At 41.9% G+C, this 144,179-nt stretch overlaps 1 protein-coding gene across 8 annotated transcripts; it reads left to right on the forward strand.

The window, feature by feature from the left end:
• The first annotated feature begins 19,362 nt into the window (after window positions 1–19,362).
• Window positions 19,363–116,053, forward strand: LOC131248771 (light-mediated development protein DET1). Of its 8 annotated transcripts, none has more exons than XM_058249218.1 (11): window positions 19,363–19,647; window positions 41,716–42,143; window positions 42,294–42,522; window positions 64,379–64,546; window positions 65,606–65,674; window positions 65,962–66,018; window positions 66,417–66,497; window positions 66,571–66,759; window positions 114,026–114,121; window positions 114,625–114,724; window positions 115,185–116,053. In XM_058249218.1, exons 1-11 carry the CDS (start codon window positions 19,573–19,575, stop codon window positions 115,331–115,333), a joined length of 1,641 nt encoding a protein of 546 aa, XP_058105201.1. In that variant the 5' UTR covers window positions 19,363–19,572; the 3' UTR covers window positions 115,334–116,053. The 8 variants fall into 8 exon arrangements, 7 of the variants coding, with proteins under 7 accessions (XP_058105201.1, XP_058105205.1, XP_058105206.1 ...); XR_009172444.1 differs by lacking the exon at window positions 115,185–116,053 and adding an exon at window positions 90,020–90,092 and having other exon boundaries at window positions 19,364–19,647; window positions 66,571–66,735; window positions 114,625–114,639; XM_058249220.1 differs by having other exon boundaries at window positions 19,364–19,647; window positions 66,571–66,735; window positions 115,185–115,769.
• Window positions 116,054–144,179: the final 28,126 nt, after the last annotated feature.

Raw genomic sequence — 144,179 nt, forward strand, 5'->3', positions numbered from 1 at the left:
CCATGAACTCAAAGCTTGTTACCGATTGCCTAGACTATTTCATAGTCCCAAACACATTCAATTATAACAGATACTCATACAAGCAATTCAGAACAGTAATGGATCAACAATTCCAATCATACAAGCATGTGAGCATTTGATGGATTTCAACTTAACATGAATTCACACTTAAGTAGTGCCTAAGTTAAGCAGACAAAGAATGTAAGTTGCATGGAGGAAATCATACACATCATTAAGATAGTTAGGAATCTCTTCTCAACGCCCATAAAAAGTACAATATATTACACACTTATTTATTCAGACATTTCTACAAACACTTAGACTACATATTTCCAACATACATGACATATGTTGGTGATAGTACACATTAGGACAAATCCTTTCGCCAAGGAGTTGATACACATACAACTAGCACAAACACACGATAATTAATCATGGCAAACACATGCTCGTATTTCATACGTATACGATACTTTCTACATATACATGAAATACACAAATCTCAATACAGTTCATATGTATTAGAAACACAATACAAACATCGCATTTAGCAAGTGAAATTGCACCCACAATAATAATAAATCATTAACCGACATTGAAAGCCTTGAAAACCATAACCTATACGAATATAGTCCGCATCTTAAACCAGAAATTGCTCAATGGATTCGATTTAGACAATAAGTCTTCGTCAACGGCGAATAGGTAACCTAAGGCATGAATTAGATTAGTGACTTCAACACTTAAACTATTCTAAGTTCCAGGACAGGTTAGGGTTTAATTGACTTACCCAAAATGAGATTAGAATCGCTCGAATAACGATTCAGATGCGATCGATTTGGTACGCAGGGTAACTGGAAAGAATTCCAAGATGATTCACCAACTTCTCTCTCACTTCCTCTCTCTTTTCCTCTCTCTCTCTCTCTCTTAGCTAGGGTTTGGAAAATTCGTATGGAATTTGAGAGTGAGGGTTTAAGGTCTTTATATAGGCCTAGGTTTGATGGAAATGGCCACAGGGCCAAGGTATGCTTAGGTTATAACCAAATATGGGCTGTTCCGGTCCAACGGAGCACTTCTAGTGGCCCCTTTTCCACGTGCGGTCGGACTTAAGCTCCCTGACTATGGATCTAGGTCAGGTTGAGTTTTCGTACCGATCGAATTTACAGATCAGCCGTGGCGGACCAGTTTCAGTTCAGCGGTCATAGTCACTCGATCAGGGCCACAAGTACATTGACATGTGTAGGACATTTCTCCTGATCTGAGGGTGTATTTGGGTCAGATTCTGACGGTCTGAATCCTTATATTTGGTCCGCAAGCGACACGACTCAGATTTCTTAAATTTGAATTTTATTTCTAAATAGTTTCACGTTTCTCACACTCTTCGCTCCGGGCTCAAGTTGTGAATTTCTAGACATAGTTTGGACTTGATTTCCGACAGGGTTGTCAAGTCTAGTAATGCGGTCATAACTGTATAGTTTCGGGGTAATCGGACTTTCGTCGTACGGTCCAAGTCCGATACGGAGTTTCAAGATGCTCCCGAGAGCAACCGAGTTTAAGGATGGATTCTAGATTTCAGGGTAATGTAGCGTCAATGATTCTGCACGTTTTGGGTCTTGCAGATCATATTTAATGTGATTAGTGCTAATTTCATAAGCAGTCTAGTTTAGCACTTGCTAATATTAACATAATTTCTAAAGGATTTGGTCCTAGGTGATTTCTGCCTGAGGTGGTACTCGGGTCTTTGTACTGATTTTTTCGAGATGTTACAACACATCACAATGGGCCTCAACTACGGGCCGCATATACATCATATGAGTCTCGATAATCGGCCTCGACAATCAAAATCGGCCTCGGTAATCGGCCTTGACAATCGAAATCGGCCTTGACAATTGACCTCGATAATCAGAATCGATAATCGGCCTCGACAAATCGGAATCAGCCTAGCAAAGGGCCTAAGGAAAGGTCACAATGTGGACATTTAACCATCATCTTTCATCAATGTGGACATTTAACTAACATTACTCCCAAGGAGTGGTCCACATAAATGTCATTACATTCATCATGGCAAAATCACACATCACATCGAGCCTTGAATACACAACAGGTGGGCCCTGCACAGGGGCCTCAAATACATCACATGGGCCTCATCACACGGGCCTCAAATACACAACAGGTGGGCCATGTACCTGGGCCTCAAATACATCATATGGGCCTCTCATATACATCATGTCGGGCCTCGCCAAAGGTCACGAACACATCACAGTGGGCCTCCTCACGTGGGCCATATATACATCAATGTGGCCCTCGCCAAATGGGCCACAAATACATCATAATGGGCGTCATATCTGTACTGCATATACATCACTATGGGTCTCATAACTGGGCCTCAAATATATCATGATGGGCTACAACTCATGGGCCTCAGATATATCACAATGGGCCTTAGTCATGGGCTTCATGTACATCAAAGTGGGCCACATGACATGGAGCTCGGATCAAACACGTACATCACGTGGGGGCCACATGAATGGACGGTGTGAATATATAACATATATATATATCACGGTGGGTCCTACGTCCTGATGGACGGTGGGAGCTTGGATTACATCTAAAATCATTTCGATAGTGGCAGGTGCAACATGTGTATCACTGTCATAGGGGTACATGGCTCACTAATGTGACCAGCACTGTACAAACATTGTCCATGTACATCAACACTATCCGGACATTGTCCAGCACCTTCCAGCATATTTGGACAATGTGGATGAAATAAATACATCATGGTGTGGCCCACATGGCAAAACAGGTGGACGGATTGGGTCTAAAACACATCAAAGGTGGATCCACAATAGACGGACGGTGTGGATCAAAACATACATCATGGTGGTTACTCAAAGCTCCTGCCTGTCCCAGCTAAGTGGATGGACGATGTAAATAAGACCATACATCACAGTGGTATCCACCATCCTGATAACTGGACAGTGTGGATGAATCATGTACGTCTAGTGGGTCCCATCCAAATGGACGGTCAGGATTTACAACATGTACTTTAGGCGGGACCCACAGAATTTGTTGTCGTGGCTACAGCAGCTATACATAGCTAGTGTGATCGTACACCAGCCGATCTTCTACCACAACAGGTGGGTCCCACGTGGGGCCCACCACATACTATATATATTATTATTATATTAGTTTTTTTAAAAAAATGCTACAACATCCAGTGCCCAGCATCCTGAACGAACAGCCCGGGTAAAACATCTGTACCATGTGGGCACCACGTCCAACCACTGGACGGTGTGGACACCACACATAGATCATGGTGGGACCCACAGGTCAAGCTTATATTTGTGTCTTCCCTTCGTCCAGGCCCCATGTAATGGATGGTTTTGAAATAACCCATACCTCATGAGATGGGGCCACAGAAGTTGATAACGTCAATCACAGCAACTGCTGTGTACCCCCAGCAGATGAACAATTTAGATATATAATACCTACATCTGGTGGCTCCACACGTGTGGGACCCACCAGCAATGGATGGACAGTTTGGATATAACAGCACCTCATGATAAGGTCCATAGATGGATGGTCTGTACATAACACAGACCTCATGATCAGTCCCAGATGGACGGTCTGGATATAAAATAAACGTCAGGCAGGTCCTAAGACCTGGACGGCCAGGAAGAAACACATATGTCATGGTATCCCACCGTCTAGGGACTGGACAGTGTGGATTGAAACAGATTCATCAGGGTGGGTCCCACCATCTTGGGATGGACGGTGGATGGTGTGGAGGACAGCACAGATGAAACACATATAGCAGGTGGGTCTGCACGTGTGGGGCCCACCAGGTCAGCACCAAGCTGACATTTGTGTTTTCGCTCCATCCAGATCCCAACGTCTGGATGCAATACGTGCATCAGGTGGGTCCACGTGGTGGCCCACCATTCAAACTAAAATTTATGTTTTCTCTTTGTCCACACTCTAGGGTCTAGGCGATCTAATGCAACTCGAATATCAGGTGGGTCCACATGGTGGCCCACCCGAGCCGAGATCAAGCTGATATTTGTGATTTCCCTTCATCTAGATGAGGCAGTGGGGCTGGCCCAATGGCTAGATAGTCTAAATCACACATGTACAAAATAGGTGGGCCACATCAACAAGGAAGGGGAGAGAGAGAGAGAGAGAGAGAGAGATCAGCAAGAAGGGGAGGGACCCCGCCACTATGGGCCCTCCCTTAATACAAAGCATACATCAAGATGGGTCCCACCATATGTGGGCCCTCAAATAACAAAATCGTCAGTTAGATCACCCACCTTTGATCTTCTCAGACTCCTCCTTCTAGCGATGCGATCTAGAGCTCCAAGGGATAGATTTTAACAATTGCGATCGGCTTTGAAGGGTTGGATTGAGTGGTAGGGAGTGGGCCACACAAAGCTCTCTCATGGAGCTAGCTTGGACGTTGGGATTTCTCATGGGGTTGCTTAGGAGTAATGAGAGAGAGAGAGAGATGAGAGAGAGAGAGAGGTGAAAGAGAGAGAGGGATGGGTGAGTGATGGGTGTGAGATGGGTGATGGGTGATGGATGTGTACTTTGTTGTAAGAGAAAGTTGACTTTAGGGAGTGGTGGTTGTACTTGGGGATGGGTGTTGTACTTGACATTTGATTGATGGGTTGATGTGACATGTCATAAAGATTCTCTCGGTATTTGCAACGCGCGGCATTTTCATCGAACCGAACGCGGGTCCACATCTCTTGGCCCAGGTATCGCCTCGGCGCACGAGACGCGGTGACGGTGCGGTCGCTAGCGTATAAGTCTCGAGTTGAGCCGACTCTATAATACGGGACACGACTCAGGGCTCCACACAAATGCCAAAAATAGATCGCAAGTCACCGGAATTCGATAAGGAGGAATGTGGAAGCCTACGGAATGGTACGGGCTAGGATACGGGTCTTATACAACCTAAGTATATCTAATATAGTAATCAACTACAACCATAAAATATTTCTTTCTACCTCTACTCTCCATTCTAGTTGGTCCAACTAAATTCATATGGAGAAGTTCAAGAGGTCTAGTCATGGCTAAGGAGTTCACTTTCTTGTGACTACTCCTAATGTCATGCCTCAAACTCGGAAACCAGACTCACAAAATTCTTGATCGCCGAATCCGGCGCCGACAGCCTCCGTATTACCCCATTCTTGGCTCCCAGTGCCCATATGCCAGATTCCGATCCTGGGATCCTACAAAGAGGATTTTCAGTGTAAATTTTTTATAAAGGAGCATAACCACAAGTGTACCCAAATCACAAGAGAAACATTATCATCACATATCCACTAATATAAATAGTTGATTATAATGCTGAAAGGAAGTACATGAATATAATAAAATCTCCATAAAGCTCAGCCTTCATGCTCCTTCCTTAATGCTACTGCAACCTACCAACACCTACACGCAACGGTCGTGCATAAGCTTATAAGAAGCTTAAAGGGTGGTTTATGTGTGTGCAATGTATGTGTCAAGCATATAAATATCAGAGTAAGTGGAAATACTGACAAGTCCATAAATACCATCAACCTTATCCAGGCTATGCGATGCAAATAGATAATAAGAAAATGTCATATACTGAGAAAGCAATGTAAATCGACTACGCAAGGCGAAGATATAGTAAGTCAAATGTCATATCTAGGCCATACAGTGCAGAATCATAGTAAACCCAATGTTATAAACTAAGGGTGCAATGCAATATGTAAATGCAAAAGAAATGATAAAGCTGGAGTGTGTAATCGAGATGATAACACGTGGTATCGTAAGCTGTGGGGTTCATCAGAAGGGACTTCTATCCAAATCAGTCTCATACCTAAATTTGGATAGCTAGACTCAACATGGTAAACTCCTGATCTCAGGTTGGTCGCGTACCCAATTGAAATCATGGCCATTGCGAAGGTGCACATAATGATCTATTTGCGTACCATCAGCCTGAGTGGATAGTAAATGAGTGAATGAATGAGTCAAATGCTAAGTATGTAATCCTATACTCAACACATCCACATGTCAAAATGGCTCATCACTGAGATAACACCGAGGTCTAGTACCCTCCACAATGGTTGCCACCTCCCTAGCCGCACAACCAGCTAGTGGAAAAGACCTCACTATCCGCCTAGCCAGTAGTCTGCCAATACCTACCCGGCTCGTCGATAGCAGACCCATTTATGAGCTAGTCAAACTCAGCCTGCTTATAACCCCTTCACTTGGGCGGATAAGGCCACACCCCCTTCCAACCGACCACGACACAGTGAGAGACACCGCCTACTAGTATTCGACACCCAGGCGCTCATGTATCCACCCAGTCTAGACGTTGAAGTCTCCTTCGGTACCAAGAGGATTCTGAGAATTTCACCCAAGGACATCCAAAGCGCCCACACTGCTAGAACCAAATATTTTCGGTATCCCATATGGCCGTCCACGGTGTGCCTGTGGAGGCCACAGCCCTAATATCGCTAGGGCACCAAGTGATCATGTCACATAAATGTAAGATGCATGAGTTATACCATCCAGTCATGCATCAAACGCGCAATCATGTGGAGTAACTCCGTCTCTTACCCTAAATAACTCAGCCCAATGGCAATGCTATGATCAACCATTCCTCACAACAGGCATATAAATGATGCATATGGACAAGTAGCATGATGTAATATTAAGCATGATCTCAGCGTGTCCTACTAGACTAAGTATACTAGCATGATTATCAGATATAGCAGGCAATAACCAATCTTAACTAGTATGTCACTTACAAGAGTAGGGGCTGAATGATACGCCTCGCTGGACATATAGAAGTTTGTACGGAATGGTCCATGTTAGACCATCATAACTTATTCAAGGTACTAGCATATCATACCTCCTAAGGCGGGGTCCCCTGTAAGGATGGTAGATCTAACCCATGAATCGAGATAAGCTTTAACGATGAATATACCAAATCTGATACCTCATATTCATCCATCTACGACAAGGGTGATGGTGTACTAAGCAATAAATGGTCTAGATGATACACTAATGTCAAGGATGGACCTCATACTTGTCTCAGCAAGGAGATGGATGGTGTGGATGATGTGTATATATCATAAGGTCTTAGCAAATGGGGTACAAAGGTAGAATACCTCTCTCGTGGTGAGTCAAGTGGGTATACAACAAGGGGAGTTCATAGGGTAAGCTAACAGGGTGAATAATTGGGCTTCCTAAATCTCTATATCATGTAATAAACTAGGCTTTTCTATGGGAAGCCCGATACGTACACAAAGTGGGTTTTGGTGGAGTTCCTACACCTAGGACTATTTGTCCTTCCAAGCAGATTGGGTAGCCCGCTCAACACCTAAGTGAGCCTTGGGTATGGTCACTAAACTTGGGCAAAACATGCATCTAGATGGATCACCTTTCTATAGAAGGCCCGATATGAACATAATGTGGGCTCCTGGGTTTGGTCAATCCTACAGGGCATGGTGGAAAACACCATTATTAATGGGGGCCCAACGCTTTGGGTTAGCCTAATGGGTATCACTAACATAGGTGGGAGCCCAAAGGTTTGGGTTAACTCACTAGGTATTAGTAGCATAAGTGGGGGTCCAATGGTTTGGGTTAGCCCACTAGGTTAAAGGTGGAAATGGGCTTAACAATGGGCCCTAGAGAAGTTACAATGGTGGACATTTAACCACTATTGCCCTATGGTACGTTCCATTTGGGATTGGAAGTTGGAAATCACTATGGGGCCCTTGGCTCTCTAAGTATCTAGAAAGATGGATGGGCCGCGTGTGCATTACATACATCAAGGTGGGCCTCACACATCACAATCAGGCCTCTCACATACAATGGGCCTCGCATACATCATATTGGGCCTCATACACGGGCCGTATAACAACGGGACTTACTAATTTCACAATCTCAAATCAGGAAAAGAAGATAATCAAAGCTATTGCAGATCTACTATAATTGGAGTCACCATAAACCATTAAAAACTGAAAGTATTCCTTAAATATCAAATTAGAATCCATGGAGTTCAACATAAATATGAATCAAAGCAATAAAAACATCTCATCATGCTATAAGCTTCACCTCTTAGCCCTAGTTAAGAGGTTTAACCAACCATAGACATGATTGGACTAAAGTCTCTTAAGAAAAACATGAAACAACTAAGGAAGAAGAAGAAAAACTCTTGACGACGGCTTCTCCACCCTTTTGCTTCACTCCTTAAACCCTATAAGATGCCTAGGAACAGCCTAGAGAGTCATATTTATAGTTGTGAACTCCAACTTTCGCACCTAGTTGGAAAACTCTAGAAACTGCCTCAAATTTACGCGGTTTGCTAAAATAGACTTCACTCTGCATAGTTTTTCAAAATAGACTTCATTCTGTGCAATTTCATAAAATGACCCAAAGTTTCAGAATATGCTTTTTTAAGACGATTTCAAATTCCTTTTCTTCACTTCAAATCTTTAATTCTCTTCATTCCTCACTTGGTTTTCTTGGATTTTTGGCATGTGAATTCTTCATTTTTTGAATTTTTGGTCTCCTAAGATCCATCCCTTGCCTTGGAGATCTTTGAGTATTAAATTTATGCTTTTAGAACCTTTTCCAATCCAAGCTCTTAAATTCATCTTACAACATGAACATGAGTTAAATAGGACATTAAGCAGTATCATGTTTATAAAACCAAGATATAAATGGGGGGATAATATGCAATATTTGACCGTCAACATCGGGTGTCCCCCTTAGATTACGGGTGTCTGAGATCTCTGGGATCTAGATCTTATCCTCCAGAGATCTCCCGGAGAAGATCTCTGGGAGAGATCCTCGGGCTTTTGGATTTGGATAAGGTCATACGGTAGTTAGGAACCGATAATCTTATCCAACCTTTAGGCAAGGTCAGATGGATGAGGTGGGTGTCACCTTGGAGGTGGATAATACCGACCTATGAGTAGGTCGATCTACAATCAGGCCGACCTGTGACTGGACCGACTTATGAGTAGGTCGATCTATGGTCGAGCTGACCTGTGACTGGACCGACCTATGAGTAGGTCGATCTATGGTCGGGCTGACCTATGACTGGACCAACCTATGAGTAGGTTGGGCTATCTTATTGATCAGTTCCTCCCAGTCAGTAGTTCTCTTTTGGGTAGTTTGGTCCATGGGTTCATGCTGGTTCTTGATTCAACCTTTTCATGGACCATCTTGTCTTACCCATAACAATTCTAAAGCTATTAATACATTGTGATTATTTTAGAAATTATCAATATATTTTGAATTTACCAATACATCATAAAACTAAATTGGGAAATTGTGATATCCTGAGACATTAATTCTGATTAATTTGACAGGAAAGATTATCACTCAAGATTCTGGAATATATAGGCTATGAATTAAGGAGATATTCTCGATAAAAAGAGATATTTAATAGCTCAATGATTGTCACAATAGGAGCAACATTAGAGGACAAATCCCTGATCACGGTGCTTAAAGAAAGAGCTGCTGGTGCTGATCGAAAGGACCGCTGCAGCAGGAGCAAGATTAAGAAACAATTCTTTGATCAAGATGCTTAAAGCTGGAGTCACTAGAGCTATCACAGTGGCAAGTTCTGATGAAAAGTGAATTGCACGAACAAAGGCACACGAAACTGTGGAAGATGCAATTAAGGCTCTGTTCGTAGAAAGGTGTTTTATATCAATATTTTTCCAGAAGCTGTCAGAAGGATTAATAAGATCAGATTGACCGTTATGAAGACAGAGTACTACCTGAAGAAAGCATTGTCACCATCATTGTCTGTATCGTTGAAAACAATTGCTTGACGACTTGGGGGCATTCAGTCATCCCTTCGAGCCAAGTACAATTCTTCTTAGCACATTTTTTTAAAACGTCATCCCTTTGAGTTAAGCACAATTCCTTCAAGCATGATTCTCTGTTTGGAAGTGATCATCTAGTCATTGTTCAAGCGTGATTCCCTTGACCGCGATTCATTTGAGCCCGATTCCTTGGATCACGATTCATTTGACAACAATCCATCGGAGCGCGATCCTCTATTTGAACGCAATTCTTCAATCTTCCGTTTAACTCGACTCTTGAATTCTCCATTCGAGTGATTCTTCTCCGTAATGCGACCAACTCTACCTTCATGAAGAGCCATTCTTTGTCATGAAATGATTTTTGTGTAGAAGAAAATTGATCCTCTATTTAATTTTGTAAAACCTATCAAAGAAGATCGATGGGGCATCTGTTGGGGCACAAAAAATACGCAAAGTGTTCGAGACTCAGTCTGTTGCGCGGTCCTCTCCCCAAACTTCTCCCCCCGTTGCGCGCCCAAGGCCATTACGCAATCACCGTGTTGTGTGCACCAAGTCATTGCGCGTATGATATGTTGTGCAGGAACGGAGCTCACACGTGTGGAGACCTATAAATACCCATCTCTTCTCCTCATTTGCAGCAATAGAGGCCTTAAAGAGGTACTAGGAGCAAAGAAGAAGGAAGCATGTATAAGGAAGAGCAAACCTGTTGCGTGCACAATAGGAGTATACTGCACACTCACGCAACAAGGTTCTATTGCTCCTCGTGCAATGGATCTCTCCCACTCGCGCAACGGGTTCCTCTATCTCTGCATAATGGATCTTTCCATCTCATTCCAGTGGAATATTTGTCACGCGATTCATCTATCTATCTATGACTTGTCTCCTTATACACATATTTCATGAACATTGACATGGAACAAGGAATTTTGGACCCATACAACTTTTTTGTCGCTTTGACAAACACTAAAAATATTGAAATTCTGTTGAAATCGTTATTGAAATGCTTCTCTTTGCTGTCATTGTATTGATTCATTGTACTTGTTTCTGAATCAAGAGAAACAAAAAGGATGTAATTGAAACTCAGAATTAATGAAATTTATGATGATGAATGTTCATGTATTTTCTTTATTATTATTAAATGATAATTCTCATATCGAAATATATTCGTTTCTTGTCGAAACATCGAGTAAAATCTATTGGGCCCATCGTGAATGTATGTGGTTTATCCATGCTGTCCATATGTTTTCTCATCCCATTTTAGGGGTTGAGCCGAAAATTGAAGCATATCTAGAGCTTAAGTGGACCACCCCACAAGAAGCAGTGGAATAATGATTTTCATCATTGAAATCCACAGTGATGTTTATTTGTCATCTAACTTGTTCATAAGTGCACACAATGGATGAAGGGAAAACGAAAATATCATCTTGATATAAAACTTCTTATCCCCAAATACATTTTCAGTGGTAGACCAATTCACATTGTTCCCTATGGTGTGGTCCGGTTGAGTTTTGGATATGCTTCGTTTTTTAGCTCAAAGCTCTAAAATTATCTATTAAAATGGGTAGATGGAGGGGATAAAATATATAAATGACGATGGCCCCCATAGAGTTTACTAAGTACGCAATCCGCCTCCGTGGCTGGGCACTCGAGCTGTCTAAGTGCCGGCCATCTCAGGGGGACTGTTTTAGCCTGACTTGGTCTAATGTTGTCAAATGGCATAAGTAATCATGTGCGATTGATTCTGCCTTCATGTGATCACAGAATCACATTTTTTATTTTTTATTTTTAAAAAAAAGAAAAGAAAAAAGAAAAAATGGAAAGTATGTGATCGTATATACCATTATGCGATTACATAATCGCATATATGATCGCTCTATGCGACATGTGATCATATACTATCCATAAACAGCACTGGATTAATTGAGCATTTCGCAAGCATGCATCAGATCCACTCCATCGATCAGGTGAGCCGCTCCACCGTGGATCCGAACAATCAGCCAAATATTAGTCATAGGTGCCACATGGAATAGTGTAAATCATGCCTAAAATCTATCGTGGCTCACGTGAGGCTTTGCATGTCCTTATTTTTGGGAATCCATTCATCCTGTAGGACACGTCAGATGAGATGATTGATGGCATATATCCGTTACTGTAATCCACACAAACTTTTGGACAATGTTAATGGTGGAACTTCCTATATCAATTGTTCCCAATGGTGTGGCTCACCTGAATGTTGGGTCAGCCTATTTTTTGGTCTATGATAAAAACACAAAGTAGCACATCTGATGGATGGGGTGGATCTCGTTAAAATTTAATCATTCGTCCACATCAGCCAAAGTCATGTTGAAGTCTCACAAGCGTTTTCGATTGAACCCCGCTAGCGTACCTCGCGCTAGGTACTTGGTTGAACGAGAGCCACGTGAGTAAGATTTTCATGATATCCATCCCATCCACCAGGTATAAGGACGCGGGTTTCCTGCGAAAGCCTTTCGCAGGAAGTTCCTGCGCAAGGATGCTGCGTGGGACCCACTGAGATGTTTGTGTAAAATCCACTCCGTCCATTCGTTTTGAGAGATCATTTTAGAATGCGATACCAAAAAATAGATTTATATAGCACTCATATGGGCCACACTAGAGGAAACATTGGGTATTCAGTGAGAACCGTTGAATCATTATTTTGGACGTAAAAGTTCTATATCAAGCTATATTTTTGGTGTTTTCACTTCATCACATTCGGAATGACATTATAAACGGCTTGGATAGTATATAAACATTAAGATGGAGTCCAGGAAGGTTTCAACGGTGGAAATTTCTTTCCCCAATTTTCCCTCTGGTGTGACCCACTTGAGTTTTGTATCCACCTAATTTTTGGTCCCACGTCTTAAAATGAGCTCTCAAAACCGATGGACGGAATGAATTTCTATCATACATTGCAGTGGGCCCCACCCAGCATCCTTGCGCAGGAACTTCCTGCGAAAGGCTTTCGCAGGAAACCCGCGTCCCAGGTATAATGCCTGAGTTAACCATTGAAACAAAAATCAAGTTAATCCAAAACTCAGACCACAACAAAAAAACAACATGGACGGAATGCCCACATGTTGTTTTGGGTAGGACCACCATCGTGTTTATATTCCATCCAATCCATCCATTCATCTGATTTGCCACCTGAGGATGAAACGATCGGTGGTCCAAAATTCAAAATGGCCAGACCACGACATTTTACAGGTTTTGATTTTAAACTAGGTGAGTCCAGAATCACCTTGGTTTTCAGGATCAAGCTCTCCCTTTTGGGTTGGGTTTGGGAGGGTGAGGAGGACTACTTTGATAGTCTCGTGGAGTACCTTATTACTTTCCAGTACGATGAGGATACGGATTTCTTGCAAAGGCCTTTCGCAGGAAGTTCCTGCGCAAGGATGCTCGTTGGGGCTTACCACCATGTTTGTGGGAAATATACTCCGTTCATTCATTTTGAGAGCTCATTTAAAAATTCTTATGACCATAAAAGCTTTTTTTCAGGCTAAAGTTTTTATATTTTCACTTCATCCCTGTGGTAATGACCTTATAAATGGTTTGTATGGCATATAAAAATCAAGGTAGAGCCCAGAAAGGTTTTAACGGTAGGTATTTCTTTTCCCAATTTTCCCTCTCGTGTGGCCCACTTTAGTTTTGGATTCACCTCATTTTTGGTCACTTGTCCTAAAATGAACTCGCAAAATGGATGAACGGAGTATTTTTCCCACACACATGGTGGTGGGCCCCACCCAGCATCCTTGTGCAGGAACTTCCTGCAAAAGGCTTTCACAAGAAATTTGTGTCCGTACGAGAATGTTGAATGAGATGAGGAAATGAAGTGTCCCAAATGATGCGTCCGTTTCAGCGAGCACGACTAGGGATGTACACGAGTCGATCCGAGTCGAACTGGGCTCAACCTGGCCCGACCGGGTCACCATCCACACCCGACTCGAACCCAGCCTGGCTCAGTCACTGGGCCAACATGTCCAGCCCAAACTCGGCCCGATCAGCAATCGAGCGAGTTTGGGCCAGTTTCGGACCTTACAGCAAGTTCATGGGAAGGGCTTTGGCAAGTAATCTGCGTTCCATTGTAAGGCTCTCGATCAACGGTTTAGATAGTTGAATATAGACTCCACAAAAAATCTAACTAGTCAGGACATTATAATTCTTTTTGTATTTGGATGAATCTAAGCCGTTTAAGTTACACGTCTGTCAGGCGGATGAGTCACTGTCACTTCAAAGATGGGCGGTGAACTATCCCAGAAGGGTAAAGGGGAAAGGGACGGGTAGGGTTTTGAATACACACACACACACACACACACCACTTGACCGAGTCGGGCCGGGTTGGGCCGAAATAGCCCGTCCCGACCCGAACTTAGTTTCGGGTCGGGCTGAGTTGAGCGAGTTAACCGGGCTAGCCCAGTTCGTGTATAGCCCTAAGCATGACACGACTCGTGCCCCCGTCCATATGAAGTTCTATGGTCCGAAGCTATGTGGGGCCCACAAGGATGCCCGTGAGATATCTACTCCATTCATCCAATTGGTCAAGACCACAATAATACATGAATCCAAAAATAGAAAGATCCAAAACTTAGATGGGCACAATGCATGAAAAAGCGAGGATTGAATGCTTACCATTGAAAACTTTGTAAAGGCCAACAAGAGTTTGTTATAAATATATATATATATATATATATATATATATATATATATATATATATATATATATATATATATATATATATATATATATATAGGGAAAATGTTCTATACGCTCAACCGTATCATACCTTCCATAAGGTTGAGTGTTGGCATCACGTTATTCGTCGGATGGTGACAATTTTAAAGAAATCGATAAATTTTGTAGGAAAATTGGATAAACAGAACCGGTGTAACCGGTTATTAAAATATCCCTCCACCTCTATTTCTCTCACGCCTATTTTATGCCAAAAACCTTGCCATAGAAACTTATATAAGCCCTACCATGGTCTTTTTTTCTTTTTTTCTTTTCTTTTTTTTTTTTTTGAGAAATCCACCCCATCCATCCATTTTCCATATCATTTTAGGACAAGAGACCAAAAGTGAGCTGGATCCAAGACTCAAGTAGGCCGAAAATGTGAGGATTGAACGTCCACAGTTGAAATATTCATGGGGCCACAGAAGCTTTAAATTAGGATAATATTTTTGTTTTTAGTTCATCACAGTAGGAATATTGTTATGAACGGTATGGATGCAATTGAAACGTCACTTTTGACCTAAGTAGGTTTCAACGGTAGAAATTTTCCTACCCACCTTTTCCTTTAGTGTGGCCCACTTGAGTCTTGGATCCGGCTCATTTTTGTCCTCATGTCCTAAAATGATTTCCAAAAATTGATGGATGGGATGGATTTCACAAACACTATGGTTGTCTGTGACAGAAAACAGTGTAACCCCGATACGCCACAGAATTTCTGTGGCGATAGAAGTTCAATTCACTCTGATTCTATTCACTTCAAGTGCAATTGATTCGAAGCGAATTGCGTACTGAATAACTCAGTAGCATTAGCATACTGAATAAACTCTGTGGGTCCACCGTTATTTATTTAGTCTATCCACTCTGTTCATCTGTGTTAACAGACAAGTTTAGGTCTTGAGAACAAAAGGAAACCATATACAAAGCTCAAGTGGACCACACCATAGTAAATAGCGTGATTAAACCTTTGCCATTGAAAAATTCTTGGAGGCTATTGAAGTTTTGGATCAAGCTGAGGTTTGTGTTCTATCTTCATCCATGTCTTTTTGATATTATTAACATGTTGGATGGCAAATAAACATTAATGTGGGCCCTAGGAAGGTTTCAATGGTGAAATTCAGTATTCCACATTGTTTCCTGTGGCATGGTCCACTTGAGCTTTGGATTTACTGTAATTGTGGGATCAACCCCTAAATTTAGCAGGAAAAATGGATGGACGGTGCCGATAAACCACATACATTCACAACGGGCCCAACTGAGTTTACTTGGTACGATAAAAGCGTACCTGAGTAACTTAGTACGCAATCCGATTTCTGCGGATTAGTTATGACAGGTTGAGTAGCGAGACATGCTGCTGAAGTGATGTTACTATAGGCCCCACCATGGTGTATATTTTGTATCCACACCTTCCATCCATTTGGAGAGATCATTTTAGGGCAATATCCAAAAAGTGAGTTAAATCCAAAGCTCCAATAGACCCCAGCACAGAAAAGAGTGGGGACAGTGACGTCCACCATTAAAAACTTCTAAAGGCCACGAAAGTTTTAGATCAAGCTGATATTTGTGTTTTCTCTTATTTCATGTCTTCTTTAACTTTTGAACAGGTTGGATTTCAAATAAACATTATGGTGGCCTTGGGATATTTTCAATGGTGGGAATCACTCTCCCCATTATTTTCTGTAGTGGGGTCCACTACATATTTTTATCTTACTCATTCTTTATCTCATGCCTAAATTATATCTTAAAATGGATGGACGGTGTGGATATAATACATACATCATAGTGGGGCCCACGGAACTTGGTGACGTAACTTCAGTAGCCGACTTGCTGCTCAACCTGTGTCAGGGACGCGGATTGCATCCTAAACCCCCCCCCCCCCCCCCCACGCCCCGGTCTCTAGCCCTGAACGGGCAGTTCTATAGGCGGGCCCACCACGATGTATCCATTTGTCCAAGCCGTTCAACCCTTTTCTAATATCATTCTAACGCTTTAACACAAAAATGAGCAGATCCAACGCTCAAATGGACCCCACCACATAAGAATCTTGCATTTAATGCAACTAGCCTTTAATGTTCTGTGCATTTAATGCAACCAAGCTTATTATTTGGTGTGGTCCATATGAGCGTTGGATCTGCCTCATTTTTGTATTAATGCCTTAATATAATCTTAGAAAAGGGATGAACAACTTAGATAATCGGATACATCACGGTCGCCCCACCCTACAGAACTGCCTGTTCAGGGCTAGAGATGGGTGGGGGTAAGACGGCGTCCACCTCTCAGTATCTAATCAGCCTACATCCACTTCCTTTATGAACGCGCAACCTACTCCATCTGGCAGGGCTCTTTGGGGCCCAACGTGATGTAAGTATTTTATCTACTCCGTTCAAAGATTTTCTCAGATCATTTTAATAAACGAATCAAAAAATGAAGCAGGTCCAAGGGTTAAGTTGACTACAAGGTGGGGATTGAACATCCACCATTAAAAACTTCTTGTGAGCTGGAGAAGTTTCGGATAAAGTTGATATTTGTGTTTTCAATTCATCCGCGTCTACATGACCTTATGAATAGGTTGGATGGTAAAACAATATAATGCTGGCACATAGAAAGGCATCAACAGTGAGTGTCATTATCAGTATAACCTCCTTTATTATGGTCCACTGGAGCTAAGTACCTGCCTCATTTTTAGGATAATAACTTGAAACGATATGAGAAAAATCTTTTAATGGCGTGGATAAAACACTTACATCATGGTGGGCCCCACAGAGCCCTACCCGTTTGGACGATGCAATATGCGTCCTATTAAAAATTACAATGGACTCCAACGCTAGCTAGACCCAAATTAGCTACGACAGGTTACATCACCAAACCCACCATGATGTATGTATTATATCCATACTGTTCATTCACTCAGAGATATCAATTTAAGGTATGAGACAAAGAATGAGTCAGATTCAAAGCTGGAATGTACCCACCACATAAAACAGTGGATAAAGTGATGCCCACCATTAAAAATTTCTTAGGGGCACAAAAGTTTTCGATCAAGCTGAAATTTGTGTTTTCCATTCTTTCATGCATGTCTTAACTTATGAATAAGTTGGATCTCAGATAAACATCATAGTGGGCCTTAGGAAGGTTTCAACGGCGGGAGCAAGGCTTTCGCAGAAAATACGCGTGAGAGAGGTGGATGGATATTTTAATAACTTGTTTTACCAGTTTTGTTTCTCTAGTTTCCCTATAAAATCTCCTCATTTGTTTAAAATTTTCACCATCCGAACCAATAACGTGCCACCAACACTCGACCTTATGGAAGGTATAATATGGTCGAGCGTATAGTACCTTTTCCCATATGCGCTCGACCTCACGAGTCCGTCCCATGAGGTCGAGCTGTGTGGGCCCCACCGTGATGTGTTTCGAAAATCTACCCCATCAGTTAGATGCACCATTCCATCGTGGGCCTAGGTCGCAAAAATCAAGTCAATCCGTGACTTGCGTGGGCCACACCACATACAGAAGTGGGGAGGGGCCATGCACCATTAAAACATTCATAATCAGTTTTTTGGGCCCATCGAGATGTGGTTTGAAAATCCAACCCATCCATTATGTGTGTCCCACTTGGATGAGGGTTCAGACCGAGTTTTAACAGCATTAAAAATTCAGGTGGGCCCCACCAAATGCTTTTATATGTTTTAACGGTGTCTTCACATGATTTCAGATGGTATTGCCCACCTGAGTTCCGTATACGGCTGATTTTTGAGATATCCCATAATTTAGAGGGGACCCATCAAATGCATGGTGTTGATGGTCGACACGCATCGCGGTGGGGCCCATACAGCTCAACCTCACGGGAGCTTATAGTGAGGTCGAGCGCATAGTACCTTTTCCATAGAGAGAGAGAGAGAGAGAGAGAGAGAGAGAGAGAGAGAGTCATGCTCCCTTGCGCACCTTTTCACACGTGTCATGGGTGTCTAATCTGAACGGTCCATGTGATGCGGAATTCCATGAAACCCCATCTGACAAATTTTCACCCTGATCTAAAATTCTGTTGGGCCATAGTAAAGAGAAATGCAAATCAAGGGAAGAAAATGTTTTCATTTTTCATGGGCCATCAAAGCTTTAGTTCAAAATAAAACTTGAGCCCGGGGGGTTTCACGAGGTGCTGCTTTACATGAACGGTTCAGATTTTGGATCCACATCACGTAGGATGGGTTCTCAAAAAAGTTCGTACGTAGTATGTACGAACTGGTTCACATGTGAGCGTTTACGTGTGTGTGTGTGTGTATATATATACACACACACACACTTATAGCTACACTCAGGATGATATTATAGCTACACTTTATCTAAGTGGCAGTAACTGAACGGTTCGTATGGCATATGAACATCATAGTTGGCTTGGGTGGCAGACTCTCAGGGGTTTCAACTCCCGGTCAAGGGTTCGGGCACCCATAGGCGGTGAAATTCCACTAGCGTGAGTGTGTGGGGTGTGTGCGCTTGAGTATAAAAAAAAGAAAACATCATAGTTGGCTCCGGGAAGGTTTCAATGGTGGACATTTCCGTTATAACTGTTTCGTGTGGTGTCTCACCTGAGTTCTGGATCTTCCTGTTTTTTGGTTTCCAGTTCTATTGTTGTCTTGAGAAACTAACGGACGGAGTGGATTTGAACGGGCATCTCTGTGGGCCCCACATAACTTCGGACCACAGTAACTTCATGTGGAAGTCGCGTCCCACCTATTGGCTGACTCCGACGCGGTTCGGTTGTCTCTCTTCCCTTATTTAATTAAATATCTGTTTTAAACCTGTTCTCCTTATCGTTAATACCCCCTTCTCAGGGTTCAGTCCCTTATCGTAAACACCCCCTTCCCTTTTTCCCACTCTTTTTAATCTCTCTTATTCTCCGCTACCATTCCATGGTCTGCCATACACCATTACATGGAAGAGGCATGCGCGTTTTAGCCAAAAAGGTATTCCTATTCCCGTCTGGGCGCGCCGGGATTCGTGTCTGTACTGATGTTCAAGACCAATACCAACCTCACTGCCAGGATTTTTCACCGTCAGATTCTCACTCCCCGCCCCAGCACCAGTGTACATTCCTCTCTGATTCTCCCCCCTGTTGTTTGTATTGCATTTCTTTTTTTGCCTTGGGAGATTCATCGGTCGGGTGAAGTTGTTTTTGTCTTGGATTCTTTGAATTGAAATTGGGTTTGTTATGATCTTTGAAGGGAATGCTGTTTCTTTTTGGATGTGTAGTATTTTTCGTGCTTGTGCTGTTGCATATCGGTTTTTTGTCGTTTCATTCTTTGCTATTTGTTGGGTTGCTTTGTTTGAGGACTGGATTGGATTGGAAGATTTTAGAAGTTCTGCTAGATTTGTAGGGTCCACAGTTTCTACCGAGTTCTATGATTGTCCATCTTTTTCTTTTCTTTTTGTAAAATTTCAAAAATTTGTTTTTTCCCTCTTCTTTCTTTCTTTCTTTCTTTCTTCTTCTTTCGTTTTTCGTTTTTTGGGCATGTGGAGAATGAATTGATTTATTAGTGTGTGCAGAGCAAAATGTGTTGTTTAGATGCAATAAAATGCTGAGATTTATGATGATGAGAGAAAGATGGGAATGCTGTTTGTAATTGATATTTGGAACTCTACGGGGAGTAATTTGGATGCAAGAAGTCTATCTATGATGACCAAATTAACCTCATGGAGGTTGAAGTGATAAATTTTGAGGGCATAGATATCAATTTCCAAATACAAAAAGCAGTCTCACTGAGTATCATGTGATTCAAGTAGAAGAGGTAAGAGCAAGGTAACAAAGTCTATCATAGGGAAATTGCTAGACCCTTGCTCTTGGAAAGGGGCCTCTATTAGTGGATTTTGATGGAAGACAAGTCTCACAAATCCGTTGGCTGAAAGACTCATTTTGGAATGTAGAATTAGAAGAGATCTAACTAATGTGCAGAGAGAGGGGGGAGTTTGTAAGGTCTTTGAAGGCTGGCAGCTTCAGTTCATTTGTTGAAGTTACGAGCATGGCTCGCATTTGCAATTTGCATGTGTTACATTCTTTTTGCAGTGTGTATGTTTTACATGCTTATCCAGGTAATTGAAAAGCATATAAAAGAAGGGAATGCTGCCTTCAAAAATGTTTGTGTGTTTGTTAAGTACCCGATTTCTCTTTAAGGGCACAAATCAAAGCTAAAAGCCTAAAATCATATTGAAATATATGACCGGTGCCTCTAGCTATGATTATCTCAATAGAACCCCAAAAGCTTATGAGGTACAGCCCTGAGCTTTTATGATAGTACACTTTGTGTACATTAACGCTTCTAAATCTTCCTGGCCATGTTGCTAGTTTTTCATCTGTGGTTTCTCCCCAATACAAATCACACATTGCTTGTAACAAACACAAGAGTTTGGTTTCTCTGTTCTCCAATACCTTTCTACAAATACAAGGGTTTTGATTCCTCATCTCTTTGAGGGCTCTTAACATTCAAACTGCTAAGAATTCATGTGACACTAGAAGCAAATCATGCGATGCTCAGGTGCACATGCGAAAAGATACTCAGCATGTGCCAATGTAGCAAGTTTGTGCAACACGCAACTCATTCAGCAAGTGACCCCCGCTATGTACGTGTCATGGCCCAAGATCAGGATGATCTAATGTTGGTCAGATTTGTAAGAGAGGAATGTCATTTTCTCCATTTATGTGAGATGAAGAGAGTATCTTTGTGCGCACTTAATGCTTTGATGTTGCATGCCTATAGGATCTGGGCCATTCATGGGTCAAAACTCCTAACATGCATTGGCCCAAAATTCAAGCAAGCCACTCATTAGTTGGGTGTAGATCTCTGTACCGTGTTGGTACATGTGCCAATACCACTAGAATTCCTTTCTAGCAGTCCACCTGATCACCAAATAGAATCGCCTTTATGTGTCCCATTCAGTTACCACCTTTAAGGTGAGAGATTCTGGTTATATTTGCATTTTTTTTAAAAGATAAAAGAGTAGGTGAAATAGAATTGGAAAAGAAGAAAGTGGAGAGCTTCCATGTAGGCGGACCCGTGTCTAAAGGACTTTACCTTAATATCTTATATAGCTTTGCTGGAAAGGTCCTGATGTAGAATGATGCAAATCCAGCTATGTGACTGAGATCTAATATAAAATCAAAGGTATATATAAAAATCACCAAGCTAAGTGCGATGCACACGCAAACAATGAGAAGCCCAAGAGATGACGGGTATGATTCGAGACAAAATCACAGTCATCAGCCCTTTGGCCAAACAAAATACTCGGAAAATAGGGCCGAAGGAAGATAAAGATCTTCCAACTAGCATAGGAATAATCCGGTTTTAATAGGTGAAAGTTTGAGATACATGCATGAGTTGGGTCCGATAATAATGGAAGATAGTTGAGGTGACCCTTACGATCAAGAAAAAATGAAAAATAAGATCCAATTAAGGACAATGAAAGATAAAATCTTACCTTAGGATTTGAAGATTCAAAGGGATCTACCACCTACAATCCATCAAGCATGAAGTGGAAGAGGAAGGATCTTAGGGACGAAGGATAGAGTGACTTTACACCCTCTAGGCTTCTATCCAAAAATCTAGCCTTCATAACGATGAAGGAAGAAGAAAAGAACTCTCACGAGGCCTCCTCAGAATTTTCTCCAAATTCACAATTAGGGTTGGTCGTCCCTTGCCCTCGTGCTTTATTTTATAGTAAAAATTTATTGAAATGACAATTCTACTCCTTTAGTAATAAAAGCAAAATACCCATTATGTCCTAAAAAGTAAAAAGCTTAATCTAACCTCTCAAAATATCTTATGTAGCAAATAAATGTCTATTGTTCAATCACAAACTAAAATGTCCATATCATCAAGTAACATAAAAGAACTAACTGACAAAATGGTCCAACATAATCCAACCATCGGATGGCCCCATGATGGGACACAAGACGATCCAATGGATGGACAATCATGTAGACCATGATCAACGGTGAGATGATCTCTAAATATGATCCATGCCATCCATGCTTTTCTAATAATCGTCGATGACCACTGGTGATCACCATTAGTCGCCTAGCCAAAGTGAAACTGTTGATGTAGCCTGTCGATGCCTACGTCTCTGATATGTATGGAGTGGTGGAGTGATGTCCGCATCAGTTCTCCCCGGGTGGGAAGAATTCGCCTCAGGCGAATAAAGCTCCGGTACTGCTCGAGAATATTTGGATCTATCTGCTGTAGTTCAGTCTCTGTAACCCAAGTGCTGTCAGATGTAGGTCGATTCTTCCATTTGATTAGAAACTTCTGATATCCACCATGGCGAGTGGAAACCACTTGCTCATCCAAAATCGTCTCTACTTTCTCCTTTTGTTTCGGTGCTAATGGAATATGTGGTAGAGGCTGGGAATGTGGGTTAGAATGGGGATAATGGGGCTAAGAATCATAGTGGGGATATGAGACAAGGTGAGGGTCAATAAGGGAATTGAAGTGAGGATTTGGGCAAGGCACCAAATCTTCCACATTACACGAACTGATACCCATGTCCAATGAAAGATCTATCATGTAAGCATTGGGACCTATTCTCTTAAGGATTTTGTAAGGTCCTGCACTGCGTGCTTGTAATTTCTTAATGGTACCTGAAGGAAACTGTTCGGGGCTAAGTTTGATCATCACATAGTCACCGACATCGAACTCACACTGTATGCGATGTGAATCAACATATAGTTTGTAATTTTCATTACTCGCATTGATCCTACGTCTAATCTTAGCATGCAACTCATGAATGAAATGAGGAAATGATGATGCTAACTCAGAAGGATGACGAGATACTGACATGGGAATAAGATCTACAGGCTTCCTAGGTGTGTAGCTATCGACGACCTCGAATGGACTCATGCCTATAGACCTATTGATTGATGAATTATATGCAAACTCTACCACGAATAAGACTACATCCCATGTCCTAGTGTGCTCACCTACCAGACACCGCAACAAATTCCCCAAACTACGATTCATGACCTCTCTCTGCCCATCAGTCTGTGGATGATAGGCTAACGAAAACAAGAGTCGTGTGCCCATAATGTGCCATAGTGTCTTCCAAAAGTAATTGATAAACTTTACATCCCGGTCAGACACTATGGTCGTAGACAACCCACGTAAATGAACGACCTCGTCAAAAAAAATCTTGGCAACATGAGAGGCGTTAGACGTTTTTAAGCATGGAATGAAATGGGCCATCTTTGAAAATCGGTCACACTTCCTGATAGTCCGTGGTAGTCTGAGCATGAAATCCATACTAAGGGCCTGTTTGGCCGGGCAGATTGGAAGATAGATCCCGGGATTGGCCAGGCGTGCCAAACAAACACGGGATCCTGATCTCGGGATATAGCAATCCCATGGATCTTAAGACAATCCACTGACATCATCATCATTACCTTTAAATCCCATCCGGGCAGATTGGAAGATAGATCCCGGGATTGGCCAGGCGTGCCAAACAGACACGGGATCCTGATCTCGGGATATAGCAATCCCATGGATCTTAAGACAATCCACTGACATCATCATCATTACCTTTAAATCCCATCCAATCCCCTCTAATCCCTTCAAAATTTCCTGGGACGTGTTTGGTTCGAGGGATTGAAAGGGATTGGAAGGTTTAATCCCGAGATTGGCCGAGTGTGCCAAACAAACCCGATATAACAATCCCGGGATATAGCAATCCCATAGATCTTGCACCAATCCACTGACGCAGCTATCATTACCTTGAAATCTGTGCAATCCACTCTCTCTAATACCATCCAATCCCATCCAATCTGCCCGGCCAAATAGGCCCTAATGTCTTGCCACGGAGCATGTGGTACTGACAAATGTGTATATAATCATGTGTTCAGCTTCTTCTACTTTGCCAGGTGATAAGTACGACATCGCCCTGATCCTAGCCACGTCTTGCTTGAGACTTGGCCAATAGAAACGATCCTCCACAAGGGCGATGGTTTTGTCACGACCAAAATGACCTACGATCCCTCTCGCATGTAACTCCCAAACTAAAAAATCTTGGAGGGAAGTGCGAGGTATACAGAGCCTATCGCCTCTAAACAAATACCCACCACTCAAGGCAAACCTTTGATCGCTCCCAATTTGTCCCTCCACAAGGGACGCGTACAGGGCTCCAAAGTCTGGACACGACAGGTACTCTCTCATACGCTCAAACCCCATAACCTCTACGTGCATGGATTGGAGCGTTGCTACCTTCCGACTAAGGCCATCTGCGGGTTTGTTCTCGACTCCAACCTTATGCTTGAGCATAAATGTGTACTCTTGAAGAATTTAACCCATTTAGCATGATTGGGGTTCAACTTCTTCTGAGAGCCAAGATAACGCAAAGCCTCATGATTAGAAAACAAGACTAATTTTTGCGATAATAGATAGTGTCGCCAATGCCGCAAGGATTTCACTACCGCATAGAACTCTTTGTCATAGGTGGAATAACGTTGCCTTGTATTTTTTAACTTCTCACTGAAAAATGCAACGGGATGTCCCTCTTGACTGAGCACACCACCTTTACCCACTCTAGAGGCGTCATAAGCAACTTCAAAGACTTTAGAAAAGTCGGGAAGTTGCATGACAAGAGCCTCTGTCATCTTGCCCTTGATCTCCTTGAATGCCCTAGAGGCAGCTTTGGTCCATTTAAACTCTCATTTTTTTATGCAGTTCATAATGGGAGCCATAATGGGGTTGAATCCTCCAATGAACCATCTAGGAAAAGTCGCTAAGCCATGAAAGCTACGGACTTCGTGAATATTCTGCGGTTCAAGCCATTCCACTATTGCCCTGATTTTCTCAGGATCGGCAGACTTGCCATCTCTAGACACAACAAACCCTAAGAAGATAACCCTATCAGACATGAACGTGCACTTCTTAAGGTTTGCACACAACTTCTCAGCCCTTAAAATCCCACAGACTTGCCTTAAGTCGTTGAGATGCATTTCCTTAGTAGAACTATAGATGAGAATATCGTCGAAATATACTACTAGGAACTTTCCAATGAAAGGTCTCAACACTTGGGTTATCACTTGCATAAATGTACTCGGGGCATTAGTCAAGCCAAAAGGCATGACTAGCCACTCATACAACCCGTCCTTCGTCTTGAAGGCTGTCTTCTACTCATCACCTGGGCGAATGCGGATTTGGTAGCCACGTTTAGAGCCATGCAGATACAATTTAAAGTGATTGATGCGAATTTCACAAGCAATCGAGTAAAGCGCTAATTACCCCAAAAACAACTACTTAAGGAAAGATTAGCACAAAAATTCCAAGGTCGTTACAATACTTGTCACGCCCTGAAATTCGGGGGTCGAGCATAACTCAGCTCCCGAGTTCCAAAACATCACTTATGCAACATATTTAATGATGAATGTATGTTGACTGTATTAGTGCATAAAACATGGAATAGATTAAGCCAAAACACAAATATGATTCAGGGATAAGTATGTGAACCATGTATGGACGCTACTGCTTGAATCTAGGGTACCGAACTTACCAGTGATATCCTATTAACTATGGTACTTGATCCGCTAAGACTCATGAGCCGGACATGGTGGTATGGGACACCGTGGTCGAGCTGTCGACCTACGCTGGGGTGACGAGCCTCCCCGTAGTGACCAGTGAGCAACTAAACTCGTGAGCCGATTATGGTGGTATGGGACACTATATTCGTGCTGTCGGCCTACATTGATTGGTGACGAGCCCTTTGTAGTGACCTCGAGTATACCTGGATACCGCAAGGAGGTGACGAGCCGATCTGTGGTAGTAAATGCATGAAAGGCGTGCATTGATTGGTGATGAGCCCTTTGTTACGACCTCAAATATATGATCGTATGAGATGTCTAGGATTGACGACCCTAGTATGGATCACTGTTTGGATGGTGATATGAAGAAGGTATCTTAGCTTCCCAATCCTGTTGTAGAACGATTCAAAGTGAAGGTTCAAAGATAAAGAAGAACAAGGAAGAATCCAAGGTGATTCACCAACTTATCTCTCTTTTCCACTCTCTTTCCAAGCTAGGGTTAGAGAAAATCGTATGGAAAAGAGAGCTAGGGTTTAAGGACTATAAATAGGCCTATTCTTGACGAAAATAACCCCAGGGACAAGGTATACTTAGGTTATAACCAAAGTAAGCCTTTCTCGATTCAACGAAGCACTTTTGATGGGCCTATAACCACAAAAGGTCGGACTTAAGCTCACTGACCATGGATCTAGGTCAGGCTGAGTTTTCGTACTGACCGGCTCTTCAGATCAGCCGTGGCGGACCACACTCAATTCAACGGTCACGGAAACTCGATCAGGTCCACAAGCACTAGGATATGCCTGGGCCAACTATCCTGATCAGAGGGTGAAATTGGGTAAGAATCCAACGGTCAGATAGCTTAAAAGCGTCGCGCAAGCGACACGACTCAGATTTCAATAAAAGCTTAATAAATGCCAACCGTTCTCTTCACTCCGAACTCAATCAAATCGACCCAGAACATCGGATCGACTTGATTTTCGAGGTGAAGATCAAGCCCAACTCGGTGACCGCAACAGCCTAAGATCATCGCCATCGGACTTTCGACGCGCGGTCCAGGTCCGATCCAGATCTTCCAAAAATTCCCCAGAACAACTGGATTTAGCGATGGATCCCAGATTTCAGAGTAACGTAGCGCTCACTGATCGACACGTTTAGAGCCATGCAGATACAATTTAAAGTGATTGATGCGAATTTCACAAGCAATCGAGTAAAGCGCTAATTACTCCAAAAACAACTACTTAAGGAAAGATTAACACAAAAATTCCAAGGTCGTTACACATTCTGCTGGGTTCATCCGATAGTGGGGAAGGTTCGGTAGAGTGGCCCCTAGTATGAGATCAATGGCATGCTGAATGTCTCGCATTGGTGGGAGTGCATCCGGTAAATCCTCAGGGAAAACATCCCTGAACTCATCTAACAATGGACTGGCCTCCTGTGGCCTCTCTACGTCGACCTCTGGGGTGGCCTCTTTGGCCACTAGGGCGTACACCTCAGAACTAGTCGTAGTCTCCCGCTCAAATTCTCTAACGGTAATAACGTGAAGAGACTTAGATTGTGAATTCGTGCCCTCCTTTGGCCCATTTGATCGTCCTTCATTCTTCTTCTCACTTGGGCCCTTAGGGGGCAAGGGGACCAATACAATCTTCTTGCCTTGGTGGACAAAGGTACATACATTTGAGCGACCCGGGATTGTAACATCACGGTAAAAAAGCCAAGGTCAGCCCAAAATGATGTGTCCAATATCCATAGGCATGACGTCACACCACAATGAGTCAGTGTACAGGTCAAACTGAATAGGCACAAAACATTGTTGGGTGACTGCCACCGAGGTCGCATCGACCCAAGACATCTTAAAAGGTTGAGGGTGGGGTTTGGGCTTCAACCCCAGTCACTCTACGGCTCCAGTGGAGACAACATTTGAACAACTACCACTGTCTACTATCACCTTACAAGCCTTATTCCCACATTTTGCATAGGTGAAAAAAATCGTAGTTCGACGCCAATCATCGTTAACTTTAGGACATGCTATGGTGCAACGGACTACAACCAACTGCGTGTCCTCTCCCTCATCATAATCCTCATCACTAGGGACCGTCTCAGGCCGGTACACCACTTCTTCCTGATCACCCTAATCCCCATCCTCTTCACACTCGTCAAGGAGAAGGGTCTTACCCTTTGGGCATTGACTTACAAAATACCCGAATCCTTGACAGTTATAACACTGTATGGAGTCATTACCCCTAGAGCTAGGACCAGCTATGCCCTTTCCTTTCACATCTCTAGGGTTAGGCTGATACCCCTGGGTTTTGGTTTGGTTCCCTAAATTGGACTTGTTGGCCTGGGTATTAGTCCTGGCAGAAGAAGTATGGGAATCAAACCTCCCTCCATACTATGGTCGGGAATGCAACTCAATCTCCTGGGCCGCCTGATACTCTAGGGTAGTAATTTGGCAGAGATGGAAACCTTGTCTTATTTCTGATCGGAGGCCCATTCGAAAACGAGACAGTATGCTTAATGGGTTCTCCTCACTTTCACACCGCATCATAAACTCCTCAAATTTAGCGATGTAATCAGCCATAGACATGGTCCCTTGATGTAGGGAAACCTATTGGTCCATCAGCCTCTGACGGTATGTATAGGGTACAACCTTCTCCTTTAAGATCTCCTTCATCTCTCCCCAATGAGTCACGGGAGCCTATCCTGCCCTTTTCATCCGCCTCTCCGTGATTGTCCAGAACATTTTGGCTTGCCCCTGTAGCTTCATCTTTGCAAACCTCACCCGCCGGTCGTCGGACATATCATACCACGCAAAATAGTGGTCCATGCCTGCCATCCAGTCGATGAAGGCTTTTGAGTTAAGGTGACCATCGAAGCTATGGGCCTCAATTTTCACCCTCTTTATGATCCGCTCATCTGGTTCATGATGGTCAAGTTGATCCACGGGTGGGAGTGGAACTTGATGAACCACATTCCTCTCACGTGCGCCGCCATTACCTTGGCGAACCACATTATGACCAATGCGTGCGTCGACTTGATCACCCGCCTGTGAATGGGCATCGTCCCCAGTGTTAGGTTTTGCCTGATGGGGCACTTCTACCGCAGTGACTCGATCCGCCAATGCAATAATCTGCTCTGCTGTGGCCTTGTTGTGGGCTTCGATCTTGTCAAGGCGTCCCATAACCAGTTTAAGGGTTTCATTTAATTGCTCTAGACTCATGGTCCCGTTTAGTCCAATGCTACGGCTGGATCTAGTGGGCATATAAGATTAGGGACCTAGAATGCACCTGTGACTTCTAGACAACAATTGAGGACACGAATTTGAAAATCACAATCGCACGATCGGTAGAAACGGCACAAAATCAGCAACTAGGCAGAGGAAAATTCTGCAAGTTGCAGAAATTCAGCTGCATGTAGAAAGTTCAACAATGTGCAGAATCTTCTGCAATACATAGAAAATTCAGCAAATTGCATAATTTTCTGTTGTACACAGAAATACTCAGCAGCATGCAGAAACATCCAGTTCGCACCCCAATTTCTGATTGTGAGGGAAATTCCAGGTATGTATAGACAATCAGATTTGCGCCAGATTTCAGATTTGCACAAAATTTTCAGATTGCAATAAGATTCAGATTGCGCAGGAATTCAATTTTGCACAGAATTTTCAGATTGCAATAAAATTCAGATTTGCGCAACAATTCAAATTTGCACAAAAATTTCAGATTGAAATAAAATTCAGATTCACGTGGTAATTCAAATTTGCATAGAATTTTCAGATTGCAATAAAATTCAGATTTGTGCAGGAATTCAAATATGCACAAAATTTTAGATTGCAATAAAATTCAGATTTGCGCAGTAAATTCCAATAAAGTGCTGCAACTTCAGATATTATAATGCAAGACTCGATTGGATATGATGCATATGCTGAATTTTATGTTTATGCATGAAACTTGACACAACCTATTCTAGATGAATATAATCGAACATATGATATGTGTGAAAAGGACTCCTATGCTAAACGTAGCTTTGATACCAAAATTTGATGTAGAATGATGCAAATCCCGCTATGTAACTGAAATCTAATATAAAATCAAAGGTATATATAAAAATCACAAAGCTAAGCGTGATGTACATGCAAACAACGTGAAGCCCAAGAGATGACGGGTATTATTGGAGACCAGATCACAGTCATCAACCCTTTGTCCAAACAAAATGCTCGGAAAATAGGGCCGAAGGAATATAAAGATCTTCCAACTAGCATAGGAATAATCCGGGTTCAATAGGTGAAAGTTTGAAATCCATGCATGAGTTGGGTACGATAAAAATGGAAGATGGTTGAGGTGGCCCTTATGATCAAGTAAAATAAGATCCAAGTGAGGACAATGAAAGATAAAATCTTACATTTTGATTTGAAGATTCAAAGGGATCTACTACTTACGATCCATCAAGCATGAAGTGGAAGAGGAAGGATCTTATGGACGAAGGATAGAGTGACTTTACACCCTCTAGGCTTCTATTTAAAGATATAGCCTTCACAACGATGAAGGAAGAAGAAATGAACTCTCACGAGGCCTCCTCAGAATTTTCTCCAAATTCACAATTAGGGTTGGTTGTCCCCTGCCCTCTTGCTTTATTTTATAGAAAAAAATTTGTTGAAATGACAATTCTACCCTTTAGTAACAAAAACAAAATACCCATTATGTCCTAAAAAGTAAAAAGTCTAATCTACCCTCCCAAAATATCTTATGTAGCAAATAAATGTCCACTGTCCAATCACAAACTAAAATGTCCATATCATCAAGTAACATAAAAGAACTAATTGACAAAATGGTCCAACATAATCCAACCATCGGATGGCCCCATAATGGGACACAAGATGATCCAATGGATGGACAATCATGTAGACCATGATCAACGGTGATGTAGGACATGAAAGTTAAACGTGATATGCAAGATTTCAGGCTTTAGATCATACTAATTTAGAAACAATCACAAAAATTCCACATCCCACATAAGATCAAGCATTTAACGAGGGGAATCTGTGAGGGTCCAAGCCTACACATGTTAGGGCTGGTTCAATTAAAAATTATAGACCAAATAATGCTTAAAGGAGAGTAGATTCATCCACTCTTGCAAAGGATTATTCCCCAATCCAAGGGATTCACATGTTTCAATTCGAGAAAGCCTAGGGTTTGCAAAAGTGGAATAAAACTTGGAATTTAGGAATTTTCAGGGTTAAGAGTTAGGGATTTAAGGCGAGAGAGGAGAGGATTAGAGGAGAGAGAGAACCTGAAAATAGTCCACACGTGTGGACAACAATCTGACCCAAACGCACGTGCGTGGGATCCCGCCCGCACGTGTGTGGGGCCCACGAACCCAAAAAGGGACAACTTGGGGTTGGTCGGCCAGGGGTGGGCCACCCACACACCAAGTTTCAGGCCGATCGGGCGTCCGGTCTGTGCACGGTGCTCCGCTGAAGCATCAGCCCTCCCGGAGGGCCTGATTCTGCAAATCTGCCGTAGAGGAAAGATCGATTGCAAAAGGGGGTGGATTTGATGATGAGATGGTTGTGGGAGATCATGAATATTGAGGGTAGGAGGTGGGGGCGATTTGGGATGAGTGTGGCTTCGCACCACGGTAGTTAGCCCTTCGAAGAAGGGAGGGTTTCGCACCCAATTAGATTTCCACGACTCAAAGAATTAGAGAAGTAGGTAAATGCAGAATTTTATTCATATTCTTCAATGAAAAAAACCTACAAGGGGTTGCCTATTTATAAGAAAACCCTATACCCCAAAAGCTGCGCCATGTGCGCACATTATTACTTAGAGAAGAAGTAACAAAAATAACAACTAATCAATGCCTTCAAAACCGTTCATGATGTTCCTAATAACGATAATAAGTAAAACTCAAAGTTCTAGATTATTTAGGGTAGTGGGCCACGATCATGAGATCCAATGGTGGGATCCACATGATGATCGGGTCCACTCCAATGAACCATAGCACAACCTAACTACGAGGCCCTCTATGGATGTCGTCATTGATTCAGATCGATTGTGGGGCCTTCCTCCTCCTTGCGTACGTGCGTAGGGGGCGTGTGTATTGGCGCGATGCCCCCATTAACTCTCCCCGGTTGCGAAGATTTCGTTACTGTCGAAACAAAACTCCTGAACCACTCGAAGATGTCAGGATCAATTCGTTGAAGCTCTTCCTCAGCGAGCCACGTACTATCTGAAGTTGGGCGTGACTTCCATTTAACAAGTTACTTTTGAAACCTGCCGTCTGACGTTGATACTATCTGAAGGTCTAGAATATCCTCTATCTCCTCTCTGCGTGTGGGAAGGGTATGTATGAGAGGTAGAGGCTGGGAAGAAGGGTCGGGAAGAGGCCATGGATCAAGGGAAATGTATGGGGAAACAAGATGGTTGGGCGAAAGGTTGGACGATGTATCAGGGGTCCCCTGAAATGCAACTAGATCTTCCATATTGAATGTGGAACTAATTCCCTTGGAAGGTTGAAGATCTACCCTGTACGCATTGAGACCGTTTTGTTTTATAATTTTGAATGGTCCAGCGCTATGCGCGTGTAATTTACGAACGACTCCCTGAGGGTATCGCTCTGGCCTGATGCGGACCATCATAGAGTCCTCTATATTGAATTCCTTGAAACCTTAATGCTGGTCTGCAGAAAGTTTGTAATGTTCATTACTAGTAGTGATCTTTCTCCTGATTTCTTGATGCAATGAATGGATGTTATGTGCAAAAGACTCTGCGGACTCTGATGGCCTATGAGACAGTGACATAGGGACAAGATCAATAGGCTTCCTAGGTTTATAACCAGTAACGACTTCAAAAGGACTTAAACTTATGGACCTATTAACAAAACTATTAAATGCAAACTTGGCTATAGGTAGTTTGGTGTCCCATGTCTTGGTGCTTCCCCACTAAACATCTGAGCAAACTCCCTAGGCTCCTATTGACCACCTCAGTTTGACGATCGGATTGAGGGTGGTAGGCAGAAGAAAATTGGAGCCTAGTATTCATTATATGCCATAATGTCTTCCAAAAATAACTCATGAATCGCACGTCATGGTCAGACACTGGTTTTTGGTAACTTGTGAAGTTTGACGACCTCACTAAAGAACAACTTGGCAACATGAGATGCGTTAGAGGTCTTAGAACGAGGAACGTAGTGGACCATTTTAGAAAAACGGTCCACGACAACAAATATGGAATCGTGTTTCCGAATAGTCTTGGGGAGCTTAAGCACAAAGTCCATATTGATGTCCTGCTAAGGGATGAATGGAACTGGCAAAAGTGTGTATAGTCCCGTATTTTGCTTTTTCTGCTTTGGCAGTTGACAAGTATGACATTGCCCTATAATTTTGGCCATGTCTCGCTTGAGGCTTGGCTAATAGAACCTATCCTCCACTAGGGCAATGGTTTTGTTTTAACCGAAATGACCCGCGACCCCTCCTAAATGTAACTCCCAGACAAGAAAATCGCGGAGGGAGGTGCACGGTATGCACATGCGATCACTCCTAAACAAATATCTGTCTAAAATCAAGTACTCACTGCTTGCTACTGATGGACTCTCTAACAACGACGCGTATGCAAATCCAAAATTTGGGCACTCAGAATAGTCCTCTTTGACATGCTCGAGGCCCGTAACTTCGACACTCATGGAATTGAGTAATGCGACTTGACGACTCAATGCGTCGGCATGCTTATTCTCTACACCGGCCTTATGCTTAAGCACAAAAGTGTATTCTTGAAGGAATTGAACTCACTTGGCGTGACTAGGGTTTAAATTCTTCTGAGAGTTCAAATATCTCAAGGCCTCGTGATCTGAGAACAAGATGAATTCATGCGGTAATAGATAATGACACCAGTGGCGCAGTGATTGCACTACTGCATAGAATTCTTTGTCATAGGTAGAGTATTCTTGCTTCGCCTCATTTAGTTTCTCACTAAAAAAGGCGACAGGGTGCCCTTCCTGACTAAGTACTCCTATGTCGACTTCTAATGTGTCGCATGATACTTAAAAAACTTTTAAAAAATGTAGAAGTCGCGTGACTGGCGCTTCGGTCATCCTGACCTTTATCTCCTTGAAGGCTTTCGAGGCTGCCTTCGTCCATTGAAACTCTCCCTTTTTAATGCAATCCGTGATGGGAGCCATAATGGAACTGAAGTCTCGAATGAACCGCCTATCAAAGGTGGCTAAGTCGCGAAAGCTGCGCACCTCGTGAATATTGCGGGGTTCAGGCCAATTGACAATGGCTTTGACCTTCTCGGGATCCGCCGACACACCTTCAGCTGACACAACAAAACCTAAGAAGATAACACTACTAGAAATAAACGCATACTTCTTTAGGTTGACGTACAATTTCTCGACTCTAAGGATCCCATAAACTTGCCAAAAATGGTTGAGGTGTTGTTCCTTGGTCATGCTATAAATCAGGATATCATCAAAGTAGACGACCAAAAACTTTCCCATGAAGGGCCTCTACACTTGGGTCATCACACCACACGCATGAAAGTACTTGGGGGCATTAGTCAGCCCAAAAGGCATGACTAGCCACTCGTATAGCCCATCCTTCGTCTTGAAGGCCGTCTTCCACTCATCACCAGGGCGTACACGGATTTGGTGATAACCACTTTTGAGGCCAATTTTGGAGAAGATAGTAGCATTGGCCATCATATCCAACATGTCATTAAGACGTGGTATGAGAAACCAATACTTGACCGTGATTTTGTTGATGGCCCTACTATCAACATACATCCTCCATGTGCCATCCTTCTTAGGTATAAGAAGGGCGGGCACGACACACGGGCTTATGCTCTCTCGAATGAAACCCTTTTCTAAGAGCTTATCAATCTGTTTTTTCAACTTTGCATGCTCCTTTGGGTTCATTCTGTAATGAGGGAGGTTTGGTAGAGTCGCCCCAAGGACTAAATCAATGGCATGCTGTATATCCCTCATAGGGGGAAGCTCATTCGGTAGATCCTCAGGAAAGACATCACAGAACTCATTTACTACCGAAATGGCCTTAGTGGGTAACTTTACACTAGCCTCTGGTGCACTCTCCCTAGCCACAAGGGCGTACACCATTGAGTCCAATTCAGTCTCTCGCTCCAAGTCTTTGGTATTTAGAATATGAAGAGGCTTAGACTTGGACTTCGACTCTTCAATTCCTTCGAGCCGCTCACACCAATCTTTGTGGTGGACCCCTTTCCAGTCGTGTTCTTGGGTGGAAGTGGATTTAGCTTTACTTTCTTACCATCAAACCAGAATGTACACATATTTGAATGACCAAATATGGTGACATCTTTGTCATAGAGCCAGGGCCTAGCCAAAATAATATGGCCAACATCCATGGGAACAACATCACACCAAAGTGTCTTTATATGATCCAAACTGAATAGGAACAAGACAATGATGCGAGACTGGAATGGAAGTCTCATCAACCCAAGACACTCTATAGGGTTGAGATGGGCTTCGAGCTTCAAGCCCAAACGGCTCACAGTGCCAGTTGATACCACATTGGCACAACTACCACTATCCACGATCATCTTGCAACTCTTTATCACCACACTTTGCATAGGTATAGAAGATCGTGTTGCGGCGCCAATCGTCGGTATTCTTTGCTTGGGTAAAGGCGTAACACACTACTGCCAGGGTCGCAGACTCTTGCGCTCCCTCTTTCTCATCATTAGGGGTCTCTGCTGGCTTATACTCTTCCTCCTCACCATTACTTTCCGGGGGCACTACTACTTGCCCATCAATAAGGAGCACCTTGGTGCCCTCTTTCGTGCCGCACTGGTGGGCAAAGTGACCAAACCCCTGACATCTAAAACACCTAGTTACATCACTTTTGTGCGAGCTAGACCCGACAATTCCTTTACCCTTATCATCCTTGGGCCTAGACTGAGAACTACTGGAAGGTTTGTTTTGATATCCAGTGCTAGGCTTAGCCCCAGAAGGGTTGGCCTTAGCGCTAGAATCCCGAAACTCAAACCGCCTTCCCACAGATGCTTTGGGGTATTTCTCAACCTCCAACACTACTTGATACAACTGTTCAAGAGTGTCTCTGTCCTTGACGAGCAACTCTCTCCTAATGTCAGATCGGAGGCCCGTCTTAAATCGAGTAAGAGTGAGTACGGGATCCTCATCAACTTCATACCGGGTCAAGTATTCTTCGAACTTTTCAATGTATTCTGCCACACTCATGGAACCTTGTTAAAGAGATTGCCATTCCTCAACCAACCTTAAGTGATAAGAGAAAGGGAGGTACTTTTTCTTCAAATTTTTTCATTTCTCCCTAACGGACTATTGGGGGCTTCCTCAACCTTTCTTTCTTTCGCTCAATAGTAGCCCAAAACCTCTTTGCTTGGCCCACAAGCTTCATCTTGGCGAATCGGACTGGACGAGCATCTGACATGTCATACCACTCAAAATAGTGGTCCATATCCACCAACTAATCTAAAAAAGCCTTAGGGTCCAAGTGACCATCAAACGTAGGGGCATCTACTTGAACTCCCTTAAGGAGTTGCGCATTTGGGTCATAATGATCCTAATGTCCCTCGTGGGGAGGGTGCACGGGTGTGTGCCCTTGACCGTTTCTTTGGCCACCTCCATTCCTTTGTCTATCCTCTTGATCATCTTCTTGTGATTAAACATCTTCCTCAATGGTGGTCTCTAGTTGGGTAACACGCGCATTAAGCTGATCCAAGCGTTGGTCAATACGTTGTTCTAAGCACCTACCCAAAGACTCAAACTGCCGGGTTAGGTCGTTCACAGACTCTTGCAATTGCTCCATGTTTAGTGTAGGGTGCAAACCAAAACCACGACCAGTACGTGTGGGCATACAACCACTCACTCAAAGATCCTCTAATGCAACTATACGCATCTAAATGAGACTAAATGATCCTATATGACTTTATATGAGGGAAACTATACAATGCTACTAAAATTCCAGCAACGTAAATGGCCAAATAATTTGTTAACAGAAAATTTAGCCATGAAAATTGGGGATTTTCTAACAACGGAAAAATTCAACAGTCCATGTTGTGAATGATGGGTCCTAAACAACCCTATATGGTGAGATTTTTTGCAAAATAAACGTGAGTAGACTAAACCTTAACCATGCAATGCAATCCCCTATGAAAAACCTAAGCTCTGATACCAAATTTGATGTAGGACATGAAAGTTAAACGTGATATGCAAGATTTCAGGCTTTAGATCATACTAATTTAGAAACAATCACAAAAATTCCACATCCCACATAAGATCAAGCATTCAACAAGGGGAATTTACGAGGGTCCTAGCCTACACATGTTAGGGCTGGATCAATTAAGAATTATAGACCAAACAATGCTCAAAGGAGAGTAGATTCATCCACTCTTGTAAAGGATTATTCCCCAATCCAAGGGATTCACATGTTTCAATTCGGGAAAGCCTAGGGTTTGCAAAAGTGGAAAAAACTTGGAATTTATGATTTTCTAGGGTTAGAGTTAGGGATTTAAGGCGAGAGAGGAGAGGCTTAGAGGAGAGAGAGAACTTGAAAATAGTTCACAAGTGTGGACAACAATCTGACCCAAATGCACGTGCGTGGGATCCTACCCGCACGTGTGTGGGGCCCATGAACCCAAAAAGGGACAACTTGGGGTTGGTCGGCCAGGGGTGGGCCACCCACCACCAAGTTTCAGGCCGATCGGGCGTTCGGTCTGTGCATAGTGCTCTGCCGAAGTATCAGCCTTCCTGGAGGGCCTGATTCTGCAAATCTGCCATAGAGGAAGGATCGATTGCAAAAGGGGGTGGATTTGATTATGGATGGTTGTGGGAGATGATGAATATTGAGGGTAGGAGGTAGGGGCGATTTGGGATGGGTGTGGCTTTGCACCACGGTAGTTGGCCCTTCGAAGAAGGGAGGGTTTCGCACCCAGTTAGATTTCCACAACTCAGAGAATTAGAGAAGCAGGAAAACGTAGAATTTTATTCATAATCTTCAATGAAAAAAAACCTACAAGGGGTTGCCTATTTATAAGAAAAACCTATACCTCAAAAGCCGCGCCATGTGTGCAGACTATTACTTAGAGACGAAGTAACAAAAATAACAACTCAAAGTCCTAGATCATTTAGAGTAGTGAGCCACGATCATGAGATCTAATGGTGGGATCCATATGATGATCGGGTCCACTCCAATGAACCATAGCACAACCCTCTAACTACGAGGCCCTCCATGGATGTCATCATCAAGCCAGATCGATCGTGGGGCCTTCCTCCTCCTTGCGTACGTGCGTAGGGGGGTGTGCGTGTGCCCGTGATGTCCCCATCAAATGGTGAGATGATCTCCAAATATGATCCATGCCATCCATGCTTTTATAATGCTCGCCAATGACCACTAGTGATCACCATTAGTCGCCTAGCCAAAGTGAAACTGCCGATGTAGCCTGTCGACGGATACGTCTTTGATATGTACGGAGTGGTGGTGTGATGTCCGCATCAGGCCCCTTTTACACAGGCATATTCAGCCACCAAGGATTAATGTAAAATTTGCTGGAAAGGAATTTAGTTTTGTCTTTATAGTTTTAACCCACCTTAATATCACCTGCAGGTTGCAGCTTCTCCATGTTTGATATTTGGCAAGGTTTCAATGGATCAAATATGCGCAATCATGTTAAAAATTTAAGAATTAGCTACTCACTAATCTCACCCTTCCTCCTTTACCTAGAGCACAACCAAGCACAATCATGCCGAAAGTTATGTGATCAATTGCACACTAGATATGGACCTTCTTTTTTCGCCTGGGATCTTCGAATTGGCCATTGATACCACTCACATGCTAACACAATCCCACCTAATATTGGTTCTCAGACCCAATTGTTACCCATGAGTAGGTAAAGTAGGGTAATGGAGGGTCAATTGCTGAGCAAACCGCTTAGCGTGAAATTTCTTATCACTAAAGAGAAGAATTAAATTCACCAAAGTTGTGATCCCTTAACTAAATAAAATCATCATGATCGTCATTGTCATCGTCATCATCATTATCTAAGTTGTGTCCCAATTAGTTAAAGTCTGCTACATGAATCTTGTTCTAGCATTTCACTATTAAGGACTTGGTTAAATTGTAGGACATCAAATCTTTTTTGACTACCTCCACCCACATCCTTTTGGGCCTTCCCCTTGCCTTTTTAGAGCTTCAACTCGAACCAAGTCACTCCTTCTAACTGGTGCAGTTCTTGGTCTTCGTTGCAAATGGCCAAACCATCTGAGCCTACTATCCCTCATCTTATTACCTATTGGTACTACTCCCCTTGAATGCATTTCTAATTCCACCCTTCCTCACCTTGCCCTTAACTATATAAACACTTTTTTTTTTTTGAATGGCAACTTCAGTATATTAACAGAAAATCGAAGGCTCACTAAAGCCAAACAAAACAGGGATGATGAGAGATCATCTAGCAAACAATGAAGAATCAGGCCCCCATGAGCCGGTAGAGGAAAAACGATTACAACTGACACAAGCTTTCAAAATCAATGCCTAGAAGATAAATCAGTTCCGGGCCCATTTGAGAACTTCCATGAGCTAGAAGAGTCGCGGAAAGTTCTTTTCTTCTGCTCTTTCCAAACAACCCATGAGGTAGCCATGAAGTGTAGCCTCTGAAGTCCAAACATAATCCCTCTGAAAATAAATTGAGATGTGCCTGGCATCACCTATATGAGGTTGAAAAGCTGCAGGAATTGCCACCAAATACCTGAAATGACATCAAAGTGCATGAATAGATGCTCGATTGATTCGTTGTCCTGCAAGCAAAGGATGCAAACATTGGAGGTAGTCCAGTTCTTGCTTCAAATGATTAATGGTCCACACCCTACCTCTTCCAATGAACCCTAGAATGCTCCAAAGGGACTTTGAATAAGGATCTTAGTGTACTTGAGTGGACCTTATTGGGCTGGCATTGAATGATTTGACCAAAAACACCCCATTGTGCCTATCTCTCAAATTGATTAACAAAGATGCAAAGTCTGCTATTTCCTCTTCGGAGAGGACCCTGGAAAGTGTGGACACCACACCCCTTGACTACCCGTATCGCTAAAAATCTGAGAGACCTTGCTGGCAACGAAAAAAGACGAGGATATTCTTGAGATTTTTCGCCTATGCCATATGTTAATGCAGTGGCATTTTCACACCAGGGTTGAGTGGGGTGGCTTGTCGGATGTAGGGGCACACTCGGGGTGGGCGGCCCGTGTGAGGCGGAACACGTGATGTAGGGCCCACGAGGGGGGTTTGGCCGAGGACCTAACCCATGGGATGTGGGGCCTGGGCTATGAGATAAAGGGATTGATTCGCCGCACTCTATCAGTTCGAGCTTTTAGAGCAAATGGTTAGTTGCCTTGCGTCATATGTCCTACTCCATGCACGGTGCATGAGTAACATCACTACCTTTTGCCATCCTGCTCCAACCTAGGCTTCTGAAAATCACACTCCATTTTAAAAGCACAATCTATCATCGTCCCCATCATCTTAGCCTTTCTCCACGCAATTTGGGCTGCCTTTAATTTGTAGATTGGCAAAATTTTTACGTCTAGCTGTCTAGCTGCCCACAGGACATCAACCTTCCTCTTTTCCTGTGCTCTAAGAACCAGCCATGGCAGAGGTCATATTGATACCATCCATATGCCAACCCTTTCCAGCCAGTATTGATCCCTAACTTAACTATTACATGTAGGCCCCAAACGACGAGCAAGCAAAGTAGGATAATGGGGAAATTTGCTAGACAAACTGGTAAGCATGGAGTGTCCACACAAATGAAAGGTTAAGCTCGAGTGGGTGGTTTCATGCAGGCCCCAAATGGCGAACAAGCAAAGTAGGGAAATGGGGTAAATTGCTAGACAAACTGGTAAGCATGGAGTGTCCACACATATAAAAGGTTAAGCTCGAGTTGGTAGTTTCAACTGATCTTTTGAAAGTTTGACTGAGTTACTGAGTTTTCGAAGAACTCCATGGAGTCGGACTTGGGAATCTTTTGACCAATGTGATAGCAAACTTATAGTTTTTGAAAGATTTCTGGACATTTTATTCATCATAGAGACAAAAGGAGAAAAAAAGCCCACAGACACCTACACATGCAGCTGCATTTGTGTAGGCTTCCAATCCATGTTTCTGGTGGGCCTCACTATGTAAATGACCTAGCCCAGAAATCAAGGCTGGGTTGACTCACTACATGAGCCATGCATGTAAAAGACTAGTGATTGATTTATAAGGAATTGCATTGGTCCGCATTCAACATAAACGCATGGCCACGGTCCACCTGATAAGTAGACCAGATTGATTACTGTGCAAGGTCATCTACATGGAGCAGTCCACCCGATGTGTGGCTCGGATGTCACCCCAGGAATCAAATGGGATACATTGACCCATGTTGCAGCATGTTGGTGCAAGGCCCTATCCCTTTAATTTATCTGCCATCCACAGAATTATTTATCATGTCATCTATGGAATCATGTACTGTTCTTGAAGTTATAAAAGTATTTGATGATGAAGTATATATTCTAAACTCCACACGGGATGTTACTTCTATTTATGATGATGACAGGTTCACTGTGCAAGGCAATTCTATGAGAATTTGGTTCCAAATTGTACCATTTATAATGTTGACTGCCCAGACCATTCTTTCCGCAAGTTCACAGATGATGGTCAGTACCTCATAAGTATCAGCAGGAATCATCAGGATCTGATTGTATATAGACCGACATGGCTGTCATTTTCATGCAAGGAAGAGAATTGTCATTCTCATGACCTGCCGCCCAAAGCAAAGAGGTTTGATAGCTTCTTCACTCAGCTCTACTGTGTATCGCTTGCATCCAGCAATGAGCTTATTTGCAAGGACTTCTTTCTGTACGTGGAGAGCAACCAGTTTGGCTTGTTTGCAACTTCAACCGTGCAAATTCAGGATGCACCTGCTACTGGAGGAGCAATTGATGGGGTCCCATCAATAGAAAAGATTACTTTTCACCTTGTGAGGTTTGTTTGAGGAGATGCATTTTCACGAGCATGCATGATTTTGTTTGCAATATTTGGAACATCTCTTAGTAGTTTGAGATTAAGTTTTGAAAGCTTTCTATTGGGTGCTACTTCTCGTTTGGCTGATTTTTTTTTTCCTGCCGCTATCAGATTGGAGGACGGAATTATATTGGATGAGAAGGTTTTCTGTAATGATTTTGTCAATTTGGCCCATAGCACGGGGGTTTTCTTGTATGATGATCTATTGTCTATCATGTCTCTTCGCTACCAAAAGATACATATCCTCCAAATTCGAGGCTCCGGGAATCTTGTTGATGTAAGAGTAATTGGGGCATTTTGTCGAGAAGATGATGAACTTTTCCTCAATTCCCATGCTCAGGCAAGTAAAGCAATTCTTATCTGATGAGGTTTACTTTTTGGCCTCGAGGAAATATATTAAAGTCCAAAGGGCTTTGGTCTTTCTTCAGTAAAACATTAGATTGGTTGATTATTCTTCCTTTTTTATGATCTTTGCACTTGTTGACGCATGAATTTTAACACTTAGCCAAAACGGGCTTCAACGAGTCTATAGGCACCATTGCACCACATTACTCCAACTCTAGAAGCATTGCGCTGACAATTGATATCATCACGTCGCTGCGAAAAGAAGAAAATCAAAAGAAAGCCTTGCACCATGCGCAAGACCACACTGCGACCAACACATAGATATGAGTGCTAAGAAGCCGACGCTAGCGGAATGAGGAAGCGTCTGGAATCTTGGACCTACCCACGTTTATAAATACCCTAGGACACTCATTCAGAAGGGGTTGGACTTTGGACACTGTTGAATTTCTGGCACTGTTGGATTTCAGACATTGTTGGATTCCGGACACTGTTGGATTCTGAACACAATGGGATTTACCTTGGAACCTTCAGGCGGTCACTCTAAGATGAGCCTCAATATGCCTGAACCTTCCACCCCTCCTAAGGGGAAGCCCTGTGCTATGCCCTAGGACACCAATAAAGAGGGAGGCTGTGCGCCAGCAAGCTGGGTTGTCACTAGCGCCATGCGCTAGTTAGATCGAGGTTGGCGCTCAGAGCAAGACTTCCAGTATCATCTAGTGTGCAACAGCTTTGAAGCAGCCAGCAAGCAATGGCCGCGCAGTAGTTTTGAAGCTGGCCGAAAAGCCTATTAGTAAAACGCGCATTGGCGCTCAGTGCCCAGGCATAAGACTTCTAGTATCATCTGCGACTAGACGCAGAGTTCTCCATTAGCCACAGGAATGGTATGGGCACAAATAGCCCATGATAAGCCTCTCACATGACCTTGTTTATAGCCAGGCGCATACCTCGATGATCCTGGCGCTTGGCGTAGGAGGACCCACCTTCCCCAGGTGAAGCCTAGGAGAGCAACTCCTATTTTTGGCATGTGAGTGTCCACAACATTGTCGACACAACCATTCATGTATGCCCCAGGCTATCACGATTATCTTGGTTCGAGTACTTTGAAGATAGAGAACCAAGGACCAAGGAATGTCCAAAACCATGCTACAGGAAGGTCTGCTCTGGTTTTACTTTCTAATCAAGGGTTTTCTCTAAATATGTAATTAAGGGCTTGTGCCAGACCATGGCTTGAAATGCATACACCTAAACATCAATGAAAGCTGCCCAATCAGACTTTCTTTGGGAATGTGACAAGCAGATGCCTGCATTTATAAACAAATAGAGTTTGGAATATCCGTTAAACTCTTTGGAGTAACAGTAACCTCTCCATTTCAACCAAGCTATTCGGGAGTCTCTACATTAGCAATCCCTCTTTTATGCCTCGCTGGTTAATTGACTATCTGATGCCACTGCCTCTCATGGTCAACCTATGATGCTGACCGCGACTACATGAGACGTCTAACACCCTACGGTTAATGGAAAAGTCAGTGCTTTATCCCTTGACCGTTCAATATTGTGCCTAGCACAAGCGTGCTATTAAAATGTCCTCGACATAATTCCCCAACAAACAAACAAACCCCAACTCACAAAACACATTTTTTTTAGGTCAACAACACCGCCTTATTTGTTATTCTTCTTTAGTAATGTTGGACTCATATAAATAGAATCAACTGTAGATTATTCATGAGAGTGGAGAGATTGAGAAGGATATTGCCCATTGAATTCAAGCGGGGTGGAAGAAATGGAGATGTATCTATGGAGTTTTATGTGATTGTTGTGTACCACTCAAATTGAAAGGGAATATTTAAGGATGGCTATAAGACCAGCTATGCTTTATGGAACAAAATGTTGAGCAGTTAAGGAACACCATGTCCATAAGATGAATGTTGCTGAAATGAGGATGTTTAAATGGTTCAGTGGCAAGACAAGGTAGGATAGAATTAGAAATGAATGCATTCGATGGAATTTTAGAAGTAGTACCAATAGGTAACAAGATGAGGGAAAGTGGACTTAGATGCTTTCATCATGTGCAATGGAGACCAAGAATTGCGTCAGTTAGGAGTGAGTTGGTACAAATTGAAGGCTCTAAAGGGGTAAGGGGAAGGCCCGAAAGGACATGGATGGAGGCCATGTTCGAGTTGTCGATATCGCTCCAAGTTTCATTGACCAAAGATAAAGATATAATATTGTTATCGCCGATAACCAGAAATGTGGGTAAAACAGGGGAAACGTGAGGAAAACGGTGGATTTTTTCAATGAAACTTCAAGAGATGCCTAAATACAGATATTTGCATATTTAGGAATAAAAAAATTTGCACAAAGAATGCATACACAATAAGTTTTCATTTAATGGGGCTTAACCCAATGAGGTTTGGGCGAATGGTCTTCACCATAGGTTTGCTCCCTATAGGTGAGGGTTCGATTCCCCTCCTTGGCTTTACCCGATACACGTGGTTGTGGGTGATTGCGTGTATCCGCAGGGATTAGTCTCACTTCAAAAAAGAGGTGGGGACACCCTGTGTCTTCAAAAAAAAAAAAGAAAAAAGCATGTGCTACCATAAGATACCATTCCAAGTACCATGTGGTCCCCATGGGATTTGGATCTGCTTCTGACTATGTCCTAAAATGAGCTGAAAATTTTGATGGATGACATGGATATATAACACATACGTCAAGGTGGGCCCCATGGTTAGGGAAACACCCACTATAGTGTTACCTGGGTAATACTAATCTACTCGTGATAAAATTGATGTACACAACGCACATGTGTCAGCATGGCACATAAGTACAAGATGCAATCCATCCATCAGGTTGATCCAACCTTATACATGTTTTTCAAAAATAATTATGATCCAAATAACATGCGGGCCCTAACATGGGAAATAGGTGGACAATTAAAAAGCTTCACCCTAGTTGTCAGAGCTGTACATTTGTTTTGCAAAATGCGGCCCACACGATTAGTAGATCAAACTGATTCTTGGACTACGACATTAATGCAGTGGTGCCTTTTATTTATATATTTATTTTTTATCATAGTTAGATCTTGGGCATATCATGCCATGTAGGCACGTACATGACGCATACATGAGCTTTTATTGCACGTGCGTGTGGCTTAGCAAGGCTCCATGGGCAAAAGAAACCCTACAAGGGCGCACTCTTCACGGGCGTTTTATGATTTGCAGCCCCTCCAGTACACGTGGCAAAATGACATTTCATTTAAGTTTATCAACACTGTCCATTTCATTTTGCTATATAATTTTAGTATATAAGCCCCAAAATTAGGCAAATCCATGGCTCAAGTGGACCACACCATAGGAAGCAGCGGTGATAAAATGATCATGCTGGGGATCCACTCGATATTTGGATCTACCTCATTTTTGAGATCATATCATAAAATGATATAAAAAAAATGGATGGACGGCCTGGATGAAACACATTTCATAGTTGGGCCCACATTACGTTGAAAAGTAGCCATTTGCTATTGGATATGTTGCAAGCCAATCCACGTCCTTTTCCAGCTAGGTGGGTGGGACGGGACCTGTCCATGGGGCCCACCTCAATGTACATGTTGTATATCCACGTCATCCATTCGTTTTACCAGATCATTTTGAGGCATGGTCCAAAAAATGAAGCAGATCCAACACTCAAGTGGACCACTGAACGCACCTCAAGAAACGGTGGTAACAGACCATTAAACTCTTTTTGTGGGCCACAAAAGTTTTGGGTCAAGCTGATATTTATGTTTTTTCTTCATTCAGTTATATGTGACCTTATGAACAACTTGGATGGGAAATAAACATTATGGTGGACCCTAGCCCCTAGGAAGTTTTTAATGGTGGGTGTTCAACAACCATTGTTTCTTGTGGTGTGGTCCACTTGATTTCTAGATCTCTTTTGTTTTTCGGCCCATGCCCTAAATTTATGTGGAAAAACTAATGGAAGGTGTAGATATACAATGCATACATTGATGTGGCCCCACACAGTCAGACACATCACGATTGTTGCATCCATAACAAATAAAAACGAAAGGGAAAGTGAGGGTCGAATCGTCGAAGCCGACCTTTTCGAAACCCGCATTTCAAAACCCTAAATCAGATTCTCTCTTTTGAATCGAAGCGTTTTTAAGCCCCTTCAATGCAAAAATCGCGAATTCTTTGCAATAGGAGGAAATTTCAGCGGAGGATATCCTACACCCTTGCCGAAATTCCCAAAATTTCAAGTTTTTTCATTCCCAAAATTTCAAGTTTTTTCATTCCCAAACTTAGGTGCAAACAAGATGGAAGAGTAATGTCTTTATGAAGATGTGCCTTTTCTTTTCCCAAAACATTAAATAATGAATCATCAACAAGTGAAATGGGTGAACAAGAAAGGGACTCATCAGGAGAACAAAAGAGATTGAGTACCATCATATGGTTCATGGCCCTAGTGCCAGTCACCCAAGGAGGTGTACTAGAGGATGCGATTAAGGCACTACCTAAATTGATGAGGAAAGTGAATGGAGTGGCGCCTGATTCGATACTCGTTTTTCAACTCTACAGGTTTACAATTTTGCCCTAACCATGGATTGCATAAGATTCACTTAGCCTAGAGGAACCACCAATTCTAGGGGACCCCTCATCAGGTTGAGTGTGCTTGGTAAGGAGATGGCCCTTCATTTTGTCGAATCAAATCCCAACACTGGTCCACTATATGGTCATTATTCTTGTAATAAGTGCAATAGCGCTGTTGCCCAGGAGACCTAGAACTATTAGTAAAAGAGGTTGTCCTTGTCCTCTATTGCTAGAACAGTCCCCACGCCATAGTAGTTGCTCATCTTTACTATTGCTACCCACACCAAAAATGAATGTTGGTAGTTGCTCATCTCTACTATTGCTACCCACACCAAAAATGATTGTTGTGTTGTCGCTTGGGTGGAGGGATGATGAGGAATTTGATGGATTTGGTCTGTGCACATGCGTGCAAGCACATATGATAAAGTGGGTATCTTCTTGCTAAACATAAGTTGGGGTTTAACTGGCTTTAGGTGGGGTTGAATGGTGGCAGGAAATAGGGCAACACATATTTCCTCCCTCTAATGTTGCTGCTGCGCAATATCCTCTATAAATGGATGGTGGAGTTTCCATTCAACTAACCCATGGAACTTGACACAATGATCATTGAAACTATTAAGGTTTTTTTTTTTTTCTTTTTTAATTTTTTTTTTTAATTTCATATTTTGATATTTCTTAAAAATGTCATACAACGCTGTAAATTATTTTCATTAGAGTAGACCTCTTGTAGTGTTTGCCAATTTTTCTTTGCATAATCACCATATATAACTGTTATGGGAAATATGGACTAGCCACTGAGAAGAGGCCAGCTCAGACATATATGCACAATGCGAGGAGGTCGGCCAACATCAGTCATGACCAAGGAGCTCCTTAACGGCTAGGGAAGCGCACTTTGTCATATTTCGCTGAACAATCCCGAGCTCCTCCACGGCCCCATCCATTTTCGAGCTGCTGCTTGGAACATCTCTTGGCAAAAGCCCCCGAAGTACGACCTTGCATCGTATGACTAAATGAAGAGGATGGTCATCCCCGATGTCTCGCCTATATTCTACTAAGAGCTTGGTCTCGGCCCTCTGACATGACTTCCAAGGGCAGGTCGGTAGGTCGGTAATCTTCTCAATGCCACGGGAGTAATCTTCTCAATGCCACGGGAAAACTCAACCACAACTCACTAGAGAATCCAGGTTGGCAAAACCCCTCTTTGGAACGACCGTCCACCTCGGACTCCTACCATGTGCTTCTATTGATTCCGACTTGGTTTCGATTGTAACTACCTGAGGTCCCAGCCGAGGATCTCGGAAGGCGATCGCAACATGGATCTGCCCGAGATCTCCGCCGAGGATCTCGGGAGATATCCATAACACGTTTGGGATACGAATCCCTCTACAATACACACCTACTAAACATGGAATCTCCATCTACCCCACCACCCCTCTTCAACTATAAATAGGAACGCCTCTAATGGTGAAAGGTACACACAATCCAACCCAGAAAATACTCCAAAAAACCTTACGTTCTACTAGACCTAGCTTGCCTATCTGACTTTGGCATTGGAGGGTCTCCTGCTATAGCTAGGGTCTCCATCTTTGTCTTCTTTTGTAGGTCTCAAGTGGTCTAAGGAGGATGTCCAAATTTCTGCATCAACAATAACATTGTCATGGACATGTTCTTCCATATTATGGAAGAGCCAATTCATCACTTGACAATCATCCTCCTTCCATTTAGATTGAGAGTCCGAATCTTCAAAGAGTCCACTGTCAATGAGGTACTTCAATTTTCTTTTAAAAGCAAGGAATATTTTAACTAAGCTGACCCACGGGAGAAAATTACTCGCTTTCCATGTAATTTCACAGAAGAAATTTGTTGGAGATTCATTTTTATTTCCATTGAAGATGTCATATTCAATCAACACCAAAGCACGATCAACTTATCTCTCAAAGTGACAATAACAACAAAAAAATGGAAGGAAGATTCCCAACTTGCAGTAAAGAGGTGAGCGACTAGTAGATATACCAGAGTTAGATTAGGGTCCAGGATTGACAACATTCACGGTGCAATGTTAGCAACTACAGACAAAGAGTAGTCACATGCGATGGGCCGCAAGGATTAACTCCGCAAACTTGCAATGAAGGTCTCTGGATCAATCACATAGTAGTAGCACCGTGGATCTCTGGATCAACAACAACATGACAATAGCTACCTTGGACTCTCAATTGTGCGATGGAGGGGAATAAACTCACGATATCCTGACCCACCAACAACCAATCATAGACCCACAGACGACAAAGCACAACCACGATCAAACTAAGACAATGGAAATCGATCAGCGGGGTGCATCAAAACAAGGCGTTTGGTGCAGAAACGATCGCACCCACGACGTTGGAACATGACCTTGATCTAGAGATGATCGGAAACAAGATGGCTCACTGGCCTTTGGACTCAACTCGTCCATGCACCAACAACCACGATGCTGCCCTAGTGTCTTCACCATATCAATAATGCTCTGGAATCCAACTAGTTTGAACGGAGCAGAAAAAAAAGATTGAAGAGGTAGTTTGGTCAATCAAACCAGCAAATTGAGACGACCCCTATCAATGGTGAAAACTTGCAGATCTGAAAGAGAATGATTTGATTGGAATTAGCCCACAATCTCTGATACCATGTAAACTTCCCCTAACAGTGTCCATGACCAGCGAGAAACGTTGATGGACAGCGTATAGTGTTGGACGTTGATGGGTGGACGCAGATGATTTAGTAGCAAGAAGAAGAAGGAAGAAGAGGAGAGGAGAGGAAGAGTCGTTGGAGAGAAAACGTGGAGGGAGGACTTACACCGCTCTAGGGTTTATTTTATATTATAATATGACTTGCAACATACAAGTGGGCTTATGCCTCCATGTCTAGATAAATGTTGGGCCTGAGGCTCATAACTACATTTCTTACACTTCTCTCCACAATATTCCTTCCTTCGACCTGAATTTCCACAACCATTTGCTTACGAGGGCTTGACTCATCTGCTCCATATTCCTTATGCTAGCTCCCCCCCTCCTTTTATGGCTTGCATACCTCCCATTTTACAAGGTGGATTTGTGCTTCACATCAACCCCTTGCCATCAGCGGTTCCTTTTCGACCTCTTGAATTTGTCCAACATTGACGGCAGACACTTAAAATAGTACATGAAGTAGAGCCGTAGATTTGATATTGCGACTTTTATCAGTTTTATTTTGCCCCTTAATGATAGATGCCTGGCTTTCCACCTGGACAACTTCCTTTCTATCCTCACTATGATCTTGTTCCATAGGTGTTTGGATGGCTTACTAACACACAGAGGTCCTTAGGTACATTGACGGAAGAGACCCTACCTTACAACCACCATCTTTGCCAAAATATCCACCTCCCCTCTAGTAGAGAACACAATGAATAATTTGCTCTTGGATATGTTAACTCTCAATCCCGATACTACCTCAAAACATCTCACCACCTTTCTCAAGTTATTCACCATTATGACATTCGCATCACGGAGAAGTATGGTATTGTCGACAAACTAAAGGTGACTTATTGGAGAAAAGACACCTCCCACCTTGAAGCCTCTAATCAAGCTTACGTCCTGTCCTTTCTCAAGCATCTTGCATAGCGCCTCAACAACCACCACAAATAGAAATAGAGAGTGGGTCCCCTTGCTTAAGCTCTCTTGAAGCCCAAGCCTTTGGGAGATCCATTTGCCAAAACCAAAAACCTTGCAGGGTTGACACACTCCTTCATCCAACATCTCTATGTTTGACCGCATCCCAATCTTCCCAACATGTAGTCCAAAACGCCCTAATCTACATGGTCCTATGCCTTTTCAATGTACAACTTATATATAACTCCTTTCTTCCCTTCTCTACGTCTTGCATCCAAGCACTCATGGGCTACAAGAACACTATCCAATATTTGCCTACCCATTACAAATGCTTCTTGAGACTTACCCGTATTGGAGGATATAAAGCGAATTGGCACCGGTATGGGGCCGCTACGTCCGATGTAGGCTGATATGCCCATGAAAGCCCAATTTTGATTTTTTTTTTTTTTTTTTTTCAAAATTTTTTTTTCAAAATTTCACTAAAAATGATTTGAATGAGATTCGACAAATTGAAGCGAAGTGGAACATTGTCGGAAAAATCGAAAAGAGGGTAAACCTTCACTTTCTTTTTATATTTTCATCTTCTTTTTGTTGTATTTCAATGTAATGGGCCCTAGTTCACCAAATCATGCTTGATTTGTATTTAATTAGGGCCCATTTAGTTGACATTCAACAAGTCAAATCGATAGACAACATTCTCATCAAAGAATGGTCCGATACACCATTGAATACATGGTCAGAAAGAAAAAAAGACAGGTTCTTGGATATCTCATTGTTTCCTTTTTTTTTTTTTTTAAAAATAAAAAAAAAAAACTTAAAAAAAATTCTGATCGATACGACCCTGATACCAATACGTGACGTCATATCGTATCATTTTTCCATCGGGTCGATACGCTGATCGATACCGTCCTTCAAAACCATGACTACTCTAAACCTTGTAGTTAGGATTTTTGCCAGGATTTTGTGCAACCCACCAATCAAATTTATAGGGTGAAAGTCGCGATAGTATTTGTCACCTCTTTTTTTCAGTACGAGGGCAATAAAGGAAGCTCTGAGTTTTGGCGAGAGATGTCCCTTCCCCCAAAACTTAACTATAAAGTCAGGAAGATCCTACTTAACTAACTCCCAAAAGATTTGGAAAAAAGCCCAAGGAAATCTGCTAGGTTCTGGAGCTTTCTCCTCCTGAAATGTCCATTGCCCCCTTGACTTCCTCTAATGGAATGGGCTTCTCAAGGTTTTCTTCTTTAGATTGCGTCAATGACTTGAAGGGTAAATGGTCCAATTGAGCCCTCTCCAAACTCTCATATGTTGATAAATTTTCATAAAATTGCACAACGATGTTGCACACTTACATACTTTTTCTTCAATCCTCTTGCCCTCCACCATCATGCTATGGATCCCATTGTTCCTGGCTAGCAATGCTATGGAAAATTTTGTGTTTCTATCCCATTCCTTCAACCACATAGTGCATGACTATTGTCTCCATTTAATCTCGTCTTCCATAAGCCAATTCATGTAGCCTTGGGAGAGCTTAACCTTCATAGCCCTCTCTTCTGCCAATAGTTCACCATTCTCTTCCATCATGTTTGAGGCTTGAATATCTTGCAATATGGCTTTATTTTCCTCTTCTTTCCCCCAATACTTCCTTTTTCTAGTTAATAATCTTCCATTTGAGTAGTTTTAGCTTCTTATATAACCTAAATTCAACAAATCCTTCAACTTGGAAAGAACCACCATTCTCTGACTAGATCCAAGCAACCTGCAATCTTGAAGCACATCAACTCAAATTTGAATGGCTTCGGGCCCCAATTTTCCTCGTCCTCTTCCAAGACTATCGGGTAGTGATTGGAGACACGCCTTGGTAAGCCTATTTGCATCACGAGAGGATACATATCCACTTAATCAAAAGATGCTAAAAATCTATTGAGCTTAGACACAATAGGCTTTTCATGATTGGTGCTCCACATGAATCTAATGTTGGTAAGTCTGCCATCTAAGGTATTCCATAACAGTAATGGTGGTCGTAACTGCCATTGCCATTATTGTTACAATATGAGCCGTAACGGCCGTTACTTAAAAAAAAAAAAAAAAAAAAAAAAAAAAAAAACCTGTTTTGGTCTAGCAATGGATTGTTATGGGGCTAATACGGTCGTTACAAGACCGTTATGGGGTTGTTACAACTTATGAGTCAATTTTTCTATAACGGTCGTTATGGCCATTACAACCCTGTAACGTATAACGGTTGCCACCATTATTGTTGCATAGCGGCCATTACTAACTGTTTTGGGATACCTTGCCAACATCTCATTTCTGTACACCTAGCTTGAGAAGTCCCAACATACTACTTATTCTATCTCCATTTAACATCTCAAATGTGAACCTAACGATGTTAGGTCAACACCCAACACCCTAGCTGGCATCTGCTCCGAACCACATCTAGGGGCTCGTTTGGCATCTCTACTCTAATTCAATAAGAGCTACTCTAATAAGCTCCTTTTGTTCTAGCTCTTGCTTTAAATAAGCTTGTTTGATAAAATCACTTTTTCAAAACTGAAAACTATTATTTGAAATAAGCACGTTTGGCAAAACATTTACATAAGAGCTTTTTCTAGGGGTAGTTAATGTCATTTAGGGTTAGTTAATGTCATTTTTAAAGTTTAGGAAAGCTCCGTTATAAGAGCAATCCAAATGGTTGTTTTGGTGGATCTCACCATATGATGGACTATGCCCCAAATGGCAAAAGATTGGATGGCTACATACAATATTCATGTTTTAAGACATTCGGGCCATCCGTTATGTCGGATATTGGATGTGGATCGTCCATCATATAGAGCCCACCTTTGATGTGGACCGTCTATTGTGTGAGCCAAACCTTCAAGGTGAGTCATCCATCATGCAAGGCCCATCTTGGATGTGGACCATTCATCATTGGGGGCCCACCTTGATGTAGGCCATCCATCATGTGGGGCTCACCATCAATGCTAATTGTCCTTTATGTGGGGCCCCTTAATGTCCATCACCCATCACCCATCACATGGAGTCCACATTTGATGTGTCCATAATGTGGGCCCTACCTTCGAAGTAGATTTTCCGTCATGTGGGGCCCGCTTTTGATATCCATCATTCATCATGTAGGGCGCACCTTCTATGTGGATCATCCATCATGTTGCCCACTTTGAATATGGTTCATCCATCATGCGAGACCTTGGGTGTCGACCACCCATTGCGGGGGGCCACACTTTTGATGTGGGCCATCCATCTTGTGAAGCCCATTCCGTCCATTATGTGGGCCCACCTTGATGTGGGCCATTCATTGTGTGGGGCCCAACCTTCAATACAGGTCATTCATCATGTGGGCCCACCTTGGATGACCATCATCCATCATGTGGGTCCACCATTAGTGTGGATCGGCCATCAAATGGGGCCCACTTGATGTGGATGTTCCGTCATGTTGGGCCACCCTTTAATGCATGCCATCCATCATGTGAGGCCCACCTTTGATGTGAACCGTTCATTATGTGGGCCCACCTTGATTTGGACCATACATCATGTTGGGCCCCATGTTCAATATGGGTCCATCATGAAGAGCCCACCTTTGATGTCCACCATCCATCATGTGGGTCCCACCTTTGTCGTGGACCATCTATTATGTGGGGCCCATTGATGTGGATAATCCATCATGCGGGGCCGCATTTTGATCCAAGTCATCCATCATGTGGGACCCACCTTTGATGTCCACCATCCATCATGTAGGTCCCACCTTTGCTGTGGACCGTCTATCATGTAGGACCCAACCTTCAATATGGGTCATTTATCATGTGGGCCTACCTTTAATGTCAACCTTCCATCATGTGGGTCCCACCTTTGATGTGGATCATCCATCATGGGGGGCCACACTTTGATGCGGGCCATCCAACATGTGGGGCTCACCTTTGATGTGACCGTGCATTATGTGGGTCCACCTTTGATGTGGACCATTCATCATGTGGGGCCCCACCTTCAATATGGGTTGTTCATCATGTGGGCCTACCTTGGAGAGATTGTAAAGAGAAGAGAAGAGGGCAAGATGGGAATTACTTGAGAAGTTTAAGGACAAACTTGTCCAAAAATTTGCCAAAAATTTCTACTCGCTTAAGCTAAATAAGCTATTTTTCAAAAAGTAACTCCTCCCAAACTTATAAAATCAGAGCTTATTTGCTACTTCCTAAAGAAATAAGCCCCCAAATTAAACTTTTACCAAACAGTCCAAAAGCTTATTTTTTAGAAATAAGCTAATATGCTCGTATTTGTAGAGATGCCAAACGCCCCCTGGCTCTTCCCAGAATGCATGCCTTAGCGTTGCCAAATTCGGTCCGTAAATAGAGGTGAAAACCCACATTTCTCCTAATGTGACCCCTCTCAATAGCATAGAAGTAGAGAACTTACCACACCCTTTTTCCATACTATTGAATCCAACGTTACCACCAGGCCTCCCTGCAGCACCTTCGGTTTCCGATGCCACCCATTCTTTCACCATATACCCCATATTGAATCGAGCAAATTCTCACCCATCTCTAGCATTTTAGTCTCATGTAAGGCCACAAGCTGAACTTTAGTCTGTCTTCACTGATCTTTAATTTGCACCCTCTTCTACCAACAACCTAGCCCCTTAACGTTCTAACTGAGTATCATTTAGGCACTGTGTGCACCCTCTCCCCTTTCTTTCTGATTCTGGAAGAAGCCCCTAAATCACAATTGATTGATGACTCGAGTCTCTCAAGCCCTCTTCTACCTTGTGGAGACAGATAGGTTAGAGTAATTAGTGTTTTAAATAGCGAATAGCGTGTAATGTAGCGTTCACCCCTCTGAAGTGTGAGGTGTAAATTAAATAGCGTGTAGCATAAGTTATATGGTCCTTCTAGATTTTCAATGAAGGTTGCGCTTGGTTGCACCAATTTAATGGATATTTTGACCAAACGCCCCCTTGCTGATATATGTAATCTTCTGTTTTCTGCTCTTTTGTTTAGCTTTCCCTCTGTTTCAGTTTCTTTTCTTTCAATGCAATCATCTTTCAAAAAAAAAAAAGATTAATAATGGAATTTGACAAAATTTCTTGATTTTTGGTGCAACCAAATGCAACCTAAAGTAATAGGAAAGGTTAATGATTAAGTATAAAGGTAAAGAAAGAGGAAGTTGATTTCACACTATTACTTATATTATTTTTATTAAAAGCATTGAACAAATGAACTAATTTTTATTGAAAACAGAAAAATATTGCAAATCATTGGAAACATTAATTGATTTTAATACTAAGTGAGAAATAACTTGTAATGTGAGCCACATAGCAAGTAGCGTCAGCGTGTAACATTTGCAAATTATCATGTAGCGTGGGTTGCATGCAACTTGAGCTATTTTCATGAGCTACGTAGCATTACGACTAAGCCACACTGGTGTAGTGTAAGCTACATGCTACATAAAGTAGCTATTTAAAACACCGAGAGCAATATAATCCTCATCACAATCACCGTATGAGACACCTACTTCTTTCCCACCATTCTGATAGTCTCTTTGATCCGTTTCTTCTCTCTTTCTTCTACGTCGAAGTCTTTATCATGTACCACAATGGTGTTGACCTCAATCTTCAACGATCATTGTTTGTCACATGGAGCCCTAACCTCTCCTCTCGTTTCTTGGATTGGTGGAATGTCTAATGCCTCGAGGAAAAAACTAGCCTTGCCCTGACCTAGACCTCCATCTTCTACTTTTATGACAGATAGCTTGTCTTCAGGCATTACCAACACCATGGCTTGCACCCGCCGACATAGAGATATTTTGAAGAATCTAAAACCAATACCAGCTCCAAAAATGTTGCGAGAGGACTACTAAGCGATCCAAATAGGAGGTTGACCAACTCTAATGTCGTCGGAGATGAGCCCCGCTTCACCGATTTGGCTTCCGCCATCCCCTGCTTCTCAATGCATGAGAGGTAGGAGGATTGCTTTGGAGGGAAAAACAAGTAATGTCAATTAGCTCCCCACATGAGCAAAGAGGGGAGTAAATGAAGTCACATGCCTCTTTACGTATAAAAGTCTACACTTGTCAGGGATGGCGCATGTGACAATGCATTGAACCTCTTTGCAGGCTGGACACACTTGTACCGTCTCCTCTCCCATGCCACATGCTTGATTGCCTGTACTAGCTCCCCTTCGTCTAGCACGAGCCACCCTCTGATAGGTTTGAATCTTCGAGCCTTTCCTCTCGCCCTGACCCTGGTGACCGAACCTCCCCGCAATCTCCATTCTCCCTTGCCATTGGATTCATTCCTTAATACATGTCACCCGAAAAGTTCCCCCTCCTCTCTCTCTCATTGACAATGAGGACTCATGCCCTTACCTCTTTTAACTTGTCATCTGGAATGACACCAGCCTGACATCTATCTTTAGCCACCACCATCGCCACCTCTTTCCTCATAGCCGACACTACGCTACATGTCAAGCTAAGCTCCGTTGCTACTCCACCAACCACTGTTACACCACTCCCCTACTGGCTTGATGCATCTCCCACATTCAGTGCTCCACTGGACCATCCATCCAGTGTTCCATCTCCGCATCACCTATCCCTCCTATGGCTTCACTTTTACGCCGGTAGTCATCAAATTGGACCACCCTTTCCCCTTTGCCTTCGTAGATCACCCTAAATGAAATCTTCGTGTCTCCGATTACAATTGGTACCCTATCTAGGACTTTGTCCTTCTTCTTCCTCACACAAATCCTTGTAATGTGGAGCTCCACTAGAGCTTCCGTCATTGGGTCTATGGCCAACACCTCTCTAATAGAGGGTCTCATTGGCGCAAAAGCTTTGAAGAAGCTGAGCTCCAATGGGAATCCCCATATCTGGACGCAAAGAACCTCTGAATCGAACATAGACATGTTAGACCACCTAATCAGTGCTTCCATTGGACCCCCCATTGAACATAACACCAATTAGGAGAACTTTGTTCAGATTTTCGAAAGGTTGCAGGGAAATCCATACCTTGGACTCGCCGAGTGGCTTCAAGATACAATCCTCCACACTGCAACATGGGGCCAGCCACTCACCCACTTTAGCCATTGAAGCCCCTTTCCTTTTCGATGCTACCAAATTCCACTGAAGATTGCTCCATGAATTCTCCACTACATCCTCGTGGAAGCAAACCTCCATACCCCTTTCCCTCTTCTCCACCCACACCCATTTTCCTCCCTTGGAATTATCCCCTTCCCTTTTCTTACCCTCTTCTCTCCCTTACTCATGGTGTGTCGTAAAGGCCGTTACGTAAACGTAACGGTGGCAACCGTTACACGTTATGGGGCCGTAACGACCGTTATGGAAAAAAATGACTCGTAATTGTCGTTAACGGCACGTTACGTTCCCTATAAAGGCCATAACAACCTCGTAATTGTCTGTTATGGGGCCAATACAGGTTTTCCATACTTTTTAATCAACATTACGGGGAAAATACATGTTTTTCATGATTTTTTTTTCAATAAAAAAAAGAGACCGTAACGGCCTTTATGGGGGCCGTGATAGCCGTTACGACCCGTATCATAAAGGTAACGATGGTGGCCGTTACGGCCACCGTTACTGTTACAGAACACCTTGTCCTTACTCTTCTTCCCCCTTTGAACTCCCTACTACCACATCTCAGTAAGACCTCCAATCTGTCGGACCCAAATTCTTGCTATGCCCTCCCTTATTGTCCCTTCAGATTCCCTCTCTCCTATTTTTCACTCCTAACCAAGGTGTCCCGTATCCATTATGATACGGCCATATCGGCCGACACGTAACGGTAACGGCCGACACCATTATGCGATACGGGGTCGAAATGGCCGTTATGGAATTTTGTGACCGTAACGGCCGTTACGGGACCGTTACGGACCCGTAACGGCTGTTACGGGCCTTGAAAAAAAAAACTTACCTTTTTTCCTTTCTTTTCTTCTTCTTCTTCTTCCTCTTCTTCTTCTTCTTCTCGGGCAGCTGCGGCTGCGGCCTTCTTCCTCCTCTTCTTCTTCCTCTCTCTCTCTCTCTCTCTCTCTCTCTCTCTCTCCCTCTTTTTTCTTTTTGTTTTCGCTCTCTCCCTTATTTTATTTTATTTTTTATTTGCAGGTGTACCACGCACCAACTAGCTGCTGTAGGTACGTGTCACGCTAAGACGAGCGCTGACACTCTCGAGCTCCGAGTTGTACGAACGGTTCAAAGGAGATCAAAGTTATATGGGCTCCACAGTGATGTATTTATTACATCTACGCCGTTCGTCTATTTTCAGAGATCATTTTAGAGCAGTACCCAAAAAATGAATTATATCCAAAGATCATCTCGACCACACCAAAAATAGCAGCGGAGATAATGATTTTCATCGTTAAACAATTCGTAGGGCCCACGGTAACGTTTATTTTCCATCCAATCTAATCAGACCCGAGTGGGCCCCACCATTATGTATATATTTTATCCATGTCGTCCATCCATTTTGCCACGTCATTTTAGGTCAAGATCTAAAAAATTAGTAATATCCAAATCTCAGGTGGACCACACCATAGGAAACAGTGGTTATAGAATGCTCACCATTAAAAATTTCTTAAGGTCCACTATAATGTTTATTTTCAATCTAACCTATTAATTGGGTCACACTGATGTGGACGAAAGGAAAACACACATGTCAGCTTGATCTAAAACTTTTGTAGCCCCCAATAAATTTTTAATGGCAAACGTTTAATTATTGTTGTTTCTTATGGTGCAGTCCACCTGAGCTTTGGATGTGCCTCATTTTTGGGCTCATGCCCTAAAATTATTTGGCAAAATGGATGGACGGTGTAGATATAACACATTCATCACGGGTGGGGCCCAAAAAATTTTTGACATGTGTGCTACACTTCACAATCCGAGTCCCGCCTAATTCGAGCCTTAAAAAATTATACACGAGACATATAGTAACTTAAAATTTAGCAATTAAATTATGGACTACAATTGCTAACTCACAATGCCAAAATCAAATTGTTTGAATAGTTTTAATTGTTAATTTGTGGACTTTTATTTTTTAAAATAGGGCCTTTTGATTTTTTTCATGATTCGCTATCCAATAAATGTCCACAAATTCATAAGTGGGATAATGACAATAAATTGCATGAATTTGAGGCTGATTTGGAGCATAGATTGGTCCTCCAAGTCAGCCCCAAATTGGCAACGCCATCTACTTGAATTTAATTTCATTTTTTTAAAGAACTATTGGGAGAAATGATATCAAGTTGTTAAGTATATAAATTAGATATTTAGAAAATTAAATATATGAATTTTGTAGTCAAATTCAAGTTACCTGGTTCAAAAATTAATCAGACAGTCCGATACAACTTCTCACCAAAGAATGGACCGTTACACCACCATAAACATGTTCCAATTTATAAATGAATGCATATTTGGAATGCTTAGAATATTCCGGATTTAATCCATATTTTTTCATATTTTTTTGGCAAAAAAATAAAAATAAAATTGCACCGTTACAGGCCGTTACGACTCCGTATCACCGTTACACCCCCGTATCTGTATCGGTATCGGAGGACACCATTACGCCAACCGATACTGATACGGGATACCTTGCTCCTACCCCTCTCCCATCCTGAGCATGGAGTTAATGATCTTCATACCATAATGAGCCCTTTGTACCGAGACATTTTTTTCCCACCGATCACTGCGACAACATGGTTTTCCTCCTCCCGCGACTCCATCCTCATGAATGCAAAACCTTTAGGAGCCTTCGACTTGGGCATTGTTGTGATCAATGACTTAATTACTTGGGCATTGTTGTTAACTTATTTTCATGGAATTGCAGCATCTGATAAGGAAAGAGATCGAAAAAAGTAATTGAAGCGAGACGTTTGATAAAGGAGGATGGATATCCCACTTCCAAGATCTGGAAGCTTAATTTCAAGTTCAACGGTAGCTCTAGCAAAAACCTGAGGATTGGAGTTACAATTAGAGAAAATGGATGTACCAAGTTCTCGGGATCAACAAGCATTAGATATTCAATTCAGGGAGAAGTCTGGGTTCTAAGAGATTATTAAGAACTAAGACTATTAGATGAGGGACATAGCTTGTCCAATGCATAGAGCAGTTTTAAAGGCCTTCTTTAACTATGCTGTCAGCTGTCTCCTTAGGAACTATTTGATCAAACTCATTTTCAGCATTTACCACTGAAATTTGATATTTTCAGTAATTTTCACTGATTCCGATTGTCTAGAAAATCCAACTTATTAAGTGCTTAAATTAAATTTTACTTAAACTATGGATTTTTTTAATTTTATATTTTAGTTTATTTTATTTTTTTCAGTTCCCTTCCCTTCGCTTAATGCTGAGGGTTGAATGCAGAAAGTGGTGGTGGATTAAAATTTCTTTTCACTTTTGACTAAAATATCCCTAAAATTATTTCAAAATTACAATTAAGCACTTTTGCAGTGCTTAAATTAATTTTTATAGCTTATTTTTCAGTTTATTAAATGGCACCTTAGCCTCACAATATTTTGCTAACCTCTGACTTAATTTGCAAAAAGTGTGACAGGTCTTGAGTAGATGGTTACAAATATGTTAGGAACTGTGGATGCTGAGGAAGTGGGAACCACACCTTGAGTAGAAGGTTGCTGCAGCTAAGCTCTAGAGCACTTGAAGGTTCTAGAATTTCAGCGATGATGCATGCTGATTTCCATTAATCCAGTCTCTTTAATGTGTACAATGACATTGAAGACTTTAAAAGGGCAAGGGGAAGGTCCAAAAGGAGGCGGTGAGAAAAGACATGATGGCCTATGGTCTAACCATTGTTTTAAATATTGACGATATCGGCCGATATGTCCCACGATATATCTTGTATCCCATTCCCACCAGTGTGATACGAAACGCACGAGTAGTGCAATATATCCCACATGTTCGATCTAGTGAGCATTTTCGAATTTCGATGCTCTTATTTTCTGTAATTCGTGTTAAATTAGTGCCAAATTGTTACAAATTCATGATTTTTTATGTTCTGCATGAAAAATCATGTTCTGCATGAAAAATCATGGATTGAGAGCTTCAATTTCGAGATTTGAAGGAGATGGGCCGAGTTGTGAAAATTTGGAATTTTATTTTTTATTTTTTCAATTTCTCGCAAATCGTTTGCAATATTTGTGTTCAAACATCATATTAAAAATGTTTGTAACCTATTCTAGTGATTCTTCTTTTGCTTTTGAATGTATTGCTTGTGTTTCCACATGTCTTCTTACATTTATAAATTATATGAATAGACATTGAAAATACTTGCATCAATTCAGTTAGACAACGCATAGATTAGGACCCCATACAAAGAAAACCTATTATGTGTACTTGTTTTTTGTAATGTTTTGATTTATAAGTCTGTATTGATGTCTTTTTTTAACAATCACCAAAGTTTCATCGAAAAATTTAACCAATTTCCCAATGTTTCCCCATGTTTCCAACAACAGTGATACATTACACGATACAACCGATATATCCCATGCGATAACCAATATGTATCTGTATCCCAAGAATGCGATACGTAACGCGATACCGATATTTCGAACACTGGGTCTAACTGAAGTTTTGGCCCTTGATCGAGTGGAATAACGGAACATGATGCATGTAACCAACACCAATTTATTGGGATAAGGCTTAGATGATTATGATGAATGATGCTATGGGAGTTGACTTTTTCTAATGAAAAATGATCTTCATGAATAAATATAATTACAAAAGAACCTAATATTTCCACCATCACCCTTAGGGCAAGTTTGGATTGAACACAAGAAAAGGAGAAGTAAAGCATACTTGATGATATGAGTGAGGAAGCGGAATACTTTGCAAATGTTTGTTTTGCTAGAGAAACTATGAAGCACAATACTTCCATTTTCCAGTGTTTGGATTATATTTTTCACAGGGAAACTTCTTTTCCCTCCAATTTTGCCATTTAAAATGTCATCTCTAAGGGAAACCTCTAATCCCACCAATTGACATTTTGGAGAAAATGGTTTTACTTCCTCACCGAGGAAAGGAAATCGATTTCTTTTTTAGAATTTTGTGTTTCTCAAACAGAAAAAATGTCACATAAAAGCAATCCATGTACTTTCATTAGTTTTCCTTTGTTTTCTCTCAATCCAAACAATCCCCTTCATTTGAATCATTGACTTCAGTAGGGGGCCTGACTTGGTTTGCTGCTTGTGTCACATCAACATAGTAGAAAAAGAACATAGGATCTTCCGCTTTGATACCATGTCAAACAACCATTCACTCCAAAAGCTTAAGCTGTCAGAGTGTGGTGTATCAATGTATATCAAGGGACTTTATCACTTCAACAAACATTGAACTTAATATAACCAGCTGTAGGATATCTCCGTCATGCCTTGTTTTTTCCTTTTGATTTGTCCTCCCTTGGCCACCATTTTCAGTTATGGATCAAATCTTTTGATTCGACACTCCTAACTTTCTAATGGTGTTTAAATAACTATCACAGTTCTTGATCTTTTCTACTAACTTCAATGCAGGCATGATTTAATCCTCTAAATTTCCATATGCTCCACTGATGAGATGGCATGAGGAAAAGAAGACAAAAAGTGGGCATGTGGAAACAATAAGACAGTATGGGAATATTTTACTCTTGGAATGAATATAAAATGGTGGATCTAGGGTTTTGATAGGAAAAATAAAAAAAGCCCTAGCAATCCCTGGCTTCCCATTCTTCTTTGTTTTAATTTTTCTCTTCTAAAAAAAACGTACCTATTCTCCTAATTCCACACCCTTTTTTTTTTTTTTTTTTTTTTTTTGTATTTGCTAAAGCTTTTTTCCATTGGTTATTCAAAATCTCATCGAACTACTTTCTACCGATGCATAACAGATGAAAGACATGGTCATTTATTCACAAGCGTTTAAAGACTGCCAAATTAATTATTAAATTGGCCAAGTTTTTTATTTTCTTCAACGACAATTTTCTGAAATTAGGTGCTTTGTGCCCTGTCAACACATGCAACGTAGACGAGTTTCAAGTCAGGCTTCAGAATTTTAGAAATCATTTTGTTTGTTTTGAATAAAATACTCTCTGGGCTCAGCATTAATAATCTGCAGATAGATTAGATATTTCTGAAATCTTTTGACCTTTTTTGTTTTTAAAATTTTCCCAATGCAGTATAATAAATACAGTGGGTTGTAATTATGTTTAGAGTGATTTATGACACACATGGGTGCTCATAAACAATTGTGTGACTGCTAGATACCTGATAGCAAATGGATTTGCTAATATTTTAAAAGAAAATTATGAACCATTAAATTTTTTCCCTGCAACTGTTCCCATTATTCTGTCGATCAGGTACTACATGCAATATCTAGGTGAATTTGCTGCTGCCCCTCTCCTTTAAGAGTAGTTGATTGGTGATAGATTAATCTTTCACTACTATTCACTTGTCATTATTTATTATTGTCTAGCTTGTTTCCAGTAAGTGGTTTGAGCCTTCTTAATGCATTCTTTGCTTTCCCGTTTCCTAAAATTTTCTTCCTATGTTCTGGTTTTATCAACCCATGGACCATTTGTCTACACACACATTCAGATGTATTAGCTTGTGCATCTCAGCTGACAATTTCAGTCATTATCTTTCAGTGCATGGCATTCCTGGACAATAGTAGACAGGATGAATCATCTACAGTTGAAAACGGCCAGCAACATCACCAGCATATACAAGGGGGTTCTTTCTTGAGTGGTATCAAACAGCGGTTGCTCTCATTTATTTTCCGCGGAATATGGAATGAAGAAACAGATCATACTCTGGTTGGTTGTTGAAATCTCTAATCCAAGTTACTTTCAGGTCTCAGTCTTCATTGTGGTATCATGAGCCAAAATGTTTTTGAACATACCTCAAGCAATAGGTATTTTTAGATCTTTTGTATTAGCACCACTAATCATGTAATCGACATATTGGATTTCTTTATCCCTCTCTCTCTCTCTCTATATATATATATATATATGTACTTATCTCAAGAAAATGGAATTCTTTGGCAATTGGGTAGTAAGAATTCTAATGAAGCATATGTGAAGTCCCTTCATCAAGGCTATTTTGGGGCTGTTTGGATTCATGAAAGGAAAGGAAATGTCATTTCTGAGGGATAGGAAAGGGAAAGGAACTGGTCGGAAGGCAAATTAGTTTCTGCTGTTTGTTTTCAATAAAAATTTCCACCAAAATTTGGACCTATTTTCAAATCTATTTTTTGGCAAAACAGAACTTCCCATGGGAAATTTAGTTGGTACTTGGTAGTTGCTGGCATGTGCCACATTGGCACATGTGTCACATGTGGAACACTTGAAGATGGCTGATGGCACATGTGGCATGTGTGGAACATTGGCGTGTGGCACATGTGGGGCACTTGGAGACGGATGGGGGCACATGTGGTACACGTGGAGTGCTTAAAGATGGCATATGTGACACATTGAACTCTTTCCTACGACTGTGTAAATGGCATTTCTTTTGATATGGAGATGAGATAATAACAAACCCATTTTCTGCAACCCAGAAAAAAAAGTTTCACAAACAAAGGAATGTTAATTACATGGGCAATGGGCTTTTGTTTCCACAAATACAGAGAGGCATAGTTGTTCACTATTGCATGGAAATGCCATGGAATATTATAAACTGATTAAAATTATTGTATGTTGTATATGGTTCATTTGGATGTATATCTCTTAATACCCTTTAAGTATTCATTTTACATCAAATTTCCTAGACAAATTAGAAAATCCTTACGGTTTACTATTCAATATGGTTTTATGGGTCTGATTGAATTGAAAATATTTTTTGACGATAACCTGCGTGCAACCGAACTTGTTTTTCAGAGGGTACAAAGCCTGAAGAAGAAGTTCTACTTCCATTTTCAAGATTACGTTGACCTCATAATGTGGAAGGTAGTTTTTAAATTTTTATTAGTGGCACCACAAAAGATGGTGATTCACTTCGTATTTTGTATTCATTTTCCCCCAAGAAATAACTGCACTTTCCTAGATTTTCATTTTTTTTTTTTTTCTCTTCTAATGCACCCTGCACTGTGTGAAAATTCATTTCCAGATTTATTTGCCTTGTGCTTGGTTTCTCACAACCTTGCATGAGTCCTTTATCTTCAAAGAATGCAACATGTAACATCGATACTTTTGTTGTAACTCATCAGTTGTTTGTATGACACGATTCTGAACAGGTTCAATTCTTAGATCGGCACCATCTGCTAATCAAGTTTGGTAGCCTTGATGGAGGGGTATGAATTCTTCTTTCTATTGACTGGTTGCTGTGTTTTGTTGTACCAAATTTAGGTTTTGCCATGTCATGATTTGCTGAGGTTCAGGTTGTGTACCGAAGAATGTCAGCAGAATCGTGCCCGCAACCCATAATGAGAATACGATAGTCTGATTGGGTCTGATCGGTTATCATTATCCTATTTTTTTTTGGGCAGATTCTGCAGATGGAGACATTTGGCTCATCACTATCCACATTTTGGGGGATGCGCCAAATGCCCCTTCTTCCTCGAAATACACATTGGGAAGATCTTGTTCGATTCCTTTCTCATTCTGGGGTGCATCCAAACAGGCACCAAAGATTCTATCCTGCAATGTGGATTTCTTACAATCGAGTAATTCTGTGCCTTTGAATCTTCAGGTATCTCGCAATACTGATCAGCTTCCCGCATTCTTTGCTGTGTACAACATGGAAACAACTGAGATAATTGCATTTTACCAGGTAACCATGGTGTTCCATAATTTTGTTGGTCAATGTTTTATCATCTCTCATGTATGTATGCTATTTCCTGCAGAATTCCGCAGATGAACTATACCACTTGTTTGAGCAATTTTGCGACCATTTTCATGCAACATCCAGAGCTTCATCGCATATGAACTTCATATCATCTCATTCCAATAGCATTCATGCTCTTGAGCAACTTAGGAGCTTCAAGAATAAAGCTAGTAATATGTCACAGGTAACCTTCTCCCTCAGAGAAGCGGTAAGACCCAGTTTTCCTTTTATGGTTACTTGTAGATTTCACGATGACTAGATGGGGCTATGAGAAGTTTTTCCTGTGTAGCAGTACGGAGTTATGAAGTCATGAGCTAATTGGATCTTTATGCATGTTCTTCGGTGTTTCACCATGTGATTTTATATTATTAGAGTCAGTAATGGGGTGTTTCTAAAAATTAATTATGGCATTAGTGCATCCTTCTAGGAAGGCATCATCTTTCTCTTGTATTCTTATCTAGCTGTTTGCTTCTATAGCTCTTAAAGCTGTGCCTTCCAGTTTTTTATTTCTATTTTTATCGTTTTTTTCAGTATAACTTTTACAGAGTTCTGGTTTTTCAAATCATTTCCCGACGGATATAATTAAAAATCTCTATCTGTGGTTGGTTGCATTTTTCTGCTTTTATCTGCGTATTGTTGTGGAATAGTTGGTAAAGTTTTAGAGTGCTCGGTTATTGTCACATGTTCTTTTCTGAGGTTTGCATATCTTAGACATGGTGACAGGGCCCTTGGTCAAGATGTCTGGGACTGGCTTTGCCATTCTGAAGTTATTGATACTTGTAAGCCAAAATTCCAGTATAGAAAACAAATATTAAAAATTGCACCCCAGTCTGCGAACCAATACTCTTCCGTAGTTCGTGTAATTCTTTTCTTTATAATGTGGTGATTTTTAGAGTTTTTTCTTTTTCTTTTTTGCCTCTACCTTTTAGCGATACTGCAAATTCAGGTGAAGAAGATAGGGGCGTTTTCATCTTTTTTGAAGAAAAAAAACCTAACTGCATCACTATTTTCAGTGGGAAAAAGTACCCCAAGGTTTAGTTTGCACATATAATGGAAAAGGGATGGAGTTTTTTACAAATATGCATACATGGGGCCTTTTTTGCAGTTATGGAAAAGGGAGGGGGTTATATGCACTTTTTTTTTTTTTTTTTTCTAAATTCTTTTATTGGATAGTGTATGACTTTCCTTCTTACCAACTGGATTTTGTTGGTATGGAAAAAGTATGTTTTTTTTTAGCAAACTGGAAGCTTTCTGGATCATAGTTTTTTCATGTTTTCAATTGGTCAGTGCTGGATGTCTTCAATTGTATTGTTTGTTGAAATTTATATTTTGGACAATTCCTGGCCTTTCAGATGTATTCTGTGCACACTTAACTCAATGGCATCAATTTCTAGTTGACTCCCAATTATGGTACATTTGAACCATTGCAAGGTGAGCTGGAAAAGGCGGGGAATGATCTGCATCAGACAACGTGGACTTTTATGATCAGTGCAAGGTCTTTAGGATGCATTTTGATGAAGCTAGGACTTTTGCTCATTTTATGTGGGAACAAGATGTACTGTTAAGTTGGGCAATCATTGCGATTACTCTAGTAGGCTGTTTCACTTTGGGTGTCTGTTAATTCTTGATTGCAATGAAAAATTGTTGCCTTTGCAATTGGACGGTTAAAAGTTTGTTTTTTGGGTCCAACATTCATGCAAGAGTAGTTCTTGGATGTTTAATCAAGGGTTGCTATTTTTTTATTTTTTTATTTTTTTTTGGTGTAGTTACTTTCACTTAAGTCAACTGTTCAGACTTGTTTTACAAGAGATCAAATTTTAGTGACTGGATCAGAGCTAGATTAGGCACTTATTTTCTCATGGGTAGTTTAAGCCTTTGGATATTTCAAGTATTGTTAAACCATCTACTACTGGATTCCTTTTCATTTGGATTTGACCTATGTTGTTGGAAAGAGAGCACATTACCCCTGATTAGTGACCGAGTCACCACCGAAGCTAGCACTTCAGCAAGGGCTTAAAAGATGTTGGGCTGAAGGAATTATATTTAGATAGTTTGTAGCTTGTTCTTGGGGGCAATAATGTGCACAACTTAATGTATTTTTCATCATTTGTGTTGACTGATGCTTGTCATGATTGTTGTTTTTCTTTCAGTCATTAGCTTAGAGTGTTGCAGATCAGCAATTGCATTGTAGAAATCAGAGAACCAGAGTATCACTAGTGAAGATTTCCTATTGGAAGGTGATTGGCATAAGAGCAAGAAATGTGGTGAAGTACTAGAAGTAGCCCAACATAAAGGAAATCAAAGGTTAAAGTTACTAGTAACTGCTAGAACATCAATGGGGTAAAAAGTGATGCAATGAGCGTTAATAGGGTATTTTAGGAATTGTGAATAAGTTAGTATTTCTTAAGTTGGTTTGTTGTATTTTTGGAGGTCTCTTCTTGTAATGGGTCCTAGGACTAGGATCATTATAAAGAAGAAAAGCTTTAAGAAGTTGGATGCTGGCCACTCTAAAAATATCCAAGTACGAAAGAAAACACATATTGAGGGTTTGCCAACAAGTTTCTTTTGGGTGCCAACCAAGAAGGTGCGCCTCACTCAATATTTGGTATATGCATGAGGCAATCATATTTACATCTCTCATGGAGCGTTTCACTCATGGATGAATTCTAGAGGTAATTAAGGGGTATTATTGGAGCCTTGAGTTGAAAGTAAGTGATGCAGGACACATAGATTTAATGCTATCATGTAACGTGAAGATTATGAAAGAGTCCATAAAGTAATTCAATTAACAAAAGATGCTAACCCATCACGTAATTAAGAGTAAACAATATGAAATAAAATTTGATTTAACCTAAATCACATGTCTGCATGCTAACAACTCACATAAATCAATTAAAACTAGGCTTGATGGAAGGATAGAACTTCCAATTTAGCATAGGCACGTTTCACACTCAAGGGAATGACTTGTAGGTTCTATGATTAGGGTTACGAAGAGGAAAATCTGAAATTTGGAAAATTAGGGTTCATGAGAATTGATTTTAGGATTAGGGTTTTTTAGAATTTGGGGAAAAGATGAAATTACGGCTAAATTGGGTGAATTGGTAGAGGGGATTGATGGATTTAGATATTGGTAGAGGGGAATTAAAGTTTTGGATGAGGGAAATTATGGATTTTAGGCCAATTAAGAAAATTAGAGATTTAGGCTTTGGGAATTTGGGGATATTAGGGAATTAGAGAATCTACGATTAGGGTTAGGGTTTATAGGTAGAGTTTGGGATGGGGAATCAAGGGGTTATAATGGGGTAAGTAAGGGGAAATCAAGGGATTGAGGGGTTGTCCATACGGTCAGCCTAGGGGCGTGTAAGTGCAGCCGTACGATCGCACGTGTGGGTCGTTTGCTAGGGTTTTGGGGTCCTCAATGCTCGAGTTCGGTTGGGGTTGAAGTTGGATGATGAAAAGTTGAAGAAAATGATGATTTGGATCTTTTTGGATGGGAGGGGAAGGAACCAATGTTTTAAATATCGTTATCGCATAATATATCGCACCCTTGGGATATGGATACATATTGGTTATCGCATGGGATATATCGGTTGTATTGTGTAATGTGTTACTGTTGTTGGGAAACATGGGAACATTGGGAAATTGGTCAAAAATTTCCATGAAACTTCAGGGATTGTTGAAACAGACATCAATACACACTTAGAAATCAAAACATTACAAAAAAAAGTGCACATAATAGGGGTTTCCTTTGTATAGGATCCTAATACATGTGCTTTCCAACTGAACTGATGCAAGTATATTCAAAGTCTATTCATATAATTTATAAATGTAAGAAGACATGTATCGAAACATAAGCAATACATTCAAAAGCACAAGAAGAATCACTAGATCAGGTTACATGTTTAATTTTGTGTTTGGATACAAAGATTGCAACTGAATTGCAAGAAATTGAGAAATTTTGATTTTTCTCAATTTTCCGCAACTTGACCCATCTCTCCTAAATCTCGAAATTTTAGTTCCAAATCCATGATTTTTCATGGAAAATATTAAGTATCATACATTTGTAACCATTTAACATTGGTTTAACATGATTTACAACAAAAACATGGATTGAAAATAAAAAATGCTTACTGGATCTAATAAGTGGGATAAATCGGCATTACCTGTGCGTTTTGTATTGCACAAGTGGGATACAAGATACATCGTGTGATATATCGGTTGATTTCGTCGATATTTAAAACACCGTGTGGAATTGATACTCATTTTAGGTGGAAGATCTATCATGCAAACTGTTGATGCAGTTTTCGGCTCACCCCCCTTTCCGCACTTGAATACCTGGTGCCTGCACAAGAAGAGGACAAAGGAGGCCCTGGCTAGTTCAGGGGACCCTCTGATGCCTAAGTCAGGCCTAGAATCTGGGTCTAATGGTAAGGATTTATGGGTGAGTAGTGGATGTGTCTTTGTACCTTTTACCGTGGGTAGGTCCTCTATTTATAGAGGCAGCGTAATCCCGTGGCATGTAGAACTTTCCCTGTAGGGATTGATCGATATCTTTTAAGGATTTTAAGATCTTTGATTGATTTATCCACGTGTCGGACTGGGGAGTCCGAAGAGGCGTCGAGTCGGATTCTCATTTAATGCGTGCGCTACGTGGCGCAGCTATAAAAGGAACGTCCTAGCCTCCGAATCGTCCCCATTTTCGCGCATCTTCTTTTTTGCTCTCTACCTTTCGCTTTCTCTGCCCTCTTTGCGTTTTCCGGCCGTTGTTGCAAACTCCGGTGAGCATTTTTCTCCCTCCCTTTCGTTTAATTTTGAACAATCTCAGGCTCTGTAAGCCCTCAAGAGGGGGTGTACAGTGACGAGGGTGGAACGAGCAGCTTCTGGAATCTGGGCTGCTTCGAAACCACCCACGTTGCTGGCAGAGACGGTGGCCGGTGCTGATGCCGCATTCCAGCATTTGCAGAGGGTGATGGAGTCCCCGACATAGAGGTCGGTGGCATCTGCTGGGGCATTTGACTCGTCTCGTAGGCAGGAGGCAGTGATAGAAACTGCTCCGGGCAGGCCCAATCCCCCTGCTGTGGACGAGGATGACGAAGTCGAGGAGGCTGATGAAACCACGGCTGAAGAAGCCGCGGCCGAGGAAGGGTTGAGGGGGCAGTACCCTCAGTTTTGACTGAGGATGACCTACTTCGGATCCGGGTCGGATATCATATCCCTAACTCTATCGGCCTTAGCCTTCCTCGGCCGAATGAACTGCCGCGATTTTTCAGGTCGCAATGCAGTACGGCCTCCATTTACCACTGCAGGAGATCGCTCGGTGTCTTCTGGGCTCTCTTGGTTTGGCTCTGGGGTAGATAGTTCCGAACGGGTGGAGGGACTTGTTTAGCTGTGCAGTCCTGTGGGCTGAGATGGATCAGCTAGCGCTGACCAGTAACGAGTTCCTCCATTTGTATCAAGTGCGGTCGAATCATCAGCAGCCCGGCTGGTATCACTTCTGCTCTTGGCGGAAGAAAGGAGGAGCTCTGATAACCGACCCTCCTTCCTCCAACAAACACTGGAGAGATCGGTGGTTTTGGCCTGTGGTCGCTGGGAGATGGCTGGGTCGGAGCCATTCGTATCTTTTGTTCCCTGAGCTTTTTCCGAGCCAGGCGACTTGGTGTCTATTATTTTTCCTTCTTAGTTGGCTGAACCTTTTTAATGTGTCCTCTGACCGTTTTTGCTCCTTCAGACGTCCTCAAGCTTCATCCAGGAGTTGGACCAAGCTCGGAGGCTCGAATCAAGGATTTGAGGGCACTGGATCTGGAGACGAGGTCTTGTAAAAGACTTCTCCAACCAGAGCGCCCTTTTGAGGCAGGCTTGGACTCGGTTTCGACAGGTACGACTCATAGCTGAGCATTAGTACTTGGCATAATTTTTTGTTTCGTTTGCTGACACTTGTTGTATCTTGCTTCTGACGCAGAGATGTCTGAGACTCAGCCAATCCTTCGTCCCCCTTCCAAGATGAAGGCTCCTCCTTGGGGTGAACTTCAGGTCAGCACTCGGTCCTCAAAGAGGCAGAAGGCAGTCTTCAAGAGCCAGGGAGGCCGCTCCTCCGACCGTCGCGGACAAGGGTACGGAGGTGGCGGAGGCGGTTCCACCCGAGCTAGGACCTGTTGCAAAACAGGTCCTTGAGAGGAGAGAGGAAGGGGTAGGGGATGAGCCCCCTAGCGGGGAGGCGTCCGAGTGAGAGAGGATGGGCTTCCTCCAGAGTGTCGAAGGGATCCTCCATTGGGCGAGTCGCCAGAGGACCAAGGAGGATTTCGCCGGCCTCTTCGAGTCCTCCATGGAGCAGACGCTCGCTAAGATGATGAGGATGCTCCTCGAGGTAAGAGCGAAATCTTCTGTTCTTCGTTCGACTTCTCTATCCGATGGTAATTTGTTGTTTTTGTTTTTTTTTTTTAATTTTTTAAATGCATTTCGCGCCTTGTGCGGTGAGGGCCTGCGCCGACCTGTCCAAGGCCAACAAGCGAGCGGATGATGTAGAGGCTCGGCCGGCAACCGCCGAAGCTCGTGTTGCCAATGTAACGGCCGATCTAGCATCGGCAATGGCGTCCCTTGATGAGGTTGCGGCGGAGAATACTCGTCTGGCCTCGCGATTGGAAGAGGCCAGGGTGGCATACGATAAATGCCAAACCGAATACGCCCGAGTCTGTGAGGTGGCGAACTGGATCAAAACGGAGACTAAGGCCGCTCTTGTCATTGCGCAAGATAAGGCGCGGGAGGAGGGACGAGCGGAGGCTGTGGAAGCCTCTCTCATCCCAATCTTTTGTGGAGGAGCAGGATCGTCTTTATCGAGACGGTTATGCTGAATGCGTGAAGTTGATGAGGGAGAGCTTTCCTCAGCTCGACCTCTCTGGCTTAGATGAGAGCGGGTCGGGATCCGGTGACCCAGGCGCCGAGAGAGATGCTAATCCCAAAGCCGAGTTGGCTACAGCTGGTCCTTCGATGGTCATGGTTGATCCCAAGGCAACTTTCGAGGCTGCTCCTGAGTTGGCTCCTGATGAGGCGGTCGAGCCATGAAGTCGAATTTGCGGAGCAAAATTCCTTTCTGCTCCCCTTTTTAACTTCAAGCACTTCAAGCACGCTGAGCGCCGAGCTCGAGAGCATCTGCAACCCCGGGCGCCACCGACCCTCGGCACTTGTGCACTTTACGCCTTTCCTTCTCTATTAATGTAATACTGATGTACATGATGATGCGTTCCTGATGTAAATCTTATTCTGATCAATGAATACACTTTTTCCTCGCATTTAATTGACAGACTTACATGGTAGTGAATTTTTTGCATGTATATCAATAGAACTTGAGCGACGTGTCGTTTGTAGACCGATTTAGGGATAGTAGATCTTAAGATGTTCGGCATTCCGGGGATGAGGCAGTAGCTGGCCAGTTAAGTCTTCCAGTCGATATGTGCCAGGTTGGATGGTGTTTGCAATCACGTAAGGTCCTTCCCAATTGGGCCCCTATGTGCTTGCACCGACCTCCTTAGTGTTCTGGAATGTCTTTCGAAGAACCCAAGTCTCCAACTCAGAATCTTCTTACTTTAACTCGGGCATTGTAGAATCGCGACACTTGTTGACGGACGACAGTCCGGAGCCGAGCTTGTTCCCTACGTTCTTCTAGGAGATCGAGGCCGAGCACTAGGAGTTCTTTGTTGTCTGGTTCATCGAACGAGCTTACTCGGGCGGTCAGCAGTTCAATTTCAATCGGGGTGACGGCTTCTGACCCATATGCTAAGGAGAATGAGGTCTCTCCTGTTGCGGTTCGGGTTGTAGTTCGGTAGGCCCATAGAACTTTAGGAAGTTCCTCAGCCCAAGCTCCTTTGGCTCGGTCGAGCTTAGTTCGGAGATACTGTTTGATGACCTTGTTGACAGCTTCGACCTGCCCGTTGCCTGAGGATGGCGTGGAGACGAATATACGTTTTTGGTCTCGAGGTTGTCGCACATCTCTCGGTACTGCTTATTGTCGAACTGTTTCCCGTTGTCTGAGATGATGGTCCGGGGCACACCAAATCGACAGATGATGTTTTTCCAAACAAAGTCAGTGATTTTTTGCTCGGTTATCTTGACTAACGGCTCAACTTCTGCCCACTTGGTGAAGTAGTTTATGGCAACAACGGCGAACTTTGTTTGACCCTTTCTCGTAGGAAAAGGTCCAATGATGTCGATCCCCCACTGAGCAAAAGGCCACGGGCCGGCCATAGGGGTGAGCTTTTCGGGTGGTTTGTCGAGGGACGGTCGAGAACCTTTGACATTTGTCACAACTCTGGACGAGCTCCCGTGCATCATGCTGGATGTTGGCCTGTAATATCCCTTCCGTATCACCTTATGAGCCAAGGATCGTCCTCCAGAGTGATTTTCGCAGATGCCTTCGTGTATTTCCCTTAGGACGTAGCTGGCCTCGTCTGGTCGCAAGCACCTTAGCAGAGGCATGTAATATCCTTTCTTGTATAGTATCCCGTTGAGCAAGGTGTAACGGGCGGATCGGATCTTCAGTCGTCGGGCTTCAGCCTGGTCTTCTGGTAGCTCGTTTGCTTCGAGGTAACGAATGATGGGATTAACCCAAGTGGGTCCCGAATCAATTGGGAGTACGGTCGCAGCCTCGGTCTCATCGATGCTCGGCTTGGCGACGTACTCGATCGGGACGGACCTAGGGATCTCATCTTTGTCAGCTGTGGCAAGCATAGCCAGTAAGTTGGCCTGAGCATTCTCTGCTCGTGGGATCTGGACGACGGTACAGTGTTGAAAACTGCTGATAAGTTCCCTTGCTCTCTGGAGTAAGCCTTTAGCCGCTCTTTCTTGGTCTGGTAGACATCGGCTATCTGATTGACGACCAACTGTGAGTCGCTGTATATTTCAAGGTGAGTGACCCCCAAGCTGGCTGCTAAACGGAGGCTGAGGAGTAGTGCCTCATATTCCGCCATGTTGTTGGAAGCTTGAAATCCGAGTCCTAAGGCATACTGCATATATGTATGATCGGGAGTTTCCAGAACAACCCTTGCCCCGCTTGCCTTGGAGTTGGATGAACCGTCGACGTAAAGTTGCTAATGGGATTGGGCGAGAAGGGCAGCGGAATTTGACTGTTCCGAATTCTGAGAGTCGATCGAACTTTCAGGTGGATCGACCTGGTGAGGATCAGCCATGATTGGTTCAGACTGCTGTGTGACTTCAACGATAAAGTCGGCTACTGCTTGACCTTTGATTGTGACTCGGGGCTTATAATGAATGTCAAATTCGCTTAGCTCAATCGCCCATTTAGTGAGGCGTCCGGATGCTTCTGGATTCTGGAGTATTTGGCGTAACGATTGGTCGGTCAGAACAATAATCGAATGAGCTTGGAAGTATGGCAGCAATCATCGGGAAGAGATAACCAGCGCTAGGGCCACTTTTTCTAAGGTTGAATATCTTGTTTCTGCCAGGATCAGTGCTTTGCTGACGTAGTAGACTGGAAATCGCTTCCCCTTATATTCACAAATCAGAGCCGAGCTTACAGCTGCGTCGGACACTGCTAAGTAAATCAATAGTGTTTCGCCCGGCTTGGGCTTGGAGAGCAACGGTGGCGATCCTAGGTACTGTTTCAACTGCTGGAAGGCTGTCTCGCATTCTTCTGTCCAGTTCATCATCTGTCGACCCTTCAACTATTTGAAGAAGGGGAGACATTTATCTATGGCTCGAGACACGAAGCGATTGAGCACAACAACTTTTCCAGTCAGCCTCTGAATGTCTTTGATCGTCTTCGGTGAGTTCATGTTGAGCAGAACCTGGATCTTCTTTGGATTTGCTTCGATTCCTCGTTGGCTAACCAGAAAGCCGAGAAACTTCCCCGAGCCTACGCCGAACGCGCACTTGCTCGGGTTCAGCTTCATCTGGTATTTCTGGAGGATGAGAAACATCTCGTCAAGGTCGGCAATGTGCTCGGCTGCTTTGATACTTTTGACGAGCATGTTGTCGATGTATACTTCCATCGTCCGCCCTATTTGTTGGGCGAACATTTTATTGACTAACCTTTGGTAGGTCGCTCCTGCATTTTTTAAACCAAATGGCATCACTCGGTAACAATAAAGACCTTTGTCAGTGACAAATGTGGTTTTCGATTTATTAGAGGGGTACATTACAATTTGGTTATATCCTGAGTAGGCATCCATAAAACTAAGTAATTCGTGCCCCGCAGTATTGTCGACTAACTGATCGATCCCAGGAAGAGGAAAACTGTCCTTCGGGCAAGCTTTGTTAAGGTCGGTATAATCTACGCAAACCCGCCACTTCCCATTGGCCTTTTTGACTAGCACAATGTTAGCTACCCAGTCGGGGTAGCATACTGCTTCGACAAATTTGGCCTTGAGGAGCTTGCTAACCTCCTCCTTAATGACGGCGTACCTTTCAGGGCTGAGGGCACGCCGCTTCTGTCGGATCGGTTTGTAGGTCGGATCAATGTTGAGGCGATGAGTGATGATCAAGGGATTGATCCCAGGCATGTCTTCGTGTGACCATGCGAAGACGTCAGCGTACCGGCGCAGTAGGGCCACTAACTTCTCTTTCAGCGGCGGAGTCAGGGACAAGCCAACTAGAACAGTCCTAGAGAGGTCAGACTCATCCAAAGGGACCTGGATGAGGTCTTCCATTGGCTGGCCTCATTCGGGAGTTTCATCGTGTGGGTCTAGGGACTCGATCGTTGCTACTTCGGACGGAGCTTTTAGGGCGGAGGCATAGCAACGCCGGGCGTCGTGCTGATCTCCCTTGACGGTTCCAACTCCTGACTCAGTTGGGAACTTCATGGAAATGTGGTATGTTGAAACTACGGCTCGGAGAAGACAAGGAGAGCCGAGAATACCGTTGTAGACCGAAGATTGGTTGATTATCAGGAAGTCAACCATAACTGTTGCTTGGTTCGGCGCGTCCCCGACAGTGAATGGGAGCTGAATGATTCCCTCGGGCAGGACTTGTTCGCTTGAGAATCCAATCAAAGGAGTTTGGACGGGTCGCAATGCGGACCGTTCAATGCTCATCTTATCGAACGCCTGAGTGAATAGAACGTTAGCAGATGTGTCGACAACGACTCTGAAGAGTTTGCGATTAGCGATAGTTATGGTGACGACCAAAACATCGTCATGTTGATGTTGGATGCCTCGAGCGTCTACCTCAGTAAAGGCCACACTGTACTTCTCCAGTTTTCTTTCCTTCAAGGGCCGAGTCAGGATCATGATCTCAGACTCAGGCCGGCTCATGTTTCTCGCATGGGTTTTCCGAGCGTTGTTTGAGTCGCCTCCGCCCTTGTGACCACCGACGATTGTTTGAATTTCTTCTATCGGTCGGTTTTCACTCCGGTGTTTTTCTGGTGCGGCAGTCCTGTTGGCTACTTAATCTACGTGCTCACCAAGATGGCCTTCACGAATGAGCCTTTCGATTTCCTGCTTCAGAGTGTAGCAGTCAGTCGTGAAGTGTCCATGATCGCGATGGAAGTGGCAATATTTGTTTTTGTTGCATCGGTCAGGATTGCCTTGCAGTTTATTTGGCCAGTTAACGAATCGTTCACCTTTTATCTCCATCAGGACTTGTTCCTGGGGCTTATTGAGAGGGGTGTAGTTGGTGAACTTGCTATCGGATCGTTTGCTCGACCTTCGCTCGTCTCGAGGCCGATCTTCCTTGCGCTTATTGCCGGTGTCGGTTGAGTTGGTGTCCTTCTTCGTCGATCCCTTGGTCGAGGAGTTTCTCTTCTGAGCTGCTTCTCGTAAGATTCTAGTTTCCTCGGCATTGGAGTACTTCTACGATCTGGCCATGAACTTGGCCAAAGTGGATGGAGGATTTTTATCCAGGGAAGAGAGAAACGGCTTGTCTCTTACCCCTTACATGAAGGAATTCAGGGCCGTTTCGTCCGAGTGTTTTTGGACCTGTAGTGACTCGAGGTTGAAACGCTGAATGTAGTCTTTGAGGAGCTCTTCGTCCTTCTGGACTACATTGTTGAGATGGGTCGAGGCTTTGAGCCTTTTCTTGCCCCCTATGAAGTTCGCGACGAAGACCTCGCTGAGCTCGTCAAACTAGCTAATAGACCTCGGTTTCAGTTGTTTGAATTAGAGTCGGGCAGCATCGACTAAGGTGGGCGAGAAGGCGCGACACATTACCTCATCCAAGGCGTCATGTAACTCCATATAAGTCCGGAAGGACTCTATATGTTCAGTAGGGTTGGCTTTCCCATTGTATGACGCAATTTGAGGCAAGCGAAACCGATCAGGGAGCCCAACGTGCATTATATCAACCATGAACGGTGGTTCCTTCTCTTCCAGCCCAGAAGCATTGTTCGTCCGATTTTGAGTCATGTCTGTAATTTCTTTCTTTAGGGCCAGGAATACGTCCTTCCAGGGTGCTTCGCTATCCGCCGTTCCTTCGGCCGGGGATCAGTTGCGTCTCCTCCGGTCTATCTCGTGCCGAAGGTCGGAAGTGGGCAGCGGAGCCATTTTCAAGATGTGAGTCGGGACAGGCTCGGGAGGCCCTTGATGCTGGCTCAGCTGGTGAGCGGCTCGGGGGGTAGACGGCTGAGGATTGGCGAATTGTCAAACGTCGCTTAACCGGTCCTCCCCCGAGTTGGGCTGCTGCATTTGCGGAGGCTGCATCCGTTCCAACATCTGCTTCATGTAATTCCTGTCGGCCCTCATATCTCCGACTTCTCTTTCTAGTGAATCACAGCGCCTGCTCCCTCCATTGTCCCGTTGTCCATACTTGGACAGGCCAGAGTTGGCTCTTCGAGTGGGAGAGCCTTGGCCGCTCTCTTATCATTCTGGCCGATCCACGGTTTGTGGGCTGCGTTCTGCCGGTGGCAAGGTTACGATTGGAACTGCCTCTGGAGGGGTTTGGGCTTTCTTTTTTCCTCTTGCCATGGTGAGTTATAGTGCTTTGGTAGAGCGGAACACGACTTGCAATGTCGTTCCCACAGACGGCACCAAACTATTGATGCAGTTTTCGGCTCACTCCTCTTCTGCAATTGAATACTTGGTGCCTACACAAGAAGAGGACAAATGAGACCTTGACTAGTTCAGGGGACCCTACGATGCCTAAGTCAGGCCTAGAATCTAGGTCTAATGGTGAGGATTTAGGGGTGAGTAGTGGATGTGTCTCCGTACCTTTTACTGTAGGTAGGTCCTCTATTAATAGAGGCAGCGTAATCCCGTGGCGTGTAGAACTTTCCTTGTAGGGATTGATCGACATCTTTTAAGGATTTTAAGATCTTTGATCTCCTAGATTTCTGGGATCAAAGTTTATCCTCCGAAGATCTTGGAGGGAGATTGAGCCGCCATCTTGGCTCAGCTCTAATTCCGTAGGACGTAATAGTAGTCGAGATTTGGTTGACCGAGGCTCGGCCGACCGTTCACTGATCTCGAATATCGGTATATTTGGACGGCTTACGCTGGGCGCCTGATTGATGGCTGATCCATGGCCGACCTATAAGACAGCTCGAGCGGACGCAGGGTCAAGGCCCGGTTTGTAGCCGATTGATGTACAAGATCGGCCTGAAGTCACCTCTGAAAGACCTCGAGTGTCTGTAAAGGTGTATTGGCCTGAAGTCACCTCTGAAGTCACCTCTGAAAGACCTCGATTGACTCGGGACATGTAGGCTCCATGCAAGCTCGACGCTTGGTAAGCCCGGGCCATGTCTCTCTTTTCGGCGTTCTGGTCGCATGGGCATCGGTTAGGCTCGGCTCCTGTGGAGTCCGAGCCATGTCAATTTAGTTGGTTCACTCCATAAGCCGACTCATCTGACTTGTCATATTTTTCCCCCAACACAAGCATTTACACTTGGTTTTTTTTTTTCAAGATTTTGTACGGTCCAACGCTACGGGCTTGTAATTTTTTTATGGTTCCTTCTAGAAACCTTTTTTGATGTATTCTAATCATGACTTCATCACCCACAACAAACTCTTTAAACGCATGGTGTGAGCCAGCAGTCATTTTGTATGTTGCATTACTTATATTGATTCTTTTTCTAATCTTCACATGCAAGTCATGCATATGTCGTTTAGTTGCATGTGCAGACTCTGAAGGCCTATGGAACACTGACATTAGTATGCAATCTGTATGGGTCCTAGGCTCATCTACTTGTCTTTCCAAATTCACTTCCTGCCCATGACTCATTTGATTGTGACAAAGGTTTGGTAAAGTCAACGCGTGAATGTCCTGCACAAGTGTAACCTCATCCAATATATCATCTGGAATAACAACATTAGACTCCTCCAATACCGGACTCACATCAGGTGGTAACTCTACACTACCCTCGAGTGTAACCTCAAATGACACCTCCATAATAATCCTAGGCGTGATCTCATTTTCTACGTGGGCATATATTGTCAACTTAGTTTTAGTCTCTCATTCAAACTCTTTGGCATTAACTAGAGGAAGAAACTCAAGCTGGAGTTTTGTCACATCTTCAGGACAACCTTTCTTGACGTCCTCCTTTTCTGGGGTGCTTTTGCATGAGAGAGGCTTCAAGACAATCCTTTTGCCTTCATACAAAAATGAACACGTATTTGAGCGACCTAATACTATTGCGTCCTTGTCATACACCTAAGGTTTGCCCAAAATGATGTGGCCTATATCCATAGGCAAAACATCACACCACAAACGTGTCTTTATAGGAACCAAATTGGATGGGAATGGGACAATGCTGAGAAACCAGAATCGAAGAGGCATTAACCCATGAGACTTGATAGGGACTGAGGGTGAGGAACAACTAGTATACCACATTTGTGTAATTACAACTATCAATAATCACCTTGCAGTTTTTGCTACCACACTAGGTATAAGTGTGGAAAATTGAATTCCTACGCCAATCATCACTTTCTACAATCTGGCTTAATGCGTAGTTAACAATTGCAAGTGGTACGGTCTCAACTATTTCAATTTGATCCCCGGCTTGTGATTGGGCATCTCCCCCAGTGTCCTAGTTCGCATAAAGGGATGTTTCAAGCTGATTGACATACGCATTGATCATGATCAATTGAGTCTCAGTGGTCCTATCGTGCACTTTCATAACCGTCAGACGGTTGTTGATAGCGTTAAGGGCCTCGTCATAGTGGGATGTATGCCAAAACCACGTCCAAAACGAGTAGGCATACACAGTAACTCTTAGGGGAAAACCTAAATCATAGGGTAATGTTATGACAAAGACGAAACTAACCTAGAAATCAAGTCGGACACGCTAGGGGCACTAATATAAAAATTCATCAAGCCATTAACATAAAATACTACGCTGAAATTCGGCAGGATAACAATCTGAGAGTACCAAGCTGAAAATTCAGCAACAGTGTTATGTGAAAACTACAAACTGAAAATTCAGCAGAGGCAACATCCTGGGATTACTACGCTGAAAATTCAGCAATGGTAATGTGGAAAACACAAGCTGAAAATTCAGCAATGGGACATTCCAAACTATGAACAAAATTTAGCAAGATGAACATAGATTCTATATGTAATGTATGTTCTAAAAGCCCTAGATGTAAATTCTGCCCTAAATATGACTTTATCCTAAGCAGTGTTCGAAATATCGGTATCGCATTATGTATCACATCCTTGGGATACAGATACGTATCGGTTATTGCACGGGATATATTGTTTGTATCAGGTAATTTATTGCACTTTTTGGGAAACATGTGGAAACATTGGGAAAATGGGTGAATGTTTCAATGAAACTTTTGGGATTGTTAAAAAAGACCTTAATACAGACTTTTAAATCATAACATATCAAAAAAGAAGTGCACATAATAGGTTTTCTTTGTATAGGGTCCTAAGCTATGCATTGTCTAATTGAACTAATGCAGCCATATTCAAATTGAATGCATAACATTTAGAGTATATGTGATGATCATTTCATCAAACAGTCCTAAATACTTTGAAATTAAGCTCAATTCATAGCTGGTTGAAGGGAAATTTCGAAAAAGATTACTATTTTAAGAATATTTTATTTTTTTAAATTAAAAATGATTTTTATTGTTCAAAAATTGACAAGGACTTAACAAATCAGTAGATCAGCCCTCATACATGCTTGATTTCGTGTTTGGAGTGCATCATTGCAAGTAGTTTGGGAGAAATTGGGAAAATTTTGAATTTTTCCCAAATCGGACCCACCTATACTCAAATTTCAAAATTAGAGTATGTGATGACTGATGATCATTTAATCAAATATTCTTAAGTATTTTGAAATTAGTCTCAATTGATAGTTGGTTGAAGGAATTTTTCAAAAAAACAAACATAGAGAACATGAAGAACCAATGGATATCGAAATCGAAGCTCCAACTCCATGATTTTTCATGCAAAACATGAAGAACCAATGGATTTGCAACCATTTTACACTGATTTAACATAATTAAAAAAACGGATCGGAAATTGGAAATGCTTACCGGATTGAACATGTGGGATATATCGGCGCTACTTGTGTGTTTCGTATTGCACGGGTGGGATACAAGATATATCGGCCAATATCGTCGATATTTAAAACATTGATCCTAAGTGCAACATAAAAATCCCATGCTAAACCCATGTCACTAATACCAAATTTGATGTAGGACACATGATTTAATGCTACTATGCAATGTGGAGATTATGAAAGAGTCCATAAAGTAATTCAATTAACAAAAGATGCTAACCCACCATGTAATTAAGAGTGAACAATAGTAAATAAAATATGATTTAACCTAAATCACATGCCCGCATGCTAAGAAATCACATAAATAAATTAAAACTAGGCTCAGTAGCGGGATAAAACTTCCAATTTAGCATAGGCACGTTCCGCACTCAAGGGGTTTGACTTGTAGGTTTTATGATTAGGGTTAGGAAGGGGAAAATTTGAAATTTGAAAAATTATGGTTCATGGGAATTGGGGATTTTGGAATTAGGGTTCTTAGAAATTAGGGAAAATAGGAAATTGAAGATCTAGGGTTTAAGGCAGGGTTAGTGATGGGGAATCAAGGGATTTTATGGGGGAAGCAAGGGAAAGTCAATGGATAGAGGGGTTGTCCATACGGTCAGCCCAGGGACTCACATGTGTGGGTCACCGGCTAGGGTTTTAAGGTTCTCAATGGTTAGGTTCAGTTGGGGTTGAACTTGGATGACGAAAAGTTGAAGAAAAATGATGATTGAGATGGACAGGGAAGACGAAAGATGAAATTTTGATAAAATACCTATTTTAGGATAGAAAGGAAGAGAGAAGGAAGATGATAGATGAAAGCCTCACACCTTCGTCGAATGGGGAATGGAATCACATCACACTTAAGCTCCAAATCACATAAAGAAGAGAAAACACAAGGCTTTAAAAAATAAAAATAAAAATAATAATAATAATGGCATTAGGGCTCTTCCCCCCTTTCTCTTTTATAATCTCATAAAAGACCTTTTACAAAAAGGCTTTTAGATATTCTCAGCATAAAGACACTTCATAAATTAAAAGTTGTTTCTAACTCCCTAATTTCAACACAAATATAAGCTATATAAAAAATAACGAAGCATGTAAACATTTTAAACAATTAAACTATTTCGTGGTCCTTGGGGGTCCACGATCAATATGTCCGATGATGATGATCCAACGGTTCGATCATCATGTCCACCTGATTGAATAGTCCGATGTGTCCGTCAAGCTCCTATATGTATCCCGCGTGCATCTTCCCAGTGTGGGGGTCTTCAAAGGTGCACGGACATTCACGTGGGGTTTTTAACGTGACTAGGAATGTGAATTGAGCCAAGTGGGCCCAATGTAATGGTCGTCTAGCCATAAGGAGACTGGCTTAACCCTCCTCCGCTATGTTGCTCAGCTGTCCTCATCAGCATGGTTTGAAGGGACCTTTCAAAAAAGGAGAAAAAAGAAAGAAAGAAAGAAAAAAAGTAAAGTTTGAAGGGAGGGAAAACTGAACATTCACAATCTTTCTAACATTAAGGTTATAGAGATGGACTTTTGAGGGAAAGGCAAGAAGTTCCTTTTTGCATAATATTTTAAAAAACTTGGTGTAGCTATCACAAATCTTTCCCACGTAGATGCACAATTTTGAGTCGACTATAAGTTGTTTTCTTAGCATAACCAAGTCCAGTTCATTTCATTTAGGACCTTCATCATTGTATGCTAAAGTAGCGATACTCAATCCCATCTTTCTAGAGGGTAACATAAAATTAATGAATTTCTTATATCACAAAAACCAACTAAAGTAGATGATAGGCTAGAGTTCGGATTTAGGCATGCTCTTCGATCTAGACCATGGGTAACATTTTCGGCAAGGTTTTTGCTATCCTTGGAATTCTTAGAGTGGGGCTCACATTGTTGAAAAAAGATTGCAAAAAACCTTTCAATTAAAGTTTGAAAACGTCATGCCCATCTATTATACGACCCACCATTTCCCCTTTTCTTCTTCTCTCTTAGGGTTTTGAGAAACCCATCACCCAACCCTTATTCCTTTCACCAAGAAACCATGATTTCCAATTTAATAGAATGGGACTTGTTGAAGGCCCTCACACGGCATGGCTATCGGCCATAGTTGTTACCAGCGACCACAACTGCCAATTGCGGTTTGCAGTGTGGTACAAAAGAAAAAATGGAGGGAGAAGGGAAGGTGGGCTGTGGCTGCTGCTCTTGCCAGTTGTGGTGGTGGTTGTGGCTGTTGCAACTGTGGAGGTTAGTGGCAACTATGACAACTGCAAAGGCAAGGGTGCAACTGCATCTTCTGCCCCTTTTTATTTGGTGGTAGCCATGGTTGCTGCTCCTGTCTTGGTGGTGGGGCCATGGTTAACCTGACCGCTGCCTGTTTTTCCATAAGCAGTAATATGAGCATATGGTTTGATTTGGGTTGTAATAGGCAACATTTGACTTTTCCCTATTAACGGATGACGACAATCGATATAATTTCAAAAAAAAATAATAGCATTAAATAAAATAAAATTTTAGATTAATTTTGAGGGGGCCGTTTACCTCAATGTAGCGTTTGGTGTCAATCTTTTTTGATCGGAGATCCTTTGAGAGGATGCTCTAATACTACTTTTGAAAGGATCGGATAGGTGGGCCCATAGGATCCTCTTGTGTCTACATGAATTGGATGGACCTTTACAAAGCTGAAGATGGATGACCCTTGTACAAAGATCTGCTAAATAACTACGAAATTAAGGTGAAGTTTATCAACCCCTTCGATTCATGGTTAGGATGACGGATATGATCAAATGTTAAACTTGCATGAGCTTTACGGTCAAAAACTTAATTCTCTTTTCCTCTCAATTTTCTCTCTTTGGTATTTTTTGGATGTGCGTGTTTCACCAAGAGAGTTCATCTCTTTATAAAGAGAACTTGTTTTCCCTTAATTAATCTATGTGCCCTTATCCTTTTTATGTTCTCAATTTTGAAACCAATGAGATGAGATAGAGATAAATATAGGTTCAGATTGAGATTGTATTCCATCTCTATCTTGAGGATTGGATTCAACGTTTATTAGAGTTAGTCCTCCTGATTATGCTTTGGTTATCGTCTTGTTAGCAAGGAGCTGACATGTCCCAAGTTGAAGATGTTGCATTCAGATTGACACCTAAAGAAGGTACTTCCACTTGCAGGTAGAGGAGGGGGCGAGCAATAGCAATCAGCTGGTGGAAGAGATTGAGGAGATCAAAGAAGGACATGATCAAGATGAAGATCACCCATTGGATGTTGATGAAGTACTAGTACGTATAGATGATGAGGAAACATAAGAAGAAGAATTATACATCATAGGAGGAGACAGACTTTGACGCTAACGATGGTGGTGATCAAATGCCACAATGGCAACTAGATAACCGTATATAGTATTAGACTATTAGTATTACTATTATTCTATTAGTCAATGTTTTAAATAACAAATAGCGTGTAGCATAGCGTTCACCCCTCTGAAGGGTGAGGCGTAAGCTACATAGCATGTAGCGTATGCTACATGCTACTTCTAGATTTTTAATCAAGGTTGCACTTGGTTGCACTAATTCTATGATATTCACCAAATTAGATTGATTAATAATGAAATTTAACAAATTTTCATGATATTTAGTGCAATCAAATGCAACTGAAGGTAATTGGAAAGGGTAATCATCAAGTGTAAAGGTAAAGAAAGACAAACAAAACTGATTTAATACTATTACTTATATTATTTTTACTAAAAGCATTAAATATTAGAAATACAAAAAATGTAACAAATCATTGAAAATATTATTTTATTTTAATGTTTTAATGAAAAATAACTTGTAATGTGAGGAATGTAGCGTGTAGCGGTTAGCATATGCAAATTATCATGTAGCATAGGCTACACACGACTTGAGCTATTTTCGTGAGCTACTTAGCATTATGGCTAAGCTACGGTATGTAGCATAAGCTATACTCTACATAGCGTAGCTATTTAAAACACTGCTATCAGTATGTTTATTTTTAATATTTCATCATTTTGTAAGTAATATATAAACATCAAGTTGTAACTTGTAAGCACTAAATTGTAATTTCAAATGAAAGTTAAAGTTCCATTATGAATAAAATTTCTATGTTAGAAGTTCTTCATAATTAAATAGGTTATAATTTCATTAAATAGCTTGTTGATTGTTTTGCTAAATATATTGTTGAATGTTGATGTATTTCATTCGTCGTTTAGTTGATTTTATTTCACTCGAACGAACTTGAAATATATAAAATAAGTTATCTAATCACTTGGGGAAGTTTCCCTTATTTCTTATATTTTTTACATTAATTTTTTTCCCCTTATTTTTCATTCAAAAAAAAATTTTATTTTCAAAAAAGAAGAAGAAGTAGAAGAAAGTATACGCAGTCACATATGCAATTGTGCGATCGTGTATGTGCATATGCATATGCGGTTGCACATAATCACATATGCGATTTGACAACACTGGTTACAAAAGACTGTGTTGCCATCCCTGGATCCGTCTTTGCTCGAGCTTTGTTGTTTGTGACTCTGTTGTAACTTGTAAGTTGCAAGTTTTAAGTTGTAACTTCAAACTTGAAAGTTCAAAGTTCCATTATCAATAAATTTTTTATGTTAGAAGTTCTTTATAATTAACTAGGGTATAAATTGTATTTGTACATTAAATAGCTTATTAATTGTTTTGTTGAATATATTGTTGAATGTTGATATACTTCATTCATTGTTTAATCGATTTTATTTCTCTCAAACAAACTTGAAATATGTAACATAAGTTATTTAATCCTTGGGGAAGTTTCCCATATTTCCTATATATATATTTAAAAAATCCCCTTATTTTCAATCTTTTTTTTTTTAATTTTTCAAAAAAAAAGAAGAAAAAAAGGAAGAAGTATATGCAGTCGCATATGCGATTGTGCAATCACACGGTTGTAGATAATTGCATATGTGATTTGATAACAATGGTTACAGAAGATTGTGTTGCCATCTCTAGATCCGTCTTTGTTTGAGCTCTGTTGTCTATCATTTATGGCCATATGCATGAACGCATGTTGATCTCTACTGTGTTATAACTCAACCACATTGGTGTTATAAACTCCTTGGGCAATTGTGCCATAATGAGGATTGTAGACTGTTGCTAATCCATTTGTTTGTTGCAACGTCCTATTGATCAATCGTTGTGGTAACATTCATCCCTTTTGTGTATTGTGCTTAGTATATTCAACTCATTGATGATGGAATCCAAATACGAAAATAAGTTTGATAATCTACAAATTGTTTCCATTAAATTGCGTGGAGTTGAGAACTACTTGCCTCTAGGCTCGATCCATTATGGTCTTCTTACAATCAAAGTAGTAAACATCTTAGAAAGTAGCCTAAGTGAGGAATCCAATACCTTCTCTAACTGTAAGGACGGTCACTATCAGGTGATGAGCTGGCTTTTAAATAGTATGGAAGAGCCAATTTACAGTAATGTATGATAGTGCCAATGGCATTTGCATTAATCTACAACAACTATATTCCATTGAAAAGAATATTCAATGTCTCTACGATAATTTTCATGAATTCCAAGCAATCAAGCATGAAGACAATTTACACGAGCACTGTTCTCGATTTCGTTGTGTAGCCACGGAGTGGTCTCTACATCATCCATTTACTCAAGAACTGGCACAACAAAAGTGTCAACAAGAAGAAATTTTGGTTGCTTTATTCCTTGCCATTGTTTGGTCCTACTTGGACACGGTCAAGGCTCAAATCCTTAGAAGCAAGCAGGTCCCATCCCTATCAGATGTCTTCACTCGCGTTCTATGGGTAACCACACCTCTATATCCTCGACACATTCTAACAATGTGTCCCTTTACTCTGATGTGGGCAACATTCTTAAAGGGGCTCGTCCACCCTCTAGACGTGGACACGGTCGTAGTCGTGCATATGGGCAGCCATGTCACTGCATCTACTACAAGAAGAACAATCATATCATGGAAAAGTGTTGGGATTTGTTGCAGAAAAGCGAAGTGTCCATTCCTCCCTAGGTGAACCTGTTTATGCTCCATGGGGAGACCTTCTCCAGGCCCAAGCATATCAATCACAATATCTCTTGTGGATTTGGAAATTGTTTTTGATCGCCCATTGGTTCAAGACTCTAATATCGGTGCCTCCACTTCACTTGCAACTTCAAGTAATGCTTCAGTTGCATCCATTGGATCACCACCATGGGTGATTGATTAGGGAGCCACAAATCATATGACAAATAGTCCGTCTTTTCTTTCTTCCCTTAGTTTTGGTTCTTGTTTGTTGGTTTCTTTAGTTGATGGGTCCCTTTCTTTAGTTTTAGGAAAAGGGACAGCTACTCTTAGTTCTAGTGTGATGAACATTCCATCCTATTTGTACCACAATTTCCTACGAGTCTTTTATCGGTTATTAAACTGACAAAATCATTAAACTGCTCAATCACTCTCTTTCCAACTCATTGTGTTTTTAGGTCCTCCGGGGTGGACTTTACCACTTTGAACCAAGCTATGTGGACTTTGCCCTTCTCTCAACCAGGCCTCAATCATCATTGTGGCACCTTGGGCTTGGTCATCCGTCCCATGCCTCCTTACATAAGTTGGTTCCATCTCTTTCCAGGAAGATAATAAATCATGATGCATGTCAATATGTCTAAACATACTCGTTCCTCTTTCTTTTTTTTTTTATTTTTATTTTTTTATTTTTAAAACCTAGAATATGAACTGTAGATCGTTTCCCTTTGAATTAGTGCATTCCGACATTTGGGCCCCCCCCTTCAGGTTCCCAACTTGCATAATTTTAATATTTTGTCACATTCATTGATGACTTTTCTCGAATGACATGGGTTTATTTGCTGTATGATGGCTCTGATTTTTATTTTTATTTTTTAATGTTTTTAAGTCCTTTCATGGGGAAATTTATAATCAGTTTCAAAAGGAGATTAATTTTTTTAGATCCGATAATACAACTGAATATGTCCTCTTCTTTTACTGAATATTTGTGTGCTTGTGGCATTAGGCACCAAACATCATGGTCATACACACCTCTACAGAATGGGGTGGTTGAAAGGAAGAACCACCATCTATTTGAGGTAGCACGTTCACTCTCAACTCACATGAACGTGCCTAAATGTTTTTAGAGTTATGCTATGTTAACAACATGCTACCTTACCAATAGGCAACCCTCTTATGTTCTCCATGGGGCCAAACCCTACTGTCCTATTTCCACTTGTGAAAGCCTTTTCCTTAATGCTATGTATTTTTGGATGCGTCACCTTTGTTCATAAATTGGCTATTGTCACCGATAAGTTAGATAACCGAGTAATTAAATGCATATTTCTGGGCTACTCACGTACTAAAAAAGGATATCGATGCATGGACTCCACTACCCACTGTGATACATCAGCGCCGATGTGACATTCTTTGAGGACGTCCCATATTTCTCTAGGATCGTGCCCCTTGACCCAAATTCCAAGTCCACCACCACACCTCAACCTTGCCCCTACCCAACCACCTCTACCACGCAGTTTGGAGCAGAGAATGGGCCACGTCCTTCATGCTCCATGCTGCCATCGCCAACAATGGGTCACTCCACTGTCCTATCCACTTCCTCCTGGTAATATGGACCTTCCCATTGCGTTTTGGAAAGGTACTTGTTCTTGCACTCTTCATCCTCTTGCCAATTATGTTTTCTCATCATCGTTTGTCTCCTTCATTTTGTTCTTTTGCCCTTACTTTGTCCCATAGACGTGGTTCCCGCTTCAGTACATGATGTGCTGGCATACCTTGGTTGGCGCCAACTATGCATGAAGAGCTCTCTGCCATGCATCGTACGGGCACATGGACCTTAACTTCTTCTGTCAGGTAAGAAAGCTGTTGGATGTCGCTAGGTTTATACAATTAAGTACCAGGCTGACTGGTCAATTAAACATCTTAAAGCACGGCTTATTGCAAAGGGTTATGCGCAAACTGTTGGCATGGACTATGAGGAGACCTCTCTTGTTTCTTAACTCAATTCCATTTGGGTGCTCATCTCTATTGCCGCTAATCGAGCGTGGCCTTTATTCCAACTTGACGTGAAGAATGCCTTCCTCAATTGCGATATTTCCAAAGAAGTGTATGTGGAGAAACCTTCAGGATTCATTGCTCAGGGGGAATATGGTAAGGTATGCAAACTGCGGAAGGCTATCTATGGTTTAAAACAATATCCTTGAGCGTGGTTTGAAAAATTCAGCAAGTCTCTTTTGGGCTTTGGTTTTCATCAATGCAAAGTAGATCATTTAGTGTTAGTGTAACATAGCCCCAAAGGAATTGTGATCTTAATCATCTCTGTTGACAGTATTGTCATTTCTGGAAGTGACAATGATGCCATTGCCAAAGTGAAGAATTATATTCAAGAGTAGTTTCAAACAAAAGACTTTCGTTCCTTGAAATATTTTCTCAGAATTGAGGATGCAGAGAAGTACAAAAGACTAGTGGGAAAACCTATTTTTCTGGCCATCACATGTCTAGACACCTCTTTTGCCATTGGAATGGTTAGCTAGCTGATTTATGTACCAGCTCCGTGCATCTTACTGGGATGTTATAGTCGCCTGGACATGGTCTAATTTATAAAAGAAATGGACATCTTATGATTACAACTTATGTTGATGCAGATTGGGCTGAGTTCGTGACTGATAGAAGATCAACCTCAGGCTACTGTACATTTGTAGGAGGGAACCTTGTCACATGGAGAAGAAGTAAACACAGAATGTAGTGGCGAGGTCTAGTGCTGAATTTGAACACTGTTCCATGGGGCACGCTGTGCATTAGCTCTTGTAGATTAGGTCCCTCCTTTAGGAGCTCCTACTTTTTGATGGGACACTGATGACATTATATTGCGACAATCAAGTTGCTACTCACATTGCAAATAACCCAGTTTTCCACTAGCAAACAAAGCACATTGAGGTGGATTGCCACTTTATATGAGAAAATGTTGCATCAAAAGATTGTTATGAAGCATGTATTGTCCAAAGACCAACTCACTGATATTTTCACTAGGAGTCTGTCATATGCATAGTGTACAAGAATATGCTACAAGCTGGGCATGATTAACATATATGCCTCAACTTGAGGGGGAGTGTTGAAAACCTGCATTTTTCCTCTTGTGGGCTGACGTGTGGGCCTGGGACCAAGTCTCCCCCTTTTTTTTTTTTGGTTTCCTATAGTTAATAATAGGATTGGTGGAGGACATTTGAAACCCTAGTTTAGATGTCCTCTTCACCTCTCAAATTCCCATCTCTCTCTCTCTTCATCCTTCTGCTTCTCTTCTCATATCTTGTGGCCATTTTCATCTGACGCTGGTCGACGGAATCCACAATCCCAATCTAGGGAATTTTCAATCACTTCCACTTATACCTTTAGGGGCATTTGATAATGGTAATCCGGCTACCCGCCTATTATAATACCCACTACCCTTATGATTCCAACATTTGGAGTATGATGAACAGCGAAAATCCCGGAAATTTAGATGCTCATCAGGCATTGTGATGCCAAAAAGAGGACACTTGATTTTAAAAAAGGGTGATGGAATTTCATTCCAATACCTACCAAGGATTTCTCAAATCTTACCTCTGGGTCATTGGACCAACGTGATTTTTGAGAGAGATGGGCCCACATGGAGGGTCTAAATCAATGGTGACACCATTTGTAATATGGTCAATATGGGCCATCCATTTCCCTTGCCATTGATTGGAAGGCTGGAACACATGTTATATGTTCTTTTGAAAGGAACGAGCAATCAATGGCGGGACCTAGATGATAGATGTCTCGATTAATGATCAAACAATTTATAGTATGACCAATATGGATCGTCCATTTTCCTAGGCATAGGTTGAGGTTAGTGTTATCCAACCAAAGGAACGTTTGAGAGAGAGAGAGAGAGAGAGAGAGAGAGAGAGAGAGAGAGAGAGAGAGAGTGCATGATAGATATCAATAACCAATGATCAAACCATTTGTAGCATGATGAATGTATACTATCACTTTCCCTAGGCATTGGATGATTAGTCTTATTCAACCAAAGTGATTTTCTAAGAGGTGTGGGCAATCAAGAGTGTGGCCCACTTGATGGATGGTCTGCATCAATGGCTGGTTGCACAATCAATATGACCGGCCACTTTCCTAGGCATTTGTTGGGGGCTATGATCATCCAACCAAAGTGATTTTTCAAGAGGCATGGGAAATCAAGTGTGGGACCTATATGATGGATGTTCGAGATCAATGATCATAAACATTTGTTACATGATCAATATGGACAATCAATTTCCCTAGGCATTGATTGGAAGATAGGATAATTAAGCAAAGTGATTATTCGAGAGGGGTGGGCAGTTAAAGATGGCAGCTACATGATTTGTATCATGGCCATTGTGGACCACCCATTTCCTTGGGACATTGAATGAATGGTCAAGATCATTAAATAGAAATGATTTTGTGAACACAGTGTCTGAAAAAACCTCCAAGAACCTTTTACCAAAGCTCTAGTGGTCTATTGGATACCATCCATTCTAACATTTGTGAACCCCTAATGTATGTGTCAGAAATAGATGACAATATTTCGTCACTTTCATTGACAATTATTCACGCTATAGATACGCTTATGTGATCTCACAAAAATTTGAGGCCTTTGATTTTATTTTTTTCTCAAGTATAATGCATGCTAAGCATTAAGAAGGCTACAAGATTAGTGAGATGTTAAGGCTTTCACATTTGAAGAAAATCCTTGGAGAGTCGGTTTCTAGATTTAGTGGTCTTGGTGTAGGAAATTTCAAGAAATTTAAGAGAACTTGATAGGACTACTACTTACTAGATTCATGGTTGCATATTCTTGGCTATTATAATACCATTAACCCTACCATTCGTAGAGAAAATCCTGACACTTTAGATGCTTATCAGTCATTGCCATGCAGAAAAAGGACGCTTTTGAATTTCAAAAAGGGTGGTGGAATTTCACTCCAATACCCACCAAGGATTTCGCAAATCTTCCTTGATGGGGATATCAAAGGACCTACTCGAGTGCAGTGTTTCAAGTATCGACGATATCGGCCAATATATCCAATGATATATATCTTGTATCCCACTTGTGCGATACGAAACGCAAAAGTAGTGGGATGTATCCCACGTGTTCGATCCGATGAGTATTTTCGATTTTTGATCCCTTTTTTTTTTTTTTTTTTTCAATTTTTATAAATCAGTGTTAAATTATTACAAATCTGTGATTTTTCATGTTTTGCATAAAAAATGATGGATTAGGAGCTTCGATTTTGAGATTTGGAGGAGATGGGCCGCGTTGCGGAAAATTGAAAAAAAAAAAAACAATTTCTCAATTTCTCACAAATCGGTTGCAATCTTTATGTCCAAACATAAAATTAAACACTTATGTAACCTAATCTATTGATTCTTCCTTTGCTTTTGAATGTATTGCTTGTGTTTCCACACATTTTCTTACATTTATAAATTATATGAATAAAGTTTGAATATACTTGCATCAATCTAGTTAGAAAACACATATATTAGGGACCCATACAAAGAAACAATAACATTATGTTATGTGCTGATGCAGCACATGGAAAATTAAATATGATGTGCAAGATTCCAAGCTTAGATCATACTAATTCAGAAACAATAACATAAAAATTCCACATCCCACACAAAAGTCCAAACATTCAATTAAAGGGAATTTATGCGAGTCCAGGCCTACACATGATAGGGCTGAATCAATAAAATTTATGAACCAAACGATGCTCAAAGATAAGAAATAATCATCCACACATGCATAATAATCTGCCCCTAATCCAAGGGATTTACCAATTTCAATTCAGGGAATCCTGGGATAGAATTTGGGGATTTAGGACCATCTAGGGTTAGGGTTTATGAAAAACAAATATGAGAGAGTAAAGGAGAGGGAACTCTGAACCAGAAGATAGCTGTCATGTGCGGAGCATGAGTGGGACCTGACGCATGTGCGTTGGTGATCGGCCGCACATGTGTGGGGCCCACATACCCAAAAATCGTTTCCTTGGGGTTGGTCGGCCAGGCCTGGGCTTCAAAACTCCCAAATTTCACGTCGATCCGAGTTACGGCCTAGGCGTGGTGCTCCGTCGAAGTTTCAACCCTCCTGCAGGGCCAGATTCTGCAAATCTGTTGAAGAAAGGGAATTTGATGTAATAAGGGACAGATTTGTAGAGCAGATGATTATGGGAGATGAGAAGGGTGGACGGTATACGACGGGTAATAGAGATGACGATGGATGGAGGTAAATCAGGATAGATGTGGCTTCGCACCACGGTAGTTAACCTTTCGAAGAAGGGAGGGCTTTGCACCCAATTAGGCTTCACAACTCAAAAAGTAGGAAAACGCAGAATTTTTTATTAATCTTCAATGAATCAAAAGAATTACAAGGGGTGCCTATTTATAGGAAAACCCTATACCCCAAAACTCCCGCCATGTGCGCAACCTATTACTTGGCGATGAAGTAAACTAAAATAAAAACCAAACAAAGAAATCTAAAGCGTCCATGATGTTCTAAATAATAGCAATAAGCAAAACCTAGAATATGAAATCAATTTGACTAGTGGGCTACGATCATGAGATCCCGTGGTGGGCTTTTCTTGATTGTCGGGCCCACTCTTTTGAATCAAAACTTCGTCTCCTAACTAGGAGGCCTTCCCTGGACGTCGTCATCGATCCAGATCGACGGTGGGGTCCTCCTCCTTGCGTACGTGCGTAGGGGGTGGGTGCGGGTGCGCGTGATGTCCCCATCATGTGTACTTGTTTTTTGTAATGTTTTAATTTATTAGTGTGTATTGATGTCTTTTTAAATAATTACTAAAGTTTTATTGAAAAATTCAACCAATTTTCCAATGTTTCCCCATGTTTCCAACAACATTAATACATTATGCGATACAACCGTTATATCCCATGCGATAACCGATATGTATCTGTATGCCAAGGGGGTGATACGTAACGTGATACTGATATTTCGAATACTGCTCGGGTGTACCAGAGATGGAGGCGACCACCCACATCAACGCAACTTTCTTTGTGGATGGGAGTCGAGTTATAAATGTGGCTCGCCGGGCCATTTTATGGACCCCACATGCATTGGACGTGCATCAGGAAGACCTTACTTTGGGATGATGTATGTGGGCTGCTTAGGAGATCATTTTAATCATAAGATTTTTATTTTGTGTCGATCAAGCTATCGGGCCACTAGATTTTCTATATCTGGGCCACTTGGACTCTAATATTCCTTTCTTTACATTTTTTGTTATTTTAAGGATTTATTTGATGGTTGAGATTGATAATAAATGTTTTAATTTTCTTATTTTGGATAATGAGCTACTTCACTTTCGTGAGTGGCATAGTTGTAAGTATGCTGAATTTTTAATTATAAAAGCACAAGGGAGGTGGAGTTCCAACCCTAGTGGAGATTTGAGAAGAAAAAAAGAAGAAGAGAGAAGTTCTCGTGTGAATGAATTTTCCTCATTGTTTTTTAGGGTTTGTGAGAAACCTTCACTTCCAATTGAATTGTGGAAGGGTAGATGATTGTTTGGCGGTGGATTCCCCAAGGTACACCATACATCTTTACTCTTTTTCTTCTTCGAAATGAATTCTTCTTTTTACATCCTCTCTCTTCTTCGAAAGGTATTATTATTCTTCTCTTATCTTCCCCTTTTTCTTTCCATTACAACCTTCTAAACCATAGATCCTTTGAATTCCCTAAAAACCCCATTCTTAAATTTCCATTCATGAATCCAAAATCCTAATCAAAATCTGATTTTTTTTTGTCAAACTTTCCCAAAACCAGAATTTTGCTTGCATCATTATCTATCCACGTGGTTGTTACACTACGCACGCTAGATTGGAAGTCTCTACTTCCAAGTGGGCCACTCTTGAACTATTTTATATTTTCACGCACCACGTATGTGAAAACCTAGGATCTTCATGTTATAAATCTGAATTTCTAAATCTATTATGAGGATATGCTTGATTTTATATGTTGATTGCTGAAATTAATGTGTCATTGATCTCTCATCTTGCATTCTAGGATAGTTTACATCATTCTACATCAAATTTGGTATCAGAGCCTAAGTCTAGCGTAGGGTAGGTGTTCGACAAAATTTTCATACCCATAGTAGAGCATACAGGTCACATATAGCTTGCTTAATTTTCTGATTTGGCTTGCTGAATTTTCTACTTGGGTGTTTTTAAAGTCCTATATTGCTGAATTTTTAGATTTAGTGACTTTAAGACATGTAGTCGTTCAATTGTCAGTTTTAGCCTTATTAGAATAATTCTAGAGTTGTTCATAGGATTTAAGGTACATAGGGTCATCATACATAAAGTACATGTGCATCATATAGTATCACATTGGACGTCATCAAATCTGATTTTCGCATCGCCTTCATCATATGGTAGACACACATTTAGCTTGTCTCTCATTAGGGTTGTTTAGTGTATGCAAACGCGAAGAAGTCGTGGTTTTGGTCTATTCCCCACCATGAATTCGGATCAAATTGCCGAGGCTCTCGAAGGGATTAACCGCCGTTTGACGGCCATTGAGACGCACGATAAGACCACTGCCGCGCAATCGACTGCTAGAGTGTATCACGTAGTTAGATGCTACCTCTCATGGTACCCCCGTCACCGGGGAAGACCACTAGTCTCATGTAGGAGAGCCAATAGATGAGGATCCAGTCGAGCAGGGTCTAGTCCCAGTAGAACCCATTAGGGGTCGTAATAGGAACTTTGGTCAGTAGGTCATGTAGGACCGTGTGCTCATGCGCCCCGTAAAGAGTTGCGGGATTGTTATAACCCTGAGGATAGGGTTATGAAGAGCGTCAAAGTTGATGCTCCTAGTTTTGATGGTCGCTTGAACCCGGAGCATTTCCTTGACTGGCTAGCTAACATGGACTACTTCGAGTGGCATGATATGTCAGATTGCCGTCAAGCGAGGTTCGCTAGAATGAAGTTGATGGGTCAAGCCAAGTTGTTCTGGACCAATACAGAACGGAAGGCAGAGCGACATGGAGATGAACTCATAACATCATGGGTTGAGATGAAAGAACTAAAAGAAAAATATGTCCTGCTCTCCTACTGTGATCGTCTTTTGGACCAGTGGCAGTCCTTGAGGCAAGTGTCGATGTATGTATCGCATTACATCGAGAGATTCGAGGAGTACATGATGCGATGTGATGTCGATGAGTCCCTTGCTGTGACCCTGTCTCGTTTTAGGACGGGCCTGCGCCCTGAGATTAGGCGTGAGCTCATCACTCATGATGTTGGTACACTAGAGGAGGCCTACCTTAGAGTAGAGGAGTTGAGCAATACCTAGTGCAATCGACCGTGAGAGTTTGGGTCTTGTGATTCCAATGGCCGGGTTGCTCCTTAGAGAGCCAAACCTAACCTTGGGAGCCAGACCAAAGCCCTAACTGGTGCTCCCATCTATAACAGAGATGTTAAAGGTAGGGATCTAGTCAGCACTAGTTCGAAGGGAAGTGAGCACATGCAGTGTTTCCATTGCAATGGTTATGATCACCTTGCAAAGGAATGCCCAAATAAAGAAAGAGGTAAAGCTTTTATGATAGATGAGACAGATGAGGATGATGAGGACGATTGCGACGTAGAAGAACATGATCTTGATATTGGTGGTAGTGATGATGAGTTGATGATCAGGAGACCCACACTCTCACAGTAGTCAGATGCGCCAGCTAAAGAAAACGATGATTGGTGTAGGAACACGATCTTTTACACTTACACTAAGTGTGGAGAAAATAATTGTAAAGTGATCGTGGACAATGGCAGTTGTGTTAGGCTGGTCTCTACTAGCATCGTGAGTCGACTGGGTGTCACGCCCTAAACTTGGAAACCGAGCTTGCAAAATTTTCGATTGCCGAATCCGGCGCCAACAGCATCCGTAGTACCCCATTCTCGGCTCCTGGCGCCCATTCACCAGGTTTCGATCCTGGGATCCTACAAGGAGGATTTTTAGATTACAAGTCTGTTTCATAATCAGCATAGCCAAGATCATAACCACAGAAAATAACTATAGGATCACCATTACAAAATCCACTAAGAATAAAAACTTTTTACAATACGTGGTTCGAAATAAAGACAGATACAATGACTGATAATTAGGACTCCAAAAGAAAGCTCCACTGCACGCTCCTGCTCAGCTCGGCTGCGTCCTATTGACACCTGCACGTATCTATCGTGCATAAGCTTATAAAAAGCTTAGAGGGTGGTGTCTGTGTTTGCACAACGCAAGTGCCAAGTACACAATACAATTCCATAAATCATACAATGTCGGAAATATTGGCAAGTGCATGAATCATACGATATCAGGGTAAACAGAAATACTGATAAATCCATAAGACATACAATATCAGAGCAAGCAGAAATATTGACAAGTCTATAAGACATACAATATCAGAGTAAGCAGAAATACTGACAAATCCATAAGGCATACAATATCAGAGTAAGCAGAAATACTGACAAATCCATAAGACATACAATATCAGAGTAAGCAGAAATACTGACAAATCCATAAACACCATGTAATGTAGAATCATAACAACTCAAATGTCATATACCGGGGGTGCAATGCAATATGCAATGCAAAGGGATAACAATGCTGGAGTGTGTAGTCGGGATGATAGTACGTGGTATCACAAGCTGTGGGGTTCATCACAAGGGACTTCTATCCAAACCAGTCCCATACCTAAATTTGGATAGCCAGACTCAATGTGGTAAACTCCTGATCTCAGGTTGGTCGCGCGCCCCAACCGAAATCCTGGCCATTGCGAAGGTACACATAATGATTTGGTTGCGCACCACCAGCCCGAGTGGATAGTGGATGAATGAATGAATGAGTCAAATGTTGAGTATGCAAACCTCTACACAGTAGCCTGCCAGCACAGTAGCCTACCAACCACTGGTAGCTTGCCCAGGCACTTAGGCCCCGCCCACATCGGCATCCGCCCACGTGTGCAATAGTGACGGGGTGTCATAATACCAGTACCGAACATCTCTGGAATTATCACTAGGATTTAGTACAATGCTGTTAGTCATACGAAGGTTATGTGACGCAAGGCATGAATACTATCGGCCATATTTAATATGCAATGCGATCATGCCAGTCCTTATATCAAGTATACATATCAGTACAGTTACTCTCTGGGAAATCACCGGGGTCAAATACACTACATGCTGACTGTCACCTTCCATGCCACGCAGCCCAGCGAGTGTAAGAGACCTCACTACCCGCCTGTGGACAGCCAATCACCAACAAGGCTCGATGGTAGTGGACTCATTTACGAGCTGGTCAAACTCGGCCTAGCATACGTCCCCTTCACCCGGGCGGGTAAGGCTACACCCCGACCACGATATAGTGGGAGACGCGGCCTAATGGAAAAGGCACCGACGCTCATGTTTTTCACTTGGTCTTGGCGTTGGAGCATTCCCTGGTACCAAGGAGGTTCTGGGACTTTCACCCAAGGACATCCTACATGCCCACAGTGCTAGAACCAAGCATTTCCGGTGTCCCAATCTGGCCATTCACGATGTGCTTGTGGAGGCTACGGCCCTGATGACTCTAGGGCGAATAATAACTGTGCCATGCAAATGCGAGATGCATGAATCATACCAATCAACCACGCATCAGTCCTGCGCATACAGCGCGCTCATGTGGGACATTCCTGCCTATCAGGGAGTCCTATAAACAATCAGTCCAATGGCACATGATATGCTCAATCACTCCTCATAACAAGCATGCAGATGATGCGTATGGGCATGTATCAAGCATGAATACAATCACATACATCATGGTGGGCCTGTATAAGGTAGCCCATGGCCCGTAATAGTGAATGGGTGGTGTGCACATAATCACACACATATGGTGGGTCTCACGCGTTACAATTGGGCCTCACCCGTACAATGGGCCTCACACAAGGGTCTCATACATCACAAGGGCCTCATACGACCAAGATGAGCCTCATATAATCACAACGGGCTTCATACAATCCCAATGGGCCTCATACAATCACAATGGCCTCACATGGTCACAATGGGCCTCATACAATTATGACGGGCCTCACATGGTCACAATGGGCCTCATGTAATAACACAATGTTATGCTAACACATACTCAGTGCGTATACTAGCATAGTCATAATTGATAATCGGCCTATATATGATGGAGTCCATAGAAGGACAACAAATCTAATCCGTAACATGAGGATCAGTCCTCAAGAGTGGATATACCAAATTTGATACCACCGACCCTTCCATTTACGGTGATGATGTATTCTCCTCATATTAAGGATGGGCCTAGATGGCCTTCCCGTATCAAGAATGGGCCTAGATAAATAGATGGCCTACTTATATCAAGAATGGGCCTAAGATCAAGGAGTGGGATTCCTTGCCCGTCCCATCACGTAGCAATCTGGGCCCCCTAAGGATTCAATGAGTATAAGGTGGGCCCTATATGGTAGGGTGGAAGCATAATCCATAATGTGAGCCCAACATTTTGGGTTAGCCAAGTGAGATGGGTCATACTAATAACAATGAGGGCCCAACGATTTGGGTTAGCCCATTAAAAGGAGGTGAGAATAGGCCTAGCAATGGGTCTTAGGGAGGTCTACAACATGGACATTTAACCACCGCTTACAACATGGACATTTAACCACCATTGCCCCCAAGGTGTGGCCCATGTGGAACCTAGAATCTAACTACAATGGGCCCCACGGCCCTTATACTAGCTAGAAAATGGGTGGGCCACATAAGTATCATCACATACATCTTGGTGGAATCATACATCACAATTGGGCCTCACTCAAGGGCCTCATATACATCATAATGGGCCTCAACACATAGGCCTCATATACATCACAATGGGCCTCAACACATAGGCCTCATCACGTCACAATGGCCCTCATCCCATAGGCCTCACAAGGCAGCCCCTAACATGGGCGTATAAGATGCATATCACGGTGGGCCTCACAAGGTAGCCCATGGCCCACGAAAAAGGGCGAATAAGGATATACATATAACACATTCATCATGGTGGATCTCACAAGATAATGGGGCCCACAGCCTTAAGAGACCTGGTAAAATGGATGGGCTTTGCGTATACAGCACATACACCTTGGTGGGCCCCTAGTAGTGGGACGCCTTAGCCCAACCAGTCCCTGGTGGGCGTCCACTCTAGATTTGGATCTGCTGCATCATGATGGCCCAGCATGGTCTGGGCGGTGAGCCCTGTTGGTCGCTGGCCCTATCTGGGCGCCAACAGATGGATGGTGTGGATAGAATATACATCATGGTGGGTCCCACTTAGGTGTGGGTTACCCCTGGAGGTGGGTTGACCCCACACTCTCACGCAAGTCAGGTGGGCCGGCCAGGCATGAAACACATACAACACGGTGGCCTGAACACTACTGGACGGTCAGCGTTATTGGTCGCTAGCCCGCCTGGTCCAGGCCCTAAAATGATCTGGGAAAACTGGCTGGAATACACCTATGCATGGTAGGCCTGTCTACCCCAAACGGCATGGATCAAATACATCAGGGTGGGCCGCTGCCCTGAATGGTGCAGATCAAACACATCATGGTGGATCCCACGGTCAAGCTATAACACGTACAAGAAAGTAGCCAACGGTACAAATATAACCCATACATCAGGGCAGCCCCACGATGCAGTGCAATGGGCCTCACAATCCAGCGGACCCACATTGGTTTAGAGGATAAACAAGCATTACGGTGGGCTTAGGAAAATTATTTGGTGAGGTGGGTATCAAAACAGCCCTTTGTTTCTGGGTGGGGCCATCCACTAAAGCATCAGATCTTATTCATTTTGGCTCCATGCTCTAATTTGATATGTCAAAACAGATGGAAAGCATGTATATACTACACATCATCAAGGCAGGTCCCCATAGAGGGCCCCACTTCCCAACATCACAACAGGCCGGGATGGTTTAAATGGTAGGCATTCAATCAAAACCGTTGCCTGCTGGAAGGTGCGGTCCAGCTGAGATTTGAATCTGCTTTATTTATTTATTTATTTATTTTTGAACTCACATCCTTAACACAGGTTGGAGAACAGCAGGTAAACATCTCAGTGGAGCCCACACCAAGCCACGCTATGGGCCCCACAGGTGGATGGTTCGGATATAACACATAAAATAAGTGGGGTCCTTGCACGTTGCATGTGCTGGTGGGACCCCAAAGCAAATGTAATTAACACATTTTTTTTTTTTTTTTTTAATTTTTTTTGGAGGAGGATGGTAAATCAATAACATGGAGACCTAGGAAGGTTTTCAACCACTGTTGTTCCCAACGGTGTGGCCCACCAGAGATTCAGATCTATCTCAAATTTCAGCCCATGGCCTAGAATGATGTGGAAAATCGGATGGACAAAGAGGATCTTCCATGAGTATCACATGGGCCCCACTGCAAAATGAGTTGGGAGAACGGGTGAACTGAGTTCATTTGTCACAGACGTCTCTCCAAATGAACGGTCTGGATAAGGTACACATCACGGTGGGTCACCCAGATGGACGGTGGATATATAATTTATACGTTAAGGTGGGCCCGTCACTGTCCAGAGATGGACGGTGTACATATACAACAAATACCTTAAGGTGGCCCCCACCACCCTGAGAAGAAAACGGACGGACGACTTGGATATTACACATCCCATGATGGGCCCACAGAACTAGTTGACGTCAACAACAACTAAGCTGCTGGACGGCTGGGTAATAGATACACCACGGTTGGCTCCACCAGCACCGTCGAGGAATGGACGGTGTGGACACAGGATATATACATCAAGGTGGGCCCGACCTGCAGGCATCCCACCAGGGGGTGGGCCTTGTCCAGGTGGGCCACAAAATCAATGAATGGCGTGGGTACAACGTATGCAACACAGCAGGCCCACAACTTGCTGGACGTTAGTCCAACAGAGTTGGGGTCTACCTGAGTTTGGGCCGGCCCTGTGGGCAACGTGAGTAAAACCCATATGTCACAGTGGGTCCCACAGTGACGTGGGCCACCCAAGAGGTGGGACGACCTCATTCTCCCACCAATACAAGTGGGCCATGCGGCCCAATTAGATTCAACAAGGTGGCTAGCGGTCAGCCACCCCTCTGCTGCCAGGCTGTCCAAAAATTTGGGCCCATGCCTAATGATCTCTCAAAATGGATGGTATGGATATGATACACATACATCAAGAGGGGGGTCCATGTGAGTGGGCCACCCCACTCCAAAAAAAAATTTCAAGATGATATTTTTCCCTTACATCCGGCAGGTGGGCGTTGAGGTGCAGAAGCACTGCACGTTGCTGCTGCTGCTGCTGCTATGGTGCGGCCCACAAGCGTTGGATCTGGGCCATTCAGATGGATGGTGAGGATAGAGAGCACAAACATTAAGGTGGGTCCACGTCAGCATGGCCCACCAGCTTTTAAATCAAAGATGATATTGTTTCTTACTTGCGTCCAGGCTTGCTGCTGGACAGCAGGCCGGTCCTTTAATCTGGCCCATTTGGCCAGCTGGGCACTTCATTGGGCGGACGACGTGAATGCAAGGGACATAAATTGAGGTGTGGCCCACGCAGGTGGGCCACCCCACAACCAAATCAAGCTGGGATAGATTTTTCCCTAACAAACGGTCATGCATACTGTCCACTAACTGCAGGCCCGTCCCAACAGCAACACAGTCCACTTGCTGGACTGTCTAAATGAAGCATGCACATTAGGGTGGGGTCCACGCGTGTGGCCCACTAGCTGGAGACCAAGCTGATATTTATGTCTTTCCCCTGTTTGGGCCTGTGTGGCCGACCGGCCATGCAGGCCCAAAACAGACAGCAAGTTGGGCCATTGGACTATCCCTGGATATATCATGCACACGACAGGTGGGCCATTAAACAGGGAAGAGAGAGAGAGAGAGAGAGAGAGAGAGAGAGAGAGAGAGAGAGAGAGAGAAGCACCCACCTCTAGATCTTGAACTCCTTCCTCCAATAAGTCTTAGAGCTCCAAGGAGGTTGATTTAACGGTCGAGATGAGGTTTGGTGGGCTGGATTAGTAGGGAGAATGGGTGGGAGATGGCTGAATTTTGGGTTGCTTGGATGTCCCAAGCTTGCAACAATGGAGGAAAAAAATGAAGAAGAAAGAGAGAGGGAGAGAGACATAGGAGAGAGAGAGGTGATGGTTTCTAGGCAAATCATGAGTTTGACTTATGGGGAAAAGGGAAGGGGTGATTGCTTGTAAGGAATTATGGCTAGGGGTAGGGTAGGGTGATGTCACCCCTAGGGTGACATCATCGTAATTATGGTTTTCTAGGAAAATACAACAACAGGGATAGGTGGGTCCCGCGATCAAGCGATCAACAGCTGGGATAATGCGCAGGTCGGATCTCATAATCTAAGTGTCGCATTGACGCACGAGACGCTGCGTCGGAACCGCGGCGACGACGTAGTCGTAATGACATAGGTCTCAGGTTGAGTCGGCTCGGGTTCACGGGATGTGACTCAAGAGCATGCGCAAATGCTATTTACGCGTTGCGGGTCGCCGGAATTCGACCGGGAGGACCGCGGGATCCTACGGAATGGAATGGTCACTAGGACAAGCCTGACGCTGGGCTTGAAAGCTGAGTCTCACCCTTAGCCCTACAAAGTGTCTTGGGTTGATGAGTCCTCCATTCTGGTGTTACAGCGATGTTGTATCCCATCCATTTTGGGTTGTATGAGGATTCGTTGTGGTGCGATGCGGTTCCCATGGCTATTGATCACATCATCTTGGGTAAGGCCTGTTTATTTGACTTGGACGTTACAATATTTGGTCACTCGAATATTTATACATTCATGTTTGAGGGCAAGAAAATTAGATTGAGTCCTCTTCCACCTAACAACATATCGGGAAAGAAGGAGATAACCAAGAAGGGTGATCCTAGAACTTTGAGGAAGCCCAAGCCTAAGTCTCTTCATATCATTAATGCAAAAGAATTTGAAAGAGAGACTAGGGAGGATTCAGAGGTGTATGCCCTAGTGACTAGAGAGGCTTCACCCCAAGTTGGTGTAGAGTTGCCTAGTGAGGTGATTTCGGTGATGGATGAGTTCAGTGATGTCTTTCCTGATGACCTCCTAGATGAGCTTTCACCTATGAGGGACATCCAGTATGCCATTGATCTTGTCCCCGAGTCGACTCTCCCAAACCTTCCTCATTACAGAATGAACCCCACGGAGCATGCAGAACTCAAGAAGCAAGTTGATGAGCTTCTTAGTAAAGGGTTCATTCAGGAGAGCACGAGTCCATTTGAGATAGTATTTAGGTACATGCCTAGAACGCCTATAGATTTCATACCCATTTCCGTTTCACATAGGCCATCTAAGTCCGCAGACGCATTTGCACGACATATTCATGATTTGCACACTAATACTAGTAATCAACATTATAAAATGTCTGTAGATTCATATCGTAGGTTTATGGAGTTTCAGGTGGGTGACTACGTCATGGTATGCATTAGGCCCGAACGATTCCCATAGGGAACCGTGAGGAAATTGCATGCCTGTAGTGCAGGTCCATATAAAATTTTGACAATAGTGGACCCTAATGCGTATGTGGTGGTTCTTCCATCTAACATTGGCGTTAGTGCAACATTTAACGTGGAAGACCTTGTGCCTTGTTATGGAACCACACATCTCTATCTTCTAGCCCTCCTGCAAACCTTTCTCCTATCCCAGATGATGGTGTCCCTGACCCTGTCCTTAGTAGATGGCCTTCACTAGACTTTACTTCCCACCAATTGCCTTCTCTTCTATCAATACCTGGTTGGAAGGAAGAGATCGAGGATGTTCTGTACCACCAAGCGGTTTCTACCCGCCATGGAGGATATCAGAAATACCTCGTGAAGTGGAAGAACATGCCGGAGTCAGACAACACTTGGATTATAGAGGCAGAATTCCAGCGCATTGATCCTAACCTCCTCGAGCGTTATCATAACTTTATTTCGCTAGTGACGAATTCTTCTTAGCCGGGGAGAATTGATGGGGAAATCAAAGGACCTACTCGGGTGTACCAGAGACGAAGGCGACCACCCACATTAGCGCAACTTTCTTTGTGGATGAGAGATGAGTTTCAGATGGGGACCGCCGGGCCATTTTGAAGACCTCACATGCATTGGACGTGCATCAGGAAGACCTCACTTTGGGATGATGCATGTGGGCTGCTTAGGAGACCATTTTAATCATATGATTTTTATTTGTGTCGATTTGATTGTTGGATCTTGTCGATCAGGCCATTGAGCCACCATATCCTCTCGATCTAGGCCCCTTGGACTCTAATCTTTCCAGTGTTCGAAGTATCGGTTTCGCTACAAGTTTCGTTTGCTAGGGATACAGAAAGAATATCGATATCGCCAATAATATCTTTGATAACCAGAAATGTGGGGAAACATGGGAAAAACGGTGGAATTTTCGGTGAAACTTCAAGAGATGTTAAAATGTACATATTAGCATATTTAGAAATTAATTAAAAAAATGCAAAAAGAATGCATACATAACAAGTTCCCATTTAATAGGGCCTTAAAAGCATGTGCTATTGTAAGAATTAGTCCAACCATCCCATCCAGCCTATTTAAACATCCAAACTTTCATCCAAACATCCATTGATATTGCAAAATATCAACAACACATGATATTTCACCAAGAAATCATTAACAATTGGAAAGGAAATGAAAGATTATGGTCTCAATATCGCGCATGTTGCAATATCGAGAATATCGATATATTATTAATATTATCAAATGACAAATTGAACACCATATACAGCCATGTGCCCATGAAAAAAATTGAAATACAAAATTTTCTAATAAACAAAATTTTGTTGATATCAATACGTTGGCGATATTATTGAAATGTTGTTGGTATACTTATGATACAAGCATTACCTAGAATTTACATAGTCGAAAATATTGTCGATACATTGGTGATATTGATATATTGTCAATACAAGCGACACCTAGAATTTACATAGTTGAAAATATTGATGATTATATTAGCGATATCGATATGTTGGCGATACTTAGCAATACATTGCTAATACCTGGAATTTTTGATACTACCAGCGTTATCGATATCACTACCAGTGTTATTAGTACCGCTGAGCTAGAGATAAAGATAATATCGGATATATTTCGATAATATAGGAGATAATTCAAACACTGGATCTTGCTTTCTTTACATTTTTTGTTATTTTTAGGATTTATTTGATGGTTGAGATTTATAATAAAAGTTTTAGTTTTCTTATTTTGGATGATGGGCCACTTCACTTAAGTGTGTGGGCATAGTTGTAAATATGCTGAATTTTTAATTATAAAAGCATAAGGCAAGTGGAGTTCCAACCCTAGTGGAGATTTTAGAAGAAAAAAAGAAAAGAGAAGCTCTCTTGTGTGAAGGAATTTTCCTCATTGTTTTTTAGGGTCTGTAAGAAACCTTTCATTCCAATTGAATTGTGCAAGGGTAGAAGCTTGTTTGGTGATGGATTCCTTAAGGTACATTCTTCCTCTTTCTCTTCTTCGAAAAGTATTCTTCTTCTTACATCCTTCCTCTCTCTTCTTCGAAACGATATTCTTCTTCTTCTTTTGCCTTTCTCTTTTCCTTTCCATTACAACCTTCTAAACCCTAGATCCTTTGAATCCCTAAAAACTCCATTTTTAAATTTCCATCCATGAATCTATAACCCTGATCAATATCTGATTTTTATTTTTTATTTTTTGTGAAACTTTCTCAAAACCAGAAATTTGCTTGCATCATTATATCTATCCACGTGGTTGTTGCACTACCCACGCTAGATTGGAAGTCCCTACCTCCAAGTGGGCCACTTTTAAACTATTTTATATTTTCATGCACCGCGTATGTGAAAACTTAGGATCTTCATGTTATAAATCTGAATTTCTGAATCTATTATGAGGATATGCTTGATTTTATATGTTGATTGCTGAAATTAATGTGTAATTGAACTCCCATCTTGCATCCTATGATAGTTTCAATCATCCTGCAATCATTCTCTTTGGGTCATTTGATGAAAGTGATCTTTAGAGAGAGATGGGTCACATGATATAGTGTCTAAATCAATGACGACACCATTTGTAATATGGTCAATGTGGGCCATCCGTTTCCCTCGCCATTGATTGGAAGGCTAGGCCACCAATTCAAAGTGATATTTTGAATGTCTCGATCAATGATCCAACAATTTTTAATATGACCAGCATGGATCATTCATTTTCGTAGGCATAGATTGGTTGTTAGGATCATCCAACCAAAGCAATTTTCTAAGAGGGATAGCCAATTAAGATGGGATCCACATGATGGATGTTTTAGATCAATGACCGAAACGTTTGTAGAATGATGAATGTAGATTGTCACTTTCCCTAGGCATTGGAAGATTAGGCTCATTCAACCCAAGTGAATTTATGATGATAGGTGCAGGCAATCAAGATTGGGGCCCCCATGATGGAGGGTCTAGATCATTGGTCGGACCATTTGTAGCACAATCAATATAACTACGCATTTTCTTAGACATTTGTTGAGGGCTATGATGATCCAACCAAAGTGATTTTTTGAGAGGGATGGGCAATCAAGTGTGGGACCTATGTGATGGATGACTACGATCAATGATCCGTACCCTTGTTGCATGATCAATATGGACAATCAATTTCCATAGGCATTGATTGGAAGATAGGATAATTCAACAAAGTGATTCTTTGAGAGGGGTGGGCAATTAAAGATGGCTCCTACATTCTATGTAATATGGTCAACATGGACCACCCATTTTCTCAGGCTTTGAATGGATGGTTAGGATCATGTAATGGAAATGATTTTGAAAACACTATGTCCGAAAAAAACTTCTAAGCAGCCTTTCCCAAAGGTCTAGCGGTCCACTTAATACCATCCATTCTGACATCCGTGCACTCTTAAACATATGTGCAGAATTAGGTGTCAATGTTCCGTTACTTTCATTGAGGATTCTTCGCGCTATGGATATGCTCTTGTGATCTCACACAAATTTGAGGCCTTTGACTGTTTTCTCAAGTATCACATGCTGAGGATTAAGAGGGCTACAAGATTATTGAGATTTTAAGGCCTCCACATTTGAAGAAAATCCCTGGAGAGCTGGTTTCTAGATTTGGTGTACGACATTTCAAAAAACCTAGGAGAACTTGACAAGTCTTCTACCTACTAGATTCGTGGCTTCATATTCTTGTGTTTGATGCGGATTTATGTTCCACCCATAAAATCACTTCCATTTATGCCTACATGGGTGTTTGATTAGTGGAATCAGAATAAATAACTGTTATAATGCTCATTACCCTTACAATTCTGAGGTTTGGAGTATGATGAGCAGCGAAAATCCTGGCAATATAGGCTTATCAGGCATTGTGATGCCCCAAGAAAAAGTACTTTTGATTTTCAAAAAGATGATGGAATTTCACTCCGATAGCCACCAAGGATTTCACAAATCTTGCCTTTGGGTTATTGGACCAAAGTGATTTTTTGAGAGAAATGGGCCCACACGATGGAGGGTCTAAATCAAAGATGATACTATGTGTAATATGGTCAATATGGGCCATCTATTTCTCTTCCATTGATTGAAAGGCTATCATACACTAGGTGATCTTTTGAAAGGAATGGGCAATCAAAAGGCCCCAAGTGATGGATGTCTCAGTCAATGATCAAACAATTTTTAGTATGACCAATATGGATCGATAATTTTGCTAGGTATAGATCGTAGGTTAGGATCATCCAACCAAAGCAATTTTTGAGAGGAATAGGCAATTAAGATGGGACCCACATGATGGATGGTATATATCAATGATGGAAAATTTTGTAGCATGATGAATGTTGACTATCAATTTCCCTAGCCATTGGAAGATTAGGCTCATTCAACCAAAGTGATTTTCTGAATAGGGCCCACATGATGTATGACTTAGATCAATGGCCGGCCCATTTGTAGCACAATCAAGATGGCCGTGCATTTTCATACGCATTTGTTGGGGGCTATGATCATCCAACCAAAGTGATTTTTCGAAAAGGATGGGATATCAAGTGTGACACCTATATGATGGATGTCTGAGATCAATTATCAAAACATTTGTTGCATGATCAATATGGACAGACAATTACTATAGGCATTGATTGGAAGATAGGACAATTCACCAAACTGATTCTTTGAGGGGGGTGGGCAATCAAAGATGGCACCCACATGATTTGTATTATGGTCAAATGGGCCACCCATTTTCTTAGGCATTGAATGGATTGTCAGGATCATCTAATGGAAATGCTTTTGTGAAGATTGTGCGTCGGAAAAAACTCCTTGATTTTGTGAACAGTGTGTCCAAAAAACTTCTGAGGAACCTTGATTTTGTGAACACTGTGTTCGATAAAACTTCCAAGGAACCTTTTCCCAAAGGTCTAGTGGTCTATTGGATATCATCCATTCTGACATCTGTGGACTCTTAAAAGCACATGTCGGGAAATAGACGTCACTATTTTGTTTTGTTGAGGATTATTCACGCTATGGACATGCTTTGGTGATCTCACACAAATTCGAGGCCTTTGATTGTTTTGTCAAGTATAATTCATGCTGAGGATTAAGAAGGCTACAAGATTAGTGAGATTTTAAGGCCTTCACATTTGAAGAAAATCCCTGGAGAGCTGGTTTCTAGATTTGGTGTAGGTCCTTGTGTAGGAAATTTCAAGAAAACTAGGAGAACTTGAACAACTATTACTTATTAGATTCATGGCTGCATATTGTTGCTTTTGAAGCAAATTTATGTTCCACCCATAACATCACTTCCATTTATATCTTCAAGGGCATTTGAGAAGGAGAATTTGAGTACACGACTATTTTAATATCCACTACCCTTACAAGTCCGACATTTGGAGTATGATGAGCAGCGAAAGTCCCGACAATATGTGCCCATTAGGCATTGCAATGCCCAAAAAGAAGCACTTTTGATTTTTAAAAAGATGATGGAATTTCATTACAATATCCACCAAGGATTTCATAAATCTTGCCTTCAGGACATTTGACCGAAGTAATTTTTTGAGAAATATGGGCCCACATGGAGGGTCTAAATCAATGATGACACCGTTTGTATTATGGTCAATATGGGCCATCCATTTCCCTTGCCATTGATTGGAATGGCTGGACACCCGTTCTAAGTGATCTTTTGAAACTAACGGGAATCAAAGGCGGGACCCAGATGATGGATGTCTCGATCAATGATCAAACAAGTTTTAGTATGACCAGATCGTTCATTATTCTAGGCCAGGATTATCCAACCAAAGCATTGTTTTGAGTGGGATAGTCAATTAAGATGGGACAAGCATGATGGATGTTGTAGATCATTGATCAAAACATTTGTAGCATCATTTCCCTATGCATTGGAAGATTCATTCAACCCAAGCGATTTTCTGAGAGGTGTGGGCAATCAAGAGTGTGGCCCACATGATGGATGGTCTAGATCAATGGTTGGACCATTTGTAGCTCAATCAATATGACCGTGCATCTTCCTAGGCATTTGTTGGAGGCCATGATAATCCAACCAAAGTGATTTTTTTTGGCAGGATGGGTAATCAAGGGTGGGACGTATATGTTGGATGTTCAAAATCAATGATTGAAACATCTGTTGGAACATTTGTTGCACGATCTACATGAACAGTCAATTTCCCTAGTCACTGATTGGAAGATAGGATCATTCAACGAAGTGATTGTTTGAGAGGGGTGGGCAATGAAAGATGGTGACTATATGATTTGTATTATGGGCAACATGGACCACTAGTTCTTTAGGCATTGAATGGATGGTCAGGATCATCCAATGGAAATTTTTTTTTTTTTTTTGGAGGGATGGGCGATCAAGTGTAGGGCCCACATGATGGACAATCTAGGTTAAGTATTGGACCATTTGCGATATGATGAATATGGACAGGCCATTTCCTTAACCATTGAATATGATCAAACCATTTGTTGTATAATCAATATGCGGATGGTTAAAATCTTCAAATAAAAGTGAGTTTCTATGGGATGGGCAATCAAGGATGAGAACCACATGATGGACAGCCTAGAATAATGATTAGATTGTAGTATGATCAATATCAGCCATTCATTTCCCTAGCCATTGTGGATCATACTTGCTTAAATATTTCTCATGTGGGTGACATCCAATTCACTTATCAGTTTGATCACATACAATTTATGTTTCTAGTTGATAAGGTGATTGAGTGGGCTGCACTCTTTAATTTAATTTAGACACTTCTTAAATAAATAAACAATATGCCACACATGATTCCCAACTTGTAAGCCAAGCAAAGACAGGCATTATAGTTTCTGGGTATCACAATGCCTACTACAGGAGGTTGCCCGAGCAAAGAAATTATATTTGCCAGCAATTACAATAACCAGGCATTACAATACCCAGTAACTGAAATATCCAGGGCATTCAAATGCCCCCAATCCAAACAGCCCCTTAAGTGGGTTATTATTGTTTTCACGTAGGAACAGTTGTCCTAGGAGCTTTTATGATATTATGGGCTCTTGTGTCAGGTACAATCCTTTTCCCTTACTACGGATTTTTTAGTGGAAGGGTGTAAGTCATTAGGCTTGTGTGGTTGTGCGCGTTAGGTGCAATCCTCTTTGAAACCATCCCTGGTTGCTATATTCTTTGGTAAATACACTGTTGCTTTCTTTTAAGTTGCTATTTTAGCTCATTTGCTCTTCTTTAGTGCTTGATTGTTCATGAATCATCTCTGCTTCACTTGTGAATTGTCTCCTTTCTTTAATACTTGGTTTTCTTTCTAATCCTCAATTTTGATGATGGCGATATTTTGATAATAAAGAGCTGATTGGTGGTGATGGGGGACAATATTCCACCCACATTAAAGTTTCAAGACACTCTTGATAAGCACATGAATTACCATCTTCTGTTCTTTTCTGCAGTTTGTGAAGAAGTTGATGGCCTCATTGCCTTTCAGTTGCCAGTCACAGAGCCCTTCACCCTATTTTGATCAATCACTCTTCCGGTTTGACGAAAAGGTTCTGTATAATCACTGCTAAGTTTCTTCAAGTCTATGAGAAGAGGAAATTTTTTCTCCTGGCAACTGCTGCTTATGAGAACCTGTGAGAACCATTTAAGAGCTTATCCCACATGCAGCATATATGCAATGCAGGCAATACAATCCAGGTCATGCAAACCCTTCATCTAGCTTGGATGAAGGGTCATGCAAAAAATCAGGCTGTTTTCCAACTCAGATGGGCCCTGGTGAAAATTAAGGTTGGGAGTCCCCTCCCACTTTTTTTTTTTTCCCTTTTTCTGGCCCCACCCGAGTTTTGGAACTGCCTGATTTTTGGGCCCTGGGTGTTTCATGAGGTGACACATCTGATGGATGGGTTGGATGTAGTGCACACATCATGTGGAATGAGCTCTAACAGAAGTTATTTAGGGACCAGTTTCTAGGAGATCATCACTGATTACAAGAGTCAACCACCTTTGTTGTGTTAGGGGTTGTTGATTGATACTGGAACTTGTGTTGTTTCAGCTAATTTCAGCAACAGACCGACATAGACAGTCTACTGAGCATCCCATCAAGTTTATTTCAAGAAGGCAGCCAAATTCCCTCAAGTTCAAGATAAAACCAGGTATATACGAATACAAGATAGTAGCTACCATAACGCGTGAAACCGAAAAGCGGAACACATTTAAGAATCCCAGTTACCTGAATATACAGATTTCTGGTGGATTTACTCAGTAATCCTAAACGGATTTACTCGGTAATCTTGAACGATACCCAATTTTCCATGGAGATGAGTAACAAGATCAACTGGGCATTGTTCCAGAGATGCTCCTTTAGCACCCTTGTCAGCATGGCATGCAAGTGTGAGATCCAAGTTATTTATCAGGTGGGCTTATTGTGTAGATGTGCTGACTCAAAATTGAGATGATCCACTCATCAGGTGAGCAGCTCGGTACAGCATTTCATGGTGGGGCCCACCTATGATATGGCTTGGATCTTGCAGCCTCATACCACGTTTGCATGCTTGCCCAAAATATCGCCTTCATATCTGTTCACTTCCCTCTCTGAACTAACTGGACTTGGAGGTTTTGAAATAGGTCCCGAAGCTGGTGAAGTGGTTGCTCGGCCAAAGAGAATCTCTTCGTTCCTATTCCACCCAATCTTGCCTTTGGCTCTTTCTGTCCAGCAGACATTCATGCAACCATCCGTGGTGAATATCCATTTCCGGAGATGAAATAGGATGATTGTTGTTATAATGTAACGGAAGAGAACTAAGCAGCACTGCCTATTTTTTAAGTGTTGCTGAGGGTGTCATTTGATAGCAGCCAACGGCAGTCTATAGCAAAATTTGTAACCAGTAATCCAGGTCTGGCAATGGTTTGCTGAGCATCAATCAGCCTGTCTTAGTGCTTTTTTGGATAAAAGCAGTGCTGTGCTGTTGCATTGGTCCACAATGTTTAAGCGAGCTTTGTGGGCTGCCAATATCCCATTCTTTTGTTGGGGACCAATCTCTAAGGATCCCATTCTTTCTGAATGGGCCACTGCTAGCATGTTTGTTTACAACCAAATCTAGTGATGAATGGTTTACAATTGAATAGAAGCTACGTAGGATAGGTGGAATCCAAGATGTGAATTCTACCGGCATTGTTGAAAAATGGGTTTCATTTTCAGAGTTTTGCTTATGTCGGAAGTAGAATCCCAAATTCATAGATGAGTCACATCCTATCTTAAGTTAGGGAAATGCAATATATGAATTAAGGCTAATGATTACTTTATAAAATTCATGGTTTGGATTTCCAATTTAAATCATGATGAGATGAAGTTGATCTGATCCTGGAAACAGTATAATTTCATTATTGGTTTAAGCATGTATGATGAGATGGTGACAACTGGGCTGGGCTCTCCTTGTTTTGACCATTTAAAAAGTTGGAGGGATGCATTTCTTTTGTCTTGACATATAGTGAAAATGATTTGCAGGTTGCATTATTTCTGTACCTAATGAAATTATCCTTCAACATTTTATTCATTTGTAATAATTTTAGAATGCAGTTAGAGTCTGTTTTGGAGCTTGGAAAATAGAAGGAAAATGACATTTTCTTTGAAGGTTATTTTTCTAAGAAAACATTTAGAAAATGTAGAAGTCTGGGAAGAAATTTTAGTGCTTTTATGGAAATGCATTTTTTGAAAAATGTTTTCACAGAAAATGAACTTTCCAAATCAGGGAAACATGTCATTTTCTTGAGAAGTATTTTCCACCTAGATACTTCTCATGTCCGGCAATTTGCTCAGGTCCAGCAACTCATCTACAGGGCTTGTACAAATGCATGACAATCCAGGTTTGTCTAAGCCATGGTTCAGCACAATGATAGGATGATCATAATGGTCTGATTGGTGGCCATCAAATGGACGTATATAACAGCCCAAATTTCAGCAAAATTCAGGGAGTCGGTTATGCCAATTATCATTCGGGGCCCACCAATTGGATGGTTGAATGCATGTATGCCACTTGTAAGTGGACGAGTAGTGCTCCTGATCAAGGATGTGGCCTACTGATAAGGGAAAAAAGAGGGATAATTGCAACAACGTCCACTCATGGTTTCTCCTATCTAAATTATCGCCGCGGAATGGATGTCAGGAGTAAACCCGTGCCAAATGACAAAAATATAGTAGAATGTGGAGTTTGTTTTGCATGTTGTGGGGTCCACTATTATGTGGGGAGTATCTACCTGTCCATGAGGGTACACTCACCATAAATATTGGATGCTCAAAAATCAGGCTAATGTAATCAGTAGGTGGGGCATACCATAGAGAGAACAATGGATAACAACCTGAAAAACTTTCAAATTTATGTGATGACATATACATGCTAAGGTAGGCCCAAAAAATAGGGTTAAAACGGTCAAAATTGGTGTACATATATAAAGTGGTATTTCCATAAAAGTTTCAACCAACTAACAGCTTGTGTAGAAGTATCAGGGGTACTCAATTCCTTTTTTTAGCAATAATAAGTGTGCAATGCTCGACCAAGGGGTGCAGGTTGGATACACTTTTAGTGATGTAAGCCAAACGTAGGTAGGTCTCATCTCCGACTGAAGATTGACCAAAAATATTCTGCATGGAACTATGTAGCCATCTCTCCTGTTGCATTTGACGAGTTGGCCTCATTTAATTTGAACCATTTACTTGCATGCCATAGTCAGATGGCTTTGATTGTCAACTGAGGGACTGTTCTGCAGCATCGTTCATTTGGAGAAACAGTTGAACCCATGGAAGGTTGCCCTCACTTGTATTGAGTGATTGGACTCAGCTTGTGCAGAGCATTTTATATTTCCCTTTGGCCTGCCAGATTGTTTATCATTTTGGGCCTTATCCTATCTGGGAAAAGTGCTAACCGTGGAGTTGTGGGCCGCTAGGGGTCGATCGCTAGTGGGAAGCTCCCACGGCTCTCTCTCTCTCTCTCTCCGACCTACTGAGGCAGTAAGAGGTAAGCTATTAGATTCTCTTCTCCCAGTATTTATCCTCTTTCATCTATTGATGTGACAACAGGTAACCTCCTATCCTATCCTTTATAAACTCTCCCTCAAGACTCTCTTATCTATTATTAATCCTCTTTCATCTGCTCAGGCGATAAGAGGTAACCTCCCATGCTGTCGCTTGTAACCTCTACCTTAAGACTCTCTTATCCCATCCTTAATACTCTTTCATCCATTGAGGCAATGAGAGGTAACCTCCTGTCCCTTCCCCTATAACCTCTCCCCTAAAACTCTCTTATCCCATCATTAATCCTTTTTCATCTACTGAGACGGTAAGAGGTAATCTCCAGTCATGTCACTTATTGTTGGTGCACTTATTTTATCAATCATGTATGTATTTGTGTGAGTGAATTAGTTGAGCCTTTGTAAGCTAAAGACTGAAGATACAATGGGAGATGAAGCATCAAGAAGTGAAGAACATGTAAATTATGAAGTGTCTTGGTGACCATAACCTTAGACTCAAAACAATTTAACCTCTATATGATTTTAACCTCAATAGATAAACCTTCAATTGATAATCCTTTAGCCTTAGGAGCTTATTTGGGTCATGCTTAGATAGGCTCTAGAAGTTCTGAGCTGTTGGAAACCAAACTGCGTAAACCAGTAGACTCTTAGGTGAGTTCGAGCGAAGCTCGATCGAGTTAATCGATCAAAACTCGACCTCAATCGATCAAGCATTGCCAAAACTGTATAGGAAGTTCACTGGCTTATTCCAACGAAGTTCGATCGATCAATAACCCTCGGTCAATCGATCAAGGATGTCGTTACTATGCCCATTTTATAGCCGTTACAAATCAAAATTTATATAAAGGACATTCATGTATTGGGCTTTGGTGAGTTTTTAGTGCCATTAGAGCTTAGTTGATTCCCCACTCATGTCTCACATCCCAAGCCTTTAAACCTATGAGATTCAAGTTATCTTCTTAAACTTTACCACTTTAATGAGGATTCCAACCTCCATTAGGAAGATGAACTTGACCTCCGCATTGTTCTAAAGATTAAACATTAAACGTATATGCCTGTCCTTGTCTAAATCCTCTAGAACACCCTTTCAAGTGAATCTTCATTGGAAATCAACTATTCATTAGTTGTAGGAGACTCCACCTTCCTCCTATCACCTTGGTCACCTCATTGGAGCATGGCATTCAAGGTATTTGTTTGTGGAGCTGAACCATTGGCATTGACGACTGTTGGAGCAATTAAGAAGTTGATTGAAGTACGAGAGAGCATCTCAAACAAGGCTCTAACAAAGGGTCTCAATTCGATAAGTGGGGTTGTCAATATAGGGTCCACACACTCTTTCCTTATATAGGATCGAGTGTAGAGTTTGTGACTTAACTTGAATAAATTCTTATATACGACCTAGGTTCTTGTATAGGCCGAATTTACCAGACACATGGTGCATACGTGTTAGTTTCCATGATTGTCTCTGGTGGGGATTTACATAGGGCCTTGGATTAGGACCGAGTTTACCGAACATGGGTGCGTACGTGTTAGTTAACATATTGAGCCTTCAATAGGAGTGTACGTAAGGCTTTGGATTAGGACCACTAGTGGTTGTTGGTTAGTTGATAGAAAATCAAATAAGTTTTCGAGGAAGCCACCAATATGGGTGGAAACGTGTTCCTCTGACATGAAAGTATACGTATAGGGTAGTGGTTAGCCTAGGAGAAGTCATTACAAATGTTAGATGTGAACCTAATTTAAAACATTCGTTAGTAAAATTTTGGTACACTCGAGGAGAGTGCGCTTGCCGGGAGTGGAGTAGGAAAGTAACCAAGCCATTATATATGCTTGTGTTTGAAATTGTTATTTGTGCACATTTCAACTTATGCTTATAAGTTAAACTTGTTAAATTATGAATGCATAATTAGATATATGCTAGGAATTAAATAGTTTACAAATCTCTGACACAAGATCACTATTTCCTTATAGACTAGTTGCTTATTGTTGCATCTTTTGTAATGTATGTGATTAGATCCACTTTAACTTGGAAGCCTAGGTGTTATTTGGTTTATTAGTTTAAATTGACTTGGAAGCCTAAGTGTTAACTATGCAAGAATTTTGAAGTGGTACTATTCACCCTACTTTATGACTTAAATGTAATTCTAAGCTTCCGCTATACTTCCACATGCCCTGGTAGACAATCCACGAAATTTTATTTGGTATCAGAGAGGGTTGCTATTCAAAGACTTAACCATCTAGAGTAAGATCTATAGGAGCTTTAAAATTATGTCTATCCATGAGAAGAATGTTGTCATACGGCTACCATATTTTAATGGGTCTAATTACGTTTATTAGAAGTTTGGAGTGTGGGTATTCTTGAGATCCCTTAACCCTATTATTTGGGCTATTATCGAACAAGAATGGACTATGCCCGTAGAACAAGTTGTAGTTGACGATATAATCATTAATGCTCCTAAAGATCAATTGAAATGGAGTGTTAAGAGAGAGCTTGATATACCTATAATGCCAAAGCTCTTAACGCGATTTACTGTGTGATTTCTCCTGATGAGTTCAACACATTTGCATATGTGAAATGGGAAAGGAAGCGTGTGTCATCTTAAAAACCACCCACGAGGGATCTAGCACAATAAATTGTTTGACGCTTCAGGTCTTGACCACACAGTTTAAAAATATCAAAATGGAATGGTCTGAAACTTTCATGGAATTCTATTTTAAATTAAATAATATTTATAACTCCATGTGGGGTTTTAGAGAAGTGATTTTAGATGATCAATTATTTTAAAAAATTCATAGTTCCCTTTCAGATAGATTTACGTCCAAGACAACCTCAATAGGAGAGTTTAGAACCATATATTAAATGAATGTAGAAGAACTTATAAGTTCCCTACAAACATATAAACTATACTTTAAAATTCCTCTAGTATGGAGAAATTCATTGTATTGAAAACTTCACGTAGGCACTCAAATAAAAAAATTGAGTCAGAAGATGACAGTGATGAGGATGGTGAAGATGAGAAAGAAATGAAGATAATGACTAAAATTTTTATGAAATTCTTTTAAAAAGAATAGAGGGAATGATTATGACAAAAAGGAAAAATCTCTTAAACCTAAGCGTGTAGGAAAACCCTTCAAGAAGTCAAGAGATATCCAATTTCATAATTATAAGGGTTATGGATATGTTGTCTTCAAATGCACTAGCGAAATAAGATTCAGAGGTAAGAAAGGCTATGACGACAACATGGGATGATATGGAGGAGTCCGAATCCGAATAAGGAGACTCCCTTAGTGATGAAGTGTAATACTCGAACTTTTCAATACTCGAGTATTGAAAGTTCTCAAGTGTTATCATGAAATTTAATTCAGTATATACATCTATATATCACCAATTTAGCCTATCCTAACCTTGCATTTATTCTTTAACTTAAATTTGACCAATTGTAACATCACGGATGTTACCGTTTTAACCCTACGTTAATCCTTTGTTTGATATATATATTTTTCCTTAATTAATGAGAATTTTAACTTATTTGGTGAATAATTCTTTATCTGTAATGATTTGATAAAAGTATTTTTGTAAGAATTGCTTAGAAATATGCCTATAACTATGTAGAATCATTAGATTTTCCAAAACTCTCAGATCAACAATAATGATGAAAATACCATTAACCTAGACCATCGAATTCTAGATCACATGATTCTCATGATCCATTTGATGTAAAATTTTATATTATACCTATAATACATAAATTAACCATACACATTGAGTTTTAGCCCTTATATCATTGTAAAAGTGGCCCAATTGACAAATCAGTCACTTAATTGTTGATTTTGGTGTCCATGAGAATAGCTTATGGGTAGTTGTAGTAGGATACTTCCCTTCTTACGAGCAACTTGTATTTCCCATCATATGGATTGAGTGTGAAATATAATAACCCTATCTTAATAGGCATTTCCTTAGACATGAAGTTAATCATTTTAGGCTTATCAACCCTTTCTAAATTCGGATATTTCAATTAACCCACTTTACACCATTAATTGCAATTTAAATTTGGACCACACTCGGACCTCATATAAATACGAGATATACAAAATTTAGAGTCTGATATATGATCTTACACCGTAGAATGATGACCGCCTTAAAGTCAATTCCTTCCATTTGGCACAAGAAGTGAAATTTTAGATTTAAATATTTTCCATCATCGACCAACCACCAAAATTTACCCAATTATTTGCTTATATTGATTGCACATTTCTTTCAAAATTGGGCCCTGATCATTAAGCGTGGACCGTTAATTGAGATTAAGTTCGTTTTGACACTCGCTAGAAAAATTTTCAAGATATGCCAATCTAAATTTCAGATCACCAGAAAATATCTTGGCCCTATTCGACGACCTTGACACCATGAATGAATTAGATTTATTTGATAAACCAAATTAAAGTGGGATGTGACACACCCCCTCTCACACCTACTCCATTACAAAAGCAGGGCGTGCACTCATTCTCCACTTAAAAACCCATGTACCCCACCTTCTCATGTCCAATGAGAGGAGAGAGAGAGAGAGAGAGAGAGAGAGAGAGAGAGAGAGAGAGAGAGACGTCCAAGCATAGATGCTTATCCATTCTTGTCATTCTCCACACGTGTGGTGTCTCCTTCTTACTCGAGCAATATCGTGGCTTATATAAAAGCCCTCTTACATCGATATCTACTTAGGTTTTATATCTAAGGCTAAGGTAAGGGATTACTTTAAGCTTACACTAATTTAAATTAAATTTATACGTAGTTCTCTTATTCTTACATTGAAATTGTGTATAATTTAATTTTTGATGTGATTTCTATATTAATAAGTTAGTGGATAATTATAAATTATTTATCCTTTTTAGAATTATGTTTAAGATATGATTTTAATCAAGTTGAACATTTTTGTGGGTCGGATCACAAATCTATGCATTAAATCGTGAAACTACACGCGTTCGGGTCCTAAACAGTGCATAGTTTGCACATCAAATAGTTTGAATAGTTATGTCTGCAAATCTTATGTTTTTAATGATATTAATCTGACATAAAATTTATATTTTAAACCTTAGGGTGGAAGGACTCATTTTTAAAATAATTTGTACTTATTGGGTGACCCGTTTAACCTGATATCGCAATGTTGTGCCTATGGATTTAATTTGAAGTGTATGGATTATGTTGTACCCTATTGGAGTTTATTTTATTGTAATTCTATAGTTCATGAAAATATTGGTAGACTTTTTATGAATTCATGAGGAGTGATAGATACATGCCTTGTCCTTCACCGATTTTGAGAGTGATGCGTGTTTCCACTTTGTATTGAGTTGGCTTTTGCTCATCCCTTTTATTTTGTTAAATTAGCTTATTTGCTACTGTTCTCTTTTATGAATTTAACTTATTGTTACTCTATTTCCCTTTATTGGGTTAGAATTGTGCTACTTTTCTTATGTCATGGCTTGGGCATGTGTCCTGGAGTTCCAAAATTTTCATGTGTCTTGGGTATGGTTAGCCGCACACATTATGTTAAGCATGCATTCCTGCAGATTTGGTTGCATATATTGATATCACTCGCAACGGTGGAATTAAAGGTGCATCGGAACCCATCTATTGTTATTATGATGAATTACTTGAATTATTGTTAATCTTAAAGGATAACCATCACTATAAGTAGGGCGTTGACCCTCTCCAATCATAAAGATGATGCAGGTGATGCACAAGTTGAAGATATGAGCGATGCATGATCTTCTTATGAAAGACTATGAGTGACATGAGATTATGTTGTTGATGATGTTATTTCAATTTAGCTTTATTTGTAATAAGCTTTCACCTGAGTGGGCATTAAATGATTAGTTAAATTTTTATATTTAAATAGAATAAGATTTATAATATGATTAATTTTATTTTTGTGAATGAGTACCTTCATTAATGTAATATGAAAAAAATAAGGTGCAATTATGAAGTATTAATTCATTCATTTCACTAATATTTGGAATTCTCTGACACGAGTATGTACTCATGTCGCAAAAACTCGAAGTGTTACAATTGATATCAGAGCATGAAAATGAGATTAACTGGGCATGAGGACATAGACCATCATAAGATTTATGTGACTAGGATATGATCATGAATTAGATACCTATACTTAGGTGAATTTCCAAAGGAACTAGGAAGTTGAGGAATTAAAAATTCATATTCAGGTTCTCCATGGAAATTATTAAGTTAGATGTGGAATTTAGAGAATGAATCTAGGTACCTTTGGAATAAATTTCTAAACTCAGAAATAAATTTATTGTGGATTAAAATTAGATTTTAAATGAAGTTCCAGTCAAGAAAAACAAGTTTCCCAAAATTTTTCCTAATTTCTCAAAATTTTTGGTCGTTTCGGCAAAAATTGAGATGTTAAGAAACCTCCATTGATTTCAAGTGGTGGACTTATCAGAAAAATTTTAAACTTTTCTGATAGCTCATTTAGGCCTCTAAAAACCTCCATGTAAAATTTTAGTTTATTATAATTTGTACATAATTTGATAAAAATAAAACAGTGACAAAATTTTTTAAAATATGCTGTTGGACAGCAAGCCTTTTTACAATTTAAAGGGATGAAACACCGACCAAACTATAGAATTTTATTTCAAAAGTTTTTTTTTGAGTCTTAGAAATAAGTCAGGAACCTAATTATTAAATTTCAGATAATTCAGATATATGGTTTGGAAATTAAAATTCTGGGAGTAAAAGGTTATCATGATAAAAGTGCCCTAATTGACAAATTAGCCTCTTAACCGTTGAATTTGGTGTCCATCGAGTAACAAAAGCTTATGAGTAGTCGTCGTAGGATATTTCCCTTCATATGAACGATTTGGATTGTCCATCATATGGATCGAGTGTGAAATATGAAAACCCCACCATGGTAGGCTATTTATTAGGCATGAAGTTAATGTTTTAATCATATTAACTCTTTTCAAATTTGGACCTTTCGATTGACCCACTTTACACAGTCAATCGTAACTCAAATTTGAACTACACTTGGGCCTCATACAACAATGAGATTATATAAAATTTAGACCACGATTTATGATCTCACACTATTGAATGATAATTGTCTTAAAGCCAATTCCTTCATTTTGGCGCAACAAGTGAAATTTTAGATTTCGGCCTTTTTTAGCATTGATCAACCACGAAATTTCGCCCAATCATTTTCCTATCTCGACTACACATTTTCCTTTATTGGGTTGGCCTTGTGCTACTTTTCTTATGTTATGGCTTGGGCATATGTCTTGAAGTTTCAACATTCTCATGGTTCAATTTAATTCTTTATCGATGCAAGTGATGTGTTGAATGACTCACAACTAGTGATTTGTATATATTTATCGTGCACGTAATGCACTCTAGGTAGTGCCCCTCTTGGTCGATACATAAATCCTCAAATTGAGGTAGTGGTACACATTAATTTAAGTAATCCACAAGACGTGTTACATCACCTTTCTAGGATTGGATGTTGCAATTAGTTACCCCATAAACCAATTGTGTTATGTAATTCATCTAATCCATGTATTGTACCGTCTCGAGGTGTTATGTAAATCCACAGTAGTGTTGGATATGCCAACGAATCTCCCTAGTTATGGGATATGGAGCGATCCAGATTTTTATGAATTATACTCCATAATGTGTTGGTCATGATGCATGATGAGCCGCACAAACTATGTTAGGCATGCATTCATGTAAATTTGGTTGTGCATATCAATACCACTCGTAACGGTGGAATATAAGGTATAATGGAACTCGTACAGTGTTATTATGATAAATCATTTGACTTATTGTTAATCTTAAAGGACAACTATCACTATGAGGAGGGCGTTGACCCTCTCCAACCATAGAGATGATATAGGTTGTCATGCCCCAAACTCGGAAAACGGGCTCACAAAATTTCTGATCGCCGAATCCGGTGCTAATAGCCTCCGCAATACTCTATTCTAGGCTCTTAGCGCCCATACACCAGGTTCCGATCCTGGGATTCTGCAAGGAGGATTTTCAGTGTAAAATTTTTCGTAAATAAAGGAGCATAATCACAAATGTACCCAAGTCACAAAGGCAACATCATCATCATATATCCACTAATATCAAAATCTTGAGTACAATACATGAATAGAAAATACAGGATAAATGCCAAAAGCTCCAGAAGCTCTTGCGCACGCTCCTACCTCAGCTCGACTGCGTCCCATCGTCACCTGCATGCATCTATCGTGCATAAGCTTATAGAAAGCTTAGAGGGTGGTTACGTGTGTGTGCAAGATAAGTGTTAAACACACAAATATCAGCGTAAGTAGAATACTGGCAAGGTTATAAGTCATTCAATATCAGAGTATGCAATACAAATCATAGTGAGCCAAATATCAGATACCAAGGATACAATACAATATGCAATTCTGAAGAGTCCATAATACCATCAACCTTATTCAGGCTATGTAAAACAGAAGCATAGCAAAGCAAATGCTATGTAATGAGGATGCAATGTAATATGCGGTGCGAATGAAACGACCAAGCTAGAGTGTGAAATTGGGATGATAGTACGTAGTATCACAGGGTATGGGGTCCATCACAAGGGACTTCTATCCAAATCAGAACCATACCTAAATTTGGATAGCTAGGCTCAATGTGGTAAACTCTTAATCTTAGGTTGGTCGCGCGCCCCAATTGAATCCTAGCGATTGCGACGGTACACATAACAAATTAGTTACGCACCACTAGCCCGAGTGAATAGTGAATGAATGAATGAATGGGTAAAATGTTGAGTATGCAACTCCTACTTAATAAGTTCACATATCAGTACCGTACATCTCTGGGATCATCGCCGGGGTTTAGTACACTCTATGCCAATTTTGCCACCCCATCAAGCGCACAACTGGGTAAGTGGAAGAGACCTCACTATCCACCTGCCAATATCGGCCCGGCTAGTTGATAGTGGACCCATTCCTCAAGCTGGTCAGACTCAGCCTAACATTACCTACTCCTTTAAGCGGGTAAAGCCACACCCCCTCCTAATCGACCACGACACAGTGGAAGACGCGGTCTAACTGGTATACGGCCCTCATGCGTTCATGTATATCCACTCGGTCTAGACGTTGAAGCATCCCTTGGCCTCGGGAGTTTAGAAATTTTCACTGAGGGACATCTATCGCACTCGTATGCTAGAACTAAACATTTTCGGTGTCCCATCTGGCCATCCACAACATGCCTGTGGAGGCCACGACCCTGATGTCGCTAGGGCGTACGGTGGTCATATCACAAAATGTGAGATGCATGAGTCATACCATCCAGTCATGCATCAAACCTGCATGTACCGCGTGCTTATGTGGGGCAACTCCGTCTCTTAGGGAGTCCCATAAATAATCAGCCCAATGGCACATGCCATGCTTAATCATTCCTTATAACAAGCATGCGGATGATATGTATGGGCATGTATCATGAAGTATACCAAGCATGATTATAATCACATACATCATGGTGGGCCGGTATAAGATGGCCCATGGCCTATATAAGTGAATGGGTGGTGTGCAATAATCACCTACACATGGTAGGCTTCACACATACAATGGGCCTTACACATATGATGGGCCTCTAACATTACAATTGGGTCTCATACATTCGTAATGAGCCTTATACATCACAATGGGCCTCATACAACACAATGGATCTCATACAATCACAAAGGGCCTCATACAATCACAACGGGCCTCGTACCATCACAATGGATCTTATACAATCATAATGAGTCTTTATACGATCACAATGAGCCTTATACGATCACAGTGGGCCTCATACAAACACAACGAGCCTCGTACCATCACAATGGATCTCATACAATCATAATGAGTCTCATACAATCATAATGGGCCTCATACAATCACACAATGAGCCTCATGCAATCACACAATGGGCCTTATATAATCGCAATGGGCCTCATACAATCACAATTAACCTTACAATGACTTTATACAATCATAATTATATACTAACACATACTCAGTGCATATACTAACATAATCGGAATCAATAATCAGCCTATATATGGTGGGGTCCATAGAAGGACAGCAGATCTAATCCATAACATGAGGATCAGTCCTCAGCAGTGGATATACTAAATCTAATACCACAGATTCTTCTACCTATGGCCAGAGGTGATGGTGCATCCTCCTCATAACAAGGATGACTCTAGATGGCCTACTTATGGGCGTAAGAGGGGCTTCCAGGTTTGGGTACTTTTACTAGTATCAATGGGGACCCAAAGAATTGGGATAACCCAATAAGGCGAGATGGATCATACTAATAATAATAGGGGCCCATCAATTTGGGTTAGCCCACTAAGGGGAAATGAGAATGAGTCTAATATAATCATAATGGGCCTCATACCATCTCAATGGCTTGTATCATGATGTTATTATACTAGCACGTACTCATAGTCGGCATCGATAATCGACCTATACACAAGGCGAGGTCCATAAATGGACAGCAGATCCATAACATGAGGGTTAAACCTCAACTGTGGATATACCAAATTCGATAGCACGGATCCTTCTATCCATGGTGATGATGAACTCTCCTCATATTAAGGTTGGGCCTAGGTGGCCTACCTATAACCTAAGGATTTGGAACGGGCTTCCTTCACCATACTATCATATAGCCTGCTAGATACCCTAGGGGGCTCAAATGAATCCTAAAAGGACTTCAAGATAAAAGAAATAATCTTACCAACAACCAATGGGGGTCCAACATCTTAGGATAACCCAATAAGAATAGATGGATCATGCAAATGGGGCCTAATGATTAGGGTCAACCCACTTAGAGAATGATGAGAATGGGCCTAACAAGGCCTAAGGGAAGGTCACAATGAGGACATTTAACCATCATTGCCCATCAATGTGGACATTTAACCAACATTGCTACCGAGGAATAGCCCACATAGAGCCAAACATATAGTGGGCCCATGGCCTCACACAAGGGCCTAATATACATCATAATGGGCTTCATCATACAGGCATCGTATACATCCCATAAGGCCTCATCATATGGGCCAATATACATCACATCCGACCTCATCATATGGGCCATAATTACATCACGTTAGGCCTCACCAAATGGGCCACATATACATCATGTTGGGTGGGCCCTGCTCATTCTAAATGGGCCCACTAGATGAACAGCATGTATGTACAACACATACATCAGGTGGGCCGCACGCCCATCAGACTGGATGGCGCTGATAAAACACTTACATCACCTGGGTCCCACGTGGACAGCAGGGATGAAACACATGCGTTAAAGGTGGGCCCCACCCGTCCAACCAACGGACAACGTGGATAACGAATGCATCACAGTGCGCCCACATAGCACCATCCAGCTATGAACGATGTGATGTACAACACATCATCAAGGCAGAGGCCCACCATAACATTTATTTTCCATTCAATCTGTTCATAGGGTCATAAAGACCTGAATTAAGAGGAAAAACAAATTCCATATTGATCTAGAACTTTTGTGACCCCAAACGGGTTTCAATGGTAGACGTTCAATCTTCTACTGGTTTTGCAATGTGGTCCACTCGATAGACGGATCTGTCTTATTTTTCGCTACAAGCCTTAAGACGAGCTCGCAAGGTGGATGGATGGTTTAAATACTACAGATGCATCAGAGGTGGGTCCCACCATCCAAGGTGTTGGACGGTGTGGATAAGACTCATATATCACGTTTGGCCCCACATAGCACCGTCCATGAATGGACGGTGTGGAAACAGAATACATACATCAACGTGGGCCCCACCCCCACACATGTAGCACATGTGGGGTGGGTCCCACTTCTGGTAAAACGGACGGACGGTGTGGATTTACCACATACCTCCTGATCAGACCCATACTTGCTGACGTCAATATAACAGCTATATAGTTGGTGTGAGGTACCCCAGCCAATCTGATTCCATCAAGGTAGGCCCCACTTGTAGGGTGGGTCCCACCGTCCAAGGTCTGGACGGTTTGGACACCACACATATATCATGGCCAGGCCAAACACTTACATCATGTAGGGGCCCCACACGAATGGACTGTGTAGATGCTGCACACGTACAGTGAATGGGGTCCACGTCCCAGCCCTGAATGGCGGACGGTGTGGATTTAAAACACATACATCACAGAGGGTCCCACACGGAAGGACGTTTGGATATAACAAATGCCTCACGGTGGGGCCCACAGAACTTGCTGTCATGAGATACAACAGCTGCACAGCTGGTGGGACCCACAGAGCTTGTAGACATCATTATAGCAGCCTTGCTGCTAGACTGTTGGGCTGCTGGCCCAGCGTCCAGTAGATGGACGGTTTGGATTTCATGCACATGGCATGTGGGCCCCACTGCCGTTCACCAGCGTGGGTAAGACACATACATTAAACGACCCCTCCACCGTCCAAGGTCTGGATGGTGGAGATGTAAGGAACATACAGGTGGGTCCCATTGTGGGCAGCAAGGTGGCTGCCACTAATGGACGGTGTGGATCTAATCCATTCATCAAGGTGGGCCGCAAAGAGAGAGAGAGAGAGAGAGAGAGAGAGAGAGAGAGAGAGAGAGAGAGACGACGGTGATGGAGGGAGCTCCGCCACTATGAGTTCCCTTCTATGATACAATACATACATCAAGATGGGTCCTACCACAAGTGGGCCCTTAAATCACACAAATCCATAGTGGAAATCCTACATCACCCAACGATTTCACTCCTTCTTGGCTCCTTGGAATGCTAAGCTCCTTGGCTTCAACTTCGATAGAAGACGATGGAGATTGAAGGGCTAGGATGAGAGATGAGAGGGGTGGTAAGTGGGCCACACTTGGCTCTCTTGGAAGAGCTTGGACGTCCTCTCCTTAGGAATTGCTTGGAATAGAGTGAGAAATGAGAGAGAGAGAGAGAGAGAGAGAGGAGTGGTGTGTAAGGGATAATCATGGGTCTCATTAACTTTTGGGATGAGAGGAATGGGTTAAGCATGGGTTGCTTTGACTAGTTGGTGGGAAAGGTATGGGTGAGTGATGGGTTGTACTTGACTTGTGATTGATTGATTGATGGGATGGATGGGTAAATATTCTCTCGAAATTCACCAATGCACGGTATTTTTCTCGAAATGAACGCGGGCCCATAACTCCTGGCCTGGGTATTGCATCGATACGTAAGTCATGGCATTGGAACTACGGTGATGGCACGGTCGCTAGGGTACAATTTTTGAGTCAAGTCAACTCAGATATACGGGATGTGACTTAGGGTCGCGCGCAAATGTCGACTATAGGTCGCGGGTCATTGGAATTCGTCAGGGAGGATCGTGGGAGTTTAAGGAACGGTACAGACTAGGATACGAGCCTTACATAGGTGATGCATAGGTTAAAGATATGGGTGATGCCTGATCTCCCTAAGAAAGATTGAGTGATGTGGGATTATGTTGTTAATGCTTTCATTTTAATTTATCTTTATTTATATTTGACACTGCAAATTTAGATATTTGTGGTAAGCTCCCACCTGAGTGAGCATTAAATGATTAGTTAAACTTTTATATTTTAATAGAATAAGATTTATAATATGGTTTGTTTTATTCTCATGAATGGGTACCTTCATTAATGTGATATGAAAAAATAAGGTGCAATTATGAAGTATTTATTCATTTATTTCACTAACACTCAAAATTCTTGGGCACAAGTATGTACTCGGGCCACAGAAACTCTGTGCATTACTTGAAGACCTTGGATGTCACGCCCTAAATTCGGGAATGGATAGCTTCCGTAGTGCCCCAAATTCGGCACTTGGCTCTCAAACACTAAGTCTTGAGTTTGGTGCACCACGAGGAAGATTTTTGACTGATTCTTTTTAGAGTGATTTTTTTATATATAATACCTGAGCATGATGATCTGTGATTACAATACCAAGCAACAATCTCCATTATAAATCCAGACAGCTACAAGTACAATGCTTTCCAAAAGGTACACAATGTAAATATTGCAAAATCGTAAAATAGATACAATGCATCGAAAAACCTAAGTCCTCTAAGCTACTCCTGCCTTGAAAAAAATGGGAAAAGGAAGGCTTAGGCTAAAAGCCCAGTGAGTACACTCGTGTGTGCGTAGTTTACAATCATGCATTAACAATCAAAATATTAGAGTACATAAACTGAAACATGTTGACCAGGTAACGCTACATAAAGCCAAGAGGGCAGGATGCAATGCAAGATATGATATGCAAAAGTATGCCAAGTGTATGCAGGCATGTAAGTCCTCCTCTAAAAGTCAACATCACAATATAGTTATCATCACTGGGAATCATCGGGGCTTGGTATCTAGAGCAAGTTTAAAACTTATTGAATCGTGGCCTCGCATACCCGCCTTATCAGTGGGGGACCTATAGCCATGCCAATACCCACTTGACATGCCGGTAGTGGACTGTAAGACCTGACCCGAGTGCATGTGTGTGTATGTGTATGTGTGTGCATTTCATTTCTCTTAGTCCTGCCGTCCTACCGGTCAAATCCCGGCGACCCGCAACCCTCGGATAGCATTTACGGTCATCCACAAGTCCGGTCACATTGACCTGACCCGGATCGACCTGAAACCTATGCCATCTTGTTCGCATCATCGTTGCGGTTTCGATGCCGCGTCCCGTCCGTCCATCCAATGTTTAGATCATAAGTTGTAGGCATTTCATTATTTTAGCCCTTTGATCATGATTGTGTGGCCCACCTAGAGTGGTGTACATGTTTTTTCAAGATGCCCTATACCATTTGCACAATTTCCAACCAACAATACCCAAACCTCCATCTTCTACACTACCCACACCACCAACACCACCCATCCCTACCCTATAACCCCCATCTAGTCCTTCTTTTGCTAGCCCATGATGAGCTTTCTAACCCATGCCTCCCTTCCCTAGAGAGAGCATGATGAAATTCTCTAATCTAGGTGGTCTCTTTTAAAGTGACCATCATTGCATTTCTACAACACCTCTCTCTCTCTCTCTCTCTCTCTCTCTCTCTCTCTCTTCTCTCCCTCTCATTTCTCCCTTCTCTCTTTTCATTCTCTCCCTAGCAAGAGGGTGGGACGTCCCCACCATCCTCTCATATTCCAACCCCCCTTCTCCTCCATTTCCCCTCAATCCATCCATCCCAATCCCATCTTAACCATTAATCTTTTATCCTTGGAGCATTAGAAGCCTAGAGTTGGAGTTTTTGTGAAGATTAAGAGGTGGGTGCTCCTCTAGATGTGTAATTTCATTTTTCTAGTATAGATATTCTTATTCCTTTCATTTGGGAAGTATAAGACCTACCAATCAATGGTGGAGATCCTATACAATCCCCTAGATGTGGTCAAATGGCCTATCTTATGCATACATGTCCCATGCATGGGGTTTTCCCTCTATGGGCCCCATCATGGAGGTTTCTTTAGATTTCATAGCATGAGGGTCATCTAGACCTTAGAATCAAGGTTGGGATGGCATCCCAACCATTCATCTTGATTATAGGACATGCATGATGTAGATCTATGTTGTAATCTTATATCAATGAAGAAGTGTGGTGTGATTGTTCTTGGGAGGGCTCAATAGTGGCAGAGCCCTTTCCCTATGGTCGGAATGTTCTTCTTCTCTCTCTTTTTTTTTCTCTTATTTTTGATAATGATATGTGTGGCCCACTTGGTGGGCCTGGGACATCTAGAAAATCTAGCAATGGTGGGACGCCCCTACCACCCATTTCTTGATTTGGGGTGTCCTATTTGCTGCATATTTGATGCATGCAAGGTGTTTTGGCTTGAGGCCTTGATCTGAAAATTTGTGGGGCCCACTAAGGAAGGCCACACCACCCTTGATTTGATGCAATTTTCCAGATATGGGCTGGTATGTCCAGCCATATATGGCTGTCTAGAAATTCTGGACTGTTTTTCTTGGACTGATATTGCTGATTTTTGGCATGGGATTTAACCATGTATTTGATCCTTTTTCTCCCTGATGTGGGGTGTCTTTTGAAGGAGTGGACCCCACCTTGGAGTATGTGGAACCCCACCTCCAATTGTCCATCCAAATGCACCCAAAAGTGCAGGCCCATAGGGGTGGATGGTCCACCTTGTTGGACCGTCCAACCATGCTGGTTGAAGGGAAAACACAAAGTTCAGCTTGATTCTTTGAGTGGTGGGTCCCTTTTGTGGACCCTACCTTGCTATATTTTATAGGGAAAATGTTGGCCACTCATTCCTCCCCTTCTAGGCAAGTCAAGGCCCACTCTAATGGGTGTACATTGGAGTGGACATTAACATTGTTATGTAGCAGATTTTATTTTCGAACCTTGCTGTCCATGTGTTTGCTTCATGTTTTGCTTGGGTTTATGCCTTCTTAATTGGCCCATCTTGTGGTTCATCATATAGGGACCCATCTCAGGTATGTGGGCCACCATTTTTCCACCCAAAATTGAGGTGTTTGCAGCTAGACTGGCAGCCCACAGATGGACTCCCAGCTGGGCTGACGTCCAGCCATGGGCTGGCCGTCCACCCCATTTGGCGCACCTTGATGTATGGTTTTATCCAAGACGTCCCCCCTCTCATGTGGCCCACTTGGACATGGCCCATTCCCTAATGGGACGTCCACAAGTGGGGCCCACTTTGGTGTTAACTTGGGGCAGCCGTCCAGGTCCCCATGACCATCCACCCTAAGACGTCAGTCACATTGGGCTGCTGCTGGACCTCCAGTCTAGCAACATGGCCCACTTGATATCTGTTACATCCACTCCCTTCCTCTGGTGGGACCTATTGTGACATGTATGGGTCATCAGGGAATAGGAATTTTACATAAATTAAATTATTGCTGGATTCCAGCAGGCTCAGAAAGTGGATGGGCTAGAATTTCAGCAATAGGCCCAAAGTTGCTGCCCATAATTATATGTTTTGGGACAGCATGACCCACCAGATTTGGGGATATTTATACACACATCTTGCCCTATTTTCTATCATGCTTTGGGCTTAATTAGTGCACATTTGAGGACCACCCCAGTTGGGTTTTATTGGGTCCTTATTTTAGCTAATTATTGGACTTTTTAGGCCTTATTGGGCTAGAACTTTCTAAATAGGCCCATTGGACCTTTGAGCCTATATTTATCATATTAGTGTGATGGGTTTATGGGCCAAATTACACAAGTAGTTGGGTCTTTGGTTGCCCACCAAATTAACCATATACTTGGGCTAAGTTGTAAGGCCCAATTCACTTGATTTAGACTTAAAGATTGCCCATATAGGCTAAATAATGGGCTGCTCATTAGGCCCACCACAATATGTGGGTTTATGACCCTTATTTTTGGGCCCAAACCTTACTTATGGGCCCACAACAATGCTTATGAGTTGGGCCTTGTATGATTGCCCACTAGGCCCATGATTGGTATAGGCCTTCGGCCTTGATTCGTATTTGGTTAGAGGCGGCTACCTCTTGGAACCAGTTGAGGTTGGATGTCCTCCTTGGTGATCCTAAGGTATGCCCATGGGTTCTAAAGGCCCACCATAGACCCTTATTAGGACCATTTACCCTTCTAAGCTCATATATTGTATTCCTTAGCCTTGTGGGCTACCCCAATCTATTGGGCCCCCACTAGAGGATTGCTCCTTAGAGTATCTGTCTATATATCTAGACTTGACCCCTCATTGGGAAGGAGGAGTGTATTCTACGTTATCATCACTGTATGACGCACCTATTTCACCCTCATGACCCATATGCATCATTAATTGGTTGGATTGCATTTGTGTGTGGTCATTGGGTTGATATGATAGAGGGATGGAGTTTTCCCCTCTTGTGCACATTGAGTGCTTGGAGCTAGTGCATGATTGGTATGTGTGATTCATACATTTGACATCACATCTCATGGATATTATCGCCCTTGCTTCATCAGGGCCTTGCCACCACAGGGGTATTTGTGGATGACCGTATGTGGACACCGGAATATTCTTTTTGAGCATTGGGGTGCATAGGATATCCCTGAGTAAAAGCCTTTAAACCTTCAAGGTACCTAAAGGACGCCTTAACGCCATGACCGAGTGAAAATCATGAGCGTTCGAGTGCCTTATACCGGTAGGCCGCGTCTCCCATTGTCGTGTAGTTGGTCGAAATGGGATGTGGCCTTATCCGCCTGAGTGAGAGGGCATGGCTAGGCTGAGTCTGACTAGCTCATGAATGGGTCTACTATCGTCGAGCCTTGCTGGTGATTGGCTGTCCACAGGCAAGTAGTGTGGTGTCTTAAGCTCGTTTGACTGTGCGGTCTTGAGAGCGACAGTCATCCTGTAGTGCATTAGACCCCGGTGATATTCCTTATGATGAAACTGTATGGATATGTGGACTGGTTATGAGCATTGATATTACTTCGCATTACATTGGTATCGGCTATATAAGCCTTATTGCATTGCATAGCCTCGGTATGGCTTCCTACATTCATGGCTTAGCCTGGGTAAGGCTAGCGATATTGGCATTGATCATGTTTCCTTTCTGCATCCCCCATTATTCTTCTGAGCACCATTGCCACACACTTTCACCACCTTCTAAGCTTTCTATAAGCTTATGCACAATTGATGCGTGCAGGAGATCGTAGGTCAGCGCAATAGCGGAGGAGCCGTGGATTTGATTGGTACGAGCTGAGGACCTGTTGCAGACCCTTCCTTTCCTCTTTCTACATTATGTATTTCCTTTTGAAACCTGTACCTGTAAAGTTTAAATTCTTAGTGAATTTTGCAGTGTGTTCCTTGGTTTATTTCTGAGATTTACTTGTTATGATCTTGGGTATGCTTTATTGGATTGGAATTGTGATATGAAAATCCTCCTTGTAGGATCCCTGGATTGGAATCATGTCTCAGGAGTCGAGATGGGGTGCTACGGAGGCTATTGCGGCTGGAACTGGCATCGGGTTCCTTGTGAGTCCGATCACTAAGTCTGGGGCATGACACGGACCCATTTCAGGGGCTGGTCAAACCCAACCACATTCGCTCCAACTCTTCAACTAGGCATGGCCGAACCACTTCTCACCTAACCGCGTTGGCAGGAGTCAGGTCCACTATGGTCTTCAGCACCAGGTGACCCATGGTATCTGCCCGGTCTTAATGATGAGGCTCGAGGGTACCATTCGAGGTTTAAGGAGTTTTACCTAGGGGTTTGGGACCCAGTATAAAGAAACTCAAATTTTCGATGCCCACAAATACTAACTACGATGATGCTGTGGTGGTCTCATTAGTATAACCACGGTGTTGCTGTGATGTTCAATCCATCATATAAGGATGTTATACAAAATGCAATGATAATCCACAAGCATGCTATGCAATATAATTGTAATCAAGCAATGTTATGCATGTAAGCCATATATGCATACAAGGCAACCCTAATACCATTCGGGTTCCTTTGCCAATCACATCCCATCCGTAATCCACGCTCATCGTGGAAAGGATATACGTGTAATATCAACATCGGCATAAACATGTAGTATCAAGTGAGCTTTAGGGACTTCAACCTAGAGACCAAGCCCAATATATTCACTTTAAGGACTTCAACCCAGGGACCGAGCTCGCGGTCTCTCGGACCAGATAACATCCTTACATACTCCATCATGTGCACCATGCACTAACATCCTCTACCACATGCATATGAACTCCGCATGATCACACCATGCACACCATGCACTCCTCATCCATGATGCATGTACATGTATACGTGCATGCAAATGTAATATGCATAAACATCTCAAGACTTAGGCGAAAATGATCATGATGTCAACTAGGAAAAACAATGGTCTGATGTGCACTCTCCCTCTTGATCATGACGCTATGCAGGTGTCCATACCTTCCACATCATGAGTGTGCACCAACCACGCAATATCACAACTAGGATCAATCCATCACTTGGCACCAACCACATGGCCAAAATTTCATACAGTGTCACCACAACAAATTGTATATCAAACACGTGCAAAGGATATGCACATACCATAACATGTATCAAATCCACACGTAAAGATCCAAGCATGTGAACATAAGCTAGCATTGTCACATACAATCATTGCATTAAACTACATGTATCATAATCACCTCACATGTGCCATCACCATATGCATAGTTTGATTTTAATCCAACACCTCAACATGTCTACCTATCATCTCAAGTGTACTAAGACCCAATTCATGGCCACACTTGAATGGGCCGGTTAGTGGGTCGATACATCCTAACCTTCTAGCTTGTTGGGTGATCCATTTGATCTCCTCTATCAGTCCATTCAAGATTTCAATCATAATCCATTCACGAGGTCCAAATGCAACTTGGCATACCCATATCATAAGGTCTCATGCACTTACCAAGAAGCCCAAACATAGGCTCGATACGATTGGCACCAATGGACACATAAGGCATTTGCTTAAGATGACCCTTAAGGCTGGCGATCCAACCATTCTAATGCCATAATGAACACATCATTAGGCACCACAAAGCAATCTCAAATCATTAACAAGTTAGGTCTAGCGTCCATATTTCAAGACATTTAAGCATAGTTGAACATTCATAGTCCGACACACCAATACAAGGCTACACTACATTACATTAAATCTTAGGCGATAACTGCCCCACACTCCATACAACTAATAACCCAGTTCAACATCACATGATGAAGGGGCCAAGGGCCACATTTAATCGCATCACATATAGTTTAGTGACCCCTTACTTCTGCTTTACTAATGAGCTCAATGTAAGGATTGTATTTGCGTCATGTGATACCGAATTTAGCGTCATGGTAATTTCAAGATTGCATAATCTAGTCATATATTACAATTCACATGACTAAGAATATCTCCACGTACAACCTGGTTATCCATAGTTTAGGTGACCCTGCCCATGCCCATGAGCACATGGTGGCATCATTGGATGGCCATCAATGCCAGTTGATTTCATACTATTAGGTGGCCTTGTGCATATATATTTCACAATCGTACAATTAGATGGCCACATATATACCACCTTTGTACATGATTAGGTGGCCATACTTACCCTACATGACCTCATGATCAAGGGGTCAGCCCCAACTCACTACATCGCATTGTTTGTACCCATCCACTCCATCACAGCCGCACACAAGTTATAATCGAAAACGTTCCAATTGCTAAACATAAATCTATGACTTAGGGCCACACACCAATTAGGATTTCACATGGTCAAGGGCCAACCACACATCATACAACCTCATGATAGCAGCTCACACAATCAACACAATTTCCATTATTTTGAAGTTATTCTCACACCACATGGTCACTCGATGGGCGGGCTACACATTCTACCTAATTTTATAAGGTCAAGGGTTAACGGTACGACATACAATTTACTTAATTAAGGACCGCAACTCAAGCATGCACGATTAATGGCCTATCACACATCACGCAATTCTGTAGTGTAGATTGCACATACCACTCAATTTCATAGAGATTATGAACCACACATGCAGCACAATTTCACATAATTTAGTGGTCGTCGAGGCATCACATGATCATATGGTTTGGGCCACACATACACCACAATCGTACATGTCTAAGTGGACACACATAGATCACAATTATAGATGATCGAGTAGCCATATACACACTAGAATTTGGCATGATTGAGTGGCTACATCCACATAAATGATCACATGAGTTTAATGGTCACAAAACTCTCAAATTCACGTAAGTGACAGAAATCACAAGTTCATAAAGTTTAAGTGGCCCTACAACCTCACAATTCTCCATAGGCAAGTGGGCCACTCAAAATTACAAGATCACATGATTTGGTGGCCATTAGTACATCACATGGTCATATGACTTAGGGCCGCACCTACAATGAAAATTTTATACTATTTAGGATTATCCACCTGTCACATGATCGCATGACGGTGGCCACAAGCACAACAACAACACACATGAATAGGTAAGACCCACTATCCAATGAACAATAGGGATTAGACACATATAACTCAGTGGGCCACATACTGGGCCTATGAAATCAACCGACAAAAGTGGGCCTTGGAATGGGCCAGATTTATGGACAAAATGAATTTATTTTTAAATGGGTTATACATGGCCCAGAAAATAGCCCACGTCTGGGCTTGACAAGGCCCATAACCGGGCTAACCGTCTTGACCATGCCTGCATCAAGGCTATGATCTAACCCTAACAATCAATCAGAATAAGCCAACCAATGGGCCAGAGATTTGGCCAGCTAACTCGGATAAACGATCCATCAGGTAGGAAGGAAAATAAACATAGTAGTGGCCCCACATTGACTTGACTGGCAATAACCATTAATTACATAATACCCTAGGGTGCTCCCAGCAGTGGGGATCCCTGCCCCTGGCTGAGATAAACGGTGTAAATATAAAACATTCACTATCGTGGGTCCTTGCCTCACCTATTAAAAAAAAAGAAGAGCCGGAGGCCTTTCTAAATGAAATATCATGGTAGGTCTTGGGGACTTCAAAAGTTAGAATTCAATAATCCCAAGTATTCACTGGTGTGGCCCACCTGAGATTTAGAATGGCTTGGTTTTTCCTTTTGTGAACATTCATCATGACGGTCTGCACCTGATGAAAGGATTGGATGGTTTATGCTCCATATGGATGACCTACTCTCCCAAATGGTAGGTCCCACGTCAGTGGGTGAGGCCAACACAGGTTTAGATAGTAAATGACACCACAACATGACTCAGGATGGTCTCAATGGTGGGCGTTCATACCCACTGTTTCCATCAATGTAGTGCACCTGAGATTTGAATGAGCATCGTGTTGGGTTCTACCCAGCGTGTGGGGCCCACTGCCATGGTAAGGCCCACGCCTAGGGCTATAAAAAGGGATCAACAGTGTAGGCATACATCATATCCATCAGGGTTGGCCCTAAGAAGCTTTTAAAGGTGGACATTCAATCACAACTGCTCCCTGTAGCGTGGTCCATCTGAAATTTAGATCTGATTCATTCCCCATTTCTTGTTTATATACATTCATATTCACACCTTTAGACTGCTACATGGTGGGTTCAACTTCAATGGTGTGGCCCGCATAAGACTTGGATCTGCCCTATTCCTTGGCTCATGTCTTAAAATGATCTAGAGAATGTGATGGACAGCATGGATAAAACAAATACACCACGTGGTCCCATAAGAAGTTTTTAGTACAGCTCGTCTAAATTTGCATGGCCTGACTTTTGGAAGCCAGCCATAAAATGGGCTGCTAAAATGGATGGACGGTGTGGATTTATCAAGTACATTAAGGGGTATCATGGTAGGCCCCATATTTCTTTGTTATTCTCTCTCCATTTTCTTTTTTCTTACAAGGGAAATTGACCATACTCGCCTCGAAGTTTGGGCAAATTACCTAGAATGCTACAACACTCCATATATTCCCTGAAGGGCCTTCATGCTTCCGAAAATTACTTGGACCAAATTGTCCTTGTCTTTGTTTCAGTAGTTGTACGATTTTCCAGGAAAGAAGAAGTTACATCGTATTTAATGCCAAGAAAGTGATGTGTACGGAACCCTTTTTTGTGTGCTGGCAAGGACCAAGCTCGTGGGGTCCACATTGATGTATGTGTATAATCCATGCCGCCCATCCTTTTTGCCGTGTCCTTTTAGGGCCAGGGCCCAGATATCAGCCTGATCCAGAGCTTGTGTGGGTCACATAATAGAAAATAATGGTGACAATAGAGCCAACTGTTGAAACTTTTCAGGCTCACTGTGATGTTTGTTAGAAGTGAACACTGCCCAAGTCAGGACTTTTTTAGGCCCAAGTGGAGCAGGCCGACAAGGTGGACGGAATGGATCACCTGTAACGCCTTGAAATTCGGGGGTCGAGCATAACTCAGCTCTTGAGTTTCAAAACATCACTTATGCAACATATTGAATGATGGATGTATGTTGTCTGTATGAGTGCATAAAACATAGAATAGATTAAGCCAAACTGCAAACATAATTCAGGGATAAGTAAAGAACGCAAGCGGATGACTTAAAGAAATATAAGTGTACATGTGCAAATCCCTGAAATACATATACATACCAGGTCGTGTTACAAGTGTTACTATCAAAATTACAAGTATCAAATTACATCATTTAATCCCAAAAGAAATCCCAGCATCCCGCGCATCAGAACAAGGCTCACTAGAACCTGTCTGAAAACTGCATAAAAGAGAAAGCAGCCCCATCATCCTCGATCTCCGGCTCTGCCTCAGAGGCCTCATCAACATTTGCAGCTAAGACAAAGTTTGGTGGGTGTTTAATACCGCCCCAGAACGTGGGAGTGAGTGATCAACTCAGTGGAACAATAAAGCAAAGGTTAACATGTTATCAATTCAATCAAGCAGTAATGATAAAGCTGAATAATCAAACATGTCCTAAGTACTCTTGTTAATGCAAGGATGTATGCAGAATGATGCGTGCCCTCGCGCGTACACCCTCAGCATCTTCATCTTACGTTACGTATGACATCGCCTCAAAGTGCGCTATGTCTACAAAGCACATGCAAATGCGGTGCATGAACATGATTACCAAGTTGTTATTAGTCCTTTTCATACAGCAGGATTGGGAAGCTAAGGTACCTTCCTCATATCACCATCCAAACAGTGATCTATACTAGGGTCGTCAGTCCTAGATCATCTCATACGATCATATGGTTTTAGGTCGTTGCAAAGGGCTCGTCACCAATCAATGCATGCCTATCATACCTTTGTTACTACACTAAGGCTCATCACCTCAATGCGGTACCCAGGTATGCTCGAGGTCACTACAAAGGGCTTGTCACCAATCAATGTAAGCCGACAGCACGAATATAGTGTCCCATACCACCATAATCGGCTCACGAGTTTAGTTGCTCACTGGTCACTACGGGGAGGCTCGTCACCCCAGCATAGGCCGACAGTTTGACCACGGTGTCCCATACCACCATGTCCGGCTCATGAGTCTTAGTGGATTAAGGCACAACAGTTTATAGGATTTGCACTGGTAAGTTTGGTACCTTAGATTCAAGCAATAGCGTCCATACATGGTGAACATACATCGGACAATCAGGTTACTTGACGAGTTCGACTAGCATGAGCGCACGTTGGGTTGAACGACATAGAGTGCGCAAACACTCCGTGTGGCCAAATCACTGCCGACAACTCTAATACGACTCGGGTTCGTCTAATCACGTCCTTTGTGGTGAAAGCAGCCTCAGCCACGATCCCAAGGTCGATTACCGATTTCCTGGACTAATTCATAGTCCCAAACATATTTCACTACAATAGATATTCATAATGAATTTAGAACAGTAATGGAACAACAAGTTCAAATCATGTGGTATATAAGCATTTAAAGAATATCAACTTAACATAGATTTTACACATAAGTAATGCTGGAAGTTAAACGACAAAGAATGTAACTTGCATGAAGGAAATCATACACACAAATAGGAGTATTGAGAATCGCTTCTCAACGCCCGCAATTTGGTTAATATGTAGCACTTTAGATGATTCAGACATTTCTACAAACACTTAGAATACATAGTTCAACATACATGACGTATGTTGAAATACACGCATTTGGACAATTCCTTTTGCCAAGGAGTTGTCACACATACATCTAGCATAAATACACGACAAATAATCATGGCAAACACATGTACATATTTTATACATATACGGTACTTCCTACATATACATAAAATACACAAATCTCAATATATCACATGCATATCAAGAACGCAACATAAACATAACATTTGACATGTGAAATCTCATCCATAACAAGAATAAACCATTAACTGGCATTGAAAGCCTTGAAAACCATAACATATACGATTAAAGTTCGCACCTTTAACCAGAAATGGAACACCGAACTGATTCAGACGACATGTCTTCGTCAACGGCGACAAGATAACCTAAAGCAAGAATAGAAATGAGCTACAACAACACAAAGACTATTCTAAGTTCTAACACAGATTAGGGTTAGGTTAACTTACCCAAGGATGAACTTAGAATCGCCGGAATAACATTCTAAAGTGAAGGTTTAAGGATGAAGAAGAACAGGAAAGAATCTAAGATGATTCACCAACTTCTTTCTCACTTTCTCTCTCTTTTCCTCTCTCTTTCTTAGTTAGGGTTGGAAATTCGTATGGAAAAGAGAGCTAGGGTTTTAAGGTCTATATATAGGCCTAACATTGATGAAAATAACCCCAGGGCTAAGGTATACTTAGGTTATAACCAAAACAGGCTTCTCTCGATCCAACGGAGCACTTCCGGTGGGCCTTTTTCCACGAAAGGTCGGACTTAAGCTCACTGACCATGGATCTTGGTCAGGCTGAGTTTTCGTACCGATCGAATCTTCAGATCAGCCATGGCAGACCACACTCAATTCAACGGTCACCGAAACTCGATCAGGTCCACAAGCACAAGGACATGCCTGGGCCACTTTCCCTGATCAGAGGGTGAAATTGGGTCAGAATCCAACGGTCAGATTGCTTAAAATCATCGCGCAAGCGACACGACTCAGATTTCATAAAATCTTATTA

This window comes from Magnolia sinica, chromosome 6, assembly GCF_029962835.1.
Source record: "Magnolia sinica isolate HGM2019 chromosome 6, MsV1, whole genome shotgun sequence".
Classification (NCBI taxonomy): domain Eukaryota; kingdom Viridiplantae; phylum Streptophyta; class Magnoliopsida; order Magnoliales; family Magnoliaceae; genus Magnolia; species Magnolia sinica.

What these genes read in the sequence shown, in the direction of transcription:
- LOC131248771 (XM_058249218.1), top strand. Translation starts at nt 19,573, where the DNA reads ATGTTCAAGACCAATACCAACCTCACTGCCAGGATTTTTCACCGTCAG. An exon ending in TCCTCAATTCCCATGCTCAG is followed by an intron (nt 42,523 to 64,378) that starts GCAAGTAAAGCA and finishes ATTATCTTTCAG; the next exon opens with TGCATGGCATTCCTGGACAA. An exon ending in TTGGTAGCCTTGATGGAGGG is followed by an intron (nt 66,019 to 66,416) that starts GTATGAATTCTT and finishes TTGAATCTTCAG; the next exon opens with GTATCTCGCAATACTGATCA.